Raw genomic sequence first — 127,074 nt, 5'->3', positions numbered from 1 at the left:
GAAAGTCCCAACCTTGTAGGCGGAGGTAGAAACACAGATGAAGAGAAGCCGAGTAGTGAGGTTGTTAGAAGTGTGCACTCTGGTGCCATACTGCCTGCATTTGAGACATTGTCTGGCTCTGTGGCTTATTAGCTGTGTGGCTTTGTGCAAGGCTTTGTGCAGTGCCTTCATTTCCTCATCTGTAAGATGGGGATGGTCACAGTAGCAAACCTTCTGGAGTTTGGGGAGCATATGTGAACGCCCGGACAAAGTCAGCACTCCTTAGTTAGCTGTATCGTTGACATTGTTATTTCTGGGGATTCTCAAAACATCAACAAGAACAGTGGTTGGTTTGTTTGATTTTTAAAAGTAATTTAAGACTGTTTTAAAAATATTTTAGTGCTGGGGCGCCTGGGTGGCTCAGGCGGTTAAGCCTCCAACTTCGGCTCAGGTCACGATCTCGCGGTTTGTGAGTTCGAGCCCCGCGTCGGGCTCTGTGCTGACAGCTTGGAGCCTGGAGCCTGTTTCAGATTCTGTGTCTCCCTCCCTCTCTGCCCCTCTCCTGCTCATGCTCTGTCACTTTCCGTTTCAAAAAAAAAAAAAAAATCAAACGTTAAAAAAAATATTTTAGTGCTAAACCTACCATAAGCATGAGAACAAGAAAGACATAAAATAGCTTAGCTCCTAGGAGATGTCTTCATTAAAGGACATGGAAGGCTTTTATAGCCCAAGCTCTGGGTTATTAAGGGGAAATGTAACAGCATAATAACTAATATTTGCAGAGGGCATTACCAGCTACAAAGAACTTTCACATACCTAATCCAGTTTAATCCTCTCAATGTCTGCAAGAGGAGGATGTATTATCTGCCTGACAGGTGGTGAGAAGGAGCCTCGGAGAGACTGAGCAATTTGCCTAAGACCACACAGCTCGAAAGTGGCCAAACCGCCCCAGTCCCAGGGCTGTGTCCGCGTCTCCCGCTGCAGCGGAAGCAACGGCAGTGGCATCACATAGCAGGTGCCTGCCTGCCTGTCCTTTGCATAGAAGAGGCAGAGAAAGGCCCGTGGTCTGGCATCCTTGCAGTGGAGAAGCAGCCCTGCATTCCAAAGGGCTTCTGGGTGGCTCCCTCAGTGAAGCCTCTGACTCTTGCTTTCGGCTCGGGTCACGATCTCACAGTTCATGACTTCAAGCCCCACGTCGTCTGCTCTGACAGTGTGGAGCCTGCTTGAGAATCTCCCTCTCCCTCTCTCTCCCTGCTCCTCCCCTGCTTTCTCTCTCTGTCTCTCTTTCAAACAGTAAAGAAACGCAAAACAAATTTCAAAAGAAAACAAAGGGCTTGCAGGCAGACAGACAGAGATGTAGGACCCAATGCCATCACTTCCCAGCTGAGTGATCCCGATCAAGTCACTTACCTCTCTGTGCCTCAGTGTCCTCATCAGAGTCTTGGGCCAGTCGTCTTGATGGCACAGTGTGAGGATTGAACGGCATGACATATGCAGAGGGGTTGCCACCATCCCAAGTGCCTGGCACATGCTGGCTACTCAACTGCCTTTCCAATCTTGGGTGCAGAATGAACCAGCACTGCCTTCCATCTGCCTCTTCTCCCCCCTGCCTAGCATCTGTCTCTTTGGGGGCATATCGACCGCATTTTACAGAAAGGAAAAGGAGAAGGAATAGGGATTGCGTTTGCAGGGGGATATTCTTGGAGGATTGTCAGAGGGAGTCGAGTGGCTGGTCTGACATTCACCTCCGGGCAGGAGCCCACTCCAGAGCCCAGGCACTGCCATTATCACTGGCTGCACCCACCCGTTATCTCCCGTCTCCACCTTGCAACCCCAAGTGTTCCTTCATCCATCACTGGCCATTGTCTGGTACCCACTCCCCCTTCCCCCCGCCACCTCCTGCCTGATGGACCTCCTTGTTAATAAGCCGGTGTGTTCGTATCCTGAAAACTATCTGATTCCGGTCCCTTTTATCCCAAACACCATCCATCCATCAACCACTTGCTCTCTATGCTTGGTTAGGAAAATGGGAATGGGGGAGGGAGACAAATAATAGATAAAACTTCTTAGCTGCTATCTCTAAAGAAATAGAATGGATAAATAGATCCATCAGGCATGTATCATGCCACTGGACAGCAAAGTCCATTTGTTAAAAACTGGTTAGGCGAGAGGATTTATCTCACACTTTAAGCTGCTAATATAGAAGGGAAACATGTTTTCCTTTATCTCTCCCAGGGGAGGGAGAAACCCCAAGGCCACTAATGCAGAATTTTTAACTTGATTTGATGGGCTTTCCTTCACTAAAGTGGAAAAGGTGGTCTCTCTTTCTGAAGTTTACCCAGCCTCGTGGGATGGTGTGGGCTCTCCCTTGATGCTCCAGGAAGCTTGCAGGATCCGGAAGTCCTGTGAAAATGTCTTCTACAGGGTTCTCTCTCACAAATTCCCCACACGACAGCACAGAGGGACCAGAGAGAGAACAGCATCCAACAAGTTTTTACTAGGAAGCTCCTATGTGTCCAGCACTAAGCTGGCCAGGTACAAGGGCTCCAAAGGTAAACATGAGTTTCTACCTGCCCTGCAACAAGTCACTAGTGTGGGGAGACAGACAAGTAAGCTACAGTTATAGCCTGCAGAAAATGCTGGAATATAGAGCCATATGAAGGAGTAGCACCCAATGAAGTGTGGGCTAGTGGAAGAGGTCAGGGTTGAACCTAACCTCCACCCTGAGAGTACTGGCAAAGAACCAGGAGAAGAGGGAGCTGGCGGGCAGGAGGCTTCTGGGTAGTGTGTGCAAAGGCCTGGAGACGACAAAGAGCCTGGTCTGTTTGAGGAACTAAACTGGACATCATTCATTCAACAAATATTTGTTGACCCCCTATTAAGGCCAAATACTATTCTAGGCACTGGGGGTCTAGCCATAAAAAGGTTTGCATAGTAATGGAAGGAGGCATACCAAGAAAAATAGAAGACTAAATGAGTCTATTTAGTAGTAGTACTATGTGCCATAAAATAAGAATAATAAATGAGGGTAAATGGCCCTTGGGGAGGTAATACTTCAGCAGAGACTTCAGTGAAACAAGGGCATGAGTCTTGGATGAGCTGATTTAGGGGATGAGCATTTTGGGCATGCTCATCCTGGGGCATGAGAGAGCTTGACATGTGTGAGGAACCACAAACAGGCTTTCATGGCTAGAACAACATGATTGAGGGAAGGAGTGACTAGAAGGAAATGAAGTCAGAGAGCCAACAGTTAGACATATAGGGCTTTGTACATCCTGTTAGGGGCAATAGATTTTATTGAATGTTTATTTTTGAGAGAGAGAGAAAGAGAGAGAGCAAGTAGGGTAGGGGCAGAGAGAGAGGGAGATAAAGAGTCCGAAGCAGGCTCCAGGCTCCCAGCTGTCAGCACAGAGCCTGATGCAGGGCTCAAACCCACAAACTGCTAGATCATGACGTGAGCCCAAGTCATGACGTGAGCCCAAGTTCAATCCAGTTAACCAACTGAGCCACCCAGGTGCTCTGGGGCAATAGATTTTTAGTAAAAGTGCCTCATAGAATCTGAAAAAGGAGTCGAAGATGGAGTGGTACATTGGCATCAGATAATAGAGAACCTTGTGAATCCAGTTAAAAACGCTTGAGCTATACAACAATGGCTGTGGGGTGTTGAACCACCAAGAACACCGGAAATGAGCTGAAAAGTGGCCATCTGTAGAAATTTCCCCAGGACCAAGCCCCAGCTGCCTTCAGGAAAGGCTCAGTGAGCAAACCAAAGATCTGATCTTAGCCGTCCCCAGCCTAAGAAGGACCAGCACTCAAACCAAGGAGCTGAGCAGTAATCACCAACCCCCCCCAACCCACCTCGTGGGTTCCCATCCCCGTAGCTTTGTTGCATGCTATTTCCTCTGTGCTATTCTGCCCCTTCTTGACCTTTCTTTCCTTGTCTAATCCACACTCACTTCCTAGGTTCCACTGGCCATCCTCTCCTCCTCTGGGCTGTCCTCTCTGCCCCCCCCCCCAGCTGGGCTAGCCCCCACAGCCCTCTGGATATCCTGCTGGCATCAGACCTATTGCCATTGCTGGCCTCCTGCACCCTACCAGCATTCTTGCAGGGCTGGGACCACATCTGATTCATTTCCGTGTCTCCAGCACCTGGCTCAGGGCCTGGCACAAGAGCTCACCATGGTGCTTTGCCCATTTCCGAAGTGCAGGGGTAACAGCCCTGAATGTCTTTATGGAAGAGAGGCATCCTTCTGCTAATGCACATCACATCCCCTTTTTACCATGGCTCCCAACAGCTTCCTTCTGCCATCTCTCATTTCTGCCGCGTGGTTTTTGAAGCCTACCCTTTCTCTCTGTCCATTATCTTCACCCTAAAGGCATATAGTTCAGAAGAGATTCATTGAGTCAACTCTTTAGATCTTCCTCTATCTCAAAGAAGAAAAAAGCCCCTCCTTATTGCTTTTCATTCTGTCATTAATTTACTTTCCAAAGACACCTTGTCAGGCTGAAGATTATATCTTTAAGCCGTGTTTTTACATCCACTACCTATAAAGCCTTAGATTATAGGTCTCCTGAAAGGACCTGAGGTAGAATACATTTGATAAGCTTTATGCCCTTTGCTTGGCAAGAGTCAGGCATTCTTGAAGAGGGAAAGGCACTGATCTGGGGGAGAGTCGCTGCTTCTGAAACCGCCCCTGCCTTTGTATTGTGATTTCTGAAACTGCTGGGGATGCAGCATCCTCCGAGGAGCAAGGCAGAGGCTGGCCGTGGTTCTCTGGCTCTGGTGACCGAGACAGCATTGCTCAGCTGGTGGTTTTGGCTCACAGGTGATCCAGGCAGGTGCTCAATCCCTGTGTTGTCATCTCCCGCCTAGATGCCTACATTTGCCCCCTAAGGAGCTTCTTTGCCTCTCCCCATGCCCCCGGCACCATCCTACAAGTCCTTGCCTTGTCTTACCAGTCCCTGGTAGACAGCATAGAGCAAAGGTGGGGGGCATGGGCTTGATGTAGCACATTCAAACCTTGGCTGACCATGAGGCTCAGCCTTGCCAAGACTCAGTTTCCTTAGCAGTGAAATGGGACTCCTAAAACATATCTGAAGAGGTCCTGGATAAGGCTGAATGAGATAACAGAGATAAACCGTATATTGGCTGTCCTTTTATTATATGCCTGTTCCCATGAACATGTGATGAATCCTTGAAGATCAAGGATTCTCAGCCTTGACTACTTTCTTCTTTCTTTTTTTAATTGAAGTGGACTTGATAACAGCTTAAAAACTACTGATGTCTGGCTCATGCCTCCAGACATTTGGATTTAATGGGTCTGGGGGTGCAGCCTCTGGACAGCAAGGTTTTTGAAACTCCCCAACTGAAAGCCACAGCTTTCAGACCAACTTTGAATGTCCTCTTGTAAATTGCCCCCTCGGCCTCCGTCAGGTGCTAGCGGGTAAGCACCACTGCCCGGTAAGTAATGAATAGAAACTAATTACTAATGTAAATCAACTTTGAAAGAAAAAACAAATTCATGACAGGATGAGGAGCAGTAAAGGAGTTGTCTTCTTTTAGATGGAAGATCTGATGACTTTAGAAATGAAACTGCTAAACTATAAATTTTAATGAACACTGGTAACAATAGTAATAATAAGGGCGTTGCTAATAATTCCATATATGACAGGCACTGGGCTGGGGTTTTTAAAAATTTTTTAATGTTTATTTATTTTTGAGAGAGAGAGAGCATGAGCAGGGGAGGGGCAGGGAGGGAAGGAGACACAGAATCTGAAACAGGGTCCAGGCTCCGAGCTGTCAGCATGGAGCCCAACGCGGGGCTTGAACTCACGAACCATGAGATCGTGACCTGAGCCGAAGCTGGACGTTTAACTGACAGAGCCACCCCGGCACTGTGCTGTTTCATATGACATATTTATCTTCACTTTCTCCCCCATTCTCCATTCCCAACTCATGTGCACACACCCCCAAGGTTCTTTCTCACCTTCAAACTGTATTACATGCTGAGCTTCTATCTTAAAGGCCTCTTCCCTCTTTGCCTCGTTCAGAAATCCTTCAAGGTCTGGGTCAAGCCCCATCCCATATGTAAAATACACACCAGGGAACATAAACCTCTGTCCCACCTGGCCTCCTTTGGCCCTTCCTTTGGCATTAACTCAACGATTAATTCTCTGTATCCCTAAAATCCCTTCTAATTGTTTCATGTATATGTCTTATTATTACCCTAAAAAGATCGAGGATTCTGAAAAGATAGAGAGCACTAGGATATATCAATCAACAGATGTTTTTTGTCCCTACTGGAAATGCAGATTCCACTGCCAAAGAGCTACCCACCTCTAGGAGAAACTTAGAGGTAAACAGAAAAGTCTGTTCAACACAACATATTCTCTATTTGAGACATGACTAGAGTATGATGGGGATAGTGAGGCAGGCTGGTGTGATTGGCTCTCCTGCAGGTGGTCAGGGAAGGTGTACTGATCAGCATTTGTTGGCTCCATTATCCAGTCTGGGGTGCTCACCCATAGGAACCACATTTTTGAACTGACTCGAGTTCAGTCCCTCCCCTCATCCTTGTTAGGTCTCCCCCAATTCAAGGAACAGCGTTGGCCTCTGGGGATACATTGCTGATCCAAACAAACCTAATCCCTGCCCTCACAATTAGCATCTCAGGGGAGACAGATCATAAATAGTCACAGGAGATATGGCAGCCAGTATACAGTTATTAATTGTGAAAAACACCATGAAGGAAAAGGATAGAGTGCCCTGAGAAGATAACTGGGGGAAACGTGTTATTTGTGGGAAGAACCTGAACAGAAGAGATTAATTGAGGGAATGAAAGAAAATAATGTTGAACCCAGATCAAGGAAAATTGACGGAACCCAAGTCAGTCTTCATTTTTTTTTGTCATTATTTCAGTGTATCTGCTGCTTCTCGCAACTAGTAATGGTTCTGTGAATGAACAAATATTGTGATCAAAGAACTGAGACCATTCTCATCATACTTTGTTTTATTAGCCATTGATCTGCTTGCCTCCTACTTCTAACATCCTATAAGTCCCTCTAAGGCATGGGTTGAAATCTCTCTGTCCCTCCCCCCCGCCCCCGCCTCCTCTCTCTCTCTCTCTCTCTCTCTCTCTCTCAGATGATCTGAAGTGCTGTGAGCAGGACTGAGGCCCTAGTTGACATTCAGTGCCCAGTTGTTGAATGACTGCATCTTGTGGGTAATAGGACAGTTAGTTGTAGACGGCACAGGCTGGTCCTACTCCTGGAAGTTGGAGGGACAAAGAAAAAGTCCACGTTGATTTGCATTTCCCCTCAGCTGAAAGAAGTCTTTTTCCAGTGGTCAATGCAGGGGGTGCCATCCGCTGCATCTGTGCCCAGAGGCCCTCAGCAAGCCTGGGTCTGCACTTTCCACCCTGGACAGGAGTTGCCTCCATTCTGGGGTGCAGGGTTATTGCACTCTCTCCTCCTTTCCTGGGTGCCCGCTCTGCAAGCAGACCAGGAGCTCCAGCAGCTCCAGCGACCATCCGCCTTGGCTCCTGCACAGATAATTTCCCAGGGGAGGAGGAGGTTAGCATACAAGAAGCAGCTCGGATTATAAGGAGGGAGGCCCATCCCGTTGCCCAAGAGTGGTCTGCAATCTCTCCTTGGGGAAATGCCTGGCGTAGCCAACCAAGACCTCTGTGCTCACCGCCTTGCACTTAATTTGAAACTCTGGATGGAGCGAGAGCCTCTTTTGAGAGCCCATCTCATGAAATTGGAATCCACAGTTGCATGGAAGATAGATAGCAGAGTGAAGCAGGAAGACACGTTCCTCCGGAAGAATGACACGGAGCCACTGGAGGGTGTGAAGAGCAGGGAGCACAGCCCAGCCAAGGATTCACAGACAAGGGCCAGCCTGACAGCCCTCTGGAGGGGCTTGAGGGCTTCTGACTGAGGGCCTGCAAATCAGAGCCCCTCAGACTCTGATGCTGGGGCCACGGTGGGTGACAGGGTCTGCACAGAGCATCAGAACACAGGCACTGATCAAGGGTTGCCTCTGGAAGTCCAGCTCATGCAAAATCCCCTGGCCTGGGGCTGCTGCCTCCTACTGGCTCCGGGTCTTTGGGCAGACCCTCTCTCAGCCTGAGTTTTCACCTCTGTAAATGAAAACGATGGACTAATCCACTGGAGTTTTTCCATCATTTTTTTCATTCCTGTGTTTTTTTTTTCCCTTAAATGAAATCTTATGTGAGCCCCAATACAGCCACCAGATGAAAGTACAGCTGTTTTATTTGAAGCTGGGGTGTCTATCTGGCTTGCCCTGCTCCCCCGGGGCAGCCCCTAAGACTCCAAGTTTCCTCAGATCCCAGGGTGAATATCATTGGCTTAGATTATCTTCAGGCCCCTTCCAGCTCTGTAATTATACTCCCCGGTGGGACAGCCACAGCAGGCTTCTCTGTCTCTATTTTTCCCACCTCTGTGACTTGGTCTCCACAGGCAAAGGTTTGCTGGTAAAATACTTAGGGACCAACGTCAGTGGGTTCCCATGGGGGCTGACTTCCCACTCTTAGATTTCCTTACCAAATTAGTCTTTGTCAGGCTGAACGTTCAGTCTGATGTCCCCAAGGCTACCTGATGTCCACACTGTGCTTATGACAAGGTCAGTGGGGTACCTGTGAACTGCCTGCAATTGACTGAATGTAATATTGTAGGTTAAATGGGCTCTGAGGAGGAGGGTCCATCCTCTGGGTCCTGCCACCCCCCCCCCAGATCATTGGCATCATGCCCCCTTTCTCCGGTGCCCATTGTCTGTACATATGACTCAGCATGGCCACAACTGAGCCTGGCATTGGACCATTGAAGAGGCACATCTAAGTAATCCACACTCCCTGTCTCTCTACCTCTGTAATATTGGACACGGATGCAAGGGATCCAAATGAGTCATTCGTTTGGGGGCCCATGCTGTAATTGTGATTACCCAGGCAGGACTCACGTTTGGCCCTTTAAGCCAGGTCAGGCTGATAACCATGAACACATCTTCCCTCCCCGCTCTCCAAGATAATAGTCAGTATAATCATCTCAGACTCTCTGCCCTCATTTCTGAAACTTCTTGACTCTTAGTATATAGAATCAGTAGAATGTAACAGTTAAGAGCTTGTGTCCTAGGGTGTGTCCAAACCCCTAGATCCAAATCCTGGTTCTGACACTCCCCAGCTGGGTGACTTTGAGCAAAGTATGTTACCTTCCTCCTACCCCAATTCCTCATCTGTAAATTGGGGCTAATAATGGTACTTCTAACATTCTTTGGGGGGAAGAGATGAATTCATACCCATGACGTGTTGAGACAGTGTCTGGCAAAGAATAAGGGTTAGTTACTCTTCCTGTTCACTGACCTTTGGTCCCCCTGGAAAAGCTGCCTAGCCAATGGGGCAAATGAGGGTTGAAACCCAGTCCACACTCTGCTTGAAAAGTCAAGAATTCTTGGGCCCTGGAGCTCGTCCGTATCAGCCCTAAGAAGTTTCTCTCTTTCTCCCAATTTACCCACCTATCGGGCAGTGCCTTTTTTCAGTTTATAGAAGGAAACTGTGCCTGTCTTTGCCCTGGTAACCAGTCTACTTGTTTTCTATTCCCTGCATCCTCCTTCATAAAGACCCTGGAATTCACTCACCATATTGGCTCACCCCTGTCACAATTCCTCCTGCAGGATACAAAGAAGCTTGCCAAGATTTAATTTGTGCTGCCTTCAGCAGTAGAAGAGGGATTTAGAGAAGACACCAAACCAAGATAGATCCTCTGCCAGTGGAGTGATCTCCTCCTCTTATTTATAATCATAGAGCCTGCCTCATGTTAGCTAGTTTAACATCAACACAACCTGTGATGAAGGTACTGCTCTTATCCCTCGTTTTATGGGGAATTCTCACATGAAAATTGGCAACATTGGCCTTCAAAGGCCTCTCTGCCACCAGAGCTCTGCCTGTTTCCCCTTGAGAACTACTCCACCAATGAGGTGATTATAACCCACCATCAGCTCATTTTCACAACCAGGCTCCTACCCCACTTACCATGGGCATCAACGGTTTGGGTTAAGAGTAGTGCTACCGTAGATGTACCCATCCAGACTTTCTTTTTTTCTCCTTTTCTTCACATTTGGCCATCATTCCATGTGTAATATAAGTAGTTTTGTATGTGCAGAAAATTGAAAGCTTGGGGATTTGAGCATGTATAGAGATTCTTGAAGCTCAAAGGAAACTCAAGCAAGAAAGATGAACCCCAGAAAAAAGAAATGGCTAACCAGTGTCTCACAGTAAGTTAGTGAAGTAGTTGGGGCTCATTTCCAGGTCTTCACACTTCTTATCTTTAAGGGATATGGATTTCTCATCCTTGTTTCAGAGCCTTCTTGCCTGGTACCAGTGAGTTCATGCTGTGCAACTATACACTTAAATCTTACCTGCCACAACCCTTTTGTTTGTAGTCATAGCTCCTTGCACTGTAATGACAGTGAGTAAACTCTTGTAGTTGACCCCCAAAGATGTGCTCAAGTCCAAACACCCATTACCTTGTAAACCCGACCTTATTTGCAAGTAGGGTCTTGGCAGATTAAGTCAAGTTAAAATGAGATCCCAATGGATTAGGGTGGGTCCTAATCCAATGACTAGTTTTCTTAGAAGAAAAGAAAATGAATGTAGAGTAAAGAACACCACGTGAAGACACGCAGAGATTGGAATGACACATCCACAAGCCAAGGAATGCCAGGGATTACCAGCAACCGTCAGAGGCTAGGACAAAGGCATAGAACAGATCGCCTTCAGAGGCTCCAGAAGAAACCAACTGGCCAATACACCTGAATTCTGGACTTCTAACTTCCAGAAGTGTGGGATAACAAATTTCTGTTGCTTTAAGCCCCCCAACTTGTGGTAATATGTTGTGGCAACACTAAGAAACTGATATATCCCTCCTGAAATGAATTGTCCTGTCCATGTACACCTTGGCAAAACAAAACAAAATAAACAAACGAAAATAGTTCTCATCTGAGAGAGGGTCTTGATAGCTGGGAGAAAGCGTAAGAAGCGTTGAAGGGGGAAGGAGGAGTCGCCCATAAATCTCAGAGTGCTGTAGCCAGAGTAGTGGGCAAGAGGACACACAAAGGGGGGTGCTGGGAACCCCAACAGTCCTTTCTGCACTGGCGCCTCTGAGCTGGGCCAGGCTTGAATCTGAGTGAGGGTACGTGGGTCTTACCCTTCTGCTCCATTTGCTCACAGGCAAGGCCCCGGCGACCCAGTGGGCACTGGCACTCACAGCTGGTGCCCTTGAGGATGGGCTCCCCATTGTTGAAGCAGGGTCCACAGCGGCAGGCATTGAATTCCATCAGGTACTGGTCCAAGGCCCGGCGCAGGTTCTGGCGCTTGGCCTCCAGGGGCCCCAGGTTTGTATGTCGCAGCACCTCATGGATGGGCTGCATCTATGGGTTCAAAAAAAATAGAGAGCCCTTCCCTGGGCTTCCAGCTTCCCAGAGCCCACAGACTGGCCATCAGGCCTTCCCAGTCCTGCTCCATGCGAGGCACAGACCTAGAACTCTATCTCACTGCATTGGACCCTCACAGCCACTCTGCAAAGCAGGCACTAAACTCCAGAGACCCTGAGTGTTCGAGGGACTAGCTCAGGATCACCCAATTAAGTGCAAGAGCCATTCTGAACATGGGCCTCCTTAACTCTGAAACCTGTGCCCCCCCCAACCCCCCCCCCCCCCAGTCCCAGAAGAAGAAGAGAACTCAGCAGCTATCTGCGCCAACTCATCGGCCCCCCTCCGGCACTTTTAAAGGAAGCAGGAAGAGTGTAAAGTATTATGTGTGTTTAGCGTGTGTTTTGTTTGGTTTGGTTTTGGTTTTGGTTTTGGTTTTGGTTTTGGTTTTTAATCCGTAACCTCCAAAGCAGGAATTATTAAAGTCCTTGATAGGTAGTTGGCGGTGCAGAATACTTCTCACACTGGTGTGAGTGTGATGGTTGTATGTGGGGGGTGGAGGGTAGGGGTCCTTGGCCTCTGGGGCCACCTATTCCAGGAATGACTACAGGCCAGGGTTTCTCAACCTCAGCACTACTGCGTTTCCAGCTGGATAATTCTTTGTTGGCAGAGGAGGGCTGTCCTGTGGGTTGTAGGATGTTCCGAAGTGTCTCTGGCCTCTACCCATTAGATGCCGGTCATAACTTTAGGTTGTGAAAATCAAAACTGTCTGCTGACATCACCAAATATCCCCTGGGGGGCAAAATCGACCCCTGGCTGGGAAGTAGTGGATGGAGGTGAGAGCCCTGAATCTGGAGGCAGAAAATCTGTCTTCGGATCTTGGCTCCACTGGTTCCAGGCTATGTGATCTGTCAGGTGACACGGGAAGCCTGCCTTCTTTGCCTCTACAATGAGAACAGTACTCTTGCCTTCCAGGTTTACTGTGATGATGAGAGCTGGTAGACTGGAAAAGCCTGTCGCGGAGTACAAGTTCAATAAATGCTGCTCACACCCTCGTTATGCGGCCTAGAACTCTTTTCTGTCCCTCTCTAAGCCTGAGCCCCATTATCTATGAAATGGGAATAATAACCTTCTTCCTAGAATTCTTATGACGATCTAAAGAAACAATGAATGAGAGATGCCAGCATGAAAGGGAAGAACAATATAAAGCAAAGCACCGTTTTGATTAGTTAGATGGGATGGTAGGGGGATAAAAGCTGAAATTTTTCAAATTGCATGTACCTATGGTGGTCGTCAGCATGCTTTTAAGGCTATATATTTTAACACACAATCAAAAAGTGAGAGCTCCTTTACAGATCTCTCATTTTATAGGACAGTAACCTGAGGCCCCGAGAGAGGAGCGATTTGCCAAGGTCGCAGGGCAATTCAGAGGTAGGGACGGAGCCACACTGGGGCAATCTCCCTCCTCCAGAATCAAAAGTCAATGGAGGGCACTCACAGTGGCCTCGAATGGGTTCCTGGAAATGTGTACAGAAAGATCGGTGACAAACAGACCTTGGCTTGTGGTCACAGGCCGCAGCTGAGGTCACCAGGCTGGTCACGTCAGGACTGGCTGGGCAGCCAGCCAAGGGCAGGCGACCACTTACTGGAAGTTCAGAAAGTTTGGCCCCATTGTTAGGAAGTGCGTGCAGAATGGGCCGCCCTGTGGCCCTAGTTAAAGATGACTCTTAATTTCAGGGAAGGTTAGGACCATTGGGCAACTTCCCTGTGACCTTCCAGCGGGGCTCAGCACTCAGCCCCCCATCTCTCACTTCTCAATCCCAGACCCTTCAGGGAGAGGAAAGGGACTCCTTGGGAAGGGCAGGTGGGGACTGAAAGAAGGGAAGAGGGGTGGATAAAAAGAATCTTCGAGCTTGGAAAGATATTGGCCATGATCTTCTTCCCATTTTATAGGTAAAACAGATTCCGAGAAGGCAAGTGGTGTGATATTAGCAACATGATGTAACATAACACATAATAATATGTAACATAGCATCATAACATAACATAATTCCCATATTCACTCAATCTCAGTACCTGCCATAAATAATCACCGCTAAGCTACCATGGGGATATGCAAATAAGACACTGTCTCCTCTCTGAGCATCGGGTTCCAAATAATCCCCTGGCTAACCTCCTTATCTGTAGTCTGTCTCTCTCTCTTCCCAGCCCTTCAGTTCATCCTTCATGTATCTGTAAGCATCCTCTTTTTCAAATACAGCTCAGGGCACCGGGGTGGCTTAGTCAGTTAAGCATCCAACTTCCGCTCAAGCCATGATCTTGTGGTTCTTGAGTTCAGGCCCCACATCAGGCTCTGTGCTAACAGCTCAGAGCCTGGAGCCTGCTTTGGATTCTGTGTCTCCCTCTCTCTCTGCCGCTCCCCCACTCATGCTCTCTCTCTTTCTTTCAAAAATAAACACACAATAAAAATATAAGTAAAATATATAAAATATAGCTTTAGCGCTGTCACCTCCCTGCTCCACAACCTACCAGCTCCTTAATGCATCAAATCCAAACTTCTCAGGGCCAAAATGTGTTGTGAAGAGATTGTGAATGTTAGAGTCTGTGGGACAGAGCTCAAGTTGGTCTCTGCCATTTACCAGCTATGAGATTTGGCCAGCTTACTTAGCTTCCATCAGCTTGTTTCTTCAACTGTCATTCACTAAATACTCACTACTCTCTCCCTAACCTTGTGATGTAATATGTTACTATCTCCATGTTATAGACCAGGAAACTAGGGCTCAGAAAATGAAGTAACTTGTCTAAGGCTATACACTGAAAAGGTGGCTGAGCCATGATCCAACTTATATCTTTCTCATCCCAAACCTAGGCTCTCTTTCCCCCAAGATGGTATTCGGTCTTCTCCAAATCATTAACATCAGACTTCCCCTTGGGAGCTTTGTTCAAGGCAAACACAAAGTTCACCTCTTGTCCGTGAAAGTTTATATATTGCTCCTGATATCAATTTTACACTTTTTGACCAAATGACTAATAGCTTGATGATAGCAATTTTCAGACCCTATGTGAATTACAGGTGCGTGAAAATGGTCCCTTACTTATTGGAGAAGAAATGAGATCAGGGTTAATCCATCTGACCTCTTTCTTCATAGAGAGAAGGGTGTTATAATAGACTTTTAGGTTCAACTGTTGGTATATATTTTAAGAAGAGAAATGTATCCATACCCGGGATTTTAAATATCTGTAGAAAATGGACAAGAGTCAAGAGAAAATGGGTGAGAAAGTAATCATAAAAAACCCAAAATACAACTCTTTTCTTAATGGACTATACTTGCGTATGAATAGAAATAGTTTGACAACTGGTAGACCAATCCATTTCCTTTGCAACTTGAATACAATTTTACTGCCTTTCTGAAGTTAATGATTTAAGGCAGGGTTTCTCAACCTCAGCGCCGTTGATGTTTGAAGTCAGATATTTCTTTCTTATGGGGGCTGTCTGTGCATTGTGAGGTGTTTAGCAGCATCCATGGTCCCTACGCACTAGAGGCCAGTGGCACCTTCTAGCTGTGACCACTGAAACTGTCTCCAGACACTGCCAAATTTCCCTAAGGGAGCAAAGTCGCCCCCCATGGTTGAGAACCATGGCTTTAAGGAAGGTGCTAGGGTAGAGGGATGTGAGAAACTGGTCATGAAGTCCAAAGGTCTGAGATCAAGTATTGCTACCTATGAGCTTTGTGACTATAAATGGATCACTAGTTCCTTGGAGCCTCAGTTTCCTAATCTTTTAAATAGTGAGACTCACTTCTGGACCAGAGGTTCATTGTGATAAGGGGATGAGATCACTTGGAGCAAGGGCAGCAAGTACATCTTGGTACCACAGCTTGTTCTTGTATGGCCTTTGAGCTGAGAATGGTTATTACGTATGTAAAAGTTTGTAAAAAAGAAGGAGAAGAATTTGTATGAGAGTTTGTCTGTGGCCCACACAGCCTAAAACATTTACTCTCAGCTCCTTCCCAGAAAAAATTTGCCAACCCTCGACTGAACGAATGTGACTTTAAAGTCTTTTCTGTATAAATGAAAGTTCTTATTTTTAATGTGGCCTAATTCTGAAGAAATTCTGGGACCACTAGTGTAAAACTAGGCTCTGCCCAGATGTTAAGCTTCTGCTCCCGGAGGTCGTGTGGCCTGGGTTTAAAGTCACAGGCTCCCTGTAGTCAGGTGGCGGGAAGGCCACCAGATCAGTGTGCCGTTACATTTAATCTTGTTCTTTGATGGGCTCATAATAAGAAATATGAAATGATCTGGTCTGCTTCACTTTCATTCCTCATGGACGTAGAGTTTCTTCAAGTGCGAAAAGACTTACCTCAAAATCAATAACAACAGGATTATACTTTAATGACCTCCCCCAGGAACGATACGTAATGGTGCTCCCGTTTTGAGTCAAGCCACCGCCCCAGCCAGAATTGCCACCTCGCACTCGAGAAATGATGTCTTCCACAGCCATGGCCAGCCTGTCTTTGTCTGCCAGCAAGAAGATAAGTGCATTAGTTCAGTTTCCAAAAAGCCAAAGGACTGGTTGGCAAGCTCCACTGATGAGATTTGGGACAGTTTATGTGCTCCCCTTACAGCTGTCTCCCGTTCTTCCACCTTGCTCAGTGAACTAGCAGGACAACCAGAAGGCAAGGACCAAGACCCAGAACTAGACCCATCCTCTGAATTAGAGCAGACACTGGGAGGACAGCCCAGACCAGACCCGCATGGCGGAGGGACAGGATGGGGAAACGGATGAGGATTCATTCGTGCACACATTTATTCGTTCATATGCCACATGTGTACTCAGCGCCTGCTACCTGCCAAGTAGGTTCAATTAAGTATCATAGGTGCTGTGACAAATGTCTCTATGGGGCATAGAAGGGGCACAGAGAAAAAGGCAGTTAGATCTACAGCGGGGAGGGAGGATTGTCAGGACAAAAGGTGAGTTGTCTAGAAAAGTGAATGACCAGGTAAATGGAGAGAGGAGGGAAGGGCATCACGGAGAAGAAAGTATTTGACTTAAGGCCCCGAGGCATGAGTAGCCAACACAGTGGGAGTAACCTGAACCCCAGTACATTTGATGAGTGAATGAATGAATGAATGAACACTCACTGACTTATTCGGGAAATGCCAAAAATATCCGTATACAAGTTTCTCTAATAATTGTTCTTTGAGCTTGGTAACTATATTGTCCTCTCTCGGCAGACTATGACCCAGTGGGCTTTTATCTCAACAGTCAACTGTCCAGGTTCTGTCTGTACATTCCCTTCATCCCAGTTCTTACTTAGATCTTTGTCTAGTGCTCGAAATCTAGAAGTCACATATTTCTAAGGTGATCTCAGTACATGGTTAATTCAAAATAGAGCCACAACCGGTTATTGGTTTGGGGTATTTAACAGCTATACAGCATGACCATTGACTGAAATGGAACCAGTTGAAGGGCAAAATAGTGTCTGTGCCCTGAGTGTGTGTCCAAGGAAATGTCTAGCTTCTCTTTTAGGGACCCATTACTAAATACTTACTAGTATTGCCACCTCCAGTTTTTTCACAACGTTCTGCTGATAAACGTCCTTCAGTTTTTATGCTGTCTGTGTAATCATAGTCAATGCCCACAAAGCCTCCGAAGCATTTCTTGATATCTGTGCTGGTAATGCCTGTCACAGGGAGACAGAGAGATACAAAATGCTGAGATGCTTAAAGACTGTGAATACGTAACAACCAGTTCACAGCAGGAAAAGCTAGCTTTGGTTTTGGAGTCTCAGAGAGCTAAGGTGAAATCCCAATCCTCTAACCCAATCTCAGTGTTCCCTTCTGTGTGGTTCAAACCCAAATAATTCTGGTAATGAGAAGGAATATGTATTGCACATACTAGCTGCTCAAAAGTGCTAGTTCCCTTTCCTTTGCACATTTTCCACTGAGCCTCCTCAAGGCAGGGATTCTGTCTCATCCATCTCCATAAATGCCTGTGCCTCACACAGTACCTGGCCCGTGATCGGCACCATTTTCGTGCCGCCATTTTGACCTCGTTGCTCCTTCCTCTCTCTTTCACCATCTTTCCGAAGTCTACTCAAGCTCCAGTTCAAATGTCATGTACTCCATGAAGCATATTTGGATCAGAATACTTCCCTCCTTCTTCAGAACTACCAGTGTGTGTGTTTGGGCATGAATGATCATATTTGCACAATTCTTTTTGCCCAGGTCTTCCTCCTACCCTGGAGAGGCCAGACTGCCTTTAGAAGATGGATAGATCTCCACGGGAAGTCGGGCCTGCCTTCTGACCCCACGAGAACTGTGAGTCCCACATTAGCTGTCTCCATATTTGTTTACATCTGAGGACCCACGGAGGAATCTGAGTCTTCTAGATGAGGCATATAATTCTCAAAGCACGAAAGTCATTTTGTCCCAAGCCCTTGATCTGTAAATGAATAGAGCTGAGTTTCCAATCCTTGGTCGGGCTGGCAAGGTAAGGCTAGAAAAGTCAACTAGAGCAAGATACCGGCCCTCGCTACAGAGTCCAGCTTTATCTGTGGCTAGAGGTCAAGGATTTGTGCCTTATTCACCACTCTCTTGTCGGCATAGCGGCACAGTGTCTGTTGTGGACGAGGCGCTCAGTAACTACTTTCAGAATAAGTGGTTGATGGGTGAAAAAGGTGAGTAGATAAATAAATATATGCCATGAGTCCTTTGGTATGGGCTTCTGACGGGAAGAATCTCAAAAGTCAGGAATCCTGAATTTAAATCTCAGTCACTTTGATGAGTGGATAAGGAAATTATGGCGTATTTAGTATAAATATGCGTGTATGACTATTACATACATCTGATTATCATATGTGATATATATGATATTCAGCCCTAAAAAAAAAAAAAAAAAAAAAAGAGATCTCGTCATTTGCAACAACATGGATGAGCCTGGAGAACATTATGCTACATGAAGTAGGCCAGGCACAAAAGGAGAAAAACTGCATGATGTCGCTTATATGTGGACTCTAAAACAACCAAATAAATATATACAGAAGCAGAGGTAGAAAGGTAGTTGCTGGAGGTGCAGAGGTGGGGTTGGGGTGGGGGGGGGACGCTGGTCAAAGAGAACAAAGTTGCAGTCCTGTAGGATGAGTACGTATAGAGATCTAATTGCAGCCTGATGACTATAGTTAATTATACATATGAAATACTGAAAAATTGGAAAGTGTGGATTTCAGGTGCTCTCATCCCATACACACAGGAAAAGGTAACTCTGCGAGGAGAAGATGTGTTAATTAGCTTCAGTGTATGGGGCACCTGGGTGGCTCAGTCAGTTAAGCGTCTGACTTCAGCTCAGGTCATGATCTCACACTCCGTGAGTTCGAGCCTCGCATCAGGCTCTGTGCTGACAGCTCAGAGCCTGGAGCCTGCTTCGGATTCTGTATGTGTCTCTCTCTCTGCCCCTCGCCTGCTCATGCTCTGTCTCTCTCTGTCTCAAAAATAAATAAAAACATTAGTTTCACTGTAGTAATAATTCACTCCATATATCAAATCGTCATGTTGTATGCCTTAAATATGACAAAATTTTTTTTTTTTAAGTAAAATGAAACCAATCCCAGTCATAGGCACCCTGTGTGCATTGAGAAAAGGCCGGTGATGGCACTGGGCCTCACTTTCCCGTTTGCAGAGAAAGCGGCTGGATTTGCCCATCTCCGGGCCCGCCTGAGCCGCAGCCCCCTACCTGTGGGCACGTGTTTCTGAATCACGGCTGAGCTCCTGGTGCCTAGGAGGCTGGACGCTGTGAGCACCAGCACTCAGCACCAAGCACAGGGCTTCCTCGGCCACTTCTATTCAAGCACTTTTAATTGTTGATGCATTACTAATTGAGGAAGATTTAGCATATTTAATTGTTTTGATTAAAAAATGCTTCCCCAGTGATCAACAAAAGCGGGGGAAAGGAATTCACAGGCAGAAGCCAGAGTGATTACAAGTGGGGGATGGTGGAGAGCCGTGGACTTACAGTGCCAGGGCAGGCTGATGGGGTGGAGTGGGGGAGGCTGGAGGCTGTCTGCAGGGCCCTTTTGCTCAGGCACGGTCTGCCACAGCCTGCCATGCGCAACAGGGGAAAGAGAAATCCAGTTCGATTTAAGCGGCACCGCCTCACTGCAAAGATTTGCCTTCCGGGGACACCGACGTAGGGTACCAGCCAGCAAGGGAAGGTCTGTGACTTAAGGATCATACGACGTGAGAGCTGAAAGCATCCTTGGACACCTAGCCACATTCTCTTTTCTGGTTGAGACGCCCTTGGTTCATACAGGTTAATTATCTTGCCTGAGGTCATACAGCTAAGAAATGGTGGAGCTGAGGGGCGCCTGGGTGGCTCAGTCGGTTGAGCGTCCGACTTCGGCTCAGGTCATGATCCCGCGGTCCGTGAGTTCGAGCCCCGCGTCGGGCTCTGTGCTGACAGCTCAGAGCCTGGAGCCTCTTCAGATTCTGTGTCTTTCTCTCTCTCTGACCCTCCCCCATTCATGCTCTGTCTCTCTCTGTCTCAAAAATAAATAAACATTAAAAAAAAAAAGAAATGGTGGAGCTGAGATTCAAACTCAAGTCTGGCTTGCTTAGAAGCCGGTGGTATTTTCACTAATTCCAATTATCGCATCAGACTAAAGAATTCTGCTGTTAGAAAAATTTAGTAAACACCAACTGCGTACCATCCCCGGCACATCGTGTGTTGGGCAGTGTAGGCACTGTGAGCTAAAGTTATAGGAGTATGATACAAATCTGAATAAGTAAGCCTTTGTCCTTGAGAAGCTAGCAGGTTTGGGACAATATACCAAACAAAAGCGAAGGCGTCTCCTGAGAGTTGCGTGTTCCAGAACACGAGGGCTGGGAATGGAGTGCCTCATCGGCAACTGTAGGAGCTGCTCAATCAGAGCTATCTACAGAACACCCATGGGAAACCACGCCCAGTAAGCTGGGAGGTGGGGGGCAGAGGAGGTCAAATGCAGGGCCCAGATCCAGGACTTGAAACCACTCGAAAGCCGTATTGGGAACTGAGACACAGGGCCAGAGGTGTCTTGCTTCCGTCAAGCAAAGAACAGAGGAGGGAGAGGGGAGAAAGAGCAGAAAAAGGCCTGGAATCGTGCGGCACTTGCCCAGATGGGTGTGGGCACGGGTGGCCTGACGACGCAGCTGGCTCTTGAACAACATGGGGCTTGGGGGTGCTGACCCCTCACACAGTTGAAAAGCCAAGTGTAACTTTGACTCCCCCAAAACTTAACTACTGATAGCTTACTGTTGACGGGAGGCCTTACCGTTAACATAAATAGCCAATAAACACATATTTTGTGTTGTCTATATTATAGAGTACATTCTTACAATAAAGTAAGCTAGAGAAAAGAAACTGTCATGAAGAAAATCATAAGGAAGAGAAAATACATTTACAGTCCCGGACTCTATTTACTGAAAAAAAAATCCACCTAGAAGTGGACCCACACAGTTCAAATCCATGTTGTTCAATGGCCAACTGTATTTATGGAACCAAACAATGATCTGCCATGGCTTCACCCCATCCCATCAGGCTGGACTCCCTAGATACCCACTTTGGACCGTAGTGGCATTTGTTACGGTTTTTGAACTTCAGGGACCCCTGGAGTTGATGTTTCCCAAACTGGACTACATAGTGACATGGTTTGGAGTGCTTATTTAAAATACAGATTCCTGGGGCACCTGGGTGGCTCAGTCGGTTAAGCGTCCGACTTCAGCTCAGGTCACGGTCTCACGGTCCGTGAGTTCGAGCCCCGCGTCGGGCTCTGGGCTGATGGCTCAGAGCCTGGAGCCTGCTTCCGATTCTGTGTCTCCCTCTCTCTCTGCCCCTCCCTCGTTCAGGCTCTGTCTCTCTCTGTCTCAAAAATAAATAAACGTTAAAAAAAAAAATTAAAAAATAAATAAATAAAAAATAAAATACAGATTCCTGCGTCCCACCTGTATCAATTCTAATTCTGTATTTCTGAGTAATTAGCATTCTGTCTTTGAAAAAATAACCCAGATGACTCCTATTCAGTGCATCTGGGAACAGATGTTGAGTACCACGGTTTTACAGAGAACTCTGGTGGCCTGTCACAGAGCGCTGGCCTGTGTCCTGTCTCAGTCAATGCCTTTGTCAATGCCGTGGATATGGACTTGGCAGCCAGGCTCATCATATGTACCCAGAAGAAGTAACTATGAAAAGCCAAGGATCATTCAGATAAAGTATCAGGATTCAAAAAGCCCTCGGAAGGTTTGGCAGGATAGACGGACCAAGCGTAGTGAAATGAGACTCAGTTGAGAACGCTGGGGAGAAAATACCATGCATGAGCACAACAGGGAATGGGAACAGCTTAGGAAAGCAGAAAAAGGCTGTAGAGTTTTGGATAACTTCCAGCTCAGGAGGACGATGAAGCCAGGTGAAATGCCAGGTGAAAATTATAATCAATTAGGTAAAGGAGGGGAGCATCTCTCTCTGTGCAGCTTAGAGAAACCCAGAACCTGGAACAAAAGTCTGGCGTCCACATTTTAAAGGAAATAAGAGACTATGACATTCACTGAATATGATTCAGCCTTAAAAAAAAAAAAAGGAAATCCTGCCATATGCAAGAACATGGGTGAACCTTGAGGACATTATGCTGAATTAAATAATCACAGAAGGACCAATATGCATGATTCCACTTATATGAGGCATATAAGATAGTCAAACTGATAGAACCAGAGTGTCGAATTGTGGTTGGCAGGAGTTGGGAGGGGGGAAATGAGGCATTTCTTTTTCTTTTTTTTATGTTTATTTATTTTTAAGAGACAGAGAGTGAGTGGGGGGAGGCAGAGAGAGAGAGGGAGACACAGAATCTGAAGCAGGCTCCAGGCGCTGAGCTGTCAGCACAGAGCCCGCTGCGGAGCCCGCTGCGGGGCTTGAACTCTCGAGCCGTGAGATCATGACCTGAGCTGAAGTCGGACGCTTAACCGACTGAGCCACCCAGGCACCCCAAGGCATTTCTAATCAATGGACATAATGTCTCAATTATGTAAATTCTAGAGATAGAATTGTCTCTATAGTTAAGAAGACTGTATTGTCCACTTGAAATTGTGTTACTTTGTTAAAAGAGTAGATCTCATGCTAAGTGTTCCTACCATAATAAAACGAAAAAGGAGGAAAAATGAAATAGGGAACATCCTTTGGGAATGTTTGAGGGGATTGGGGATGTTTACCTGAACAAGAGAGGAAAGGTCTAAGATAAGTAGAACAAGATTCAGCTCACTGGAGGGTTATCTTGAGGAAGAGGAAGTAAGCTTATTTGTGTGGCTGGAACGAGGGCCAAAAGGACAGAAGTTATAGGAGGACAGATTTAAGCTCGGCGTCAGGTAAATCATCATCACAGATCAAGGAGATAGGAGTTGTTTCATAAGGCAGTGAGCACCCCATACCAAGAAGGTACCAAGCACAGGCTGACTATTTGTCTGTAAGGAGCACTGTGGAAGGGCTTGAAGAGTTGACCGGTGGTCTTTTAAGGTCTCTTCCAAAGCCACGATTCTGAAACTTTAAGAACATACCAGAACACCTAGGGAACATCTGAAACAAGTTTGGTAAGTACTTAATGACTCCTTGCTGTGTGCCAGGCATCTGGAAATAAGGAGGACTCAAGAGTGTCTACTCTCAGTGAGCTCACAGGCAAGGGTGAAGAAATGGAAGGAAACAGTTATTGCCCTGTGGGATGAGGGCCGCAGAAGAAGGCAACAGAGTCAGGACTAAGTCTTGCTTGGAGGTCAGAGGAAGGATATCGGAGGCCAGTCTGAAAAGATGAGTAGGGATTAGCCAGACAAAGTGGGGACGCGTTGAGAGTAGAGGGAGACCATGTGCAGGCCCTGCATCCCCAGCAGCAAGATTCTGCTCAGAAAAGCCACCCTGACCTAAACTCCAGAGTAGAAAAGAGAGAGAGGTAAGGTCAGTGTAGGAAGTACTGGGAGCCCCTGGGTTCCTTCCCGCTCTGATCTGGCCTCAAGAAGAGCTGTTGTGGTGACCTCCTGCAGGCCAGGAGCCCAGGGGACATGTCCCTGGCCGCCACGTCTAGTACGTCTTCCCAGCCTGGTCTTGACTGTGGCCCAGGCGTGGGAGCTGCTCTCACACCTCCACGGAGAGGCTGTATCACTGTGGCTCAAAGGCAGGACCAGGCAGCTTGACTTCTGAGGTGGCAGAACACAGCAAGTCTGTCACTCTTCAGATGAAAACCATCAGGTGGAAAACAGCAGGTGTAAGACATTATTTATCCCTTTGCAACAAACAAATGCCATTCAGGTTGCAGTCATCTGTCTGCTGTGTTGCTTTGCTACATCGGTTGTCCCCAAAGACAGCCTCGGAAGGAAAGGGGAGCCTGATAGGGTCCATTTCATGTGATAATATTGGAAGAGATGGTTGTTTAGCTGGGAAGGATAGGCTAACTTACCTGCCCCCTCTGTGCTGTTTATCCATTGAAACTCAAGCTTCTCCCAACCACCTAAGAATAATAGTGTAAGTCCCTCTGTGCCTTTCACATGCTGTTCCCTCTCCCACTCGACTCTAGAAAGCCTTCCTTCTCTCTCAGGGATCCAAATCTGTGTCTCCACGGTCTCCTTGTGTGTCCCCCACGCCATCCCAGTGCTTCCCTCCAGCATAGTATTTAGCGAATCCTAGCAATTGTCAGTTTCTTGGTCTGTTCTTCCAATTATACCGCAAACTTGTAAAATTGTCTTCTGGGTTTTACAGGTCTTGGCACAGACCCTGGCATGTGACAAGCCCCCAGGATTGCTCAGGGATGGGCTGATTCCAGCCAATCTAGACAATACCTCTAAAACGTTTCGGTAGTCACAGATCTTCCTTTTGGTTGATGATGCACACGACATCTTTGTAACATCTCACACCTGATTAAGAGATGATATGTTATAAAGCACTTTCACTCTGTGTTATCCCATTGGAGGCTCACAACAGTCTTAGGGAGCTGGGAGCATTTATCCATTTTGCAGGCTCGCTGGTTGGAAAAAGCAGTAATTGTGGTGAACAATGTGAACTCTGTTCAGGTATGTTACTTGAACCTCTTTGGGCTTTATTCTCCCCGTTTGTAAAAACGGGGGTGATAGTTTCCGCACATGAGTCCCTAAAAACAGTGTCTGACACAATTAAGTCTTCAACAGATCTTAGCTACTATCATTAGGTTACTTGCCCCAAATCCAAAATAAACAGGCCCAGGAATCAGGGTGTGATGTAACGTGTGTTACCTCCAAATGCGGTTTCATTTGGATGTTTCCTTTCATCACATTAGTGTTAACTATGCAGAGAAATGTTCCTCATGTGGCGTGAGTAGCAGTGGCCTTACCGAGCCCCTCATTCCCTGAACACCTCATTCTACAAAGCGGCAATCTGTGCTCCCCATGGGTGTTGTGGGACTACAACCTCAGGTCTGTCTCCTGACTGGTAACAGCTATCTTCAGGGACTCTGGCCCTTCTAGATCATTTTGGCCATACACAAGAGGCAGTATGGCGGAGGGGGCTGAGGTGGCCATGACGAGAGTGAGTATAGCAGAGATGTTCCGTCTCTCTGGAATGGAGACCACCTGAGCTAAAATTCACCTCTGCACACCAACTATCTGAGCAAATTGTTGAACCTCCGTGTGCCATGGTTTCCCATCTGGAAGGTGGGGGCTTTTGTAGAGTCTGCCTCATAGGGTTGTTTGTGATGGTTAAGTGAGCGAAGCTGCACCAAGTACAATTCTTGGGATTGTGCCTGGCTCAGAACCAGCCATCATGGTCAAGTGTTCCTGTGATTAGTATTGCAACAAATGCTACAGCATACCCAGACTGGGCTCGTGGTCCCTGATGCTAAGCTTGGAAAATCAGAGAATGATGGAGGCCGAGGCGTTCGTCAAGACAAATTTTCTTAATCAAGCTTTCTGCAGTATAAACTGTTCTGAATGAGTGAAGACCGAGAGAACGCCCACATTTGCTAAGTACCTGTTATGTGCTAGGTAAAGCTTTCCCATGTGTTATCTTATTTCATAACCACACATCTCTCCACGACAGGTACAATTATTCCCATTTTTTTTTAACGTTTTATTTATTTTTGAGACAGAGAGAGACAGAGCATGAACGGGGGAGGGGCAGAGAGAGAGGGAGACACAGAATCAGAAGCAGGCTCCAGGCTCTGAGCCGTCAGCCCAGAGCCCGACGCGGGGCTCGAACTCACAGACCGCGAGATCGTGACCTGAGCTGAGGTCGGAATTATTCCCATTTTTAAGATGAGTAAACAGAGGCTTAGATAGTTTAAGTCACTTGCCCAAAATTCTACAGTAAGTAAATAGTAGAACTGGGGTTGAGCCAAAGTCTATGTCCAAAGCCCATGTCCTCCATGCCACATTATGTCACCTATGGGAGAGAGAGAGCTAAGGGTGGCGCTGGGGAGTAATTTTGACATCATCACACCTTTTTCCCCTTTAAAGCTGGGGCTCTTTCAAAGACAGAGCTAGAAATTCAAAATCAGGGCAAGATCAGGAGAATGGTGCTGAGGGTCTCCTAGGTCCATGTGTATGCAAATGACTTGGGGGGATGGGGACAAAACCAAGACACCAGGAGTCTATCAGTCAATCAATACCATCCATCACTGTGCAGTCTGGTTGTCATGGCAACTGGGGATAAAGCCTGGAGCCTGTTAGAATCTTGTGCCTGTCTGTTCAGGGTGACTGGTTGGTTAGCAGGCACAGCAAAAGACCCTCTGGACCAGCCCAGACTATTTAGCCATAAATATAAGACACTTCACCATCAGATTCCTGCCCACCTCACCCTCTGCACTGTCCAGTCCAGCCCAGACTCTTTAGGAATCTACCCCAACGCTGCAGAGTAAAGGAAAGCTCCAGAGGAGGCCCAGCATATATGGGCTTGGATTCTGAACCTCTCCTGCTAGAAAGACACTGAGCCTCTACTGTGCACCAGCTTCAGGCTATGGACAAGACTCCGGGAACGCATCATTAACAAGATGCATAATGGAAACAGGCAGCTGCAATGGTGTGATGTAACCAGTAAATCCTAGGTGCACTGGGGTTCAGCATCTAACAAGATGCCCAACCCAGGGGCGCCTGGGTGGCTCAGTCGGTTAAGTAGCCGACTTTGGCTCAGGTCATGATCTCGCGGTCCGTGAGTTCGAGCCCCACGTTGGGCTCTGTGCTGACCTCTCAGAGCCTGGAGCCTGTTTCAGATTCTGTGTCTCCCTCTCTCTCTGACCTTCCCCCGTTCATGCTCTGTCTCTCTCTGTCTCAAAAATAAATAAACGTTAAAAAATAAAAATAAAAAAAAAAGAAGAAGAAGACGCCCAACCCAAAACTGTGGAGACAGAAAGACTGCCTGGAAGGGTCCTATCTAAGCAGAGACCAAGAATGGCTAAGCATAAGCCAGGCAAAGAAGAAAGGGTATGGGGAGGGGAGCAGAAATCCAGGTAGAGGAAACAGCACGTTACTTCTTGTAAAGCCCCAAGGAGAAAGGGGGTATGGTTAAGTCGAGAGACCAGCAAATAGTACGGCACAGCCCAGTGGTGAGTAATGGGCTGAGCAGGGCCACACAGCATGCTCCCTTGAAGGCCAGCCATCTTATCCAGTGGCAGGAACCCTCCCATTCTCAATGGTCACCTTTGCATGGCTCCAGCAGCTTGCCATTCTGCTACTTGTCATCCTCTCTGTGGCTCCCTGGAGGCCAATACTGACTCCATTTCCAGGTTAGCGTTGTTATCACTCTTCCTGCCATAGCTCAGCCACAGGATTGCTCTCATTAATGCACTGGCCTCAGGGGCCAGCCCTCCACATCAGAGTCTGGCCTTTGGGTGAACCTAGACACTCATCTCCTACCACTCACCCTCACCCGTTTGCTGCTTCAGCCACTGTCATAAGAGGCCCTCCACCCAGAAAGCCCTAGCTCCCTTCTCCATCAGGCAAGCTCCTCTGCCTGATTTTTAGAAGTTCAGAGTCTAGAAAAGGGAAGGGTCAGAAAGGGTGGCTGCTCCCTCCTTTGCGCTCCTACTATGTTTATTTCTATTTGAGCATTTTCACGTTGTATTATTCTCAGCCCCCAACTGACTGCACGTTTTTCCAGGGCACGGATTTGTGTGTTTCATCTCTGTATCCCTGGAAATCATGGGCTCTCAGTGAGTATTGACTGGATGAGTGGTTGGAAGGATGAAAGGATGGATGGGTGGATGGATGAATGGATGCAGATTAGATTATGAGAAGTGTTTTCCTCAGAGATTAAGTGTTTCCTGCCTCCTACTTTGGGTAACAAGGAAAAATGTTGTTTTCTACTCAGTACCTTCCTGAAAGGGAATTATAAGCAACCAACGGCAATAATATATAAATGTGATGGAAAGTATGCGAATTTGAGGGACTTAAATTACACATTCATCCCACCCCAATTACTCTCCATACACAGCTTAATCATCTGGGCTGCCTCTGTCTCATTCTTGTAAAGGAATAAAAAATGCACAGCCCAGGGGCCCTCATTCCTCTATTCTGCTGCCTCTGACAGACATTACTAATTGATCACAGCACTGTCGGGCTGAGCCCCTGTCTCGTGTCATAATCTGGGTAGCATTTGCTATAGAAACCACTTGCCATCACTGGCTTAGACACTTTTTCTGACCTTCAAGCTTCTGAGGTTCACCTCTTTGAGTGCCGTGGGTGCCAGCTCATCATGCTGGTTCCTGGCTCTGTGACTGCACCTAAGTTTCAGAACAGACAACCACAAGCTGGGCAATTTGACCATTAACAATTCTCCCAATTACAGTGCCCAATCAGTGGGTTGAACTGATCCCAGACTTCATTTAGAAAAGAATATTGAGTATAATTCTCGCTTAGTTATTTTTGAAACCTGACTTAGCCACCTTCAAAGCTATCACTAGCGGTTTAATTTTTTTTAAGATCATAAGTTCTAAAAAATAAAAATAAATAAAAAGATAAGTGAAATAAAATAGCCAGATGTGGGGCGCCTGGGTGGCTCAGTCGGTTAAGCGTCAGACTCTTGATTTTGGCTCCGGTCACGATCTCTTGGTTTGTGCGTCCGAGCGCTGCATTGGGCTCTGTGCTGACACTGTGGAGCCTGCTTGGAATTCTCTCTTTCCCTCTTTGTCCCTCTCCCACTCTCTCTAGTGCTCTCTCAAAATAAATAAATAAACTTAAAATATATATGTACCCAGATATACCCCAAGAAGCACTGAGCTGGGAGTTAGAAATCCTTGTGTCAAACCTCACCCTGCTTCTAGCCAATGCCTTCACCTTGGACACACGATTTTACCTGTCAGTGCCTGGTTTTCCTTGTTTGTAAACCGGGACAGCCATAGATGGTTCACAGCAGTGCTGAGAGGCCTGAGTACCGTGATACGCACGTAAGCACTCAGCAAGCTGCCTGCCACAGAGCTCAGGTAGAACACAGTGAACACTCCATCTTTCATTTCCATTTGGATAAACAGTTTCATTAGATGAGACTTTCCAGGCCAGTCTTGGCAGTTATTAATTACATTTCTCTCTAGCTTTCTACCTTTGTCTGCCCTGCTGTGATGGTTAATTTTATATGGCGATTTGACTGGGCCATAGTCGTGTCCAGATAGTTGATCAAACACTGTTCTCGGTGTTTCTGTGAAGGTATTTTTGGATGAGCTCAACATTTAAACCAGTAGACTTCAGTAAAGTCTATTGTTCTCCCTAATGCGGGTAGGTCTCATTCAATCAGTAGACATCCCAAATAGAACAAATAGGCTGACCTTCTTCTGAGTAAGAAAGGATTCTTGCTGTCTGGCTGCCTCCAAGCTGGGACTTGAGCTTTCTTCCTATCTTTGACTCATACTGAACTATCAGCTCTTGCTGGGTCTCAAGCCTGCCGACCTTTGGACTGGAACTAAACCATCGGCTCTCCTGGGTCTCCAGCTTGCCAACTGCAGATCTCGGGACTCGCCAGACTCCGTAATTGTGTGAGCCAATTCCTTATAATAAATCTCTGTATCCTATTGGTTCTCTGAAACCAGTTAGTTAGAATACCAACTAATATACCTCCAAATATTTTCCTTATGGCAGCTGATGATTTTTCCTTTATTTAAAGTGATGAAATACATATCTATATTCAGTGGAACACACTAGATGGTGTTTTTAATACTTTTTTTTACTACCCCCTGCCCCAAGCTAAGCAATAAACTTTACTCCATGATGCAGCCCACACACATCCAGATAAAATCAGTTTCCATACTTCATCATACTCTGTTTTATGCACTCTGGTATTTTCTATCTTGTTTTATTCTATTTCATTTTGTTAAATACTGGTCATGACCCACTAACTTTCTTTTACAATCTACTAATGGGCCATGCCCTGTAGTTTGGAAAATCCTAAGAAACACATACATCTCTAAGACATTGTAGCACATGGGGTAAGATCACGTGTTCTTGAGTTTGACCCCTGGCTCCACCAGTTAATAGCAGCGTGATCTTGGGTAAGTTATTTAACATCACTGAGCTTCAGTTCTTAATTTGTAAATTGGGGAGTATAGTGTCTTCTTCCCAGGTCTTTTTTTAAAAATTTTTTAATGTTTATTTTTGAGAGAGAGAGAGAGCACAAGTGGGGAGATGCAGAGAGAGAGAGAGAGAGAGCAACACATAATCTGAAGCAGGTTCCGGGCTCCGGAGCTGCCAGCACAGAGCCTGACTCAGGGCTCTAACCCACGAACCGTGAGTTTATGACCTGAGCCGAAGCCGGACGCTTAACCGACTGGGCCGCCCAATGCCCCTCTTCACAGGTCTTTCTGGGGGATTAAAGGAGATAGTATATTTAAAATGTTTAACCCAGTGTCTGCCACATAGTAAATGCTCAGTAAATGTTGGCTTGTCTTGCCATCTCTGCTAGACTAAGCCTGCAATATATAATATCAGAACGAATGACGGAATGTGGGGAAATGTTGGGGGGATAAATACTTGGACAATACACAAACTCCGCAACAGAAGATATTGATTCAGTACTAATGGAATCATGTTGAGCAATTTACTTAGGCTCTTTGGACCTTAGTTTTCTCTATATAAAATTGGGGATATACTAATACAACTCCTTATAAGGTATTATAAAGATTATCTGGAATATTAGAGGTGAATGCGTTGTACATGAGCAATATTAGGAGTTACTATAGGCAAATATATTTTATTAAAACCAAGTATTTCCGTTATCTTTAAGTACAGTGAATTTTAAAAATTAATTCATTTTAGGTGGTAACAGACTTGGTTTTCCACATAGTCAATCATTCCTGACTATTATCAGATGATTATGGCAAAGAGAACCTCTGTTACCTTCCACTCCCCCTCAATGAGAGGAACCACACTGTTACCTAGACGGTGCTGTGTTTCTATTTGTTGAATGAAAAGCTGAAGGAATGAATGAGTAAAGGAAGGGAAGAAAGGGGAAGGAAGAGAATGTAAAACTATACTTGACATCAACTTCTCTGAGGTTTTAACTGTGTTCCTGTGGCTTTTTCTACCCTGTGTGTTAGGTGGTAGCCTAGCTGGTCCAAGGACCCTAGCTGGAAGGTGATGATCGATGACAGGCAGAACGTACCATGCTCTCGCTGGAAGGGTCTTTCCCAGGGTCACTTTTATCTGGCATCCATCAGGGGGAGGAATGATGGAACACAGGCACTGATTTGGGCAGAGTTGTTAACACTTTGAAAGATAGTGATGAGAATTCACAGTGACCTTGATAAATGGGAGAAGCAGTCCCTCCAAAACTGGATGAAGCTCCAGGGACAGAAATGAATGACCTTGATCAATAAAATGGGCAGGTGGGGGAGAAGGCATGATTGCTGAGGCTCCAAGTCTACAGCAAAAACATTGGCCACTGCAGGCCGGGCACAATGGTAATGATTTCCTTTCCATTTGAACATTGTTTCAGAGCTGACCAATTGCAGAGCCCTGTGAAATAGGTTGTCTGGTTATCCTCACTTTACAGATGAGAGGGCAGTTAACATTATAGAGTTAATAACAGAAAAGCTAAGAATAAGACATGTGGTGATAATAACACAACCATAGTGCAGCAACGGCAGGTAACATGTTTTAACTCTTAATACACGCCAGGTACTGGGCTACACGCTCACATAAATAGTTTCATTTCGTGTTCATAAGACTCCTATGGACGTATGGACTCTCGTTGTCTCATTTAGAAGAACAGCAAACTGAGGCATGAAGAGGATGACTAATTTGCCTGAAGGTCACTTCGCTAATAAATGGTGGAGACGAGATTAGAATCCAGGCAATCTGATTCAGAACCTTTCTCAGCAATTGATATTTATTGGGTGCTAAATATTTTCTGTGGATATGTCTGCTTATTCCTTATAACCACTCTGTGTGATGAACGCCATGAATACTTCCAGCTTCACAGGTTAGGAAATTGAGACTTGAAACAATTAAATAACCTGCCCGTTATCACACAGGTAGTAAGTGACACAATCCTTGTTTTCAACAGCTGTGCTACATTACTAATATCTTGCATTCAAGGGGAAAAAAATATCTAAACATTTACCACACAAGATGCGGGTGAATTATTCCCAAACAAAACTTGGTTATTGTTCTTACTTGGGTCTTGAGGAAGCTGAGCATTAGAGAAATTTAGTACCCTGATCAAGGCCCTGTAACTACTAGATGGTAGAACCAAGATGAGCACCCTTTGGGTCTGACTCCCAAGTTTGGATTCCTTTTTACCACATCACTAGCATATATCTCCATTCTATAGTCCTGGTTTCAATGATTTTACAACCTACTGACCCCACCTAAAACTGTAATCCATAACAGTAACTGCTGTTTTGACAGAAGTAGTTTATTAAAAAAATATCTTGGTTAATTCTTCTAATAGCCTTTTGAAGTAGTTTATTATCCATATGTTAGGGACGGGAAAACTGAGACTCAGAGACATAAAGTGCTAGTTTTTAGATGGAAGCATCTTCACGAAGAGCAAAGATATCTCAGAAAAAAATATTTTTATGCACCCCCCCCCCACTGCCTGCTGGTTTTTATGGGACCACACAGTGCTTCCTTCACAAGCGAAACATCAATAGCAATTATTTTCTGTAAGGTCTTCACAGACTTCTTTCAATATGGCCAAAACCCATAGAATCATGAACCTTTGGGGTCTTGAGGACCATTTGTTTACTTTCTATTCCATGCATGGTTTCCATTCAAGCATCCCTGATAAAGGTATCCAGAGTTACTTGGATTCTTAGATTCTGATAGGAAACTCTATTTTATGTTGCATTGTAAGAGACAGAGGGCCCAGAAGCTGAAACAGATGTGTCAGGATTCGTCTACATTAGTCCAAAACCAGGCATCCGGAACAGGTCACTACCATCTTTGTCCTAAAGATATTTATGGAATATCCACTAGCCTCTGATACTTTTCTCATTTTACATGTCAGTGTGGCTGGAGGGAACCATCAGTGAGAACACGGCACAGCCTGGTGAGCAATAGTCATGGGAATGGAGAGAAAAGCACAGATTGTAGGTACAGACTAATGAGATGTGTGGGGAGAGGGAGAATAAGTCAGAATTATTCCCAGGATGTGAGTCCTGACAAAGGCAGCTGGGATAAAAGGGAAAGAAGCCTGGACTGTAACTCAGAATGTACTGTCTATTTTTCACTTACTACTGATAGGGCTTTTCAGCCTCCGTTCTTTCATCTGTAGAAGTAAGGAAACATTTCCTCTTGCACAGATCTTTGGAAGCTTAAGTAAGAAGTTTCACAAATGGCCAACAGACATGTAAAGGTGCTCAGCATCGCTAATCATCAGGGAAATGCAAATCAAAACCACAGTGAGATACCACCTCACCCCTGTTGGGATGTCTATTATCAAAAAGATAAGTGATCGCAAATGGTGGTGACGATATAGAATAAAGAGAACCCTGTGTGCTGTTGGCGGGAATGTAAACTCGTACAGCCACTCTGGAAGACAGAATGGAGGCTCCTCAAGACATCAAAAATAGCACTACCACATTATCGAGCAATCCGACTTCTGTGAATATATCCAAAGGAAATGAAATCACTCTCTTGAAAAGATATCTGTATTCCCATATTCATAGCAGCATTATTCACATTAGCCAGAGTATGGAAACAAAGTAAGTCAAAAAATGGACGAATAAAGAAAGTATGGTATAGATATACAATGGGATATTATTCACCTTTAAAAAGAAGCAGATTCTGTCATTTGTGACAAAATGGGTGAACCTGGAAGGCATTATAATAAGTAAATTAAGCCAGACATAGACAAATACTGCATGGCAGAACCTCTTCCCCCCCCCCATAAAATCAACTTCATAGGAACCGAGAATAGAAAAATGGTTACCAGGGGCTGGGGGAGGAAGAAATAGGGAGACGTTGTTGAAATGGTACAAACTTTCACTTATACGATGAATAAGTTCTGATGACCTAATGTACAACATGGTGACTGTAGTTGATAACACTATATTATATAATTGAAATTTGCAGAGAGAATAGAACTTAAATGTTCTCACACACACAAAAAAGGTAAATATGCAAAGACAGTGTGTAGGTTCCTCAAAAAAATAAATATAGAACAATTCCACAGCTGAGTATCTATATAAAAAAAATGAAAATACTAATTCAAAAAGATATATGCACCCTTATGTTTATTGCAGCATTATTTACAATTGCCAACATTTGCTATCTCTTGTCTTTTGCTAGTAGCCATTCTGACAGGCTTAGGTGATACATCATTTTGGTTTTGATTTGCATTTCACCAATAATTAGTGATGTTTAACATCTTTTCATGTGCTTATTGGTCATCCGTATGTCTTCTATGGAAAAATGTCTTCAGATTCTCTGCCCATTTTTTGACTGGATTGTTTATTTTCTTGTTCTTAAATTATATGAGCTCTTCATATACTTTGGGTATTAACCCCTTATCAAATGTATCATTTGCAAATATCTTCCCCATTCGGTAGGTTGCCTTTTCATTTGGTTAATTGTTTCTTTCACTGAACAGAAAGTTTTTAGTTTGGCGTAGTCCAAATTGTTTATTTTCATTTCATTTCCCTTGCCTTTGGAGTTAAATCCAAAAAATTGCCAAGACAAACTGCTTACTGCCTACGTTTTCGTCTAGGAGCCTAATGGTTTCAAGTCTTACATTCAAGTCTTTAATCCATTTGAATAGATTTTTGTATATAGTATAAAATAGTGACCCAGTTTCATTCTTTTGCATTTAATGGTCCAGTTTTCCCAACATCGTTTATTGAAGAGACTTTCCTTTACCCATTGGATATTCTTGCCTCCTTTGTCATATATCAATTGTCCATACATTTGTGGGTTTATTTCTGGGCTCTATTCATTTCCATCAATTAGTGTACCTGTTTTTATGCCAATACCATACTATTTTGATTACGATAGCTTTGTAGTATAGTTTGAAACTAGGGAGTCTGATGCCTCCAGCCGTGTTCTTCTTTCTTAAAAATGTTTTGACTATTCAAGACCTTTTGTGATTCTGCAAAATTTTTAGAATTATTTGTTCTAGTTCTCTGAAAAATGTCATTGGAATTTTGATAGAGATTGCATTGTATCTACAGATTGTTTCAGGTAGGATGGACATTTTAACAATATTCTTTCAATTCATGAGCACAAAATATCTTTCCATTTATTTGCATCTTCTTCAATTTCTTTCATCAGTGTTTTATAATTTCAGAGACTTTTGTAAGGTCTGTACACTGAAAATTATAAGACATCCTTTTATTGTCGATGCATGGTTTCATGCTGTCTTTTAGGAAGAAGCATTTTATCTAAAGGACACGTTAGAAGAAAACAGCCTTGTGCATCCTCTGAGGTGAACCCAGAGAGGATCTGAGGCAAACCCAAGGACAAAAAATTCCTCCAGAGCAAACCAGCCAGTGCGTTCATTTAAATCATTCCATACCAAGGTCAGCTCTTTGAGGATATGAACATATACAACACGGGATGTTTCTTAGAAATAAGCACTTTGTAGAATATAAATATTATGAAAGTTATATGGATCAAAGATACATAGAAAAAGACAGTAACAAAGAGGAAAGAGAGAGAAAGAAAGGCATCCAAAGAGAAAGGGAGAGAGAGACGATGACAAAGAAGAAACTAGACAAACAATCAAACGTGGAGAGAAGGGTGTGCATGATTCTATTTGTCAAAGGGAAAGAAGGTAGATATTTTTGTTCTTTGTAGGTTAATATGTAAATGGAATTCTGATTTATTAGCGGTCTCCAGCAGATGAGGTGATGATTAGCACATTTCCATATTTATAGAAAAGCAACACTAACTTTCCGGATTTATAGAAAATCAGCTCTTCACAAATAGCAAATTGTGCTATTATCGACATATGGTTTTCTATAAACAGAGCTGAGGTAATTATCCCTGGGACAATTTGTTGGTGGGCTCCTTTTGAATATTAACCACATTGGAAGCCCATTTCTGCCTCACAGATTTTAAAGAGGAGGGGCCATGAGACACCCCAGACAATTAATTAGTAATCCAACACCAAAGACAGAGCCCAAATGAAAGGCTTTACCCAGGACCACATGGTGGAAAGACCATAGGTCCAGGGCTCTGACGCCAGCTTCCTGTAGCCCTAGGCAAAGTAATTAACCTCCCTGAGGAGCCTCAGCATTTCTGGGCTAAAACTGGGATGATACCAACCTCCAAATTGGCAAGAAAATTAAATGATGTTGTACACAACAGGACCCGGAACCCAGTAGGTCGTCAACAAATATTAACTATGTTTCCATCCTTACATTATTGAATGATTCTAAAAATACCTGCTTGAATTAAGCTTTTCTAACTCCTGTTTTGTATCGACCTATCTTAAACTATTTGTTTTGTATCATGACTCCATATGTGCATGCATATCTTTGTTTAACTGGAAAAAAAAATTTATCGAAGCAATAACCTATTTTCACTACCTATAATCCTCTATGATATTTTCTATTCTCTCCTTTGTTGTTGTTGTTCAAAATGTTGTTTGTGATCCATACTGTGGGGTTGCAACCTGTAGTTTATGAAGTCCTCTGCTGCAAGAGGGTAGGGACCATATTTAGATTTACTCACCATTGTACCCCTAGCATAAACACACAAAAGATACTCAATAGATATTTGAAATTATAGAAGAATGGATACATGGATAAATGGATGAATTAATGAATGGCCCTCACCAGGAATCTAAATTAATGCCCTCTTTAAAACTCTATGTCTCGTTTTACACTCTCACTACATACTGAGCATTGTTTTGAGTGCCAAAGAGATAACATGTCAGACACGATACCTGCTTTCAAAGATCATGCTATCTAGGAGGAAAATATTTGCATTTGGAAAATTATATTTTGAAGACTAAATAAGTGTGGAATTTATATGAACGTGCTGAAGAGATGGCCAGCCTGGGCTGGCGCAGTCAGGGAAACGTCTTAAAACTGGGTGAATTTGAACTTAGTTTGGAATATGGATAGATCTCTCAACCCTCTACTCGCTCACTCATTGAGTAGGTTGGTGGTTCTCAAACTGCAGTGATCATCAGAATCACCTGGAGGGCTTGTCAAACTACAGACTGCTGGTTCCTTTACCAGTTTCTGATTTGGTAGGTTTGGCCTGGAAGCCTGAGAAGCTGTAATTCTAACAGGTTTCCAGGTGATGCTGATGATACCAGTTGGAATCCACACTTGGAGAACCCACTGTTCTAGCAGGTTTTGGAGTGAGACCATGAAGGTTGTTGACCCCATGCTAGGGAGTTTAGCTCTCCAGGATTTTAGGCAAAGAAGGTGTATCAGTGTATCTGTAAAGTAGAGGGATTATTCCGGGAGCAATTGTTGAGCATGGATTGGAGGGGTGAGCCTTCCCCTAGAGACCCTTTAGGAGCCAATGCGATGATAAGTGGAAGATGGGAACCCAGCCCACCACTGTAGCAGTGCAGATGGTGGAGAGTGGCAGGATGAGGGCTGGTCAGGAGTCAGAACTGAAGGTTCTTTGAGATCTCCAGGGGTAAAGGAGGAGGAGGAATCTGGGATGACTCCGGGTTTCTAGCATCACTGACTGCTTGTACGGCAGTTCCATTAACCAAGAATCTATATTTGTAATAAGTTTTAACATTTTAAACAACAAAATCCCAGGGGCGCCTGGGTGGCTCGGTCGGTTGAGCGTCTGACTTCGGCTCAGGTCATGATGTCACGGTTGACGAGTTCGAGCCCCGCGTCCGGCTCTGGGCTGATGGCTCGGAGCCTGGAGCCTGCCTCAGAGTCTGTGTCTCTCTCTCTTTCTGATCCTCCCCCCCAAAAACAAATAAACATTAAAAAAAAAAGAACACAGGGGCGCCTGCGTGGCGCAGACGGTTAAGTGTCTGACTTCAGCCAGGTCACGGTCTCGCGGTCCGGGAGTTCGAGCCCCGCGTCAGGCTCTGGGCTGATGGCTCGGAGCCTGGAGCCTGCCTCAGAGTCTGTGTCTCCCTCTCTCTCTGCCCCTCCCCCCGCTCATGCTCTGTCCCTCTCTGTCTCAAAAATAAACAAACATTTAAAAAATTTAAGTAACAAAATCCCAAGTATTATTTATTATCAAAGAGTAACTGGAATGTAATAGAAAACACATAGTTTTGGGGAGCCAGACAAGTCCAAGTTCAAATCCTGTTTGTGATGCTTCTCAGCAAGTGATTTCACCCTGCTGGACCTCAGTTCCCCGTAAACAATAATACTCTCAAATGGGTTGGTGACTACAATGCACTTCACCTTGTTCTGCCCCCAGTCCATTGTCACCTCCACATGTCTCCCTGCTCTAATTACAGCCCTGCACGATGCAGCCTCCTCCCTGAGTATTAGGTATGTTACCTTATATGGTTGTCACAAACAAGATCGTAAGTGGCTCATAGTCAGTGCTCAGAAAAATGCAAAGCCCATCCTCGTGTGTGCATTGACCACTGTGTGCATAAAGCTTCTGTTCTACTTACCAAGCGATTCCATTTTTTCTTTGTCAAGCACCAGGATGTATTCATAAACGCCACCCATTGATCCAGACGTTATGTAATGAGTGCCATAGTCGTTGATGAACTTGGAATACAGGCCGTAATTGTACTGCTCCGGAAGCTCCATTAATGACTGCAGCATGCTTTCATCCAGCACAATATTGTCCCTTCTCATCTTAAAATGAGCAGTCTGCACCTTTGTGGAAATTCTCATGAAGTTATATTTCTGCCAACAATCACCGCCGTCGAGTAAGGGAGAAGAAAGAGAGTACACATTTTACCATATGACATAACGCGAAAGATCAGCATTAGTAGCTGTGGGAGATACGTGTATTTATAAACGTGTGAGCATCAATACCCACAATGGAGTGTTATTCTATTTTACAGGCATATATTAAACACCCGTGTGTGCCTGACCACCTCTCTCATGCCTGCATCTCTGTTCCCACTGACCCTGTTCAGGTCCTGTTTGCCTCAACTCTCAACTGGGTTGGTTACTGCAATGTGCTTCCTAGTACTGGTGACTGTGTTCTGCCCCCATTCCATTGTCACCTCTGCCCATCTCCCTGCCCCAATTATAGCACTGCATGAGGTAAGCCTCTTACACAAGTATTAGATATCCATTAAAAATTATGTTTGGGGGGGTGCACTTGGGTGGCTCAGTCAGTTGAGCGTATAACTTCAGCTCAGGTCACGATCTCGCGGTTCGTGGGTTTGAGCCCCTCATTGGGCTCTGTGCTGACAGCTCAGAGCCTAGATCCTGCTTCAGATTCTGTGTCTCCCTCTCTCTCTGCTCCTGCCCCACTCGCTCTCTGTTTCTCTCTCTCTCTCCCCAAAATTAATAAACATTAAAAAAAAATTTTTTAATGTTTTTTAATTGTGCTTAGGAGTAGTTTTGATGACATGAAATTCTAAGATGAGTTATTTATGTAACTTATTGACCAAATATCTGTAAGAGTCTGTAGTCACTGGCATTATGCTTGGGGCAGAGGACACAATCTTGGATGAGACCGGCCCCTGCCATCATGGAGCTTACATTCTAGTGGTAATCTTGTACTGTTAAGTAATGAGGTAAGGCAGGCTCCTGAGATAACAGGGGTCATACTGGATTGGTTTAAGAGGGAGAGGATCATGTGTGGGCATTACTTCACTTGCTCTGAAGCAATAGTGAAATTTTGAAAAGGCCACCTGCTTTGAGAAAAGTCCACATGACCATGTGATCGCCAGATCTCAGAGCAACACTTCCCCTTCAGAGCAATAGCTGACTTAAGGCAACGCTCTGGAATGTACCTTGCATTTGTTGAAGAATTTTCATAACTGTATTTTCATCATCCAGAATAATTTTTTGAGCCCCAACTAAATCGGCAGTTCTGGTATCAGGGTTATTGAGGCTTTCTGGTAAACTTTTAACCAACTCAAAGAGTTGGCCAGAGAGAGAGTTCTCTGGCCCCTGATGGTTTCTCCTCCTTAGACCCTACTTTTTCGCTTCCCACCCTGTGCCGGCTGAAGTTCTGGCAATCCCAAATTTGTGGGAGGCAATCTGCCGTCTGCAGACCTTTGCACAATGCTGTTTCCCAGGCCCGGAGCACCCTTTTGTTCACTTCCATCTCCCTTCGTCGGGACAACCTGTTCCAGTCTTTAGAGCCCCGTTTAGGTAGATGTCCCTTCCTCCAGGAAGCATTGCCTGGCCGCTCAAGTTCAAAGGAAGCTAGTGGTGAATGTTTGATGGATAAATGAATGCTTGCGTGTGCCAGTCCTCTGATCTATTCAGAAAAGCAAGGCTGGCTTTCAAATTCTTCCCAAGCTAGTTTAGAGGGCCTGGCTGTTTCTCTTGAAGACATTCCTATTCTAAGTATTCCCATTTACTCCAGGTAACCATGAAAAAGAATGGGGTGAAGCGAGAAGAGTTCCAGTCTTATCATTCAATTTTATTCCCTTTGTGGTGATTCTGTGTGCAAAAGTGTAATAAGAAAAACAAACATGATTACCACTGATCAGACATTTCCAATTACACAAGCAAATGAAGATTCAATTACTACTGTACGTTTTTAATGCAATTAAGGTAATACATGTTCAGTGTAGATTATGGAATACTGTTTGGCACAGGCATTATGCTTTAATACCTTGTTATTATACTTGTTTAACTTATTCACGAACGAAGAGTCTCGTGACCCGGATAAACCCACATCCACTGTTGTTTCAGGGCTGCCCGCGGGGCCCACACCAACAACCACTCCTGCCGACACAGACCTGTCATTCTTTACTTTAGAAAGAAGTTCATTTGCATCATTGTATAACTCTGAGGAGAGTCTAGTATCTGCCAGGGCCTGAAAAGAAACAAACAGATGTTAGCTTTGTGCGCCAGAGTTGTATCTCGATCTGTACTTAATATTGAAGTCTTTGCTCCGTAAAATATTTCAAGTTGCAGAATTTTGTTAAGTTTGTTTATTTTGAGAGATGGAGTGTGCGGGCACGCGCAAGAGTGGGGGGAGGGGCAGAGAGAGAGGAAGAGAGAGAATCCCAAGCAGGCCACACTGTCAGTGCAGAGAGGATGTGGGGCTTTAACCCATGAACCATGAGACAATGACCTGAGCCAAAATCAAAAGTCGGGCACTTAACTGACTGAGCCACCTGGGTGCCCCTGCAGATTATTATCATTATTTTAAAAGGCTACTCCAGGCATTAGATTGATCCTCGCTCACTAAAATTCTGAAAACATAGCAGTTAGTTTAGTTATTATTTAGTGGTTGTGCTAAATATTTCTTTAAGGGGCACCTGCATGGCACATTTGGTTAAGCGTCTAACTCTTGATTTCTACTTCGGTCATGATCTCCTGGTTTGTGAGTTCAAACCCCGCCTGGGGCTCTGCACTGTCAGATTCTCTCTCCTTCTCTCTCTGCCCCTGCCCACCACCCACCCCTCAAAATAAATAAATAAATAAAAATAAAATATTTATTTAAGTACGCACACACACTCATGATTCTCATAACATGCTGTATTGTTCTGAGTGTGGATTTTTTTTTCCACCTGACTTTTCCTTCCTGTAGAAGAGGCTGCCTTTCCCTACAACAGGGACACCCAAAAAGCCGCATCTGGGCCTGGATCTGGGAGGAAAGGGGCAAGGGGGCCCAGCAGGTGGTAGGAGTTCTAGGCAGAGGTTTGCGTCCACAAATGTTAGGTTACTTCACTTCAGGCACACAGCACAGTGGCGTTTCTCTGGCAACTGGAGCAGAGTCATGACTCGCGCCTTGCCTGAGCCGAGAAAGCAAGGGTTAAGAGCACGTGGGTGGTTCACTCCTCAGTCACAGGAGCACGTATGTGTCGCGATGGAGTCGCTGTTAGTTTGGGTCCCGTGTGTCTGTGACAGACGACTTAGGGTGGACGGGTGGCATAGGGCATTATTTTCGAAAGCCCAGAGATTTCAGAATCCTTGGTTGCCACCGCATAGCCTAGTCTGTCTGGCCGGACACATAAGCCCCACACCATCCTCGGGGTTAGGAAAATGGCATTGTCTGTGTCTTCCGGCTCGGCTTCCCATTGGCCTGGTGGCATTGGTGAAAGTAGTGGGGAAGCGGACGCCATAAGCCTGGTCTCATCCTGCCATCAATATTTATCTCTTGAGGAAGTTGGGGGAGGAGGATGTGACCAATAATGGGTCAGAATCCCTGGATCCTACATCTCTCTGTAAAGACAGAATGCATAGGACTATATAGATAGAATGTGTGTGATCTGTCTTGCCTTCTAAATGACATATAGCCGGGCTTAGTTCAGATAGATCTGGGTTTGAAACTCGTCTCTGCCACCTACAGCTTTGGGCCTGACGCTTTATCCCTCTAAGTCTTTGAGTCTTTTTCATGTCTAATGGGGCGATGATACTATCTACCCCTTTGTGGTGTTGTGAGGCTTAGGTGAGAGAATTTGTGTGCAAGCGTAAGATCTGATGCATGGCAAGCATCCAGTGAGGTGCAGACATCTCACCCAGAGGGTGAAGGGTACAGAAATGAATGACCTGGGAGTAGGCGCTGGGGTTGGTCATGAGCCATGTGGTGCTCCCAAGGGACTAGGGAACCACACAGTTTTGGAGGTAGAGAGAATTTAGGGATTGTCAGCATTTTGCAAGCAAGCACTTTTCAACAGTAGAACCCTCTCTGTACACAAAATCACCGACAGAAAATCAAGACAGGAAAACTATCAGAAAAAGATAAATACCATATGATTTAGCTTATATGTGGGATTTGAGAAACAAAACAAATGAACACAGAAAAAAAGAGACAAAAAAAAAGATTCTTAAATGCAGAGAACAAATTGGTGGTTGCCAGAGGGGAGGTGGGGGTAGGGGGGAAATTGGTGAAGGGAATTAAGAATACACTTATCATGGTGAGCACAGGGTGATATATGGAAGTGTTGAATCACTATATTGTACACCTGCAACTAATGCACCACTGTAGGTTAACTATACTGGAATGGGAAAAAAGAAAAGAAAAGAAAAGAAAAGAAAAGAAAAGAAAAGAAAAGAAAAGAAAAGAAAAGAAAAGAAAAGAAAAGGAAAGGAAAAGAAAGGGAAAGGAAAGAGAAAAGAAAAGAAAAGAAAGAAAAGAAGAAAAGAAAAGAAAGGAAAAGAAAAGAAAAGAAAGGAAAAGAAAAGAAAGGAAAAGAAAAGAAGAAAAGAAAAGAGAAAAGAAAAAAAGAAAAGAAGAAAAGAAAAGAAGAAAAAGAAAAGAAAAGAAAGGAAAAGAAAAGAAGAAAAGAAAGGAAAAGAAAGGAGAAGAAAAGAAAGGAAAATAATAGAAAAAGAAAGAGGGAGGGAGGAAAGGAGAGGAAAGAAGGAGGCAGGGAGGGAGGGAAGGAAGGAAGGAAAGCAAGAAAGGTGATCAGTGAGTAGCTGCCCCTGGTGAAGCAGGGGCCTTGGACTCAGAACACTGCCCAGCCACCTCCTGTCCTGACCTCCAATTTACATGGCAGGAAACTGGGCCCAGGGAGGGGCAGTGAGCTGTGCAAGGTCTCAAATACTTACATTCTAACAGATTACAACCTGGTAATAAGTCTTCTGACTAGCAGCCCAGAGAAATGGACCTTGAATCTGTTTCATTGGTTTGGGAATAGAGCCAAGATCTAGCAGGTGGGTGGTCACCCTCATGTTGTGCCTCTTTTTGGCCCTGCCCTTGCCTGTCCGTTCCCTTCAGCACAGAACATGGGTGGGGGCAGACGTAAAGGGGCCTTCGGACACCAATGAGCTCTACAGGAAATAGAGTCTTCCTAAGCAAGGCGTCCATCCCCATCAACAGGCCTCTCCCTCCCTACCCCACAGCGGCCTGTGAGCACCCTGTTCAGACTCACTTCAAAGTGGTACTTGAGGAAGTTGTAGGGTTTCCGGAAGTACTTCTCATCTTCTCCGTAGTAGAGACGCTCACAGGCAGGGTCATAGCGAAGCGCTCTCCACTCCCCGTTGTATACTGTCTCACACTGGCCCCCGTAATACCTGGCATCGTACACGCTCTGAGTTTCCTGCTGGGTCAGGATATTGTACCTAGAGTGAAAAGGCAGGCAGCTGCTGGGAGAGAACACTGAAAAGGCAAAGAGAGCATAAAATATCCCCTGGAAGACGTTGTTGCTGGTCTGAGCAATGGTTTCACAAACTGTGTTCTCTGGAGCCCTAGGGTTCCTCAAAGTGTCTTAAGGGCTACTTTGCCTGACACGGGGAACCAGAGTGGGCGGAGCCGGGCCCCCAGGTTCCCTTTCACCAGAGCAGCTGAAGGTTCCATCAACACCTAGAATAGGGCGCCCCCAGAGAAGGCACTCCTAAAAATCGGGTGTTTGAGTTAAAGAGTAATATGCACAGTTACCAAAAATCCAGGCACAGAGCCGGAAGCCTGAGCCCACTTCCTAGCTCTGCCACAACTAGCTGTGTGATCTTGGACAAATCACTTAACCTCTCTGTGCCTCGGTTCCATCATTTGTAAAGAGCAGTCACTACTACTGCCCTCAGAGTGTTAAATATGAGCTGCAACATACAAGGAGCCATAAAGTACTTGGCATATATTAAGTAGCAAGTAAATGCTGCCATTGTGGGTTTTGTTTGTAGTGTTTCAGGAAAAGCTTTGCTGGTAAAAAAAAAAAAAAAAAATAGACTTGACATATTGGGTGTAACTCACGTTGCTAAGTTGAGAATCTGACCCTCAGAAAGGCCATTGTTTTCAGGGCAGCCTGGAATGTCAGAGGGTACAATTTGAAAATCATGGAGACTCCTGTTGAATTTCCAGTTTGATCACCTACCAGCTCTGTGAATTTGGATACATTATAGATGGCTTTCTGAAGTTCATTTTCCTCATTTGAAGAACAGACAGAATAAAACCACTTCTCATGGTTTTTGGGGCATCTAAATGAGAGTATTAAAGTAAAATGGAAGTCCAGTTGATAGTCCATACTATGCACTCAACAAGGGATACTTCCTCTCCCCTAACCCAGTACCCTCCCAGAAATATTTTCCTTTGCTTTTCTCTCTGGGGCATTTCACATCCATCTGCCTGGGCACTACATTTTAAGCCACAGACGGTGGAACTTACATAGGCATAAACAGCGTTACATAGATGAAATACAGCTTTAATTTTCTAGAAAAAGAGAAAGTTAATGGAACAAAAACATTTCACCTTGGCTAAGAGATCCAGGACCTAACAATCGAAACCTCTTATGGTATAGATAATAAAATGATTTCTTGTCTCTGCCTCTCAAACTCCTATTCAGCCTTTAATACCCAACTCAAACATTGCCCCCTCTATCTGACCCTCTTTGATTATCCTGGACAGACAGCTATTCCTTCCTCTGTGTTCCCATGGCAGTCAGTGATTACCTCTGTCATAACATGTGTCATATTTTTTCATTCCCTCCATGAAAAGACACAAAGGCAGAAGATGAGCAGGGGGTTCACTATGAATAAAACCTGTCTTGAAGAAATAAATGGGTAATTATAGAGCACCTAGCATATAGTAGAAATTCAAGGTATGTTAACTTCCTTCTTCCTTTCCTCTCTCCATCTCTTCCTTCATATTAATGGAAGTGATGTAATAATAGCTATGGTGAATTGAATACACATTCTACCAGACGTGTAGCATGTGTTAACTTTTAACCTCCTGACAATTTTGCAAATGCAGAAACTGAAGCTCAGAAAAATTAAGCAATTTGCCTATAGTCACAGATAAAATTTTTTGACGCTAAAATCTGTGTTCCTTCCCTCTACTTCTCTGCTTACTTTTCTATGTTCTCGAGCATTGAACATGTTTCTGCCTTTGGCTTATAAATATAGGCTCTCCGGTGAGCCAAACAAAAAGTCAAAAGAATAATTAGTTTTAAGACGTACTATAACCTCTAAGCATAAGAGGTTACTAAGACTACTTGTATTTAGACAAGCTGGTTGCAGAAACCCCAATGAAAATAAAAAGATATAAAGAAATGCCACTTTTTGGAAATCTATGCAGAAATACACACATGCACAAAGATACATGTACAAGGATGTCCACTGCAGCATTGTTTATAATAGGGAAAAAATGGGAAACAATATAATCATCTTTCAATAGTCAAATAAATTTTCATGTAGTGATACTATGGGAGAAGAATCAGCAGCCTTTTTTTATAAAGGGCCAGACATGAGCTATTTTCGGCTTTACAGCCCATAGGTCTTTGTTGCAACTGCTCGACTCCATCACTGTAGGGTGAAAGCTGTGTTCCAATAAAACTTTATTTACAAAAACAGACAACAGGCCAAATTTGGCCTTCAGGCCATAGTTTGCTGACCCCTGTTATGGAACATTATGTTGCTTAGAAAAAGACAATAGAAAATATGGGGGGAAATCTTCCAAATATATTAAGTTAAAAAGACAAGTTACATACATTATGTATAATATGATCACATTTATGTAAAATATGCTTATGTCTATCATGCACAATACGTATAGGCACAGCTTCTAAACAATGTATATTTTCGGTGCATTTTTACATGATCTGAAAGTCCTACACCAAACTGTTACACAGGGGTCAGTTCCAGGGAAGGAAGTGAGAGAGGGTGATTGGGTGGGATGTGGGTCGGGGAGGGCGAAGGAAGACTTTCATTTTTTTACCTCAAACATATTTTCTTTCTGTAGCAAAAAATTAAAAATTTAAAAACTGGGAAATGCTTAAATTAAAAAAAAAATAGATATCAGGATAGGCTTCTGAGATCTTGAACAGAATAAAAAACCAGCTGTTGGGAGTGGGCGTGGGGCCATTCTGCTGGTTTCAGTGTTCCGTGTAGGTGAAGCACACTCGTGAAGTGTGTTTCAATGCTCCTTTGAATCACACAAGAGCAAGGTCATGGTCTGTGATCTTTTTGCCAATAAGCAGGGATTCATTTTCAAGTTAACACCTCACTATTTCATGCTTCCACTCTGTTTATCCCACAGTCATGATCAAAATCAATAAGAATCCCCTTTGATGAGTATTAGGGGCTGAATTGTGTCCCCCTGACATTTATGTGTTGAAGTCCTGGACCTCCGTACCTCAGAAATTGACTATTTTGGTGAGAGGGTCTTTACATAGGTAATTAAGTTAAAATGAGGCCATTAGGGTGGGCCCTAATCTCATATGACTGGTGTCCTTATAAGAGGTGGTTAGGACCCCGACACACACACAGGGAAGGGCAATGTGAAGACACAGGGAAATGGCAGCCATCGACAAGGCAAGGAGGGAGGCCTCAGAGGAAACCAATTCTGCCATCACCTGGCCTTGGACTTCCAGCCTCCAGAGCTGTGAGAAGTACATTTTTGTTTTGTATAAGCTATACGTTTCTTTTGCCATTGCAGCCTGAGTGGACCAATATGCCACCTTAGGGGGACAGAGAGAGTTGCCTCACAGGACACTCGGCAGAGCAATTCTCCTAAAAGACCCTCTTGTGTTGCTAAAACTAATACTCGTGATTGAAGAGAAGCCATTCCCTGGGCCCAAGCAGTCAGGAAGCAGGACTCACCCCAAGGCCGCACTCTCTGACCCTGGAATGGGGTCATACAGGCTGCAGTCGCTTTCCATGACCCTGACATCTTCACAGTCATCCTCGTCAGAGCCATCAAGGCAATCCTTGTCTCCGTTACACACGAGGTGGCGTTTCAGGCAGCGACCTGAGAGAGGAGAGGCTGTGGATGCTTCCAGAGCCTCCCAGACTCCTCCCTCTTCCCATGACCCGCATCCAGAGTCACCAAGCCCCCCCTACTTCTGAAACAGCCCCTCCCCCGCCTTCATCATGTCCATCCTGTCTCTGTCCTCACTGCCTCTGCCCTCCTAGCAGCCTCGCTGTCTCCCACCCGTAGCCCCCACCCCCCGTTCAGGCCCTGCAGCAGGCTCCCCTCTAGATTTCATCCTCCATATGCAGCTCCAGTGACCTTTCTCTATATCCTTCTGTGGCTCCTAAATATTCCCATTCTTCCAAATGCCACGGTCTAGCCCCCAGTTCCCTACCTGGCCCAACCTCTACCTCTCTTCCCAAAGCCCTGACCTGCAATCATTCTGCACTATCGCCAGCCCTTAAATCCCTGTGCTTTTGCATATTCTTTCTCTTAGCAAATCCATTGCTCCTTTCTAAGTCCCAACTCAAGTGCCCTTTTGAAGCCTGCTCTGACTTCCCAGCACAGGTTTGAGCATCCCCTGCCAGAGAGTCCCCTTGGACCATGAGCAAACACCCATTACGCTGGCTATCATACAATATTATCATCACTCCTTATAGGTCTCTCTCCCAAAGAGACTAGGAGTACCTCGAGGTCAGGCACATCATCTTTTCATCTCTGTATCCCCAGCAGGTAGAACACTGCCTGGGACATACATGCCCAGTCAATATTTATCCAATGAATGGATGAATGAGTGAACTGTACCTTTTCTAAATGAATCAACAGATGTTCCTACAAACTTACATCAAAATTACTTGGGTTACTCGTCGGCTTAAAATGCAGATTCCTGAGCCCCATCCCAAACCTACAGAATGCCAACTTCTAGGGGAAGGGCTCAGGAGTCTGCATCTTCACAAGCTCGTGAGTGACTGTTTTTGCACATTAAGTTTGACGGGCGCAGCTGTTATCTCACTGGAACACTACTCACCTGTCTCCTTACACTGGAAATCCTGTCCACACTGCGCTTGCTCTAGACAAGCTGTGGGACTCTGACAGCTGGCTTGATCCCAGACATCACCACTGCAGATGGTTCCCCCAAACTTGTTTGGCTGCAGGAGGCTCCGGAATCGGTACTAAATCAGATTTTGAACCAGACACATTCATTGTCTATCAATCAAACAAGATTTGTGCAGGCGGGTGTCAGCTCAACATAAGGAATAACTGTCTCGTGATTGAGAGGTGCCTAAAAAGCTGTCTTTGGAGGGGATGTTCATAACTGGTGGTATTCAGCCAGAGGTGCCTCAACCATCAGCAGGGATATTGAATAGGGCCTTCAAGCATCCAATGAAAGACTCAAACAAAATATTTCTGGGGTCTTTTTACTTGAAAGGAAGGAGCTTCTCCCCTCCCTTTTCTTCAACCACTTAGTACCTATTCATCTTTCATGATTCACAGTGTACCTCCTCTGAAAGCCTTCCCTAAGTAACATATTCCATAGTTCCCTGCACCTCCTTCTCTCTTCCCATTTGTCATATAAGGTCGTGATCCCTTGTCTGCTTATTCATTTACCTTTCTTACTAGTTTAAGAATCTTTTGCATGGTGAGGAGGAGTGGTGAAGGAAGGACCACGTCTTATTTGACTTCATACACTTGGCACTTGATCTAGGGTCAGGTACACAGGAGGCACTTTTATGAGATGTTTGTTGCTTTCCCTCTGTACCATTTCTTCCAGTCATGGCATCCTCTCTTTCCTTGGAACATATCGCATATGGCTCAGGTGGGGATGATCTCACCCCCCAAGTCACAGGAGTGTGTGGGTATGAACCAGGTCAGGTCAACCAGGGCACCATATGCCAAATTACAGTGATTGGTTTAGAGATTGGTTCATGGCTCAACCTTAGGGCAATCATTAGTCTCTCTGAAGATTTTCTTTTAGAACTATTAGAAAAGACCATTTGTTTTTGCCCAAGTTGCTGGGAACTGTGGGCATCAAGTGGTCATCTAGCCTACTTATGTTAAAAGAGACCATCCAAGAAATGAAGACATCATCTCAGTCCCTGGGTTCAGCTTTGACTGCATATGAATAAATCCTTGTTGAAGGAATAAAATTCACACCAATCTTGGAGCTCTATGATTTCATGATACTGCTTTCTATATGGTGCATAGCTTTGGGCACTAGTGTAGAAAGAGGAAGCTGAACGCTAGGATATTCAGAGAAATATGAGGTTCCATTCCGACCTTCAAGAAGCTTAGAGTCTAGTTGAGGAGACAAAATAGATAACAATAGAAAACATGCTGTATGGAGAGCTCCATGCAAAGTGTCCAATAAGAGAATGTGCAGTGCCATATTTTCTGCTGCCTCTTGCCTTGGCTCAGCCCACAGGCCCCTCCTTCAAGAAGGTTCATAACTAAGTAGGAAAGCAATGGTTTCAGCAACAAGAAAAGTGAGTTCCTGGCCTAATTCTTCCTTCCTGCCTTCCTTCTTTCCTTCATCTTTTTCTTTTTTCGTTCTTTCTTGTTTTCTTTCTTTCTTTCCATCTTTCTTTCATTCCTTCTCTCTTTCTGTCTTTCTTTTTCCTTCTTTCTTTTTCTTCCTTTTTCTTTCTTTTGTTCTCTCTCTCTCTTTCTTTTTTCTTTCTTTCTTTCGTCCTCTTTCTTTCTCCCTTCCTCCCTCCCTTTCTTTCCTTCCCTTTCTTTCTCCTTCCTTCCTTACTATAGCTAATACACAATATTACATTAGTTTCAGTTGTACAACAGAGTGATTCAATTTCTCTATGTTACACTCTTCTCACTACAGGTGTAGCTCCCATCTGTCACCATGCGATGCCATTACAATAACACTGACTACATTCTCTGTGCTGCACCTTTCATCCCCATGACCTACTCATTCCATAACTGGAAGCCTGTACCTCCCACTCCCCTTGCCCATTTTGCCCATCCCTCCACCACCTCCCCTCTGGCAGCCATCAGTTTGTTCTCTGTATTTATAGATCTGGTTCTGGTGTTTGTTTTTTATTCCTGAATCTCTTTCTTACTTGCTATGTAAAGTATCAGTGCCTGGTACTTTGTGCCTCAGTTTCCAAATCTGTAAAATGAGGTGGTTGACCTAGATGACCTCACTAAGTATAGCTACTAATGATTCTTTCACCTGTGTTCATTTACCTTTGAGTTTCTATTTCCTAATATGTAAAGTATGATGACCCCTCACTTTGAAAGGGTGTTGTGAGAACTGAGAGAATGTGTGAGGAAATCACCTGGCTCTGTGTCTGACATATCATTGGTGCCCGTTAAACAGAAGTGGTTCCACATCATTATCAATGGAGTTTTTCCAGAAGGTTCCAGTGGGTACATGTGGAGCTGCAGCTTCCCCCTCCCTCCTCTTGTCTACTTCTGCCTCCACAACTGCTCATTGGCAAAGAGACAGAGATAGCAAAAAAGGTGAAGAGTAAATCTGTCCATTTGCCTTTCCTACCTCCCAGTTAATAACAGTGATAAGGGATTTATAAACTCAATGGGAAGAGAGTGTGATTAACAATTGGTTTGGAAATATGAGGACATTTTCATTCTCTTCCAACCTCTTGCCCCACAAATCAGTACATAAAGAAGTGCTTAGCATACCAACGTACAGCCAAATCTCCTTCTCACTCTTTAAAAAGTCCGTCAGAGTTTTAAGACCTGCAGTTACCAACACAACGATGATGATGGTAACTACCATTTATTGAGTGTTTGTTGGCTGGACACTTCATATTCTTTATCTCATTTAATCCCCACAACTTTAGGAGGTCAAATACTATTCTGAATCCCATTTTAAGCTGGGTTAGAATTCCAGTTCTGCTACTTACTGTGTATGTGTCACTGGGTAAATCACTTAACATCTCTGACCCTCAGTTTTCTCATCTATAGAATGAGAGATATGGGGGTCTTGTGAACATTAGCAATAATACATGTAAAGAAGTCAGCACTTTGCCTGCTGTCTTGAATATACTCAGTAATAAGAGTTACCACATCAATATCATTTTGTTAGCCTGCTGTTGGGCTACTCCTGAAGGATTTATGACTGAATGGGAATTGGATTAGATGGCCACTAATATCGCTTATGACTCTCCACAGAGTGGAGGGGGAAGCAGGAGAGTGAAGGGATCAGGCACATGGGCATTTTGGAATCAGACTGACCAACTGTCAAATCTAGGCTGTGCCTCTTTCTTTATGGGTGACCTAACCAAAGACCGTGGTATCTATCCGTCACTTACAGTTGGCTATGAAAGTCAGCTAAGAATTTATTAAAGCATCGGCACAGTGCCTGGTATATAGAAATGATTTAATAAACGGTAACTGTAAATGACATTATCACCTTCCTCTGGTTCCTGTATTGGAATGATGGTGCAGTCATGAGGTTCATTCCCACTGACTCCCCATTTTCTAGGTCGTTATCAAATAATGAAGACATTGTGTTGCCGAAAGGTTGGTGCAGAAAGTCCCTTAGGGATTTCTCCATGGTAGTGCCTGTGTTGGTATCATTAAGATATCATTTTCTTTTCTAGCTAGTCGATAATATTTCTTTCCAGAAATGCACATCTTTGTTTGGGTGATTTTGAGAGGAATAAAAACCATATGAATAAGAAGAAACTAGGATGGTCTTTCCCTAACATAATTAACAGAATTTATTTTAAGGATTTCTTTAAAGACACATATGTCTTTTTGAGTCATTACTTTGAGAAGTTCAATTCTAATTTGAATAGCAAGTCATTCACCTGTGCTCTCTGCTGTCTACACAGCAACACATGAGGGGAAAACGCAGTTTAGGATATGTAATAAGCTAAATACTGGCCATGCAAAGAAAGCAAGTCCTAGTTCTTAAAAGTTGTAAATGTTACCTTATTTGGAAAAGGGGTCTTTATAGATATTATTAAGGTTTTTGAAATGGAGAGATTACACTGGATTATCCAGGTCCTAACGGTCATCATGGTGTTCTTATAAGGGGAAGGTGGAGGAAGATGTAACACAGACACACAAAGGAGACACACAGAAGAAGAAGAGGTAATGTGGCCACAGGGGTAGAGAGCGGAGCCCAGAGATTGGCCCCAAGTCAAGGATTGCCGGTGGCCACCAGAAGCCAGAAGAGGCAAAGAACAGATTCTCCCCTAGAGCCTCCAGAGGCAGCATGGCCCTGTCAAACTTCTGGCCTCCAGAACTGTGAGAGAATACATTTCCATTGTTTTTAAGCCACCCAGTTTGTTACAGCAGACTCAGAAAAGTAACACAGGATATCAAAGCAAAATGAGATTCTGGGAGCCAGATATCTTTGAACGGGGCAGTCTGGGATTCCTTGGCATATCTCAGAGACAGGAGAGGCAAAATAAGTAATTTCAGGCTTTGAAGCTGAATAAATGAGGTCCCAATTGTGTTCCCATCTGTAATGATTTTGAATTCCATGTGATTTTGAACAACTCATTCACAAGGTAGCCCTGCATGTCACCGAAGACTGCGTCTGGAGGCCCACTCTTCAGAAGCTCAGGGGAGAGAAGAACAAGTCTTGATTCAGGCAGTGGCAGCTGGTTGGAGAGGGAGGCATGTGTAGTAATTATACAAACAGCTAACATTCACTGAACACTTACTATATGTTAGGTGCCATGGAAGGCACTGTGCATACCTTACTCATTTAATACTCATAAGCCTATGCTGTAAGTACAATTCCTACTTCCATTTATAGATAAGGAATCAGAGGCCTGGAGAGGATAAAATATATGCCCAAAGTAACATAACAAATAAGATGCGGAGTCAGAATCCGAGTGGTAGAATCAGAGCTTAACCACTTAGACTTGACAGTAATGTACCAATAGACAATGTTCAGGCAATGGTGTTCCAACTGGGAGACGTGGGAGCCTGGAGACATCCTACCCTGGGTACATCCAGTAAAGGCATGTGTTGTCTGTAGAGATTTTAAAATAGTAATAAAACAGAAGTTATTCTGCCTTTTATTATTACCATGAGCCAGTAATTATGAACAAGGTCAGAATTTTAATACTCCGCCCTAGCAGAGCAGGTGCTCCCAAAGTCCCCCTTTCTTTGAGATGACAATGGGTTTAGTGACCATTTTGGACCGTTCAAAACCACTTAGGTGGGCAAGATAGACTCTTGTCTGTTGATTGGGTGTGTCAGCCTTTTTAAGCCATGAAAGTAGAATCCTCAGGAACATTCTCTGGTTTATCTCAGCTCCCCACAGGTTATTAGCCCCTCTAAATGACCTTCATCGGAGGGCAACAGGTTGACCAGGATCCAGAGAGGCACGGGGATCAGTGTGCCTATGTCTGAATGGCCCCCTCTCTGCACATCAGCCATTAACATATACATCTTACGTAGCCTCACCCCATAATGACCTATAAACAAAAGCAGAAAAAGTTCCACCATCTATGTGCCCATGGCTTCCAAATACCTATTTCTAGACCTGATTTCAACACAGACCTCAGATTTATAGACCTATTTATCTCCATTTAAATGCCTAGTTCACCATTCAAATATCCAATGCCCCCAACCTGGTTAAAAATGTCTTACCTTTTTGTCCTGACATGGAAAGCATTCTGTCCACTCTGACCAGGTGCTCAGCTGGCAGTTAAGTGCTGTCAAGGTGGAACTCTGAACAGCCCGACTTACTCTCCTATAAAGAGGAAAGACCCTTACTTCAATTTTTAAGATTTATATTATGGTAATTTTTATTTTTGTTGTAAACTCAAAAAGGTCTTTTCATAGGAAGATATCTTAATAATATGAGAACAGATTAATTCTTCCTCACCTGTACTGAGATATAAATGAAAAAAATTGTATATATTTTAAATGCACAATGTGATGGTTTGATGTACATTGTGAAGCGATCACCACAATCAAGCTAATTAATACATCTATTCCCTCACATAGTTACGTGTGTGTGTGTGAGAACATTTAAGATCTACTCTCTTAGCTAATGTCAAGTACACAATACAGTACTATTAACTGTAGTCAGCATGTTGTATATTAGATCCCCTGAACTTACTCATCTTATAAATTTGTACACTTTGACCAACTCCTCCCCATGTCCCCAGTCCTTTGTGACCACCATTGTACTCTCTAGTTCTTTGAGTTACACTTGTTTACATTCCACATAGAAGAGAAATCATGCAATATTATCTTTCTCTGTCTGGCTTATTTCACTTAGCATAACGTCCTCCAGGTTCATCCATGTTGTTGCAAATGACAGGATTTCCATCTTAAAGAAGATGCCCTAAAGAGGGCTAAACAGATGTTGAAATTTTTATCTTTTTTTTAATCATTTTAAAATTCAAGTATAATTAACATACAGTGTTATATTAGTTTCAGGTATATAAGTATAATAATTCAACAATTCTATGCATTACTCAGTGCTCATCAGAATAAGTATAATCTTAATCCTCTTTACCCATTTTACTCATCCCCCTACCCACCTCCCCTCTGGAAACCACCAGTTTGTTCTCTGTATTTAAGAGTCTGTTTTTTTTTCTTTTTCTCATTTTTCCTTTGTTCATTTGTTTTGTTTATTAAGTTTCATATGTGAGTGAAATCGTATGGTGTTTGTCTTTGTCTGGCTTATTTCACTTGGCATCGTACTCTCTAGTTCCATCCACGTTGTTGCAAATGGCAAAATTTCATTCTTTTTTATGGCTGAGTAATATTCCGTTATATATATGTATGCCACATATTTATCTATTCATCCATCAGCAGACACCTGAGTTACTTCCGTATCTTGGTTATTGTAAACAATGTTGCAATAAACATAGGAGTGCACATATCTTTCTGAATTAGTGTTTTCATTTTCTTTCAGTAAATACCTAGTGGTGGGATTCCTGGATCCTACGGTAATTCTATTTTCAGTTTTTTGAAGAAACTCCAGTCTGTTCTCCACAGTGGCTGCACCAGCATGTGTTCCCACCAACAGTGCTTGGGGTTCCTTTTTTCTCTCCATCCTTGGCAACACTTGTTAGTTCTGCTGGTTCTTATTTCAGCCATTCTGAAAGGTGTGAGGTGGTATCTCATTGCGGTTCTGATTTGCATTTGCCTCCTTTTAGCGATATGGAGCATATTTTCATGTAGTCTCTATGTCTTCTTTGGAAAAATGTGCGTTCATGTCCTCTGCCCACCTTTAATAGGATTATTTGGTATTTTGATGTTGAGTTGGTGTTGGATATTAACCCTTTATCAGATGTATCATTGGCAAATATCTTCTCCCGTTCAGTAGACTGTGTTTTGTTTTCTTGATGGTTTCCTTCGGTGAACAAAATCTTTTTATTTTGGTGTAGTCCCAATAGCTTAATTTTGCTTTTGTTCCTCTTGCCAAAAGAGATATATCTATAAAAATGTGTCTGCAGGTGATGTCAAAGAGATTACAGCTTATGCTTTCTTCTAGCAATTTTATGGTTTCAGGTATGGCATTTAGATATTTAATCCATTTTAAGTTCATTTTTGTGTATGGTGTAAGGAAATGGTCCAGTTTCATTCTTTTGCATGTGGCTGTCCAGTTTTCCCAACACCATTTGTTGAAGAGACTGTCTTTCCTCCATTGCATATTCTTGCCTCCTTTGTCATGGATTAACTGATCATAAAAGCATGGGTTTATTTCTGGGCTCTCTATCCTGTTCCATTGATCTATGTGTCTATTTTTGTGCCAGTACCATACTGTTTTAATTATGATAGTTTTGTAGTATATCTTGAAATCTGGGATTATGATATCTCCAGTTTTGTTGTTCTTTTTCAAGCTTGATTCAGCTATTCAGGGTCTTTTATGGTTCCATACAAATTTTAGGATTATTTGTTCTAGTTCTGTGAAAAATGCTGTTGGTATTTTAATAGGGATTGAATTAAATCTGTAGGCTGCTCTGGGTAATGTGGACATTTTAACAACACTGATTCTCTTAGTCCATGAGCACAGAATATCTTTCCATTTGTTTGCATCACCTTCAATTCCTTTCATCAATGTTTTACAGTCTTTGGAGTACAGGTCTTTTACCTCCTTGGTTGAGTTTATTTCTAGGTACTTTATTATTTTTGGTGCAATTGTAAGTGGGGCTGTTTCCTTAATTTCTCTTTCTGCCACTTCATTATTAGTGTATAGACGTGCAACAGATTTCTGTATGTTAATTTTGTATCCTACAACTTTCCTAAATTCATTTACCAGTGCTAGTAGTTTTGGGGGGGAATCGTTCAGAATTTCCATACATACTATCACGCCGTCCACAAAGAGTGAGACTTTTACTTCTTCCTTACCAGTTTGTATCAGATGCCGAATTCTTTAATTTGTAATGTTTGCCCATTGATTTGGGCATCTAGGTACCTGCAGAATGTACAACAGTGCCACCCTATATTCCCTTACCCTTCAGGTTACCTGGTGGGAGTGGGGATAGAGCAGGAAGGGTGTGTCAACAAACACAGGGATTCTTACTTGGAAGGCTTGGCAGTAAGGGCGCTTCCAACATTTGCATGATCTTATCTTCCTTCTTAAGAATTGCATGTACTGGGGCGCCTGGGTGGCTCAGTCGGTTAAGCGTCCGACTTCGGCTCAGGTCATGATCTCACGGTTCGTGAGTTCAAGCCCCGCATCAGGCTCTGTGCTGATGGCTCAGAGCCTGGAGCCTGTTTCAGATTCTGTGTCTCCCTCTCTCTCTGACCCTCCCCCGTTCATGCTCTGTCTCTCTCTGTCTCAAAAATAAATAAACGTTAAAAAAAAAAAAAAGAATTGCATGTACTATTTTTTTTAAATTTACATCCAAGTTAGTTAGCATATAGAGCAATCATGATTTCAGGAGTAGAATCCGGTGATTCATCCCCTAATACAACACCCCGTGCTCATCCCAACAAGTGTCCTGGTTTTAAAATGAAAGATATGTGGCCTCGTGCCCTTTCTCTGTTTTTCTATTTTTTTATTGAAGTAAAATACACATTATGTAAGTGCAAGTATCCTAGTTATTTTTACATGTGCAGTTCAGTGACATTCAGTACGTTCATATTTTTGTGCAACCATCACCACTGTCTGTCTCCAAAACTCTTTTCATCTCCCTGCATTAATTTTGAGATGCAAAATTTAAGCAAAGGAAAAGGCTGTACAAGTTTTCCTTCCAGCCAATCACAGTTTTGAGAAATGAAGAATGAAAATTTATTGTGTTCCTACTGTATGCAGGTGTGATGCCAGAGGGTTTATATAAATTAACTCTTTTAAATCTATATCAGTCCTATGTGGATCAAGTTATTCTAATTTTAGAGAGACAAGTACAGAGGAGAGCTTGCAATTTTGTACATTAATGTTGCATCCTACAACCTTACCGAATTTATTTATTACTTTTAATACTTTTTTGGTGGGGTCTTTAGGGTTTTCTATGTATAGTATCATGTCATCTGCAAATAGTGACAGTTTTACTTCTTTCTTGCCAATTTGGATGTGTTTTATTTCTTTCTAGTGTCAGATTGCTGTGATTAGGACTTCTATGATCATGTTGAGTAAAAGTGGTAAGAGTGGACATTCTTGTCTTATTCCTGATGTTAGAGAAAAAGGTCTCCGTTTTTACTGTTGAGTATGATGTTAGCTGTGGGTTTGTCATATATGAACTTTATTATGTTGAGATACGTTCCCTCTAAACCCACTTTGTTGAGAGGTTTTATCATGCATGGATGTTGGATTTTGTCAAATGCTTTTTTCTGCATCTTTTGAAATAATCATATGATTTTTATTTTTCATTTTGTTAATGTGGTGTATCATGTTGATTGATTTATGGATATTGAACAATTTTTACATCCCTGGAATAAATCCCAGTAGATCATGGTGAATGATCCTTTTATTGTGTTGTTGAATGTGGTTTTATTCATATTTTGTTGAAGATTTTTGCATCCATGTTCAGCAGAGGTGGCTTGTACTTTTCTTCTTTGATAGTGTCTTTGTCTGGTTTGGGTATGAGGGTAATGCTGGCCTTGTAGAATGTATTTGGAAGCTTTCTTTCCTCTTCTAGTTTTGAAATAGTTTAGGGAAAATAAGTATTAACCTTCTTTAAATGTTTCATAGAATTCACCTATGAATCCATCTGGTCCTGGACTTTTGCTTGTTGGGAGTTTTCTGACTACTGATTCAATTTTGTTACTAATAATTGGTCTGTTCAGATTTTCTATTTCTTCCTGATTCAGTTTTGGAAGAGTGCCAATTTCTAGGCATCTCTCCATTTCTGTTAGGCTGTTCAATTTGTTGGCATGTGATTTTTGTAGTAGCCTTTTATAACCCTTTGTATTTCTGTGGTGTCAGTTGCTACTTCTCTTCTTTCACTTCTGATTTTATCAATTTTGGAGCCCTTTTTTTCTTTTCTTTTCTTTTTAAATATAATTTGTCAAATTGGTTTCCATACAACACCCAGTGCTCATCCCAACAAGTGCCCTCCTCCATGCCCATCACCCACTTTCCCCTCTTCCCCACCCCCCATCAATCCTCAGTCTGTTCTCTGTCCTCAAGAGTCTCTTATGGTTTGCCTCCCTCCCTCTCTGTACCTTCCACCTCCTTTCCCCTACCCCATGGTCTTCTGTTAAGTTTCTCAAGATCCACTTATGAGTGAAAACCTATGGTATCTGTCTTTCTCTGCCTCACTTACTTAACTTAGCAAAATACCCTCTAGTTCCATCACCGTTGCTGTAGATGACATGTCATATAAAGGGCTAATATCTAAAATCTATAAAGAACTCACCAAACTCCACACCTGAAAAACAAATAAGCCAGTGACATGGACAGAAGACATGAATAGACACTTTTCCAAAGAAGACATCCAGATGGCCAACAGACACATGAAAACATAGTCAGTGTCACTCCTTATCAGGGAAATACAAATCAAAACCACACTGAGATACCACCTCACGCCAGTCAGAGTGGCTAAAATGAACAAATCAGGAGACTATAGATGCTGACAAGGATGTGGAGGAAGGGGAACCCTCTTGCACTGCTGGTGGGAATGCAAACTGGTGCAGCCGCTCTGGGAAATGTGTGGAGGTTCCTCAAAAAATTAAAAATAGAACTACCCTATGACCCAGCAATAGCACTGCTAGGAATTTACCCAAGGGATACAGGAGTGCTGATGCATAGGGGCACATGTACCCCCAATGTATATAGCAGCACTTTCAACAATAGCCAAATTATGGAAAGAGCCTAAATGTCCATCAACTGACGAATGGATAAAGAAGATGTGGTCTATATATACAATGGAATACTACTCTCTCTTTTTTTCTTGATGAGTTTCGCTAAAAGTTTACCAATTTTATTTATATTTTCAAAGAACCAGGAGAACTAACTTTTTCTGAAGAGTCAGAGTAGCAGAAAGCCCAGTGGTTAAGAACATGGGGTTCAGAGTAAGAGGACTGACTTTGAATCTTGCCACCTGCTGACTTTGAAAATTTGAGCAAGTTACTTAACATCTCTGAGCTACAGTTTTCCCATCTGTAAAACTTGGTTAAAAATAACATTGCCCAACGGTGTTATTGAAAACATGTTAAAATGCTTATGAAGTATTTGTTAAAGGTTGGCTTTTGTTATTACGTGCTAAGATGTCCCATGGATTATCTCATTTAATATCTATAACGACCCTAGGCTGTATATATTATTAGCCCTACTTGTATAGAAGAAAGTTGAGATTTCTAAGAGCTAAGCAGCCCCAGAAATCATAGCCCAGGGGTGACAAAGGCAGAATTTGACCCAGTTTGATGGCAAAGACCATGTTCATTTCCCCATAATGCGGCTGCTTCCTCATTTTATAAATCAGCCAACAAAACTGAGACAGTCAGAGCCTTGCCTGGAGTAACAGAGGTAAAAGGTAGACACTGGCCTGTCTACAAGGCCATGTTCTTTCTGTTACCCTCTGCTGCCTCCTCAGAGGTTAAAGAGCTTACCTGGGTCACACAGGGTAAGGTGGACAAGCCACAAGCATGCCTGGCTCCAAGCCTGGTAAAAGCGTCATTGCTTCTACCGCAGTGTCACAGCCTGGTCAGCCCACTGAGCAAAGTAGGAAGATTGTCTGTTACCACCAATATTATCATAACTTCTGAGAGTCAGGCAGCCTCTACAGTGACAAATGGCACAATTATCACCCTAGTATAGAAAAAAAAAAAAAAAGGTGCTCCAAATCTGACGCTAATCATTCCATGAGCTACTAGTCAGAATGAAAGATGGCGTCCAGTCTGAACCCTAGACAGGGATCCAGGGGATAGTCAGGAAAGTGATGTTCATCTTTAACAATGGTTTCCAAACTTAGATCCCAGGGCGCTTCTACACTCTAACGTATTACTGAGGACTCCGAAGAGCCTTTGTTTAAGTGGGCTATCTACTGATTCAAAATTCAAAATCGAAACAGAAAATATAACAATATGTCCTTATTTAAATTTATCATAACAAACCCATTACGTATTACAATATATGCCATAATTTTATTTGAAAACACACTTCCAAGAAAAATAATTGGTGAAACGCGTGTCATTGTTTTACACGTTTGCAAATGTCTTTAATGTCTAGGTTAGTAGGAGACACTTAGATTCTCCTTTCTGCTTCTTCACTCAGTCTGTCGCTTTACGTTGCTTTTGTTGAGGTTTAGGAAGAAAAATTAGCCTCATATATTTATATATTTATGGAGCTGAAAATTCTAGATGGGTGAGGAAATTTTCATACTCCTTTTTAGGTAATTGTGGGTGTTCTTTCATACTACACTACAACTTGACAAGTTGACAATTTCTTTTTCTATTTTGTTTTTTTAATGTTTATTTTTTGAGAGAGAGAGAGACAGAGACAGAGTGTGAGCAGGGAAGGAGCAGAGAGAGACTGAGACACAGAATCTGAAGCAGGCTCCAGGCTCTGAGCTGTCAGCACAGAGCCCAACGCGGGGCTCAAACTCATGAACCGCGAGATCATGACCTGAGCTGAAGTCAGATGCTTAACTGACTGAGCCACCCAGATACCCTGACAAGTGGTAATTTCTTAAATGTTAGTTGCAATGTGGAATCTGAAAGCATGTCAATGAATTTTTTTTTGCACCCCGTTGCATTAAAGTCCACTGGTCTGTGTGTACCTTGAATGGACCTGCCACTCACACATGATTTTTAACATCAGGCATTGGAAACTTGGAAACTGATGGTTCACTATGCATATCTTAAAAATAGTAACACATTTCACTCTACAGTATTAAAACGTCAAATTTATTAGTATCACCAGTGATCTCATCAAGCTCATAGTAGTGGATATGGTTTCCAAGGTTGGTTTTTTTTTTATTTTTTTTAATGTTTATTTATTTTTGAGAGAGAGAGAGAAAGAGAGAGACAGAGTGTGAGTAGGAGAGGGGCAGAGGGAGAGGGAGAAACAGAATATGAAGCCGGCTCCAGGCTCTGAGCTGTCAGCACAGAGCCTGATGTGGGTCTTGAACTCATGAACTGCAAGATCATGACCTGAGCTGAAGCCAGACGCCTAACCAACTGAGCCACCCAGGCATCCCTCCAAGTTTTTAATTTTTGTTGGAAAGCTCACATGTTGTTATTTGGTTATTTGGTTTCCATGAAGTGATGGGCTCCCTGTTCAATGTCTACCAAATAGCTAAGCCTGAAAAACCACAGCCTCGCAGCTATCTTGTCAGGTAAAAACAATGTTCCAGGAAACAAGTGGCTACTCTGATGGAACTATTCCAGCAATTGCTTTTTCTCAAGACAATCATCATACTTCAGTGCAGTAGTAGTTCTTAATGCATTCTTCCCATTTTGTCACGTAGAACAGCTAAATAACATGTATTCAAAGATTGAGGTTTAATAAAATTAATAACTTTTACTGTTTCAGGGGGGACTTTCTTAAGGAAAACTTCATTTCTTTCCTGTGAGTTTTCTGCCACTGCCTTGATTTGTACCACGACCAAAGTAGTTTTATGCACCATAACTTTTGCACCATCAGTGAAAGTATGAGCGCGGTGAAAAGGCCAACTGACTTGGTATTATTGTGATATTGTTTTGAACTCACAGACTCCCTCTGAAAAGATCCTGGGGACTCCCTGGGGCCTATAGACCACACTTTGAGAAACTCTGGTCTATCAAATGACACTAGTGTGTAAAACCAGTGCTACTATCCCTCCAAAGAAAATTTCAGTGCTCAGCTCACAATCTTTCCCTCTACCTCAGTTCCTTCTATCGCCATGGGAGACCTCATCATCCGCATAAATGAGCTATCCAACACTCTGCCCCTCAGTCACTCCTTGTCCTCATCTCCAGTGACCTTTTCCTCACTCCGCTATCTTCTATGGTCACATCCTGGTCTTTCTCACTCTCTGAAACAGCTCCTCCTCCAAATCACTAATTCATCAGTCATCTGTGAATAGTTATCTGGGGGCTCCACAGTCTCTTCTCCCTCTATATTTTATGCTCGAGGATTCCCAGTGCACTTTTATTTGGACCTCTTTCAGGCTTTTAGTCTCTTGACACCTAAGCGTTCTCTCAGTAAGATCCTTTCCTATTTTCATTTCTCTTTATAACGAGTTTTGATTCCATGGTCTGTCATTTTGAAATCATAACTGTGCCCTAAATTCCTGGACTCCACTGTTCCCTTGATCACACCCACCTGTAAAACCCAACCCTGAGTGAACTATCGACCTCCTTACCTGGTTAACTCAATCTCATAATAAATATCAGTTCCTAGGGCAATATTTTTCAATACCCAGATAAGTTATATACCTGCCTTCATATGATGTGGTCAATCTCTGCCCATTTTCTCAAAACTTAATTATCACACTTGTAATATTTGTACAGTTTCTGTCTTCACCAGATTATAAGTTCTATGAAGGCAGATACTGCCTGTATATTTGCTGCTGACGCTCCAGCACCTATTATGGTGCCAGATACAAGGAAAGTATTCAGTGAATATTTAGGAAAGGGGGGAGGGGATGAAAGAAGGGAGAGAAGGTGGGCGGAAAGCAGGGACGATGAGGAAGAAAAAAGGAAGAGAAGAAGGAAGGGGGGAGGGAAGGGAGAGTAGATGGAAGGAAAGAAAAGGGAAAGAAGGAAACCAATTTATGGGAAATAGAATGACATTGTTTAGAGACTTGTTTGAACTCGATTTCCAGTTAGAAGCTAAGTAAATCTGGTAACTAGACATTCAAATGGCTCAAGGTTCTGCCCATCTGTCATTTTTCTGATAGATTTCCTAATAATAAAAGCTTGAAGTATAGGAACATGGAGAAAGACAGGGTTCTAATCATCAAAAGGTGGGAGAGAAGGTACAGAGTAAAGGTTTGGGAACAGAAAATGATTCCAGCATTAGTTTGCTTCTCACTATGGAATTGTCAAGGTAATGTCAGTGCAAGCCCACTGAGACTGCATTATGATGTCAAAATGGAAGGAAACAGTATTAATGGATGGGAGCAAAAGCCTAGACAGAGCAATGCTGTGTTGCTGTCGTTTTAAAAGCTTTGTGACATGATGTCTAGACAGAAGCACATACAGTAATGCTATCACTGAAGCAAGAGTACAGAAGGTACACAGAACCATTCATTAAGTCATTACAAGGCTCCAACCTTTTAGCCAATATCAATATGTCCAGCATTTTCTCTTATCAGTCCAGCGAATCTTTAAATGTAGTTTATTTTTTGCTTATTACAAAAGTAATACATTCTCTTTAAAGAGAACATAGAAGAGATTATAAAAGAAAAAAATGCCCCCAACCCTGCCACCATTAATATTTTGCTCTATTTCCTTTTGCTTTATTTTCATAATATAATTGAGGTCATACTGAGTATTACATTTTACATCCTGATTTTCCACTTAATATTATAGCAGAAATGTAAACTACTTATGATGACTACACATGGTTCCATTCCTCTAACATCAAACAATTAGATTATTGGGCACCCAATGTTTCCATATCCTCTTATTTCCTGAAGATATATCCTGTGGAGTGGGATGGCTAGGTTGAAGGATACAGGTGATTTTAAGGCTTATGACACTTACAGCCAAATGGCTTTGCAAAATAATTGTATCATTTTTCAATCACTTAGGGAACCGTGAATAAATCTGTGGTCTAGTAACTCTTGGCAAATAGTTTTAACCCGTCTCCAAAAAAAATAAAAGAAGCGTCTCCTAGCTGCTGAGAATCTACTCAAGCAATAACACATTTCATACAGAGCACTGGGAGTCAGGAGTCTTTGATTCTCATTTTTAGTTTATATCTACTTTTCTATCTACTATGAGCAAGTTTCTTTAACTCTCTGGCTTTTAGATTTTTTAATCTATAGAATCATCCCCAGTCAATATAGTACTGTTGCAGGATTTCTCAAAGTGTGCTCTGTGGAGTGCTCAACCTAGGGTTGAGAAAGAAGAGAAGAAAAATGACATGGTCAAATACGTTCAGATAAATTGCATACAACATGCTACTCTCAGAAATTTAAACTGCAACATATTGAAGGCCCTGAGAAGTCCTGCATTCTAATCTACCCAACCCAGCATTTCCCCAATTTTTTGAACACATCATTTCTTTTTTTCAGGTAACGTCTGTAAGATTGTGTAACACAATTGAGGAAACACTGATAGAACACCAAGTGATTTTGAGTCTACCAAACATGCACTGCAACCCAGTTTCTGCCCCTTACTGAACTTTCATTTTATTATAACTGAAAAATAATATAATAACCTATGTCTTGAATATGGAGTAAGATCATGTATGTAAAGCCCCAAGCACAAGCCTGATGTACATGTCAGTTTCTACTCTCTAATCTTCTCAACCCTGTACATGCTCATCAAAACTGTCCACCTTCATCAAAAAGGTATTGAATGTCTACTCTCCATAGGGCTGTGGGTTAGTGAGATGCTACCCATCTGCTTTTTTTTTTTTTAATTTTTTTTTTCAACGTTTATTTATTTGTGGGACAGAAAGAGACAGAGCATGAACGGGGGAGGGGCAGAGAGAGAGGGAGACACAGAATCGGAAACAGGCTCCAGGCTCTGAGCCATCAGCCCAGAGCCTGACGCGGGGCTCGAACCCATGGACCGCGAGATCATGACCTGGCTGAAGTCGGACGCTTAACCGACTGCGCCACCCAGGCGCCCCCCATCTGCTTTTTTAAATAGAATGGCACATTGGGCAAAGGGCCTAAAACCTAGAGTTAAACGTGGAATCTGCGAGTCAAATACCTAACCCCAGAATGTGGCCACCACAGCAACTGAAATCAAAAAATGATTAATCAGCTACCAATTTTAGGCTAGAAGATTAGAAAGCCTAACCCCAATTATTGCCAGAGGATCATCCTAATAAATTGACTCAGCTTATATTTAAGGCTGATTGTCACCGATTATATAATCGTGAGGCAGATCCATTCAGTTCTTACAGGGAAATCACATCATGAAACTGAGGTACTTTAAATGGCCTTTGAGAGTTTGCTGAGTCTCCAGCGACCTCCATGTTGCTAAATCCCGTAGAAAGTTGTCTGGCTTGGTCTTAACTTCCCCCTCTGTTAGCCATTGTTTCCTTCTTGAAATCATCCATTCTGGGATTTCTTCAGCATCACACTTCCCTGTTTCCTCCCTCCCTCTGTTGGCCCGTTCTCTTTGACTTCTCCAAAAACTGGAATGTTTCAGGCCCCAATGTTGCATTTCTTTTCTCTTCCTGTTTCCCTCACTCTTAGGTGAGATCCATTTCCTTGGCTTCCCTTGCCTCTATGCTAATACCTCCTAAATGTAAATCTTCAGCCTAGACTACTCCTCTGAAATCCTCTTTTCTCTATCCAGCTGCCCCACTTTAGATCTCCACTAGGTCGGTGCCCCTGGGGCATGGCAAACTTAATGGCTCCAAACCTCAACTCTTCCTTTTCTACTAACCAGCTTCTCTGGTTCACCCACATCCAAAAGTAGAGCCATCATAACACGCAGTTGCTCAAGCTAAATACTTAGCAATGGTCTTTAATTCCTTCCTTCCGCTCGCCCCCGTATCCAGTGCTTTGGAAATGTCTGTCCATTTTACTTTCAAGATACGTCTCAAATATCTTCCCTTCTGCGTACCTCTGCTACCAGCACCCTAATTTAAGGCACCATTATCTATCATGAGATCACTGCTGGGGCCTCCTGTGGGCCAAGACATTCCACTTGAGCTTCCTCCAATCCCTTCTCTGCCCAGCCACCGGGATGATTTTTCCTCCCCTGCACTCCCATTTTTTAAGACCCTCCGGTGTTTTTTTGGTTGGTTGGTTGGTTGGTTGGGTTTTAGTACCCATAGACTGAAGTTCAAAATCCTCATCATGATGTCAAAGTCCTCTGTGATCTGGTGTCTGCCCACTTTTTTGACATCCTGTCAGGGCACAATTCCCTGCTCTCACGCTGTTGCCATCCTTCAGTGCCATGAGCATGATGGGCCATTTCCCACTGGAGGGTCTGAGGACGTGCTGATCTCTCCATTCTCCCTTTTCTTCGCATGGCTTCTCCTGACCATACTACATCTCTCAGGTTAAATACCACCTCCAGAGAAACCCCACCCACCAGGCTGTCTTTCAATTGCTCTAATATCCTCTGTCAAAAGGATCTATTTGTTTCCTTCATAGTACTTATCACAGTTTTCTTACTGAAATGTTTTGTTTACATGTTCATCTACTCTATCGCTACACTGTCAAGTCCGTGAGGGCAGGAACATTTATCTGTTTAGTTCACCACCTAGTACCTAGCATACCTGGAGTATGGAGAGGAAGGAAGGAAGGAAGGAAGGAAGGAAGGAAGGAAGGAAGGAAGGAAGGAAGGAAAGTATTTCCTGTGTGCTGGCAACACACAGAATTCCACACAGAACTTCTAGCTCTAGGAATGTTCCAGGCTTTTCTACAGAATGTGCATAATACTGTTTTCTCCACACAGAATAATCGCACCTCATTCATCTGGCCAAAACTTCCCAGTTCGGCTAAGGCTTATTATTCTTCCAGTTAGCTTTCCTTGACCTGCCTGCCCTATGTGAACATCTTGCCACCTACATAGAGCTTCTCATGCTTTATCTCCATTCCTACATGGCACATTCTGCAAGGCAGGCATCATGACTACATTGTTCACCATTATAGCCTAGTGCTCAGTATAGTACTTTGCATCTAGTAGGTTGCATCTCGTAGCAGCTCAGTACCAATGTTGAGTATAAGTATATTATCTCATTTAATCTTATATTATCTCATTTAAGTTTTATAAGAACACTGTGGGGTGGGAACTATTACACCCATTTTATAGGCAAGTAAAACAGATTCATGGGGAGATGAAATAAACCTGCTTAAGGTTATATAGACAGTAAAATGGCAAAGCAAGGATTCCGACGAAGGCTGTTTAACACTAAAACATATGCATTGTTTTAGCATTCCAAGATATACTATGAAGGGTTTCTGACAAAAGGGAAAGAGAGTAATAAAAACAATATTCTAAAAGCTTACCATGTGCCAAGTTCTGTGCTAAGTACTTTATATGAACTCTCTTACCTCCTGTAAAGTGCTCAATGAAATACATATCTCTGTTTCATAGATGACTAAGTTGAGCCTTAGAGAGTTTATTGTCCAGGTTCTATAGCCACTAGGTGGTGAAGCCAGGACTTAAAACCAGGTTGACCTCACTCCATAGCCCATACCCAATGCCATTTGAAGTATAGCTAATAGTTAGTTACCCTGGACAAAAGCGTCCACATTCACAAGACTTGCTTCTGAGTCGAATCCACTACTCCAGTTATTCATATGAGTTAAAAATTCACGTAGCTCTAATACATACTGATTTCCAGTTATCTGGACAACCTTTGAAAATATTCACATGGCCTGGCCCAGGATAGTCGGGTAAACACACTGAGATGCCCATGAAATAGGCAAAATAAAGAGGAGAATCGTGATTTAAACTTCTTAGGGTCCACTGCCTGTATGACCTATTTAACCAAGGAAAGGAACAAACCCTTGTGGTCATTCCATGTTTGGAATCCTCACTTGTGTTTCATCAGTCACCCTAAGGAATTTTGTTCATTCTCCATCAATGGACATTTTTGGTTGAAAATGTTATATTTGCATTGCTTATCAAAACATGTGTTTAGTTTTGGAAAAAAACCCACTTTTTTTTTCTGGGGGGCAGGTGTAGCAGCAATGGTGGTAATAACACTGATCTGGCAGTTAGAAGACCTGACAATTCCACTGGGTGGCTGAATCATGTAGAGCATGTCAAACTGCTTTGTTTCCTTTCTGGCTCTCAATCAGGGAATAATAATTATAACAATCTTAAAGGGACATAATGAGGATTAATCGGTCAGTATTCTTAAAATGCCTGGCAGAGAAGTCTGGTTGTTATATAACATGCCCCTTCTCTTTCTGGGGCTCAGATTCGTTACCTGCAACACAAGTGGATTAAACCAGATGTCTGAGTCAGTCCTAATTCTAAAGACCTGCGATATAGAAATGAAGGAAGCAGCCAACAAGAACTTTAGAAGAGTTACTGCAAATATATCCAGATATGTAAGGAGAATCATGAACATGATGATAAGTGGAAGATGTAAAAGAATACCAAATGAAACTTTTAAAGCTGAAAATCATTACAACAGAAATGAAAATTCATTGAATGGTTTAACAACAGATTAAATACTGCAGAAGAAAAGATTGGCAAAGTGGAAGATACAGTGATAGAAACGATCCAAAATGGAACAAAGAGACAAAAGACTGCCAACAACAATTAAATAAAGGACAGAGTCTCAGTGACCTGTGGAATAATATCAAGCTGTCCAACCTATCTGAAATTGGACTGTCAGAAGGTGAAGAGAAAGATTATGGGGCAGAGCACATATCTGAATTAATAATGGCAACACTTTTTTTGCCAAATTTTGTGAGAACTATAAACCCACAGAACCATACCAAGGTACATCATAAACTGCTGAAAATCAATAATAAAGAGAAAATCATAAAAGCAGTCAATTTTTTTAAATGACATATTACACAAAGAGGAAGAAAGCAGATTTTTCCTCAGAGACTATGCGAGCCAAAGATAATAGAACAACATCTTTAAAGCAATGTAGCAGGAAAAGAAAACTACTCCCTTCGAACTTAATTTTCAACAAAGATATCCTTCAAAATAAAGGCAAAATAAAGACTTTTCCAGATCACTAAAAATGGAGAATTCATCACCAAAAGTCATTCTGCACTGAAAGAAATGTCAAAGGAAGTTATTCAGGCAGAATAAAAATGATATCAGAAGTGGTATGATATTACCTGAAGGTAGGCTGTGATAAATTAATGATGTATATTATAAATCTTATAACAACAGCAAAAAAAAAAACAGTAGAATAGCTACTAACTTATTTGGAATTAGAAAAAAAAACATTCAATCTAAAAGATAAAAAAGCAGAAACAGAAAACAAATGAGACTAGTAGAAAACAAATAAAAAGATGATAAATCCAAACATATCGGTAATAACATTTTATACAAATGGTATATGTAAACACTACGATTAAAATATAGATTGTTACCCTACCACGCAGCAATTGCACTACTAGGTATTTATCCAAAAGGTACAGGTGTTTTGAAGGGACACATGCACCCCAATGTTTATAGCAGCACTATTGACAATAGCCAAAGTATGGAAAGAGCCCAAATGTCCATCGACAGATGAGTGGATAAAGAAGATGTGGGTATATATATACAGTGGAGTATTACTCGACAGTCAAAAAGAATGAAATCCTGCCATTTGCAACAATGTGGATGGAACTGGAAGGTATTATGCTAAGCGAAATAAGTCAATCAGAGAAAGACAAATACCACATGTTTTCACTCATATGTGGAATTTAAGATAAAAAACAGATGAACATAAGGGAAGGGAAGCAAAAACAATATAAAAACACAGGGAGGGAGACAAACCAGAAGAGACTTTAAAATATAGAGAACAAACTGAGGGTTGCTGGAGGGGCTGTGGGTCAGGGGAAGGCTAAATGGGCAAGGGGCATTAGGGAGGACACTTGTTGGGATGAGCACTGGGTGTTATATGTAGGGGATGAATCACTGGATTCTGCTCCTGAAATCATTATTGCACTATATAAAACACAAACGCACACACTGAAAAATTAGAAACAGAAAGAAACTTTTTCAACCTAACAAAGAGCATCTACAAAATAACTATAGTTAAAATCATCCTTAACAGTCAAAGCCAAAAGTTTTCCTCTTAAAATTAGGAGTAAGACATGGGGCGCCTGGGTGGCTCAGTCGGTTGAGCGGCCGACTTCGGCTCAGGTCACGATCTCGCGGTCCGTGAGTTCGAGCCCCGCGTCGGGCTCTGGGCTGATGGCTCAGAGCCTGGAGCCTGCTTCCGAGTCTGTGTCTCCCTCTCTCTCTGCCCCTCCCCCATTCATGCTCTGTCTCTCTCTGTCTCAAAAATAAATAAACGTTAAAAAAAAAAAAATTAGGAGTAAGACAAAGATGTCCAGTCTTGCCACTTCTATCAGCATAGAACGGAAGGTTCTACCCAGGACAGTTAGGCAAGAAAAAGCAGTAAAAGTAATCCAGATTGGAAAGGGAGAAGTGAAAGTATCTCTATTTGCAGATGCCATAATCTCGTACATAGATAATTATAAGAAATCCACAAACAATATTATAACTAATAAATTATTTCAGCAAGCTGCAGGATATAAAAACAATGTACAGAAACAATTGTATTTCTATATACTAGCAATAAACAATCTGACAACGATATCCAGGAGTCAATCTCATTTACAATAGCCTCAAAAATATTTAGGAATGAATTTAACAAAGGAAGTATCAGACATACACTGAAAAGTGCAAAATATCATAGAAAAAAATTAAAGAAGACCTAATTAAGTAAAAACAAATCCAATATTCATGGAATGGAAGACTTGGTATTAAGGTGAAAACGTTCCCCACACTGATCTGATCTGTAAATTCAATGCAATGCAATTTCAAAATCCCAGGGGTTTTTGTTGTTGCAAAATTGGCAAACTGATTCTGATACTCATATGAAATTGCAACCCAGAATAGCCATTAAAAATAAAGAACAAAGTTGGAGGATTCATACTTTCCGATTTCAAAACTTAACTACAATCGGGTGGCTCAGTCAGTTAAGTGTCAGCCCTGATTTCGGCTCAGGTCATGATTTCACAGTTCTTGGGTTTGAGCCCGAGTCAGGCTCTGTGCTGACAGTTCAAAGCCTGTTTAGGATTCTCTCTCTCTCCCTCCCTCTCTGCCCCTCCCCTGCTCTCTCTCTCTCAAAATAAATAAACTTTAAAAATAAATAAATAAAGTATGAAGAGTCAGATGATTTAAAATAAAATTTGGGGAAAAACTCACCACACCAACAATAATCATAAGAAAGTAAGAATATGATATTAATAATAGACTGCAGACCAAAAACAATTGCTACGGATAATGAAAGTCTTTCATAATGATAAGGGGGAAAATCATCAAGAAGTCATACTAATTCTAAATATAGATAGATAGATAGATAGATAGATAGATAGATGTAGATAACAGAGCTTGAAAATACATGAAGCAAAAATTGAAGGAACTGAAAGAAGTAGACAAATCCACAAATATAGCTGGAGAGTGCAATATCACTTCCTCAGTAATTAATAGAACAAGGAGATGAAAAGTTGAGCAACATTAACAACCAACTTGATTTCATGACTTAGCACTACACCCAACAACAAAGAAATGTACACTTTTGAGCACACATTATATATTCACTAAGAAATCCTATTTTTTATCATAAAACAAATCTCAATAAATTAGAAGGATTGAAAATTGTTTAAACTTTTTAAAGCAACACACATGCTAAATGTATGATTTATATAAAATATTTGAGGTTGGATATTACAACTTATTTTCATCACCATTGTTTTAAAATGTTTTTTCTCAGCCCCATTTTTTGTTGTTATTCTTTTATTTGTTTGTTTGTTTTTATATATAATGTATTGTCAAGTTAGCTAACATACGTACGACGTGCTCTTGGCTTCAGGAGTAGATTCCCATGATTCATCACTTACATGAAACACCCAGTGCTCATCCAGCAGCAAGTGCCCTCCTGGATGCCTATCACCCATTTTCCCCACCTCCCTACCCCACTTCCTTCCACCATTAGTTTGTTCTCTGTATATAAAAGTTTCTTAAGGTTTGCCTCCCTCTCTGTTTGTAACTATGTATTTTTTTCTTTCCCTTCCCCCATGGTTTCTGTTAAGTTTCTCAATTTCCACATGAGTGAAAACATATGATATCTGTCTTTCTCTGATTCATTTCACTTAGTGTAATACCCTCCAGTTCCATCCACGTTATTGCAAATGGCAAGGTTTCATTCTTTTTCATTGCCAAGTAGCATTCCAGTGTGTGTGTGTGTGTGTGTGTGTGTGTGTGTGTGTGTGTGTGTGTATACCATATCTTCTTTATCCATTCATCAGTTGAAGGACATTTGGGCACTTTCCATAATTTAGCTATTGTTGAATGCTATCAACGTTGGGGTGCATGTGCCCCTTTGAATCAGCACTCCTGTATCCTTTGGATAAATTCCTAACTATTGCTAGCTCATAGGATAATTCAATCTTTAATTTTTTGAGCCACCCTGTTTTCCAGGGTGGCTGTACCAGTTTGCATTCCCACCATTAATACAAGAGGGTTCCCCTTTCTCCATATCCTCACCAACATCTGTTCTTTCCTGAGTTGTTAATTTTAGCCACTCTGACTGGTGTGAGGTGGTATCTCAATTTTTCTATCAAGAGTTAATAGGGGCGCCTGGGTGGCGCAGTCGGTTAAGCGTCCGACTTCAGCCAGGTCACGATCTCGCGGTCCGTGAGTTCGAGCCTCGCGTCAGGCTCTGGGCTGATGGCTCAGAGCCTGGAGCCTGTTTCCGATTCTGTGTCTCCCTCTCTCTCTGCCCCTCCCCCGTTCATGCTCTGTCTCTCTCTGTCCCAAAAATAAATAAACGTTGAAAAAAAAAAAGAGTTAATAATAGGGGCACTATGGTGGCTCAGTTGGTTGAGCATCTGACTTCAGCTCAGGTCACGATCTCATGGCTCGTGAGTTCATGAGCCCCTGTGTTGGGCTTGTACTCATGGCTCAGAGCCTAGAGATTGCTTTGGATTCTGTCTGTTTCTCTCTGCCCCTCCCCTGCTCACACTCTGTCTCTCTCACCCCAAAAAAATCAACATTTAAAAAAAATTGTTTGAGTTTATAATAAGCAAATGGTAAAGAAGACCTTATAAAAATAAAAGTATAAAACTGTATTTGAAAATATAAAATTTAAGAAGTATAATTGATTTCAAAGTATAAAATGTATTTTAAAAATAAAATAAATTTTACTGAAAAAATTAAAGTGTGCCATGAAAATATAAATGTATAGTATCTGTTTTCGCTGTGAGGGTTCACATAAGATTTTATTGGGGGAAAAAAGCATGCCACTGTTAAATTTTTTAAATGTTTTGAAATCACTGACCAGTCTTGAAGATCCATGCCAATTGGCACATTATACATTTGTTCTGTCTGACTTTTGTCAACCAACAGAGAGAATGGACAAAAACAAAATGTGACCATAACAATCACACAAAACTGCTCACGATAGCCAGCATTGAACTGAGTGCCTCCTCAGGACTAGGCGTTGTCCTAAGTACCTTCATCCATTTTTTTTCTCTTAATTTCCTCCCATTTTACCGCTCAGAACACTTACATAACTTGCCTGAGATCACACAGACAGTAAATACCAGGGCCATAATTTGAACCCAACAGAATTATTTCACCATGTAGTTTTCCATTTTCAAAGCAAGGGTCAGATATACTGGCATTAGATACAAAGACCTCATGATTTCCTACTTCAGCACTTTGTAAAGTATTTAATTGGTTCTCTTTTGCCTTGACTTCAAATTTGCCTCTTCACTGGTCTGTCTTGTTTGATAAGTTCATCAAACATCAAGACTCTTTGTTCATTTTCAAAAAGGATTACAATGAGAAGCTTTTATAATTAAGAGTATCTCAGGAGAGATTTCCTTCACTACCGTTCTCTTGCCTTTATCTCCTAATTCTTAGAGGTAAATTTTCTGATTTTTCAAAGGTGTTTTTGCTTTAAATACAAATTGCAAATTAAGTGCTTATAAAAATGCCTTTCCCCCTTCTGAACTGTTATGTAAAGGCAATCGCTCTTGCTCTAGCATTTAAAAGCAATGATTCAAAATTAAATCACTCAAGAATTTGACTAAAATAGCTCAACTTAAAATCTTCAGTGTTTGGAAGACAAAGACTGCTTTCATGCTATCCCAAAGCTGAAATAAGGGACTCTTTAAGCACCACAAAATACTTGATGTTAAGATATAAAAACCTGAAGCCGGGTTGGGCGATTCAAGGAAATGAAATGGGCAAAATTGCAATGTACATATGAAAATATCAGTTCCATCCATTTCCCTACGGCAAAAGGTAAACTCATTGTAAGAATGAAATGACCCAGCATCTCTACAGTTTTGGCTTTCCCAGGATGAGGTTATTAACATTATCTGATTGTATCCTCCCTGAAACACTATGAGAGGGAATTTGTAAGACTCACAAATGGATAAGTAGAGGTTCATTGTCCAACATTACTCAAGAGGATTATTATTTATTAAGCTGAGTATATTTTATATCTAGGACCTTATTTCATATTCATTGACTCTTATAGACAAGGCAGTATTACCCTCATTTCCAGATAGGGGAATTGAAGTTCTAAGAGATTAAATGATCATTCCAGATTACCCAACTCTTGAGTATTAGATCGGTGGTCTGTAGACCGATCCATCTGACTCCAAGGGCATGTTCTTTTCACTGTCCTGCACTCCATCGCCGGATCCGTGATAACATGAAAAGAAGTCACATTCTATCCTAGAATAACTTGTTGCAAACATGGAAGTGCCTTCGCTCCCCACCAGGTGATCCCTCTGTGCAAATTTTGCAGATTTAGGGCCAACTCACCGGTTCACCTTCTCCTGGATAGTTGCCCCAGGCTGACAAGTCATCAAACACAGGATGAAAACAGCAGCAGCAAGCATCTCAACCACCCTGTATCACTTAGAAGGAATAAAACTAGTCAGAGAGTTGGAGTGAAAGATGTCTTTGCGCCGGGACCTGTAAGAGCCATCGAATGTTCGGAACTAACAGAATTCACTCAATTCTCATTGAGATGTGGTTAATTAGTGACGAGGGTATTGATTAGCCAAACACCCTAAAATCCAGGACACCAAAGGTCACTGTTTTTCAAACCTTTTGAAAAGTAATATCCATATGGTTGAGGAAAGGAGGATTTTTAGCCAATACCAGTTTAGCAAGGAAGTCTTCTTTTCGGAATGAGGCAAAGCCAAATCAAGATACAGTTGCAGAATTCGTGGGTCTTTTTGAGTGGCTCTTGGAACTTGTGAAGTCAGATCAATTTGTTTTGCAAGACTTATACAAGGATAATACTGGTGTATGAACTCGTTTGTAAACAGCCGCCAAAACATAGGAGATGCTGATAGTTACATAAAGATTCTACAACGTGTTGCCAAACATCTGGAGCCTGAGAGCTGTGGTAATTGAATGGACCTTCCGCTTTTCATCTAGACATTAGATATCATTAAGATCCGGCATATTTGTGTCTTGAGGGGACCAGATGTCTTCAATAGACATCTCCAGAAGCATTCTCTAGAATTATAGTAACAGCCACACATCTGCACTGATATCATACCTATATACATCCTCTTACTCTTCCAGACATATTCATAAATTAATTAAATAAGTAGAGATGGAGAGACAGAAAATAATGACATGTGGCAGGCATTTCATATGTCTTATTTTACTGAATCCTCACAAGTCAACAAGATAGAAATGATTAATTTCATTTTGCAGTTCAAATGGAGGTTCAGAGAGGTTAAGTAACTTGCCAAGGATGTAGAGCTGTCTTTTTATTTTTTTATTTTTTTAATGTTTATTTATTCTTGAGAGAGAGACCGACAGAGACAGAGCGTGAATGGCGGGGGGCGGGGGGGGGGGGGGGATGCAGAGAGAGAGGGAGACGCAGAATCCGAAGCAGGCTCCAGGCTCTGAGCTGTCAGTACAGAGCCCGCCGCGGGGCTCAAACTCACCAACTGAGAGATCGTGACCTGAGCTGAAGTCGGACGCTCAACCGACTGAGCCACCCAGGTGCCCCTGTACAGCTGTCTTAATATCTTTGGGAACACTTAGATTCTCTCATTAGCAGGAGAGAATTATTAATCTCAAATTATTATTAATCTCAAATACAGTTATGAAAAGTTTTAATGAACAAATTGTATGCTTAAGAAATATGTATCTGAATTAAATGTGGAGATATTAGTAAGGTGCCCAGTTGTTACTGCCTCTATTTTTTTTTTCAGAGACTTAAGTTAACATATGACAAAAGCAAAGACTGATTCTGGATCCTAGAAAGTCTCTGAAGTCCCTGATTTCTGTGTTCCCCTCCCCCCTATAAAAGTGGCCTCAACTAGGGGTGATTCTGCCCTTCAGAGGACATTGGCAATGTCCAGAGACATTTATGGTTGTCACAACTTTGGAGGTTGTGACACTGGCATCTACTAGGTGCTAAGCATCCTACAATGCGCAGGGCAGGACCCATTCCCTCCACCCCCCCCCCCCCAACAAAGAATGATCTAGCCCAAATATCAATATTGCCAAGGTTGAGAAGCACTGCCCCACAAAAAAGCTGGTCTGCCCTCCCCCGATGCCTGGGATTCTGGTGAGTTAATTTCCTTCTTCTTTTTACATAGAGAGAATATCCTCTTCCTTCCTGGTCCAGCTCCTTCTTGAGATTTCCCTGATGCCTTTTCTCCTCATCCAAGACATTAGTGGCATTCAGGACTCTTCCTTAACCTCAGCTCTCTCACCCTCCACCCACCCCTGACATGGTCCCTTAAATTCTATCATATATCCTCTGTAATATTTTTCCTCCTTAATTCTCCCCTTTGAACTATGCAGGGTCTGGGCTTTTTCTGAAACTGTCATGACACACTCCTAAGCGGGCTGGCTTCTCCTCACGCCAAACCTGCCTGGGCATTACCATTGGATTCATCTTCAAGAAGACAGCTTCTGACCATATAAGTCTCCCGCTCAGAAGCCTTCCGTGGCTCCCCCATTGTCCATAGCATCGTAAGTCCAAATTCCTCCACGAGTGGGTCCAAAGCCATCTTTGCACACTTCATCAACCACAACCCTCAAATGATCCCTGAAACTATAGTCTAGGTTCCCTTATCTTCTCACACTTTCTCAGTGCTCTGACTTCACCCCTGCTGGATCTTTACCTTAGCTACCTTTACCCATCATCTCCTACCCTTCTGCCACGTGTCTTCTCAAACAGCAAGTTCATCATGGATCCTTGGCTGATGGCCCCATCTGGAAGGTCCCTCCGTGTTGTCTTTGAACCTTGTAAATACATACCAGCCCTTTTCATTTTTGCCTCGTACTATATTTTTCTAGGGGAATGGGGTATATTCCCCTAGAAATTCCTTTAGGGTAAATTCTGTGTCTGATTCTTCTCTAAATCACCCACATCAACATAGAATCTTTCATAAGAAATATAATTTGATGGAGTGAATCTGTGAGTGAGCTAACTAAAAATAGTTTACTATTTCATAATACTTTCAGGTATATTTTCTCATTTCACCTTTAAAAGAATCTTGTGAGATAAATATTATCCTGAAGGGAATCCTGACAGTCAGAGACACAGTGATTAAGAGGGAAGATGGAAACAAGGTGTATAGAGTACCAACCCTGTGCCTGCCACTTTACATGTGTTTTTTTTTAATCTTTTTCAATCTATTTAATTTTCACACTGATCTTGCAAGGCCAGTAGTCATAGTGCTATTTTGAAGATGAGGATATCAAGTTTCAGAGTGGTTAAGTGTTTTGCCTGCAGTCACACAGCTGGTGAGTCTCAGAGTCATGGATTGATAATGTGTCCAACTTCAAAACCTGAGACCATTTTTGGTCTGGCCACACATATACCAAAGCATATCAAGACAGGGCCTGGGTCTTCTGGCTCTGGGTCCAGTTCTCTGTCCATTATGCCTTAGCTGAGAGAATGAGTATCATTTCCCAGGAACAAAGAAAGCAAAATAGAGTGAATGGAGAGGTAATCACAGAATAGAAGCAAGAGACAAGCTACGTCATATGGGATCATGTCGTGCCCCTGTGACTGTGTGTGTGTGTGTGTGTGTGTGTGTGTTAGACAGGCCCCTCACCTGCTTTCAGCCAAAATGTCCTAAGGTGAATGGGAAATACCAAAATATTGTTATATTTGTCTATGTGGATTTCACCTTAATTGTGGCATTCTATTATCAAAGATGGATAGTTATAAAATACCATGCAGAAGAGAAAGCAAGATGGCGATTCATTCTGAAGACACATTGCTTATCTCAGGGAAACACTTTCCACTATCTAAATCAGCCTGTGAGTTACGGCCTCAGAGTGGAACATGTCCTGTTCCCACTGGTTGCCCCAGACTGCCACCACAGGGCGACACCCAGGTCAGTGCTCTCTGAAAAGCTTTAGAAGCTCAGTGCCACATTGCCCCTGTGCTGGGCCTGCGGCTTGCCCAGTGCAGATAGCAGCTCAAAATTCTGTGAATCTCATGCAATTGGAGGCAATTTGCTAGCACAGGAAGAACACAGTTGTAGGTCACAAAGTGCCACTGATCAGTTACTGTCTCCTAGCCTCAGTTTCTTCATCTGTGAAATGGATAAAATAATACTGATCAGGATAGGGTTGGAGAACTAAAGACTAAACCAGGAAATCTAGCCTCGCCTGGGAATTTTGAACAGCTCTGGCTCGTGTATTTCAACAGTGCTTCTGCTTCTATTTCTCCTTCGGAGCATCTGTTGGTCTCCTCTCAAAAACGTGGAAGGGGAAAGTGGAAGAAAGGAGGGGCCTAGCAAGGAGAATAATGGAGGAGGGTAGAAGGTGGGAGACTCCCATTCAAGTGCCCTGGGCTGATTTTGAGGCCTTCTGGAAGGAGAGCCCAGGTGACAAGGTGGTAGAAAGACCCGCTTTCCCATCTCTGCCCAGGTTCCTATGCCATTCCAGCAGCTCAAAGGCTGAAAACTTGGGGAGCAACTCAGAGTAGCAAGTTTAACTTGGATATGCCCAATCTTGAGATGGCCAGAAGCAAAGGAAGCTTCTCCCAACATCTTACTGTTTGACAGTCCATATGGATGGCACAGCAGATAGTTTTGTGAGTTTGTGGTGTCTCCTCAGAAGCAAGCGTCTGTGTGTGTGTGTGCGCGCGCGCGTGTGTCTTTGTATGTGATGATCTTCCCCCTACAAAATGTTCCTACGCCATATGCAGCACAACACAAGGCACAAAGTCCAGACAGTAAATGAGCCTCCCCAGTCCAGTGCATTGCCCTCCCCTACTTCCTCTCTCAACCTTTTGTCTGTGATGTTGATTTTTCCTACTGATAGCTTCATCAGGCCGGGGCTGCAGCCAGCAGACATTAGTGGTGGGTTTTCAGCTGGAAATGAAGTGGGGCTGGTTTAAGTAATTGATCTCAATCAGAGGCTTTACAACGGATGGGTTAATGCGCGCCTACTGCTCCCCGCTTCACGTTGAAGCTCTGCATTTGCATTTAAGGGGTAGGATGGGAGGGAGCCAGCTTCGGGCTCATTAGCATAGAAATGTAAGACCTTTTCTCAAAGAAGGCATCCTGCATTAGAAGCACCTCAGGCCAAATCTGGGTGGTCCTTTGGGAAATTCCTATTAGAATTTGGCTGCAATAAAGACCAGGGTCCCTGTTACCCCTGAGCAACTTCCCCAGGCTTCTTTGATTGGTCCTCTCTGATGCCTTCACTCACAGAGTCCCACAGTACCCTGGCCACCTCTCTCTCTCTCTCTGAAAGACCACCAGCTTGGTGGTTGGGGATTTATCCCACTTGTGATTCCTGTGAACTCTGGAAGACAAGGCTGTGTTGGTCCAGAGTCTCTGTGCACCAGATGTAAGAGTCAGTGAGTGGAACTAGCTTTCCACAGCCAGGCCAAGTTCATGTGCCCCATGAGCAGGCAATAAGGGACCGCCCTGTGTGCACACATATTAAAAACGATGCTATTCTCCATTCCCCGACAGCATCACACTGAGATATCTGGATACTGTCTATTCCCCCACTACACTGGGAGCTTCCACGGGGGCAGGGGCCAGTTTTAAGTGACTTGTACTCCAGTGCTGGCACATAGTAGGTGCTTCATACTTGTTCTATCAAGCCCAGTAGGAAAACTGCAGCTTTATATCTATCATACCTAACATACGTCTACACCTATCATACCTAACAAAGATTTGTTGAATTGGCCTGAATTAACGGGTATTTGCAGGCAGAATCATCATGTGCACTGTTTCTCTTTGTAATCCCCTCACTCCCTGCCCTCTCATGGCCTGGCTCCACAAACACTCTCCTGTGGCCACTCAGGAGCTTGCTCTCAGCAGGTGGGCATGACCTCATTGAGGAATCAGGAGTGGAGGGAGAGCTTGGAGACTGACTCCCGTGGACTGGAACTCCACGCACCTGACACTCAGGGGAAGTGACTGAGGACAAAAGGGAGCAGTGAGAATTGAGAAGCTCCGGAGTCAGGCCTCTGATTTGTGTGCTGGCCTCTGCAGGATCACACCGCACGACCTTGGGACAGTCCCGTGACTTCCCGGGACCTCCGTGTCCAACGCCCAAGGGCCGGCTCATCTCTACTGCCTCCTCCAGGCTGACATCTTACGCAGGTATAGTCCTCATCTAAGACACTCCCCCTACAACTGCAGGACTAGGAAACGAATATATATCTGTTTCCAAACCAGTCAAGTCTCTCTTAATACTTGTATTCAGGACTTGTCTTCCCATGAGACACTCCGGGCTGTCAGTCTGTAATTAGACTTTCTCCTGCTCATAAAGCCAGCCTGTGTGGAATGAGAGACAGAGCTGGATTAGCCCACTGTAAACAAATGTGGTCAGTCCCCTTCTCTCCAGTCTCGGTTCCGCTTGAGTGGATTTCAGCAGCTCCTGGACGAATGTTAATGCCTCCTACGTACACAGTTGCAAGAAAACAATCACGTGTGCCTCCCTTTCTTGAGAACGCTTCTCGAGCATCTCGGTGACATAGCATGGGGCACGGGGGGGGGGGGGGGGGGGCAAGAGGCAGTGCAAAGAAACCAGAAAGAGCCTAAGGCAGGAGATGGGCACCTGGGTTTCAAGGGAAGCTCAGCCACTAATTTTCTTTGTAACCTTGCAAAAGTCACTTCAGCTCTCTGAGCCTCAGGTATCTCAACTGTAAAATGAGGCTGAGAACACCTGCCTCGCAGGCCTGCTGGAAAGAGTAATTGAGATAATGTACGTGAGAGCCTTCGGTAAAGCTCTGCAGGCGAGGGGCCAGCATCAAGGATGACTCTCTCAGCTTTCCAGCGCAAAGGGTCAGGGAATCAGGGTAGGTACAGAACATGCAGGAGAGCCAGGTTCCAAATTCTCATCAGCATCAGAGTCCTAGAGGACAGGAGGGTGGGGGGTGGGGGGTAGACCCAATACCTCCTGAACTGCCCTTTGTTTAAAATTGCCCTGAAATTGGATGTAGGTTTTCACTTTATGTGGGGTAGAAGAAAGAGTGCTAATGTTTATGAGCATTTATGCTCTTTTATAATCTTTCCGGTAGCTCATAAACTTGGGGCTGACACCAGAAAAAAGGGATGGGAGGGAGAGAGGACTCGAGGACAAGTTGCTCTGACAGTAAGTCTGCCTAGGCTCCCTGTTTCTAAAACTATAAGCAGCTTAGAGTCAGCTTAAAATGGGGACAGGGGCACCTGGGTGGCTCAGTCGGTTGAGCGTTCAACTTCAGCTCAGGTCACGATCTCACGGTTCATGAGTTCGAGCCCCACATCAGGCTCGCTGCTGTCAGCACGGAACCTGTTTCGGATTCTGTGTCCCCCTATCTCTGCTCCTCCCCTGCTTGTGCTCTCTCAAAAATAAATAAACGTTTTTTTAAAAAAAATAAGTACATAGAATAAGTAAACATTGTTTAAAAAATAAGGACAGGGGCGCCTGGGTGGCGCAGTCGGTTAAGCGTCCGACTTCAGCCAGGTCACGATCTCGCGGTCCGTGAGTTCGAGCCCCGCGTCAGGCTCTGGGCTGATGGCTCAGAGCCTGGAGCCTGTTTCCGATTCTGTGTCTCCCTCTCTCTCTGCCCCTCCCCTGTTCATGCTCTGTCTCTCTCTGTCCCAAAAATAAATAAACGTTGAAAAAAAAATTAAAAAAAAAAAAAAAAGAACAGATATGTAGCAGGTTATTAAAAACACAAATGATATATTTGGGGGAGAACCACAAATATTTGGGGGAGTATTTTCACAGGGCATAAAGGAGGATCGGTCCATGTCATGTACCGTAAGCATCATGAAGGCAGAGGCCATACTCACTACAACATCCCAGCACCTGGAATACTGCCTGGGATGGAACAAGCCCTCTGCAAATACCTATCAAAGGAATGAACCACCCGCATGAGGCTTACTGTCACCCCTTGGCTTTTCTGGCTGATCACAAACAGTAAGAAAGGGAAAGCAAATCCTTCACGGAAATCGTCCAAGGAATTTGCTCACGTTTGTTGTACCGATTGTTTCCAGGTTTTTTTTTTCTTTTGCAATTGTTTCCACTTTTATTGCTGTGTATCAAACCACCCCAGAACTCAGCGGCTGGAAACAACATTGATTTATTATTTTTCAGGATCCTGTGGGAGGTCACTTTTGGGGCTGGAACATGCATGATGGTCTCTGATCTTTCCGGATTTTTCTCTTCATGGCCTCTCATCAGGCAGTAGTCTAGCCTAGGCTTCTTTCCAGCCTATCAGCTAACTTCCCAGAGAGAATGCTTCTGCTTCTGTCACGCTTGCTAACGTCCCATTGGCAAACAAGTCCCATGGCCAAGTCCAGATCAGTGCAGGAGGGGACCACACAAGGCTGTGAATACCAGGAAGTGAGGTTCATTGGTCACACCAATCTTCCTGAGCAGCACTTGATAATGAACTTATATATGTAAAGCAGCACTTAGTTTGTACTACTTAAGTATTAGTGATAGCTAATAATTATTAATCTTAATTATAGCATATTGCCATAATTATTATTAAATTCCTTGCTGCCACTACCTTTATTTTTTGGAGAATGAAAAAAGAACCCCGTGCTAGGGACGCTTTGGTATATCCTTCAAACTCCGAGCATATTAACCCTCTGTATTACTGAAGCTGCACAATCATGTGTGAGTAGTTGAGGCAGAAACAAAACATGAGGATGAAGCCCTCTTTCTCCCCTTCCCCTACTCCTTTCTTTTTTCCATGGTGTCCCTGAACCCAAGTATACTTTGCACTTATTCCTAAAAGCGATGTTGGAATGGAAAGGAGAATGACTCGTCTCTGTAAGAATCCATTCGCTCAATAAGCATTTTCCTAAGCCCATCACAGCACTCTCCTTCCCTTTCCCAGGGACTCATTTGGAGGTGGACGTGGGACCCAGTTGGGGCAGATGAGATGCCAACGAGCAGCAAATCAGTTGGGTGCCTTCTGAGGAAGACTCTCTACGCCTGATCAAAAGAAAAAGGTATGCCAGGGTAATCCTTGTTTTCCTTCCTACTTTGGGACGTAGTTGTATGAAGGCATGATACCTGGAGATGCCTTTTACACCTGTGTTGCCATGGCATGACAAGAATATCCTATCAGTAGCCCTCTAGTCCCAGAGGAAAAGAGGCCCATCAACTGAAAAACTCAAGCAGCCTATGGACCTTCAACTTGAAACCGAGTCGTTCGGTCAAATTCAGACTCCCTTTAGCTGCTACAGCTTGAAGCAGAGCTTCTTAGCTGACCTCAGATCCATGAGAAAACCACTGAGTTTGGGGAATACCTGTTACTCAGCGTCACTTGGCGACAGCTAACCAGTAAGGCATCGTATTCCCCAGTCTGCCGTCACCTGAGCTGCAGAATCTAAAGTCTCAGTCCAGGACCACTCTGATACAGAAGAGAACATAATAAGGAAATTTTTGCCCCTGGTGTTTGGGAACCAGAGTAACCCACATAAGCAAGGTTAAGTAGGGGCCGTGGAGCAGTATGGTTAGGACAAAAAAGTTAAAATTCTGGATCGAGTCTATCCTAATTGCTGAAATGGACCAAAAAGCTATAGACTTACCGATCAATCAGATGCGAGAAACTGTATCTAAGCAGCACTTAGCTGAAGGCAGGGATGGGAAAATAGGTGAAAGTATACCAGGTTTATACCTCAAGTTCCGATTGTTCAATAATTCTGCTCCACTCAATATTTTTCTCCCTTGGGGCGCCTGGGTGGCGCAGTCGGTTAAGCGTCCGGCTTCAGCCAGGTCACGATCTCGCGGTCCGTGAGTTCGAGCCCCGCGTCGGGCTCTGGGCTGATGGCTCGGAGCCTGGAGCCTGTTTCCGATGCTGTGTCTCCCTCTCTCTCTGCCCCTCCCCCGTTCATGCTCTGTCTCTCTCTGTCCCAAAAATAAATAAAAATGTTGAAAAAAAAAATTTTTTTTTAAAAAAATATTTTTCTCCCTTAAGAAATCAATGTCACCGTCCAAGTGGCAATTTTGTGCCACGCCCTTTCATCTAAACCATATATAAAAGTGTGGACGGTGGTCTCACCATGGCTCCCTTTTTGTTTATATTTTATTGTCTTATTTTGTGTCCGTCTGTTGTGTGTATAGCTGGCTGCCGTGCGAGTAGTCTTCCAAATGATGTCTCAATATGTACATAATGTAAACCTGGTCTCCAGGCTTATAGAAACTTTCAAGGAATACTAGGAATTTATTCAAGGGCGATCAACACCGTTATTGCTAACATGGAAATTATTGATGGCTGTAGTAGCGCTACCATTTCCTGAGCCCTTTTGCAAGCCTAGTCCTCCAACCCTCCTACCACTTGATTAGGTGGGTACGGTTATCCCGTGTTCTTCCAGTAATAATAAAGCAACATGGTGGGTGCTGCTTCGGGCGTGGAAGCGAGCTCTTCACATGCGTTGCCTCAGTGCCTTCTCACAGCCCTGACAGCGGGAAGGGTTATTTTCCCATGTGTTAGATGAGCAAGCCGAGGATCCAGTGGCTGAAGGGACTTTGTCACATCACACAGTCGAGAAGAAATAGCGTCAGGCCTTGAACCTGGCCTGCCTGGTTCTAGACCCCTGTTTGCTCTGCTTCATGATTGTCTCCCAGAAACAGAAACCATGTTGCCTTTCTACTACTCTGACCCGTCGTCCCCAACCCAGATGGGTCTGCTCATCTACTCCAGAAAGCTTTCCCAGCACCAAAATTGGCAATGCCAAGATTTGAGTGGAGTCCCGTGTAGATGGAATCTGGTGGCACCGGGGCAAAGGCCAGCACAAAAGGCGAGGAAAAGTCTAGCAACTTTTAGCTGCTGTCCGTCTGGCAGCTCCCTCTCCTCGCTTCTGCCTCAGAGACCAAACTGCCACCAGCCTCGAGGCAGAGGGGACCCACCCTGCTGATGGGAGACCTTTGACTGGGAAGCAGCCAATGGGTGTTAACCAAAGAAACAAACACACATTATTCTTTCCTTCACAAAACTTGAGAGTTTACAAGTGCCTTTTATACATTTTGAGTCTTGCATCCACTGTGTGAAATAAATATCATTCTGCCCAAAGTATTTGTCATCTCAGATGTTATATTCTGCTCTCCTTTAGTGGAGACCTAGAAGATGCCAGGGACCTTTCTGGGCAGTTTCTCGTACAAGACCTCATTTAAATCCCACAAAGCGCCTCTGAAGTAGAGATCGTTATTTCCACCTTGAAGAAAAGGAAGTTGAGGATCTGGGTGATGGTGTGACACATTCATCCCCACCCAGAAAGTCAGTGTGTTTGAGCCCAGATCATCCTTCATCACACCTGTGCTCAGTCCGCGGCCCGAGGCCACTGTAGGACGTTGCCCACAGGCTCTGACCCAGCAGCCTGGCCTCTGCTGAGCAGTGCCGTGCTGATGGCTTCAGTCTGTCTGTCTCACTCTTGTGCATAGAAGTAGACGACTTGTCTCGTGCAGTTGACATGACTTCTGATCAAGAGGGCGCCGCATCTGAGGAACTGAACCCAAGGAGCTTCACTGACATCTTGGCGGATTAGATGTTAAGGCCCTGAATGTTGAGCCCAAACCTAATGCCACCATGGTGTAAGACATCAGGGGGGTGTTAGGACGTGCTGGGTGAAATTAGTAAATAATTTGTTGCCAGCGGGCAGAGTGTGGCGTGGCTGTTTTTAAACTTAATCCCAATGCTTGTTGAGATTCTTCCCTTAGGAGTGGGTAGAGTCTCTGTCCCCTCCCTTGAATCTGGAATCTGGGACAGCTTGGCCAATAGCCTATAACAGAAGTGGTGCTGTGTTAGTTTCAGGCCCGGGACTTAATGAATGGATGGTTTTCCGTTGCTGTCTCTTGGGTCACCTACCCTTCAAACCTAGCCGCCACACTGTTAGGAAACCCAAGCCACACTGCGGGGAGACCCACACGGGGAGGAGCTGACGAGAAGCTTTCTTAGCCATGGGAGTGAGCTGTCTGGGAAGAGGGTCCCCCAGGTGAGCTGGCCCAGGCAGTGCAGCATGGAGCAGGGGGTGAGATGTCTCTGCTGAGCCCTGAGCAAACCACAGATTCATAAGCAAAATAAATGACTGTTGTAGTTTTATACCACTGTGTTTTGGGGTGCTTAGATGCACAGCAATGGATAACTAGAAGAGAGGAACCTGGCCTTTCCACCGACAGTCACTTTGAATCGTTACAGCAATCCACTTAAGCAGATGGAGAAACCGAGGCTCAGAAGGGATACATAACTCGCTTGAGATCCCATATCTAGTAAGTGGATCAGCATGGATTTGAATTCATTCTAGATAAATCCTCCAGTCCCCTAAACCATGGGGCAGTGAGATAGAGACAACCAGTCTCCAGATCCTAACCACCTGTTTATCCTAACCTTTTTCTAGCAAGATCCTGCGGGGACTCTGAGTGTAAGACAAGCATACCAGCAAACTCTGCCTTCAGGTTATGCGATGCCTTCTTGGGAATAACAAATGTATCCAGGTTTGAATTCCAGGCACAATTCCAAGGAGCGCCTCCTGGGGTAGGGGATCAGCTGAGCAACTTTCTGCCTGTGTGACCTCAGGGTTGTCACCTAACTTCCGTGATCCTCAGTTTCCTCATCCATAAGAGAAGGACAAAAATATCAGCCTCACCGAGTTGTTTTAAGGATCAAATGAGTACATATTGGTAAATAACAGTACCCGGCCCAAAATCAATACTCGATACATTGAGTGTCCCTAACTTTGAGGACTTAGAGAGAAGAATTTTCTTTGCTTATTCCTCCCTGACCCTAAAGAGAGAGCTCCCTGGGGTCACGATGAAACAGATGCATCCCACCCCTGAGCCTCATTTATTTTAACCTCCTCAAAGATCCAGCCCTTGTGCCTCCACTCCGGCATCCCCCGCGGACAAGAATGAAGCTCAAGCCACGGCCAGTAAGCTTGGCTCACAAATTCCTCCTTCACGACTGACTGAGCCCCGAAACTGGAAACAAACATTCTGTTGAATCATGTAAATCCCCGCTCATCTCCAAATTGGGTGCTGGAGTGCCTCAGGGAAGTGATTTTACAACCTCACTGACTTCAACCAAGGTAGACACCAATTGCTTTTGCAAGATAATTCAGCCTGCGCCTGGCAACAAGAGCGCGCAGGGGCTCCCTCCCTTCTCCCCTGGACTGAAGGGGAGCAGTCTCTTCCTTAGGGAGGGAGAGGAGAGAGATCTTAAGCCTCCCACCCCAGGAAGCCTTCCCCCAGACCTTGCAGGTGGAATTCAGAGACTCATCACTTACTCACATTCTCACTTGAAAAAGGATCTCAGATAAGGGGCAGGGTGGGGGGGGGGGCCATCTTGAGAGATGGCCTCTGCAACATGAGGTCAAGGTCACCTGCGCTTTGCCTCACAACCTCCTGGATTTCAGAGGCAGGGTAATGCTGTAATGGAGCTACCCTTACATCTCCGCGCAGGAAAATGCTTTCTAGCCTGTGGGCCCCTGGGGAGAACTGTTATCTTTTCTTGTACCACTGCCTTTTTAAAAAAAGTTTATTTTCAAATCTAGGCCTCGCAATAGATCATTCAGCCCACAGCCAACAGCCCTGTCTATCCTGAGATGCTGTGGCTGTGTTGTCACAGACGACAGTTCCCCATGTTGGTTTGAAAGATTACTTTCCTCCCAGTGGCTCGAGTCCCATCTCAAATTGTTAGAAAACAGGTCAGCAGCCCCACCAGTAATCATAATCATAAAAATTACTATCTGTTTTTGAGAGCTTAGTCTCCAAGGACTTAATAACCACTATATTGTGTATTTGTTGCTTTGGCTCCAAGAGGCAGATCTTATTGTCTGTATGTATTTCATGTATGCAGAAACACGTTCAATAGCCGAGTAAGTTGTCTAAGGCCACGCAGCTAATATGTGGCAGAGTTAGAATTTTTTTTCTGAAGAATAACTTACCTACAATATTGTATTAGTTCCAGGTATACAACATAGCGATTCGATATTTATATAGCTTGTGAAATGACCACCACAGGAAGTCTAGTTACCATCTGTCACCTTACAAAGTTGTTACAGTGTTATTGACTGTATTTTCCATGATGTACAGTATATCCCCGTGACTTATTTATTTCATAACTGGAAGCTTGGACCTCTTAATCGCGTTCACCTCTTTCACTCATCCTCCCATCGCCCTGCCCTCCAGCAACCGCCAATCTGTTCTCTGCATCTAGGAGTCTGTTTCTGGGGGTTGGGGGTTTGTTTTATTTTTAGATGCCAGATACAAGTGAAATCATATAATTTTGTCTTTCTCTCTCTGACTTATGTCACTAAGCAGAATACCCTCTATGTCCACATTGTTTCGAATATCAAGCTTTCATTCTTTTTTATGGTTGAGTAATATTCCTGTGTGTGTGTGTGTGTGTGTGTGTGTGTGTGTGTGTACCCCTCATCTTCCTTATCCATTCTTCTATCAATGGACACTTGGACTGCTTCCTTACCTTGGCTAATGTAAACAATGATGCCGTGAACATAGGGGTGCATATGGCTTTTTGGGTTAATGTTTTCATGTTCTTTGGATAAACATCTAGAAGCAGAACTTCTGGCTCCTATGGTAACTCTGTTTTTGATTGTTTGAGGAACCTCCATACTGTTTTCCACACTGGCCGCTCCGGTTCACCTTCCCACCAACAGTGCACAAAGGTTCCTTTTCCTCCACATCCTCGCCCACACTTGTTTCTTGTGTTGTTGAACAGGTGTGAGGTGGTATTTCATTGTGGCCTTGGTTTGCATTTCCCTGATGATGAATGTGGTTGAGCATCTTTTCATGTGTCTGTTGGCCATCTGGATGTCTTCTCTTGTCAGAATTTCAGTCCTGCCATCACTGACCACTGTTCAACTCTTTGGGGAAGGTTCTCAGATGTCTTTCCACACTCTAGAGGAAGATGCTATCCAGACTGGTTAAGCCTTCCCCAGCCATGCTCAGCTGAAGGACCTCCATCCAAGGCTCACTTTCTGCCATGTGCTGAGTCAGTTCAGAGCAGGCCAGAATCCTGCTCTGTCCTCACCAGCAGATGGCGTCCATTATTTTGCAGCCTCCAACTCACTTTCTGGTGTGCTTGGAGACCAACGACCTCACCAAACTCAAATGCCCACTGTTTTGTCCCAGGCTATGTTCCCTCCGCTGTCTGGGTCCTGCACGGAGGCTATAGTAGGTCAGCAGAATTCCCGACCGAGGATCGAGCCGTGATAGAGACTCCCAGGGACCTCAAGGGACCGAAATACACAGATGTTCACAAATCATCCACAAGGTCTTTATGAAGAGCAAACACGATTTACAGGATTCTCCTTGTTCACTGTCCTCTTCTAAAGGCAGTTGCCCTGCCCACACACACCACAGCCCCTGAGCTAGCATGTGACTCCCTGGTAGGCCCAGATCATGCTAGGTGTGCACCTGATCCAAGGCCAGCTATAATGTGGTCCACCATGAATACCTCTGTCCAGAGAAGGGTGAACTGGACAGTCAGATTTCCACTCAGGGAGCTTGAATTAAAAGATATAGGAGGGGCACTTGGGTGGCTCCGTCGGTTCAGCATTCAACTCTTGCTTTCGGCTCAGGTCATGATCTCACAGTTCATGGGTGAGTTCAAGCCCCACGTTGGGCTCTCTGCTGACAGCACAGAGCCTGCTTTGGATTCTCTCTCTCCCTTTCTCTCTGCGCCTCCCCTGCAAGCTCTCTCTCTCTGTCTCAAAATAAATAAGCCTTAAAAAAGAGATGGAAGGAAAATCCGGTTATTTGTAGCAGAAACTGAAGCTGGTTGGGTGCCCAAAGAAAGGCTTTAAAATAGACTAGAGAGCCTGAATAAATTAATGTGATGTGCAGACAGAAATAATGACCGTATGAAAACCCAAGCAAGCAGAAGTTGCTTCTTAGGGTGACCACATGAAAACCCAAGCAAGGAGGAAGATCAAGGTCATGTGAGGAAACCAGTTGTTGGTGGCAAGAGAGGCAGAAAGAAGGCAGTGCTTGTGTAGAGCTCAGCTGTGCCAGTTCCCGACGCTGGGAGGGAAATCCAGCAAGCCCTTCTGCCCTGGACCCAGCTGCCTTGACTGGGAGGCCCGGCCACGCTCTGGTTCCTGTTCTTGGACTCCTGGGATAGCTCCTTCTTGCTCACTGCCAAGGCCATCCTTATGGTGACACCCTGCCCTCCTCCTTCTTTCCAGTGCTGTTTGCATAAGTCTCCTTTCACCGCAACTAAGTGACTCTCACCAAGACTTCATCTGCACCCATTTGTGGTTGTGGGAGGGGGGATGGGCTTATTTGTATTTTATAAACTCTGGCCTTCACGGATGCCCTACTGCGTCTGCAGGCATTTGGAAAACAAGGGGCTTACGTGTGTGGCCTGTCAGTCATCAGGTGCAGAGGTTGTGATGCTGTGGCGTTTTCTTAGTTCTATCTTTGATGCCACTGCATATATTTTTGTTCCCGTTTTTGTTTTTGTTTTTCTTAACGTTTATTTATTATTGAGAGACAGAGAGAGATAGAACATGAGCATGGGAGGGGCAGAGAGAGGAGGAGACACAGAATCTGAAGCAGGCTCCAGGCTCTGAGCTGTCAGCACAGAGCCCGGTGCGGGGCTCGAACTCGCAAACCGCGAGATCGTGACCGGAGCCGAAGTCGGACGCTCAACCGACTGAGCTGCCCAGGCGCCCCTGTTCCCGTTTTTTAATTCCACTTTTACCTTTGGTGATTTCACATTTGATATATCGTGATAAGCTCCTTTCTAAAGAGGATAACGTATACATAAATTTTCACACAGGGATCAGTCAGGGCCCCTTGGGAAACAGAATCCCCCTCAGGTGGATGAAAAGGAGAGAGTTGAGCACAGGACCTCTCATGGAGCTATGGGCGAGGTTGAAGGGACTGACCAGGGATGGTGAGAGGCCCAGAAATGAGCAAGAGCTCATTATCATCCAGATGGTTGGAGGAACAGGGAAGGCAAGATGAAGACTAGAGCCCAGTGGGTATTGGGCCACGAGAGTGACGGGAGCCCAGCGATGGAAGGATACAGGTGCTGCCAGACACATCACTCCAAAGCAGGGAGAGGGTCAGGGGAGAAATTCCCCGATCCCTTTTTCATCTCCCCTTGGGACTTCCTGCTGGTGCTTTGCAACCTGAGCCAGGCAGCAAGGAAGTCCCCTGGTACAGCCTGGATTGGTGGTGGAGGGGTTAGGATAGCTGCCTTCCAGGCGGTGAGTGTGTGCGGGGGGGGGGGGGGGGGGGGGGGCCGCTTCCCAGGGCGCAGAGAAAGGCTGCGAGAGGCGAGGCGGGCCGGGGACTGAGAAAAGGCAGCAGCGATGAGCACAAGGTTCCGGGCTTGAGCCTGGTCGCTGACAGGGATCAGACCAGCAGTGGCGAGAGGAGACCGTTCAGGCCCAACTTCATAGATGGAGGGCTGACGCTGAGCTCCCCATGTGGCTCAGTGGCAGGCCTGGAGGCAAGAGGCCCGCAGTCCACCCTCCTTGCAAGCCTTATGTGCTTCCAGTTCCCCAGGTACCGGCCGAGGCCCTCCACTTGATCAGCTTCCGTTGGTCGGCTTTTCACACCCTCAGGGAAGGGTGTGTAAGTGGTCATCGCCGCTGATGCAGAGCTCCGGGTTTGCGGGTTCTCCTTCCCGCTGCCCCCGGCGTTGTCCCCTGTCGTTGAGAAAACACTTAGCCCGGTGAGGTGCCCAGCTTCTCTGGAGACCACGCACCTCCACAAACAGCCTGCCTGTTTCAGGGCTAAGGGACGCAGTGAGAGAACTCCCACACCCATGTAGGCTCGCCATCACCCACTCCTCGTTCCTGCCGTGGGTGCAGAGTACCTCCTCCTGAATCCAGCCTCGTGGATTCAGAATTTCTGAACGTGTAGACCCAGGCTCAGTTCCAATGCATGTGTGTTGCCATCTTCGGCAAAAGGAGAACTTAACCAAAGAACGAGGCTAGCATTTATTGGCTAGCCGTGATCTGCTAGGTGCTCGTGTATACCATTTCATTTCATCTTGATGTTCATTCTGTGAGCTGAGGATCGTAGACACCGAATAGCAGAGAGGTTAATCGGCCCACACTCTCACATTTAATGCTTCACAGAGGCAAGATTCGGGCTCTGACTCTCTGGAACCAGGCGCCACGCTTGTCCCATGATACCGTGCTGCTGCTTGGCAAAGAAAGTGCCGCTTGGTGGACCGGTTGGGGAGGGCTGAAGGGCTCTTTTTAAAAACACAGCAACCCCGGCGATGGCAGCCAGGATCTTCTGAGCCCCAATATACTGTATGTCTGTAGAGCTGAAAATAACAAAACTATACTTCCTAAAATAATTTTATAGTGTTCATTATTCAGTTGTTTGGGCAAGATCATTCTGACTGACCGCCCTCGGGCTGGGGAAAGGCACGCACAGGCACACAAGCCCCCTTCTCCAGACACCTCGCCGGAGCCCATCACATTCCACGGCCTCAGGGCAAGTATCTCATGCCCACCAGAGCCAGAATTCACATCCTCTGATTTGGGTTTTAAAGACAGAGATTTACACAGGATTACAATCTTTTTTTTTTTTTTTTTTTTTTGGTTGTGGTTGCTTCCAGTTTCCATTGTCTGAATCATAGCCATGGAATAAATTGAATCTTTTTCTAACGTAGAATATATTACTCTTGAAATAGTAGGAAATGTTGATAATTGCCTTTTATTGGACTCACAAATAATTTATAAGTTGGTCCGGTTTGAAAAAAATATATATATCATGGTCTTTTATTTCTTTGGCTCCTTCCTTGAGGCTAGAAGCAGCCTCTAAAAATAGCTGCCTGCGCGGCGATAGGCCTAGCGCTCCCCCTGGTGGCCATGGCGCAGGATTGCGGGCTCAGTAAATGGACCTGAAGCCGCAGACGCGGCATTGGAATAATTCTTTCTCCCCTAAGTACACAGAGAAATTTGATTTATTCTTCACAGTCGTGTCTGAATTACAGAGCACTTCTCCTTATAAAGTCCATCTGCTTTGAGGATAAGTGAATGATCAATCCCTCATATACACTATCATGCCGTGAACACGTCTGTGAGTTTGTAAGAGCTTCTGTGGTTCTACCAAATGTCAGGGAGGATGGAGGTTTCTCCCCTCCTTAAGAAGATACTGGGCAAAAAATACAAATTGATCTTTACATAAGCACGGTAGCTACTTACCAAGGGTATTAAAGAAACATGAATGTGTGGAGGGGGAGGGGGAGGGGGAAAGGGGGTGGGGAGCAGGAGAAATAGAAGACCATGGGAATGCAATGCTTAGCTTAGAATCCTGGCTCCGCTTACACGCTGTGTAGGCAGCATCCTCACACGGCCCTCCACAAGGGTGACAGACAGACACTCTCCGTCTTCCCCTGGGCACCAAGGAAGACTGTATTTCCCAGCCGCCCTTGCAGCAGGAAGCCATGTGACCGAGTTCTGTGGGATGGGATGTGGGCCAATGGGATGTGGGCAGAAGTCATGCAGCGCTTCCAGGCCTTGCCCCAGAAGCATCTCTAGTAATTTTTCACACACTCTCTGTTTCTGTATCCGCACCATTGGAAGCAAAGCAATCCAGGACGCCAGAGGCACACCGGGGAAGCGAGCCAAACCCATGCATCATCACTTAAAGGACACTTGCCCAAGAGAGCCACCTGCTTCTCTTCAAACTGTGATGTGAGCAGGAAATAAACTTATACATGCTAAGCCACTGAGATTTGAGGGTTATTTGTTACAGCAACCAGCATTAATTACCCTGACTATTCAAGCAAGTGTTAGTCACAGTTTCCTCAACTCAAAATAGGGATGGTGTGCGAGCTTCAATGCCACAATGTACGTGGAAAACATTTGGCAGCCTCGGGGGTCAATAAATGCTGGATAAAGGCAGTCGTGTCTCTCACAAGCAATATTTTCATTCCAGAAGAATATTTTTGTTGATATCCCACAGGTTCTCAGTGCAAGAAAAAGAAGACCCAACTCCAACTGGCAAGCCAAATGGAGATTACATTGGCTCCCAGAGCCGGAAACTTCAAGTGCAGATTAAGCCTTTGGGTTGGTTTAAGCCATCCAGTTAGAGGACCCAGGTCCTTTCTGTGGCTCCATTCTTTCTTCTGCCTGGCAAGCTTCAATCTAAACCTGACTCTTCTAATGGTCAAAGATGGCTGTCAACAGCCCCTCCTACTACACGTTCCTAGCTTACTTTGGGTTTGGGAGCAAGAAGAGATTCATGCCACTATTCTAAGAAAGAATCTTCTGATTCCTCTGCTTGGGCTGGCTTGGATCACATGCTCACCCTGGAACCAATCACTTGACTGAGGTGGCAAACATGTGTGGATGACCTGCCAGTCAGGACCCATACCTAGAGCTCTAGAGCTAGGGGTGGGATCAGCCTTCCTTAAAGCACGTAAGCTGGTGGGGAAAGAATGAGAGCACGTGTATTTTTTTTCTTTTCTTTTTTTTTTTTTTAATGTTTATTTATTTTTGAGAGAGGGAGACAGAGCATGAGTGGGGGAGGGGCAGAGGGAGAGAGGGAGACACAGGCTCCAGGCTCTGAGCTGTCCGCACAGAGCCCAACAGGGGTCTCGAACTCACGAACTGGGAGATGGTGTCTGAGCTGAAGTCTGTCGCTTAACCGACTGAGCCACCCAGACGCCCCAAAAAGACCGCCTGTATTTTAAAAGGATTGTTTTTTCAGCAGAGGAAAGAAAGAGAAGGGGAAAATGAATGCTAGACAGGCTTACCAAACGTGTGTGCTACAGTTGGTATGTTCATTACCCTAGAAGCAAAAAACAAGGTGTACTGGTAGGTGCTAAGTGTTATTGTGTGATCACCTTGAGTGATCCAACCTTTCAGAAATCTGTAAGTTAACTGGATATTATGGTTTTCAATTTCCTAACCTCTGACAATGAGTTCCCTAAAATATCCTCAGATATTGACTTCTTGAAATATACTCGGATATTGACTTCCTGTCTTTCTTGACAGTGCAGTGTAAAAAAAAAAAAAAAAAGTCTCTTAAGAATAATTTACTTTCTTCCTCTTCTGCTTTCTTTCCCCTTCTTTGTTTCTCTGTATCATCCTTTCACTGTGTGCAAGTGTTTTAGAAAGCCTAAGATGCTATAGAATTGGGAGGAATTCTTCTTTTCACGGACTCTTCCTATTAAAGTAAATCATATGATACATGATCGTAAAATAATGAAACTGACTTTTCAACTATGCAGCTACCTGAATGTGTGCTGTTTCTCTCAGCAGTCGCGCGTAAAGAGGTGCTGTTCATGTTTCAGTGATGTAGCCATAGTTCAAATTGTATTGATTACACCTCAATTTTAACCAAAAAAGCGCAGCAGCTTGGTCGACCATCCTACATATCTGATTTGATTCCCAACCCCTTGTAAGGTTTTCAACAAAATGACTCTGTCTGCCGAAGCAAAGATTTGTCTTTTCAAATAGCAGAGCTCGGGATCAGAAGATCATTGCCACTGGAGCATTCCAAAATAGCCTGAATGGGCATTAAAGAGTGAATACTGAGGAGGGCACATGCGATTTACATGTGCTCCAGGGAAGAGAAGGTCACAGGCTAGTCTCCTTTTCCTTCACAAGGAGGATGATCTCTTCATCACCCTTTCAGTCACCCTATGGCAGCATTTTCCCAGACTACAGGCTAAATCCGAACTCCTCAGCTTGTCATTCTGGCCTTGAGCTGCCCCCTCCATTCTCCCGTTGCCTCTCTTTGGCTGCTCTCCTGCACACGCACCCTGTACTCCTGCCAGGCCAGAGCTCTCTCCGCTGGCTGGGGCTGCCGGGCTCTCTCCAGAAGCTGTGGTTCTGCTCAGGCCATTGTTTGTGTCCCCTGACATGCCCTTCTCCCCGCTTTCGTGTCAGACTCTTGCACCTCCCTCAAGACCCAGCTCCTCTGTCATCTCCCAAATTTTTTCTAATCTTTTCCCACCACACACACACAAAAAAAGAGGACTTTGTTGCTTTCTTTTTTTATCTTGTAGCTTAAAAAAATAATCTGTTACAGCACTTACTTTTTCTCTTGTACCATTTTCATTTATTATGTGCTTGGCGGAGGACAGATTGCCCACAGATCTGTTGTTTACCCCAGGCCGGCTCTCTTCTGTGTGGCAGAGCATCTGACCCCTGCACGCCTCGAGCCTTAGACTCCTCTGTCAGCTGGTTGTGCCTGGGTTTGGCCAATGGGAGGAATTGACAGGAGGCTGAAGGACAGGAGGAAGGGAGGAGCCTGAATATCTTGTCCCCTCTTTGGAAGCCTCGGGAGCTGTATATGCCAGTGGCCGTTGATCTCCCCCACTGGTTCCAGTCTCCTCTGGGTGATCCCAGCCTGTGGGCTCTGAGGGCTAACACCACCTCTGCTTTGTCCCTAGTGGCTTTCAGTTGCTGCTAATCTCTGCATTGCCTCACAATCCAACTTCCATCTCATACTCTCCATCCCCGCTGTCACCAAGCCTCTGTACTAAATCCCCTATTTCAAATGTTTAAAACTTTTTTTTTTAATGTTTTTATTTATTTTTGAGACAGCGAGAGACAGAGCATGAGCGGGGGTGGTGGGGGGGGGGTGGGGCAGAGAGAGAGGGAGACACAGAATCCGAAGCAGGCTCCAGGCTCTGAGCTGCCAGCATAGAGCCTGACACGGGGCTCGACCTCACGGACTGTGAGATCATGACCTGAGCTGAAGTCGGGCGCTTAACGAACTGAGCCACCCAGGTGCCCCTCAAATGTTTAGAGAGACATCGGTGGTCCTAACTGGACCCTGACTGATGCATCAGCTCATCTCCCCATCTAGCAGTGGAAAATGGTCGGTTTAATGAATGATGTCCATGAATGAGTAGACAACCATGTTTTTTTCGTTCTGCACAGTTTTTGTATGTCCACTTGTAAGATATTTTCTTGGCTCTTCCTGTCAATCTCGTTTTCCTTCCATGGCCAAAACTATCTTTTTTCAAGCTCTAGCCACTTTTCCTAGCTGGCTTTCCCAATCCCAAACCCCTTGTCCACGTTTACCCATACTCAGGTCCTGCATGGCATCTACATTGCTGACAGATGGTGAAGATATTGGGTACAGAGTAAGATCATCAAGATTAGAACAGTTGCAGAATCCATAAACCAAGGCTGTTGGCTGCAACGGATAGGACAATGGTGAAGGATTCATTATCTTTCCACTCTTCAGGTCTGATATATGACTCAAGCCAGAGCCAGGCCAATTTACAGTTGCTCCCAGAGCCCAGCGCAATTTGCAAATAAAAGGAAGATGCACATTTGTGGCCAAAGTGGAAGATTTGGGTATTGGGCCGGCTGCTAAAAGTGCTCCCTTGTGCCTGAGGCCAGTCCATGGCTGGCTGCTGGCCTCAGTGCTGCCCAGAGCATTACTTTATTTCCACAACGTGGAAGCCAAGTGAATACAAACCAGGCATTTGGAAGGGATCTGGGAATGGCTGGGGGTTAAAGTTTCTGCTACAGTGAAGAGGGTGGTGCAGCCCACCTTTCTGCCGACTCCTGGCCCATGTCTCTCTCAAATCACCTTGACCCCACTTGGGCTTGGCCATGAATGAGGTTGACCAGCTGTTGAGATGTCTAGCACTAAAACGAGAAAAGGAAAATAACACAACTTAATGAAATCTCACCTGAGAGTAACATGTGTAGTGAGGACCTATTTATTGTGGGATTTACACTGAGTTGGATACAGAGGATTGGGATAAGTAAGAGCCAATTCCTGTCGCCAAAGCCCTACTGTCCATAGGGGAGAGACTAACACGGACAGACGGACAAAGGCAGGTTTGATGGGCTGAGCCAAAGCCCACAATGCTCTGCGTGTGGCCCACATAAGAATTATGTTCTGAGGGAGGCTAATCCCAACTTGCCCACTTTCCAGCCTGGTGAGCTGGAAAAGTGAGGTATTTAATGGTGGAGAACATGGTCAGATTCGTCTTGGGGAAGATCACTCAGGTAACACTGAGAAGGCTGATTTGGTGTGAGGTGAGAGATTGGAGGCAAGGGCACCACAATCCTAAACTTACAACCCCCCATAGAGGTGATGGAGAGGAGCCAACTGATCAGAGAGAGGGTTCTGAATAGTCTAGTCCTTTCCTGAGGTGAAACTAGACTATAAGCCCCCTTGATGGCGAGGGCTGTACCTCTTCCGGGCCCGAGAATATCAAGTGCCTAACGAGAATGGGCACAGAGCAAATATTCCCTGAGGGTCATTGACTGAAAGCACAACCAACTGCATTTCAGAGGCGAAGGATCGATGGGAGTCAGGAATGTCCAAGGTTTCTGTTTGGGAAAGTGGATGAGCTTGATGACCCTTGAGTGGGTTTAGGGGATCAAGTCATTGGTTCGGTTATGGCTTTGGTTAAGTTTGAAGTCTCTGTGGAGCACCCTGGTGAGCAGTCCAGCCGGTGGTGTATATGCAAACACCCTCCGAGTCCTCACCACTGAGAACAATCCCCAGCTTCAAGCCCCGGGTAGGGACTCAGTAAATATTTGTTGGCCGAGCGAACGAGTGAATTGCTCTGAAATCCAGGGATGACCTCGACTCCTTGACCACCTTCTGCAAAGCAGGCCCCCTTGTTATTTTACTCCCCCTTATTTTCCTTCATAGCACTTACAGGTATGAGTCATCATATAGTGATGCACCTGTTTAATGCCTGACTCCCTGACTAGAGTACAGTTAGCTATGTCTTGGCCTAACCTAGCCCATGGTAGAGATTAGGTAACTATTTGCGGAATGAATGAAGGGCTAGGGAAGTAGACGTGGACGTGGACAGGATGTAGGTGGAAGCCAAGAGAAACTATGGGTCGTGGCAAGCTGGCGACTAGATCCAGCATGGAGCTTCCACGTCCCAGGTTCTTGTTTGTGACACTGGTCTTCGCACTTTCCACTTCCCTCCACCCCCTCCATGGGCAGCAGCCCCAGAATCCAGCCTCGATGCAATTCTCTCCAGTCCCTCTCCGAGCTGCCGTTCTTTTATCTGCAAAATAGGGGTTTATGATGTGCCCTGCCCGCCCTTCTAGGTGGCCGGGAGCATTCATGAGCTCACTCAGTTCATGTTGTTTATGTAGGTGGTTAAATGCTACAGTGGGAAGTACCTTCGAGTGAAGACACTGACCTCCACGCTCAGTTCCGCGTGGCTTGGAACAGCATTGTCTGCTTGGGGGGGCGGTGGGAAATAAGATCCCTTTGGAGCACACCGCCTCCCTGCACAGGAAGCCCTTCGTTCAATACAAAAGTCTTTTATCTGGCAGCCTGAACAAGGGCCAAATGGCCTATCCAGTCCAACACCCACATTCAGAGCTGACTGAGATGTGGCACACAGAGACCATGCTACATCCTGCCTCCCTGCAAGCTGTCGCCTCAGCTCGTGGCCGCTTGGAGGCTGAGCTGCCGGCCAGTCTGGTAACGGAGGTAGTGAGCAGGGGAAAATAGACATTAAAAGCAGAAAAGGATGCACAGTCCCTACAGCAGCTTTCACGATGACGAAGGATCAGGAACAGACTCCTGCAAACAGAGATTATGGTTTTTACAAATTTTATCTCCCTGAAGGGCCCACTTGGACTTTATTGTTGAAGGCAGGTCTTTGCACAAGATGTTCTCTCCCTCTGGACTACCCAATCCCTGAGGACTTTAGGCCTGAGGACAAGCCTTGTTTCCATGGTGAAGCATCTCTTCACCCTGTGGGCAGACATAACCTCCTCCTCTGCGGGCAAGAAAGAGGGGAGAGATCCAGCCTTTACTGAGCGCTGGTTAGGTGTTGACTACTCTGTGTGATTCTTCATACACTTTCTACCGTTTCCTACTCAGAACCAGCTGAGGGATTGAGTTTGTTAGCCCCATGTTACAGAGCAGAAAGCCGAGGGTCAAAGACACAAGTCACTGGGTCAGAACTACAGCTGGTAAATGGCTGAAGCAGGATTGGCCAAAAATCATATACACAGCATTTACACAGCTCTTTCTCCATATTTCTAATAGGGTGCTAATGGTGTGGCTTAGCGAGTATCTCCAGGGCAGAGATCCCCTCTAACTCCTCTCTCAGCCATACACGGAGCAGGTCTAGAGGCCCAGATCTGCTCAGACCCTGAGCACTTCCTAAGCAAGTAGGAGGGATAGTAGGGGGGCAGACACCCCCTCAGGAACAGGCTAGTGTTGATCTTGCTACCCTGGTCTGGGTTCCACTGCTCTCTGGGGCGAAAGTTCTATTTATTTAGTTAGTTAGTTAGTTTATTTATTTTTGAGAAAGATAGAGACAATGCAAGTGGGGGAGGGGCAGAGAGAGGGCCAGAGAGAGGATCCCAGCCAGGCTCTGTGCTGCCAGCAAACCCCAACCTGGGGCTTGATCTCACGAAACTGTGAGATCATGAACATGACCCCAAACCAAAAATTGGACATGTGACCGACTGAGCCACCCGGTCGCCCCTGGGATGAAGTTTTTATCAGCACCACTGTGCCTCACCTGTCCACCAGCCCTGGCTGTGTGTGCCCGGCTCCAGTGGCCAACCTCTTCTTTCCCTGTGTGGCCTTCAATCCTAGTCTGTTTGCGTAATGCCCTTATGCTTGGACTAGGCATTGCAGGTCCTTCCTTGGGTGTTGAAATCCATCCTGCAGGTGCTGCCGATAATCCTTCTGTAGCTGACACCATCCATCTCCTAAAATGGCGCCCCTACGACCTTCAGCCTGGCTGCCACCTGTACCACTGCGGTTACCAGCACTTGACTGCGCCTCAAGTCAGACAGACCTGAGATTGAACTGTGTTCTGCCTCGTACGGGCTGTGTGTCTGAGGAAGAAACCCTTCATCTCTTTACGCCTCAGTTTCTTCATCTATAACATGGGAGTGATGGTGCACGCCTCCTAAGATTACTGAGAAGATTGAATGGCATATATATTTGACATATGTAATGACCGTCATGCCTGATACAAAGTAAGCACTCAGTAAATAAAGGATGCCTGTTACTATGCCCAGCAGCACTCAGGCACAGCAATCTGGCCTTCAAGTCAGTCCCTAAGAAGTCCCTAAGAAGTCCCTAAGAAGTTCAAGATTAGTTTGTCTCCAAGCCCATCCCTTCCTATTTCCTCTCCTTTTCCTATGAACCCACTGCTAATGGTTTACTAGAGCCCATAGGTGCATTGTAAGAAAACTGTATTAGTTAGAGCAAAATAGGCCACGCTGCAGTAACAAATAGCCCCAAGATGTGAATAGCTTGACAGAGCAAGAAATGTATTCGTAGCACAATCTGATGACTGTTGGACAGACCATCGCTCTCTTAGAAGTACGGACTCGGAGCCAGGCCCCCTCTGCTGTGTGATTCTGCTGTCTTAATCATGTGGCTTCTGAGACTGCTGCCGAAGGAGAAGAGGGCAAGTGGACAGTCGAGCCTGGGAGTAGCATTCATTCCTTCTTCCACAGCCCATTGGCCAGAACCTGGTCACACAGCCAAATCTAATCACGAGGGAGGTTGGAAAGTACAGTCTGATCATGTACCCAAGAACTGGGACTTGGTGAACACAAAGCATTGTCTCTGCCCATCCCTTGATAAAGTAGCCTCCATAAGCCCCAACGGGTGAGGAGAGGTAGCTATATCTCAGCCACATGGCTTGCTCATCAGCTCTCGTCTATCTCATCAGCCCTGTGGAGTCTCTCAGGAACCGGTGCCATGGACAGGCTGACCTCAGAGGACCCTGCTGTCCCTATCCCTCTATGTAACATTCCACCCCAAATGCGGACCACGCTGCTTCCTTTTCCACTATGCTAGAGCTGAGGTTAAATATCCAACTATCCTAGATTTTACCAAAGATTGGGGAAATGATACATGAGGAATAAACAGAGAGTAAGCGAGAGTTGATAGTTTGCTTATTTTTTTTTTTAACTGGGTTTATGCGTCCTCAGCCTCGGTCTTCCCTGAGACCACCTGTCTGCCACACTCCTGTCCTTCAGCCACAGGTCAGAGGCCTCTGATCTCTACTATCCGAGAATGCCCACACATGTCTTAAGTCCACAGAACATAGGCACGGTGTTTAAGAGGGAGCGGTTAGAGAACGGGATGCGTTCATGGGTGCAGGAGAGAAGCTATGCCTCCCTACATCCTTGCAAGGAAAGCAGTTCTCATTCTTAAATAAAGCTTTCAAACACTTGTGAAAATCAGCTCCCCAAATTATGATTCACAGTTCATGTGCCAGTTGGCTTCTTGGGGAGACCTACCTCTCCTCTTTCCTAGTACTCTGAGCCCTCAAGCATTGCAGTCATGTAGTATTTCTGTGCCCTCAAGTCCAGACCAAGAAAACAAGACCCAGAGAGAGAGAGGGGGTTCCCTGCCTGAGTTTTCCATCTGAGGACCCACTTTTCTGAATGATGTGACGTGAAAGCCGTTGATATTGGGAATGATCCCATACTTCCAGGCAAGCCCCATGTCCTTCCCACAGGGGAGTGGCCTCCCTTCTATCTCAACAAAGTAAGCATATCTGAAAACGTGTTAATAATTCATCTGAGTGATGCATACATAACGTAACGGCATTAGTGGAGGAAGCCAGTTTCCTTTCAAGAATCTAAAAGGTCGCTACATCCCCAGCTCCAAACACAGCACCTGGCAACAGAGTAGGGGTTCAAATGCTTGGTTACAAGGATCATAAAAGGAAAGCAGTTTGCCTTGGTCATGTTTGCTTAGCCTCCTTTAAGGAAGTTCTTACTAAATCACGATATATTTTTAAGAGGAGTATTTAGATGAGCACAGAATTGAGGTGTGAGCTTCCTTCAAGGAAAAAGAGCAACCAGCTGGGTTATGGCTCTCACACTGGTGAAAAGGAAGCAGACCCTTTCATGAGCCCACGTACCTCCCAAGCTAACTTTAGGCATTTTATCCTGAAATAACGTACCTTCCGATCATTATGTACTTTGCAGCTATCATCCCCCATTTCTGCACCGTTTCCCCATCCCTTCGTACCTTTCCATCCCTTCTGTCCTCTGCGCGGCTACCATCTTCCCTCATAAACATCCTGTTTTACTGGGCTCTGTGTTGCTCACTCCCTCACGGCCTTCTGGGGGCAGCATGGAGTGGGGGACAGAGCCATAGGGCTGGGTGGATCCAGAGAAGCAGACCTGTACTCCACACAGCCAGGGCATTTGCCTTCACCCGCCTAAGCTTCGTTTTCTTTACTCATCAACTCAGATAACACCAATGATCTCACCACATTGTCATGAGGAATGGCAGAAAATATATGCGGACTCTGTAGCTTGTGGCACGACAGACTCTCAATAAATTTAAGTTCCTTTCTTCCTCCTTCTCTCCCTTTTGAAAATAGTCGGGATATAAATTATACATAAATAAATTACACTTACACTGGAAATCCTCAGGAATGATTCATGGAACCAATAATAATTTTAATATTAATAATAGGTTGCTTCGGCGGTATCATCCTAATTCTGACAATCAATCTACGTGCTCTGGCTTTGTCATCGTAATAACATAGAGTGCTCAAAGATCACCCTAGAAAGAGCTGGATGTACACGATTTCCCATTTTCAGATATTTTTTAAATCCTCCTTTTTTTTTTTACATCAGAGTACTCGGCTACAAGCCATTACTTATGGCACAAAGTATAGGCAGTGTGTTTGCCGAGAAATGAAAGACAGACGTGAATGGAAACGCTGCAAAGCTACAGGCAGTATGTGAGACTGAAAGCAAGCATCAGGAATGTGATGGAGCCTGGGTGGCTCAGGGGGTCTGACTCTTGATTTCGGCTCAGGTCATGATGTCAGGATCAAGGCTTGGAGCCTGCTTGGAATTCTCTGTCTCTCCCTCTCTCTCTGCTCCTCCCCCCACTTTCTCTCTCTCTCCAAAATAAATAAAACTTTTTTCCAAAAAGGAATGTGATGTAAGTACAGATTTCTACTGCTCAGTGTACTAAAAAATGGACCTCGTTGGAGAGTTTGGCACATCATCCCCAGTTATCAAGAGGAGCAAACTGAAACTAGAGCCTTGAGAGACAGAAATGTCTAGAAATATCTGCCAAGAATTTGCCCAAGTATCTGCTAAGCTTTCTGCTGACTTCTTTCAGACTTGGGTTTGGAAACAATCGCTCTGAAGAAACCTTCAAGCTTTCAGATTCTGTGTTTATTTCAGATTCTGTGTTTCTCTAAAATTTAAATGGTAAAAAACCAGAGTGGTGGTGAGTGTAGACTGCCTGGGTTGGAATGTCTGTCCTTCCACTTGCCAACTGCATTTCCCCAGATTGGTGTTTAACTCCCACGTGCCTCAGTTTCCTCAGCTGGAAAAACCAGGGTCATGATAAGGACTAAATGAAGTGACGTTTTTAAGGGCTGGGGCACTGTTCCCAGCGGGCAGTAGACCAGTCTGTCAGTTATTTCCTTGTCCATGATGAAGTGGAGATCATGGGGAGAGTCCTGGTCTGAAGCTGGAGGCAGGCCACCCAAGCACCTTGTATGTGTAAGAGGATCTCATTCTTCTTTTTCGATTGAGTTATTCATTCCTAAGTGTAATGAGATCTGGCTAAACTTCGATCAACCCCCTGATTTCACAGCCAGAACCCTCCCCACCACGTCTGTACCTTGTATCTCCCTTTTCTGTCTCTACCCTCCCCCCCCTCGCCCCCCAGCGTAAGCACATATGAGTTCTGAAGGATCTGCCGCCATGGGATGGGGGCCTATAAGCAAAATGGGATCATTACAGGGAAATCAAACAACGTCACATCATTTGTACACCCACGTATAGCATATGCATGTCGACACTGACACAGCCACCATGAATTGAGGCGGAGAGAGGGTGGTAAAAGGGGAAGGATATCTTTGGTGCTTATGTAATGCTCAGCACGGTAGAGATGTTCACATGGCACGTAAACCCTAGTTTTATAGAAAAGGAACACACATCTCAGAGAGGCTGCGTCGTGGACATTCCCGAGGCCAACAGCTAGGGGTAAACTGGGTCTAGGGCCTAGAGGATCATAAGGTAATAAGAGATCCTATGGGGTTCGGCAGGTCCTTAGGCCTGCCTACTTGCAAAACACTCCTAACAGCTACCAATGATTGATGCCTACTATGTCCTATGGCATTCCATTGAAACTTGTCCTGAACCAGACTGAAAACCACAGAGCTCCAAGTCCTTCCAAGGGCGGGGAGGGGAGACCCTCGCGACCCACTCCCCGCCCCTTCAACCCCGCCCCCTTCAGCCCCGCCCACTTCGACCCCCTCCCCCGCTGCCTCCACCATTGCAGGCGGGTCTGAAGCCCCCGGGGGGGGGGGGGGGGGGGGGGGAGTGCTTGCGTTAACAGCAAAGGGAATTTGACAACCCCACTGCCAGCTGTTGTTGAGAGGAGGGCTCCTCATTCTCCAAAGAGCTCCTTCCGTCTTATCATTTACAAATGTATACAAGACTTCATCGCCTTGAACCGAAGGGAGGACAGGGTGAGAGGGAAAGTTACGGTTTTTGGCCCGAGCCCTGTTTCTTTGGAGGAACAGACCTCCAAGCTGGTTGTGAGCAGAGCTGCAGCGTGGATCAAAGTGAGTTAAATCAATGCAGTGAGGTGTGCTGACCACTGATTTTTTAAATTGAACGGCACATCATGGCTCAGAGAAGAAAGTAACAGCATGATCACGCCCATATAAGAGTGATTATCGTCTTGAGAAGTGTTTATGTTAGTACGTGGGTATGCGTGTGTGTCGGCGTGGAGGCTCATGATGTAGAGGACAGATCTTACGGCAAATCATTAGTTATTAAAACACACCTAAAAAGCTTACCTAAAACCCATATTCCCAGACCCTAGATTAGAGACGATTCGTGTCCGCCTTGGGAACTTGGACCCTGTATTTTTAATAGGTGCCCTGGCGGCTGTGGGCTGTGACGATCAGCCAGGTATGAGACCCACGCCGGTGGGCGTTCCTCACCTGCCCTCTCCCTCCTCCCCCCCTCCCTCCTCTCTCCTGGACAGCTTCATGCTCCAGCTGAGCCCTAAGAAAGAGAAATCACAGAGACCTGCTTCAAGCAGCACCCCCCCTCCCCCCCCCCCCCCCAGGCAGCCCTGAGCTCTTGAGAACTGGGAAATGAGGGTTGGGTTTCCAGCACCAGTAGTCAAAACAACAAAAGCAAAAACCCCTTCCTCCACCCTCCTACTCCACCCCTGACACACACACCAGAAAAACAAAACCACTTTAGCCACAGCCAGGCCCAGGTTCAAACCCTGATCCTTCAACTTACTGCCTATGTGACCACGGTTACAGGGCAGGTTATGGGATTTCTCTAAGCCTCAGTTTCCTGGCCATTTAGGTGAGAATAATTGCCCTTCCCAAGGGTGTGGTAGGATTTAATGTAAGAATGTATCCATATGCGATAATGTCAGCCCCCCAACAGGTGCTCCAGGATAGCAGCTTCCTTTCTGGCCTCCACCACCCCTCCCTGCAAGCTTTGGTACTCTCTGTCCTCTTTGGGAGCCTTAGGTGAAGTTAAGTAGCCATCTCAGGGGCGGGGCTGGGCCAAGGCTGTTAGTAACTTACTAAGGGAGATTACCTCGTCCAGCTCAGCCGGAGCCTTAGGTACTCACAGGCGCCCTGCCACCACCTCCCCTCCCTCCCCCTCCCTGTTCCTCAGCCGCTCCCCCGTGCCTCCTGCCTGGGGCACAAAGTGAACTCCTCTGTAGAGTGACTGTTGGGCCAGCCTGGGGGAGAGCCACTAGCTATGAAGGGCCAGTTGGTGGGTCTTTGGACAGGGAGGACCCCTTCCCTGCGGCAGATGCGGGGTGCCCTGCAAAGCTCGGCGGCGGGTGGAGGCGGGTCTGCGCCCAGCCTGGCCGGGAAGCTCCAACCCCTGGAGAGGGAGGAGCTGCTGCCCTGGTGGGGCAGGTGGGGGGAGCCTGGGCCCAGGTGTGTCCGGGGCTCTGGGAAGTGATTGCTCCCTGGCGGACGCAGGCAAATTAAAGCAGTCTTGGCCCCAGGATACCGCTCTGGGAAGCCGCGTTCGTCTCCCAAAGGATCCGTCGGTTCTTCGGAGGAAGGCCATGGAAGGGGTAAGGCTTGCCGGCTTTCTCTGTGTTCTTTCTAGTGCCCGCCAACAGACAGCGGTGGGAAAGGGCTGTTTCTGCCTCCCGGGGAGAAGTAAACGTGTGGTGCTAGTGCGGTTCCAGAAGACTCACAGGGGCCCTGCCCCCCCCCCGGGCAGGGGGGACAAAAGGAGGGCGTGTACTGGGTGCTCTGCATTGCCTCCCCGACTCTCCGAGGGTGAGGGGACCAGAGGCTCTCCGGATGGTGGCACAAGGGGTCCTAGCTCACACCCCGCCAGCTGGGTTTCTCACCTCTTCCCCCAGCCTGGGTGTACCTGCCTGTTGGCCTTTCTCTGTTTGTTTGCCCTTGTGGACCGGCCGGTCCCCTGATGATTAGTGGGCTTCCTGGTCAGAGAGCAGGACTGCCCGGTGCGCTGCTGTGGCTTGTGGCTTCATTGTGGGCTCTGCTCCTTATTAGCTCTGTGGTCAGGGGCAAGTGAGTTCATCCTCCTGAGCCCCGCGGGTTCCTCGCTCATAAAATTGGATTACTAGGAGAATCACTGGATTGTGAGATGGTTGGAGGTATTTATTAAACTAGAGACGACCTGTGGGCGAGTGCCGAGCCCACAGCCCAGGTGGACTTCCTCTCCTCGCAGGTGCTGTTTGCAGGCCTGCAGAATCGCTCAGCTCACTGACCTCTCTTTCCTTCTCCCGTTCTCCACTCCCTTCTTTCCCCTCTTCAAAGTCAGCTTCTTTCCAAGGGGGACAGGGAGCTGTTTTGCTATAGATGTTCCTTATTATACATTTGGAGTCCAGTCATTTCCTCTTGTGAATCCTGTGCCTTCCCTCCCACGGGTTTGGTTTTAAATGGGGAGAGAGGACCCTTTTCAAAGCTGTCACCTGTCAGAAAAAGCTCCCTTTTGTCCCGCCCTGGCATGAGACTGTCTCTCTGGCTGAGCGGTCCAGCTAGCTGAGTTTGGAACAGAGTGAGCAAGGGCGCGCTGGTACTCCATCTCCCTTCTGAATTCTCTCTCCCTCTAACCTGTGGCCCAGCAACTTTCCAGAAGCTCTTCCTCGATGGAAGAAAGTCAGGCTGAATACATGTACTGTGGTCGTAAGAAAAAGAAATGCTCGTCTCTTTTGCCCTCCCTCATCTACCAAGACATTGCATGGCACCCACTGTTTGAATTTATCTACATGGACAACACCATGAGGTCGATGCCTTTCACCCCTTTGTTTATACATATACATGTTTATATCCATACATGTATATATATATATGGAGAGAGAGAGGGGGGATGAAACTGATGGTCAGAATGTCACTTGCTCAGTATCCTACATCTGGTCAGTAGCAAAGCTGGAGCACGGATACAAATACTAAGTGCCAGCTGTAAGCCAGGTATCGCTAGCAAGGATAACAAGAAAACAAGCAGAACATTAGGCAATTTAGAAAAAAAAAAAAGCAAACACAAAGGGCACTTTAGCTAATGTGGTTATGCAACTTTTTCTGTTCATGTAAGGGGGAAAAATCAGAGAAATATGGGTCCCTTCTCCTCTTAGAAAGAGGATTTTGGGGGCGCCTGGGTGGCTCAGTCGGTTAAGCCTCCGACTTCAGCTCAGGTCATCGGCTCAGGTCATGGTCTCGTGGTCCGTGAGTTCGGGCCCCGCGTCGGGCTCTGTGCTGCCAGCTGAGAGCCTGGAGCCTGTTTCAGATTCTGTGTCTCCCTCTCTCTCTGCCCCTCCCCTGTTCATGCTCTGTCTCTCTCTGTCTCAAAAGTAAATAAACATTTAAAAGAAAGAAAGGATTTTGTTTTATTTTTAACAAGTCAACACAATATTCGTCACTTCAGTCTGTTTGTCCTGGGCACCTGTGCTGTGTTTCCAGGGCCCATTTAAGCTGTTGCAGGTGCAGCGATGAGCCAGCCAAAAATGCTGCCTTTATAAAACCTACTCTAGTGGAGAAAACATACACTGTATATTTATGACATTATACAATATGTATTATATATAATACTATACCTTATATAGAATGTATAATAAATACCATGTAATAACAATTATAATATACATAGATATGTTATACGCATATATTAGGTGGGATCACAGTGGTTCCAATGTAGAAACACAAAGCGGGGAAGAGTGTAGGGATGTCGAGGCAGCAGGTGAGCCTATTTTAAATGGGATAGTTTCAAGAGCAGCTTCCACAGGTGATACTTGAAAAGAAACTTGAAGGAAGTGAGGAAGTTGGCCATGTGAATATCTTAGGGGAAAATATTCCAGAGAGAGAGAATAGTGAATGCAAAGGCCCTGCGGCAGAAGCTTTTCTGGTGTGTTCAGGAGTAGCAAACTGTCCAGAATGGCTGGTGTCGAGAAAGCCGAGCATGGTCAGATCATTGCAGGGCCCTGGAACTTCAGATTTTCCTCTCGGAGGGAGATCTGAGTGGCATAATAGAACGATCCAGCTTAAGTTTTGTTTTTTTTTTTAAATGTTTGTTTATGTTGAGAGATAGAGAGAGAGAGAAAGAATCCCAAGCAGGTTCCAACATGGGGTTCAGTCCTACGGCCCTGGGATTATAACTGAGCCTTGAACAAGAGTAGGAGGCTCAACCGACTGAGCCACCCAAGTGCCCCCAGCCTACATTTTAAAAGGATCACCTGGCTACTGTTTTGAAAACAGATGATGGATCGAGGGTGCAAGCATAGACTCTGGCTCACCAAGCTAGAGGGCATGATGCCTCAGGCCAGGGTGTTAGTAATGGTGGCTAGAAATGGTCAGATTCTGGATACATCATGAGAGTCGAGTCCGAAGGATTTGTGGAGGGTGGGGGGTGGGAATGAATCATCTGTGACTCCAAGGTGTGAAGCCTGAGCACCTGGGAGAACTTGAATGAGGTGATTTAAGACTAAACAGGTTTTCAAGGAGATCAGGCATCAGTTTTAATCTTTCAGAAGATTGTAGGATGCAGAGAAATAATTTATTGTTTTAGGGCACTCAGTTTTGGAGTGGTTTCTTCTGCATCAATAGATACCTGAACAAGTAGAGGTGCCTGAGTGGCTCAGTTGGTTAAGCGTCTGACTCTGGATCTCAGGTTATCCCACAGTTTGTGGGATTGAGCCCGCAATGGACATCATGCTGACAGCAGGGAACCTGCTTGGGATTCTCTCTCTCCCCCTCTCTCTGCCCCTCCCCCTGCTTCTGTACTCTCTCTCAAAATAAGTAAATAAACATTTTTAAAAAATAGATACCTGAACAATTAGATATCCTTTGCTGTTTTGGCTGTACTAAATGTATCCCCCCCCCCCCCAAGAGAAGGCTCAAGGGAATTCTATAAGAATATATTTTGTTACATAGTTTAGGCACCCAGACAGAAAGGTTGAGGAGTCTTTTTCCAAACCTATAGTGAGGTTATACCTCAGTGTACTCCCTCAACCAGGTAAGTTTGCACTTAGTCACACAGTTTGGGCAAAAGAGAATCCTAGCATTTTTGAGCTGGGAATGCTTTTCAGTCGGGATGCTTACAAAATAGTATTTGAGTTTTGATGAATGAGCATTGGAGTTGTAATTGACAGACCAGTATTGATGTTTACTTCTGCTTCTTAATAGTCAAGTGATTTGAGCAAGTTCTTGAAACAAAATGTAGGAGTTGGGAGATTGCTCAAAGACCAAGAGGTCAAACAACTCCCATTTTAAAGATGGGGAAACTTGGGGCCCACTGGGGAAAAGTGGCAAGACATTTTTAATTCTCCAGTTAGCTAACATACAGTATAGTCTTGGCTTCAGGAGTAGATTCCTGTGATTCACCACTAACCAATAACATCCAGTGCTCATCCCAACAAGTGCCTTCTTCAATGCCCATCACCCATTCTCTGTGTTTAAGAGTTTCTTATGGTTTGCCTCCCTCTCTGTTTTTATCTTATTTTTCCTTCCCTTCCCCTATGATCATCCGTTAAGTTTCTCAAACTATACATGAGTGAAGTCATATGGTATTTGTCTTTCTCTGACTGACGTATCTTGTGTAACATAATACCTTCCAGTTCTATCCACGTTGTTGCAAATGGCAAGATTTCATTCTTTTTCATTGCGGGGTAGTATTTGTGTGTGTGTGTGTGTATACACACACATCTTCTTTATCCATTCATCGGTTGACGTTTGGGCTTTTTCCATAATTTGGCTAACAATTTCAAAGGGTTTTTACTTATAGTGCTATAAGCATTGGGGTGCATGTGCCCCTTAGAATCAGCATTTTTGTATCCTTTGAATAAATTGCTAGTGGTGTTATTGCTGGATCATAGGGCAGTTCTATTTTTAATTTTTTTGAGGAACCTCCATACTGTTTTCCAGAGTGGCTGCACCAGTTTGCATTCTTACAAACAGTGCAAAAGGGTTCCCCTTTCTCCGCATCCTCGCCGACATCTGTTGTTTGCTGAGTTGTTAATTTTAGCCACTCTGATAAGGTGTGATGTGGTATCTCATCGTGGTTTTGATTTGTATTTCCCTGATGATGAGTGATGTTGAGCATCCTTTCATGGGTGTGTTTGGCAGCACATTTTGTAGCGACTTCCTTACGGTGCCACACATACAGTGGATGCTCCGTGACTGTTCTTGTTAATTTTGATAGTAAACCTGGAGACAGCAGATCACTAGGCCCTACTCTTTGATTATCTGATAGGTAGTTACCAAACATCTTCTGTGAGCCAGGTCCTCTCATAGAATTTCTCGCCTGTCTATTCTAGATGCCATCTAGTTACTCGGTCTTGCAGGGGAGAATGTCAAGGAAACAATTTGGGTATTAAATGAAAAACAGAGGGATGAAGAAAGCTCTAAGTTTTGATGGGAAGCACTGAGAATGGGTGCCTAACCCAGGTTGGGGTTCATCCCTGGCTCCTTAGAAGAACTAGTGGGAGAGGGGTGGGGTGGAGAAGGGGAGGGAGGAAGAGACAGGGAGACAGAGAAAGAACATGGCCAGAATCAAATTCCAAGAGGGTCAGATATTGAAGGACTGACTAGCATATGCACTTGATCCTGTTAAGCCAAGAGCACTGCATAGGACTTCACCTCCAAAATGGGGAAAGTGAACTGAATGTCCCCCAAAGTCTTGTCATGCTTTGATACTCTTAGACTGCAGGACTTTCCCAAAGTCACAGGTGGCTTATTTTTTTTTTTAATGTTTATTGATTTTTGAGAGCCATAGAGAGATAGAGAAACTGTGTGCACGAGTGGGAGAGGGTGAGAGAGAGAGGGACACACAGAATCCAAAGCAGGCTCCGGGCTCTGAGCTGCCAGTGCAGAGCCTGATGTGGGGCTCTAACTCGTGAATCCTGAGATCATGATCTGAGCTGAAGTTGGATGCTTCAGCAACTGAGCCACCCAGGTGCCCCTACCAGTGGCTTATTTTTGACTGAACTGAGTCTAGAACCCAGGTTCTGAATGCCTTTAAAACCACTTAGCAAGCCCTCAAGGACAATTCCAAAGGGTTTTTATTTTTTTGATGTTTTTTTTCCTGAACGATATGATTTTTTAATGAGTAGTAACTCAACAAGACAGGGTACACGTTTAAAAAAAAAAAAAGTGGACCAGCCAATGGAGGAGGGTGGTATTGGAAAGGACCGGCTGTTGAGAGCTTGTTCCTGGGAGAGCAGTGTGAGCTGAGGATTAAGATCTGATTGCTGGGGTGAAGTTTCTTACGAGTCCCAGAAGAATTTCTGAGGAGGGGGAAAGGGAAGATGACTCCGGTATTGACAGTTCTGAAAGACTGGCCACATCTCTCCTGTCTTTGCAAAGAACTAGTTGCCTTGAACTGTGTTGTCGAGTCCTCGATGGTAAGGAGCTGAGTGACCGGCTCACCTGCAGGGCTGACCTTGTGCCGGCCGGTGTGATCCCATGTCCCAGACCCCAGGAGTTCGTGACCTTCACATCGAGTCCAGTCCTCCCTGCTCCAGAGTGTGTACCCTCAGTTCTCTGCTGGAGATGGTTCTAACAGGCGAATCCGATCACATCCCTCCCCTGCCGAGTCCTCCTCCGGGCTTCCCCACTCTCTGTGAAGTAGAGCCCGAGACCTTGAGCCTGGCTGACAAAGCCGGGGTGTTCCATTACCTGCCCTGTGAGCTCCATTCCAGCCTCCTGGTGCTCCAGTCTGGTGTTTTCCACGTGCACACTCTTCCTTCCAGAATGCTCATGGCCACATCCTCTAAGACTCAGCTCAGGGGTGCCTGGGTGGCTTGGTCTGTTGAGCGTCCGACTCTTGATTTTGGTTCAGGTCATGATTTCTTTCACGTTGGGCTCTGTGCTGACAGCATGGCGTCTGCTCGTGCTTTTCTCTCTCTCCCTTTCTCTCTGCCCCTCCCCCTCCCTCAAAAGAAATAAAATTAAAAACAAAGCAAACCAAAAGACTCAGCTCAGCTGCCACCTCCCCGAGAAGCCTTCCTAGCCCCTTAGTCGCAAATGGTCTCTCCTCACCTTGCAAGACCTCAGCCCTTTGAACAGACCCAGGCCCGGACTGGGAGATCCCGGAGAGAGGGGACTAGGTGCTGCTCACAGAGGTGACACAGCCTGGTGCCTGAAAGCAGGGACTCTGAGGCAGCCTGACTGGTTCCACTCCGCGCTCTATCATTTCCTAACTGTTCAGCCTTGAACCAGTGACTTAATCTCTTTGTGCCCCAGTTACCTCATTTGTAAAGGGACATCATGGTCCCACTGACTTCTTGGCCTCCAGGCGGGGTTTAAATAAGTGAATACACCTAAAGAGCTTGAACAGCTCAAAAGGCAGGTAATTCTACACACTAAAGTAGCAACAAGCTGTAATAATACACGAACTGCTCTGCCTTGAATTGTGTGCGATCCTCTCAAAGCCGTATGTGGAAGGCCTAACCCCTACTACCTCGGAAGGTGACCTTATTTTGGAGGTAGGGTCTTTACAGAGGTCAGGTTGTTAGGGCGAGGCCTCATCCAATACAGCCGGTGTCCTGATACATAGGAGGAGTGGAGACAGAGACCCAGAGTGAAGGGAAGCCACGGAGAGAGGCCTGGGATGGGCCCTTCCCTCAGCCCTTACAAGGAACTCTTACAAGGACCCCTGGATCTCAGCCTTCAGTCTCCCAACACAGTGAAGCAATCAATTTCTGTTGTTCCAGCTGCGTGGTCTGGTGTGCCTTGTATGGCAGCCCCACCAAGCTCCTCCATGGACCTTATCAATAAATTAAGAGAATTAATGTGGATACTGGGTGACCCGCCCCCATCGGTCTGGGCGGTGTCTTTCACCGTGTTGTTATTCTGACCCCTCTAAACACAGCTGTCCTAGCTCTTCTGAGAAGCGTTCTGAGAAGCCCTTTTTACCACTGGGCATGGGAAATGGACGGAAGTGACCCGGGGACCACGGTCCCTGTTCCTCCCTGACCACTGACTTTGTGGATTTGGTTTTTCTCACCTGTAGAAATCTCAAAGAGCAGTCTCTTGGGGTGATTTATAAAGATAGATCCTAACATTCTTTTGGCACTTACCAAATACAAAGAAGTGACTAAGGTGCTTCAGAAACGATAATTAAGCAATTTTGGACCCTGATACCGGAAAAAGTCAGTTTTATTGCCTGTGCTTCACTATCACTATTTTCATCTTCTCTGTGTCACAGAAAAGGCAGAATCAGAAATCAAACCCCTATTTGACCATTCTTACCCTGGTTCCAGTTTGTCGTGATCACAGTGAGTGGTGTATCAGAGGTTTTTTAAAGATTTTTTAACGAGAAGACTTGAATTGAAGTCTGGTCCTTCCGTCCCCTTGTTAGGTGGCCTTGAACAAGTCCCTGATCTTCTCTAGGGTTCAGCGTTCCTGTTTCTAAATGTGTCCAGTAATATTTATTTGCTATTTTGTCCATGAGAATGACATAGAATAAAATATTTGCTAGTACCATTGAAAATAAAATCCTGTACAGATATTCATAGCTGTTGATTCCAGCAAAATTTCCCAACCCAAAATTCGAGCAGAGGACCTGAGAATTCAGACCACTTTTGGAGTCCTGCCTCCCCCACCTTTTGTGAACCAGCCATTACCTCGTCTCAAAGATCAGCATGTGATCTTAAGAAAATCATAGTTGAGGGGCTTTTGGGTTTTTTTTTTAACAATTCGAAGTCCATATATAAAAACAGAGCAGCATTACTTAAACGTTTAAAGGATCAACACAGAAGTGCCGTCTTCCACGCCCCAAAAAAGGTGCCCATGGGTCTCCTGTCTTTCTCACCGTGCTGTTTCCGAACACACGCACAGGAGCCTTGTCTCCAGGTTATGCTATGCAGGAGAGAGCACTGCATCGGGAGTCTGCAGACCTCTGCCTACATTTAGTCCCTGCCACTCATGCCTGTGTGCCCTTCGGCAAATATTCCATCTCTGAGACTGGGCCTCTATCTCACTTGGCAATTAGGAAGTAATGAATGAGGTGACCTATCGGGAAAAACACCTAGCATCAAACGTGTCCATGCAACCTTGGTCTCGTGTGCCAGGTAGTCCCTTGTGAGCTCAGCAGTGGAGACCTTGAAAGCATTTGGGATGTTTCTGCCTCGTTCTGACTCTGTGTCATGAGCAAAGGACTTTAATCCCTGGCTCTGTAATTCTCCAAAACAAAGAGAGCACACAGGGTTGCTGGAGGGGTGTTGGGTTGGGTGGGGGTGGGGAGAGGGTAGATGGGCTAAATGGGTAATAGGCATGAAGGAGGGCACTTGGTGGGATGAGCACTGGGGGTTATATGGAAATGATGAATCACTGGGTTCTCCTGAAACCATTATTACGCTCTATGTTAACTAACTTGGATTTCATTAAAATGAAACAAACAAAAAACAACAATAAATTGCTCGTAGACATGTTCACCAACTCTGTGCTCTTAATTCCCCTTGATGCCCACCGCAGTGTCATGCTGAGTGACTGCTTTGTTGAACGAAGGTCCCTAAAAGGAAGAAAGTATCCGTGAAGGACCCACTCTGCCAGTCCCTGCACCTAGATGTGTTTCATTTAAACCTCACAAGTGACCTGCAAGAGAAATTATCCCCGTTTTAGACAAAGAAAGAAGTTCGGTAAGGTTGCATGACCTCCTCATTGTTATTAACAGCAGCTAACACTGAGCACCTACGTATGTTAGGCATGATTCTAAGTTTTTTATATGTATCAACTTCACAGCTGCTCTAGAGAAAGCACTGCCTTTGAGAGAGAGAGGTTGTGTAACTTGCTGAAGGACACACAGCCAGTTGGTGGTGATGTTAGGAGTCAAACCCAGAGCTGGAGTGTTCAAGGGCACTCTCTGCAAGAGTTTGTCTTCCCCTAGAAACTCCTGGATAGTGGTATCCTCCTACAGAAAGGACAGAGTTAGCATAAAAAGGAGATGCCTTCTTACACACCAAAGCCATGAAATGCAAGGACACCATTTCCCTGAGTTTCTACTTGGAAAACTATGAAAGCACACACAGGTGGAGTGACCTAGAACATTCGTACTGTCCCTCAAGCCTCTCCTTCAGAAAAGACCTCCCTTCAAGGCGTGCATTCACAATGAAAACCAGTGATAACTCTCCCAGCAGAAAAGCAGAGCCTGGTAACATCCTTCATCTAAAAGGTCGTTCCAGAGTATAGCTACAACTGTTAGAATACTTCCCAGTTAACTCCTTAAACTACCTACAGGTCAAAGTGTTTCTCCTTACCTCAGGCGGGGTATAAACCTCCCATAGCTTTAGTAGTGCTGAAGACCTATCTGTTGACTTCTACCTTTGCAAGACTGGCGTGGGAAAGCATATTCAAATTCTAGACTCCCTGTTGGGAAGGTTTACCGGTAAAACCCTGTGATCCACTGCAACCCAGGAATGCAGTGTGGACCTGGGGGCTGTGAAGGCTGAGAAGGAATCTCAGTTACTGCCTTTCTTGGCCACCAGCATGGGGTGAGAGAGAGCCATATCCACACAGGAAGCTGCGTAGTATAGGTTAGGTGCGTGGATGAGGCTTCCAGAAATTCAAGTTCAAACTCCACCCCCTTCAGGGCATTAACTCTATACATCAAGTCTCTGGTCTGAAATCGTAGAGTAATAGCATGTGGGGATAACTTATCAAGGTCGTCCAAAGATTTACATGAAATGCCTTTTTCTCATTCACTTCTTCCTCTGAGGCAGGTGGAAGAAGTTCTGTTTCGAGAACCAGTCTTGGCCTTGGCAGTATGTCTATGTGACTTGGGGCAAGTCTTCAGAATCTTCACCTATAAGACGGTGTGTTGAGTCAAACGTTATCCGTTAATTACCACTCTGAGTGCGTACACTGAAAAACTTTATCCCTGACAGCAAAGGAGATGGCTGGCTCACAGGGAAGTCAATAAGATGAGTGATGTTTGTTTTATTTATTGGTAAACCCACGGCTTTACTCCAAGTGGAATTTGAAACCACTCATGGCTTGTCTCCATGTTTCTTGATGCTTCTCTGGCTCAAACTGTGGTAGGATAGTACTGCGTGACTAACACCCTCAAGTCAAACGTTTGGTTCACATTCTGACTCCATGACTTGCGGGTTACGTGTTGAGTCACTGGGTGTAGAGCTCCTCCCACTCCTGTTGGGCATGTAGCGTGTGTGTATGCGCGTGAGAGACCGTTACGTGAAATCACTGAGATTCTGGTATATCTAGCCACTATATACCCCAGAATGTTTTTTTGCAGAGCACGTATGTTCATTTCCTATTGTTGCTGTAGGAAATTACCACAAAGTTGGCAGCCCAAAGCACCGCAGTATCATTCTCCCACGGGTCTGGAGGTCCGGAGTCTCACGTCAGTCTGCAGGGTTGCGTTCTTCTAGAGGCTGTAGGGAAGAATGGGTTTCCTCACCTTTTTCACTTCAGAAGCCATCCACAGTCATCGGGCTATAGCCCCTTCCTCCAGCGTCAAAGCCAACAGCGTAGCACCTTCCTTTCTCTCTGACTTCTGCTTCTGTCTTTATTTCTTCTAAGACTCTGACTTTCCTCCCTTCCTCCTATAAGGACCCTTAGAGTTATACTGCACCCACCTACACGCTCCAGGAGAATCTCTTCATGTCAAGAGCTTTAACTCCATCACATTCCTAGATCCCCTTTGACCACGTAAGGTAACCTGTCCCCAGGTTCTGAGGATTGGGGCAGGGACAACTTTGGAAGGGGGCATTGTTTAGCCTCCCACAGTCCTAGACTACCATGACCATTATTCACCCCAGTGCTGTCTTGTTTTTCAGAGCATGTGTCCTAGTTGTTTAAAAAAGAAAAGGAAAAGTGTGTAAGTAGCTATTTAATTTCTTCCACTCTGGATCATAAATTCCACAGAAGAGAAAGTGCCTATTTCTTACTCACTGTTCTCTCTCCTGATGGCTTAAATGGTTAAACACAATGATGACAATAGATGATGTTTTTGGGGCTAGGCAATATGCTTAGCCCTTCCTGTGAATAATATACTTTAATCTGTACAACAGCCTGGCAAGAATATGTAACATTACTGTTCCTGTTTTCAGGCAGAGAGACTAAACCTAGTTGGGTGGGTGGGGCCACCCAACTAAGTGATGGGTCCAGTAGCTCTACCCAAGCCTATCTGACCCCAGAGATCTCTTAGTTAACAGACGTTGTACCAAGAGCCTATGAAATAAAACCTAATTTAGACCTCCCTCAAACTGCTCAGAGTTTAATAGGAAAGATGTACAAAAGTACTATAATAAATGCCATGTGACAATTATTATGTAATATGGACAGTACCGTATGTTCAACTGACTGAGGGAGCAGACAGGAAGAATGTTTTAAGAATGTCTTCACCTGAGACCCCCCGGGTGGCTCAGTCGGTTGAGCGTCCGACTTCGGCTCAGGTCATGATCTTGCAGTTTGTCAGTTTGAGCCCCCGCGTCGGACTCTGTGCTGACAGCTCGGAGCCTGGAGTCTGCTTCAGATTCTGTGTGTGTGTGTGTGTGTGTGTGTCTCTTTCTCTCTCTGCCCCTCCCCCACTCACACTCTCTCTCTCTCTCTCCTTCAAAAATAAATATTAAATTTTTTTAAGAATGTCTTCACTCAAGTTGGGTGAATCAGAGAAGGCTGTCCCAAGGGAGATAATTTTTTATTCTAGTTTTAAAAGATGAAAAGTGTTCACCAGACAACAAGGGGTAGAGTGGGAAAGGCATTCCAGGCATACAGAACAGTGTATGCAAAGGAACTGAGGCAGGAAACAGCATGGCATGTCTGCGGATAAAGGGATAGTGGCAGAAGAGGAACGTGGAGACCCTCGTGTCCCTGCTGAGGACTGTGTCCTCCACACAGCACTGGAGAAATACAAGGGTCAAGAGTGCATGGTGGCTGGTAGGAAAGATTCCCTGGGGGCTGAGTTAACTAAGCCCTTCTCCTCATGTTGCTTATGAGCCAGAGGGTATGTAGTTAGAGAATTGCTTCATTTCAACGTTTGAGTTAGAGGGTCATAGAATCATTACAAAGTCTTGCTTTAAGCCATCCCCCTCCATCCCCCACACACTCCCCATGAGGTTTATCCATCCACTCATTAATTTAGTGTATGTTTTTTGAGTACTCTCCATGTGGTAGGTGCTGTGTGAGACACTGAAATCCCAACTCCTTCTCTTTGGTAAGCCAGTTCCAAGGGTTAACTGAGCTTTTCCATCTGGAAAATTCTTCCCTGTCAGCTCCACAGCATTTATACATACTCAAAGATAATATCTTGAGTCTTTGTTGGATTCCGGTGCGGTTTTTTTTTTTCATTTTTTCTAAAAATTAGACTTAATGTTGAATATTCCAACTGCCTCAAACAGTGTCTTATCCCAAGACACTATTCTTTTTAAAATTTATTTATTTAAATTCAAGTTAGTTACCATATGGTGTAGACTTGGTCTCAGGAGTAGAATCCAGTAATTCATCACTTCCATATAACAGCCAGTGCTCATCCCAAGAAGTGTCCTCCTTAATGCCCATCACCCATTTAGCCCATCCCCCCACCAAACACCCTCCAGCAGCCCTCAGTTTGTTCTCTGTATTTAAGAGCTTCTGTTTTTTTTATTTGTATTCAGAGTATTGTCATATTTCATTTTATTTGATATTCATAAGAAGAACCTCATGAAGTAGACAGGACAAATACAATTATTAGTATTTCAAGTATTACCAAAAATGGGATTTTATATCTTCAGTTGGTCAAGAATTTTAGTTTTCTCGGGTCATGATAAGTTCTGCAAGAAATAATTTCTATACGGTTGTATAAGATTGTGGTTAACGAATTTCATGTATGCATCTTAATTTGGTCAACGTGATTTTGTTGACTGTTTGCTCTGACCAGTACCAAGCCAGACTCGGGGATTTCTAATCCTTACCACAAACTTGCAAAACCATAAGGGATCCTATTTTATAGATGAGCAAATTGAGGCTCTACGAAGCTGAGTGACTTCTTCAAGATCAGAGTGACATAACAAGTACTCCAACCCTGGATTGGTTGTATTATTTCTATTTTCATTTTAGCCTCAATGAGTCAGAAGCTTATTCTTCTTGAGTACCCAAGGTTATACATCGTAAAAATCAGAAAGCAAGAGTACTTCCTCCTTTTCATCTTTCTGCTCTCAAAGCTAAGTAATTGCCTATGATTGTTTTCTTTCTCCCAGCATCATCTGATATTAAAGCCTTATTATTTCTTCTTGTCAGTTCGCACACACACAAAATCTCATTTAATGTTCCATGCAGCCATGCATTCTAGTCCGCAGAGCCTGACTGAATCTGCCCTTCAACTATTTTGGCTGTTTACCACAAGCTGGTATCTTTGAGCTGAGTAAAAAAAGTCTGACCCGGCACCCATAAGATCAATTCAAGACCATATCCATGTAGTTGCTGTCTGTTTTTTTTTTTCCTTGCTAGGTACCCCAATGTGTTTTCCATATTTAGCTGACCGTAAGCTAAGAGAAACCTCAGCCTCCAGGAGTGAGTAAAAATGGGCTCATGGATGGAGTTCAAGGAAACCAACGCTAAATGCTTGAAGGGAAGGGCCTGTGTTGCTGTCCATTGTTCTGAACTAGTATTGTTGGCTTGGCTGGGTACAAGGTGGGAGAATGGAGAGAGCAATGAGGGAGAGAGGGCAATTTCATAGGGTCATTTCACAAAGTGAGTAGGACCAAGCAGTAGACTAGAATGAAAGCACCAAGAAAACCCATGGATACTGCACCTCAGAAGAAGAGGGAGGCCAACATGGAAGCATTTCTATTATTGGCAACTCAAATGGCCACCCGTCAGAACAGGTGGAATTTTTTCTATCTGAGACCATCAGGCCAATTCTGTGCATGTTTCCTAAGTGTGTACTCATTGTCACGGATAATCATTTCATCATATTCAAAATCACCGTGATCCTCATCAACATCATTATCCCTCTCCTCCTCCTCATCTGTCTCATGATCAATATGCCAACTGTCCTTATCAAAATATCATTGCTGGGGGCCTCCTTTGTGCTAGGCACCAGCCGGCGTTGATGTCTATGGCAGTTCTATGATAGGAATAGTTGTATGCCCATTTTATTTATCAGGAAATAGGGGACAGTGAACTGAAATAGCTTTGTAGAGACAGAGCCTGAATTCATAGAGCTAGGATTCTAATCTAAAATCTTTCAACCCCAAAGCCCACATTCTTTATTGCTGCCGGTGAAGTAGCTCTTAGCATAGGGAAGAAGGGGAAAAATGTGAAAGACAGTAACATTGTTACAAACACTCCAGTTGAGAGAGCACCGGGGCTCCTGGAACACATGGAAATCACCACCTCTTGCTGCATACCTGATGGAAGGCTTCCACAGGGACTTGCAACGGAGCTGAGTGAAGCAAGACAAATATTTTTTGGTCCATAAAAAGGAAGAAGAGCATTTGAGGCAGAGAGTGAAATGTGTGCAAAGGCATGGAGGCATGCAGTCCTCCAACAAATACTTAGTGTCTTCCCTGATCCAGGCACTATGTTAGGAAACCCAAAGGTGAATAGGAGACAGAAGAGTGCATTCGGTGCAGTAGATGAACCTAGGGGAGATAAGAAGGAAAGCTTCTAGAACCATTAGTATTTAGAGGGGAAGGTGAGAGGAAAATAAACTGTTAGTAATATACCTGTATTGTACTTTACAATGTATCTTCACATGCCTGGATCGTGACCTAGTACCTAATAGGCGCTCGATTAATGAATGACTGACTGAACAGTCTGTTGACCTTTAAAAACAACCCATTTGCTGGTAAGCTCCATGAGGGCAGAGAATACTTGGTCACCACTCTCCCTGCCTGTATCTTCAGTGGGGCCCCTGAGTCACACAAATCCTGGGGGAGCAGTTCACGTGGCAATCTGTGAGAGTGATCTGTGTGATCACACAATGTGTGACTCGTGTCCCTCCAGATGTGCAACATGGTGGGGTGGGTTCGTGTCTGATTTAGGGGATTAACATTTGTTGACCGAATAAGGTAATGAATGAAGAAGAAAGGGAGGAAGGCTAGACAGAGATGACGGTTACTCCTGCAGGAAGCATTCGTTAAGTCTGGGATCCGTTATCCCTTCCACAGGGAAGATATCTATAGTGCCTGCCTGCCTCAACACCCATCTAGTAAGTGGAAGAGCCGAAAGTGGATCCCAGGACCCTCCTGGTCAATGCTTTTCTACCACAGCACACAGTTTCTCTGTAATTTCCATCAGTTCAAGGTTCCCCCCCGCCGAGAGGCCAAGGGTGCTTCTTTCCTAGGAGACAGTCGGGCTGCCGAATGCGGCACTAGCCCTGCACGGCTGCTGCCCTCCCAAGGTAAGGAAACTGGGAGCTGGTGCGATGCCTTTCCCAGGGATGGCTTGCAAGTAATTGCTGCTGTAAGTGTCCCTCACGAGTGGCTCTGGCTTCTCTAGCTCTTTGAGTGAAGAAGATTCCGAGCTTTGGTGAGGGGATTAGCAGAATGCACATGTAGAAAGCACAGACTGTCAGGCATCAATTTTGGCTGAAGAAGTTTTGCCTCAGATAAAAGGACTTGGGAAGGCTCTTCCTTTGCATTCTTGGACTGTTTGCAGGCACCAGTTGAGGCTGTGGTGGTGTGTTGGAGCTGGGGGAGGGAGGGCAGAAGGCCTCGTTGGAAGTTTATCAGCTCTCCAGTTGTGGACCAGTGACTTGGCCCCTGCAGCTATAGTGTCTTCATCCATAAGACAAAGCCCATCACTTCTCCGGTGCCCATAGTGAAAGAGGAAGCCAGACGATGTATGAAAAGGGACTAACCCAACGTAGGAGAATGGGAAGAGCTTGAGTTTTGCAGTCAGACCACATTTTTTATTTTTTTTAAAGTTTATTTTTATTTATTAGAGTGCGCCAGCCGGGGAGGGACAGAGAGAGAGAGAGAGAGAGAGAGAGAGAATCCCAAGCAGATTCTGCACTATCCATGCAGAGCCCCGTGGGGAGCCCAAACTTACGAACTGCGAGATCATGACCTGAGCCGAAACCGAGAGTTGGATGATGAACCGACTGAGACACCCCGGCGCCCCAGGCTTCATTTTTAAATCCAGATTTACCACTTCATAATGAGGCAACTTCGACTAGCAACTAATGATAATAGTTATCTAGCATTTGTATAAAATCTGTGTAGCAGGCGCTGTGGTTTGCCCAAATTAACGGGCAACAACAGTGTAAATGTGTTAGTGTTGCCATGTTATTGACAAGAGCCAGGGAATGGAAGTAAGGTTCAGCCCCCCTGGCTGACAGTGAAAAGGCCAGGATCCGAACGCTGACTCTGAAGTCTACGGCATGGTTTTTAATCTCTAAGCTAAACTGCTTGCTCTCCAAGCCTGTTTTCTTAGCTATACAATGAGGATAATAACACCTGCCCTGCCGGGTTGTCAGAAGAATCTGCACTTCGATGTGCAAAGCACCCGTTGCAGTGGTACAAGCTCAGTGAATGGGGTGGCAGGTGGGGGGGTGAGGGAGGATGGCACCACGTGACAAGAGTGACAGTGGCACGCCAGGTCTTAGAGATGATGCCCATTTCCGTGACTGGTGAAGGAAGGTACTGACCAGACAGAAGACCAGACGGAAGCTGTTTTCTCTTATTTAAAAAACAAAGTGAAACAAAAACATCTATCACCTGTAAAATCTGTCCCAGTTGCCTTTGGAGTCGTGTCTTTGAGTTCTTTGATGGTTTCTTCCTGCAACTGGGACTCAAACGTGAAGAGTGAACCTAAGAAATGAACATGGCCGTGCTGGCCCAGGAGTTTACATCATAAGCTGGAGGGTGAAGGCAGTGAGGTGCTGAAAGGAGTTATTCAGCCCTTTGCTTTTCAAATTTCAGTAAATCACACTTGAAATAAAACTGTCATAAACCCAAAGGACACTGAGCGACTGTTCTGTTTAGGGCTCAAGAGGGCAGCGGGGAGGGCAGGAAGCCTCTTCAAATAAGGGCGCCCTGATGTTTCCAACTTGCTGGTAACAAGTTTCTAGGGAAGCCTCCCTGTTCCTGCCCCAAATTGCAGTGCTGAACGAGCAGGGGGAGTGTAATGGGGAGGCTGGATGGGGGGGTAGTTTGGAGACTTTCCTGTGCATACAGATCGTCGGTGCTGACTCTGGGACCTTCTCCTCAGGCTGCTATGTCCACCTGGTGCCCCTTTGAACTTAGCATCTGAGAATGTGTAACCTAATTTGTCCTCTGAGACCCTCACCTGCACCACATTTCAGTATCTTGGAGCAATATCTGGAACCCAAGTGTTCTTTTGTTTTTGAGGGAGGTTTTGTTTTGTGACCTAAAAGGCATTATGAACCTTGTTGGTTTCAAACGAGTAATTATCCACCACCCCCCACCCTCCCGTGCCTGAGGGTTTCATGTCTTGATTGAGGGGATTTCGAGACTGCAAAATACCAATTTCTAATTCACCCTGTGCCTGTATGGTCTGTGAAAGTATTTTGAACCATAAAAGGCAAATGTGTGTTAAGTTTGTTTTTAATGGCTTGCAGGGCCTTTCAGCAGACTCAGGCTGGTTTTTCTCCTTCCCCATCTCACATTTCAACCAACTGTGGACCCCACACTTGGCAGGCTCTCTCAGGCCTCCGGTCCCACAAATGTCTCCTCTGTCCCAAGTGCCCCCCAGCCTGTTCTCCACCTGTGACTTTCTCCAGGAAGGTCTTTGTGCTCCCCAAACCCAGTTAGGTGTCCCCCTTCCCACACCTGGTGCTGCCTTGTCACAGCCGTGGCTGTGGGGACCCGTTGTCTGTTTCCTTGTCCGTCTTTTCCGTGAGACTGTGGGCTCCATGACGGCAAGACCTGTGTTTGTCTTCTTCACTTATGTGACCCATCGTAGGCATGCAACAGAGAATTGTTGGATAAATTTGGGAGGAGACCAATGAAAACCTGTCACTGCAGAAAAGGTGTGCTAGGGCAGAGTTAATTTTAACATCACTGACCCCCGTCCTCGGAGCCACACCGAGCAACTTGTGCATCATGCTAGCTACCAGGATGAGGCCGTGCACGCTCCTCTCTGCCACTTTTCTATAAATGTAAATTCACTCCAAAGTAAAAAGTCTATTCTCTTTGTCTGTCTGTCTCTCTCTCTGTCTCTGTCTCTCTCTCTCTCTCTGTCTCTCTTTCTCTGTGTCTCTCTCTCTCTCTGTCTCTCTCTGTCTCTGTCTCTCTATCTCTGTCTCTCTGTCTCTGTCTCTGTCTCTCTGTCTCTCTCTCTCTCTCTGTCTCTCTCTCACACACACACACACACACACACACACACCCCACAAGCTTTGGCATCAGGGCTGAGTTCCTTATGCTTGGCTCACACACTCATTAGCCACATGAAATGTGGATGCAAAATGAACAGATCTTTTTCAAGATGTAACAAGAGGGGCACCTGGGTGGCTCAGTCAGTTAAGCATCCAACTTTGGCTCAGGTCACGATCTCGTGGTTTGTGGGTATGATCCCGTGTCGGGCTCTGTGCTGACCG

General features: G+C 44.7%; 2 protein-coding genes across 2 annotated transcripts in view; one reads left to right on the top strand and one right to left on the bottom strand.

The window, feature by feature from the left end:
- Nucleotides 1-5,573: 5,573 nt before the first annotated feature.
- On the bottom strand, nucleotides 5,574-75,712 carry C8A (complement C8 alpha chain). Its single transcript, XM_015072346.3, has 11 exons — nucleotides 75,524-75,712; nucleotides 54,125-54,227; nucleotides 48,561-48,705; nucleotides 47,443-47,590; nucleotides 43,785-43,974; nucleotides 40,571-40,774; nucleotides 38,433-38,673; nucleotides 16,975-17,106; nucleotides 15,783-15,940; nucleotides 11,200-11,422; nucleotides 5,574-7,520 (listed from the first exon to the last, which is right to left on the bottom strand). Exons 1-11 carry the CDS (start codon nucleotides 75,598-75,600, stop codon nucleotides 7,369-7,371), a joined length of 1,773 nt encoding a protein of 590 aa, XP_014927832.1. The 5' UTR covers nucleotides 75,601-75,712; the 3' UTR covers nucleotides 5,574-7,368.
- Nucleotides 75,713-107,546: 31,834 nt separating this feature from the next.
- The window catches only part of FYB2 (FYN binding protein 2), a 125,732-nt gene continuing 106,204 nt past the window's right edge, over nucleotides 107,547-127,074 (top strand). Inside the window, 2 exon segments of the mRNA XM_027059078.2 lie at nucleotides 107,547-107,963; nucleotides 107,965-108,181. Of these exon segments, the coding sequence (XP_026914879.2) occupies nucleotides 107,854-107,963; nucleotides 107,965-108,181 (327 nt within the window). The 5' untranslated portion in view covers nucleotides 107,547-107,853.

Source organism: Acinonyx jubatus, chromosome C1, assembly GCF_027475565.1.
Source record: "Acinonyx jubatus isolate Ajub_Pintada_27869175 chromosome C1, VMU_Ajub_asm_v1.0, whole genome shotgun sequence".
Classification (NCBI taxonomy): domain Eukaryota; kingdom Metazoa; phylum Chordata; class Mammalia; order Carnivora; family Felidae; genus Acinonyx; species Acinonyx jubatus.
This window is presented reverse-complemented; position numbering and strand designations above follow the sequence as displayed.

Coding starts and splice junctions, on each gene's coding strand:
- C8A (XM_015072346.3), bottom strand. CDS start 75,600: ATGCTTGCTGCTGCTGTTTTCATCCTGTGTTTGATGACTTGTCAGCCT. Junction 43,975..47,442: donor TCAGAGAGTGCGGCCTTGGG/GTGAGTCCTGCT, acceptor TTTTCACTCTAG/GTACAATATCCTGACCCAGC. Junction 7,521..11,199: donor TGAGCAAATGGAGCAGAAGG/GTAAGACCCACG, acceptor TTATCTGTGCAG/GAGCCAAGGCGGATGGTCGC.